Genomic DNA, 131,574 nt, shown 5'->3' with positions numbered 1-131,574 from the left:
ATATATATATATATATATATATATGTTCAACATAACACAGAAGTGTTATTCTGTTTAAAGTTAAAAAGAAGACATTTTCTTGAACTAGGGAAATAATCCCAAGGATGAGACATGACTCAACACCTTGTTCAAACTGGCAAAGCCTACATTTTAGAAAATCTGTTTTGTTTTCAATAGCAGGAGTGCTTTTTAAAAACATACTTCAGACATGGCTTCATAAGTCACAAAATTCACAACCAGCCATGGCATTTGACGTTGCATGTCATTGAACCACCAGAGCTGGGTAACTGTCAAAGCTGAGCCAGAAAACCTGTTACCCTTCCCTCCTCTCTGCATCAAGGCAGAAAGTGTTAATGTTATTTAAATGCAGTTCATTGTTCCTATAAAAATATTTTCTGAAAATGAGTAACAATAATGAAGGGAAGAGAATACAAGACTGGCTTTAGGCCACGGCATGTAATCTACTGTCAGATCATACATCTAGATACTCATGCTGTCTATTATGAAAATGCTTTTTAAGATACGTGGTGACACCTAACTATATAGTTTGTGCAAAATATACATAAGTGCATAGTAACTGATCACATTTTAAAGCACTGGTTTTGTCATGTTTATTTTACCAAATGCCAAAGGTGATTATACCTTATTATAGGTTGGCTGCTCATCAGATTTCGGAGTTGCTTTGCCTTTAAGTAATTTCTATGTTTTGTTAATCCTTTAAAGGATTCAACCCACAAATTTATATTGCTTAGCCCACGGATTTTAGAAAACACCTTTTTTCAGGCTCTTTTTTTTTTTTTCAGTTTAAGAAAAAAAGAAGGAAAATAAAAGAAAGCAAAGCAGTCCCAGTTCAACCTAATAACTTGCATGCCACGTTTCAGCTTGGAACAGCTTTATGTGGCAGTGTTACACAACTCAGCTGCAGTAGTTGCCCTGCAATAAGGGAGAGCACCCTGCCTTGGAGAAGCAGAGGTTATATAATGGTGAGAAGCAGCCAGGGACGCGCAGCGAATGGATGTGTTTAAATGGGAGCCAAAACAAAAGAAGTGCTTGAGAACACAGAAACATATTCTTTTTCTTTCCTTGGTGTCTGAAAAAAAATAAAAGGGGGGGTCTAAGAGCCAGATTGGCACCCATCCTGCAAAAGGAAGTGGATTTATTAGCCAGGCTTTCTTCTAAGGAGTTTTTTTAATCTTGCAGTCCTTGCTCTTCTATTTTGTCCAAAGTAGAGATGTTATTCCCTGAACTCTATTGGAATATGCAGATGTTTAAAAAAAAAAGCTTCCCTTTGTCAGATGCCAACTGTGAAAACTGGGAGGAAAGCTACTTTTTGGGAATTTCAGGAAGCCCTGGTGCATTTGTAGTTCAGCCCAGGTCATTCTGCAGGATAGAGGTTGTATTCCTCTTTCTTGGCCCTACATGACATTTCTGTCACTGCCCTCACCTTCTTGGCAGGGCTCTGCCACCTTTGTGCCCCATGTCACTGATGTTCTTGCAGCTCAGAAGTTAACAGTGAATACAGAGACTGCAGACAGCAGCTTGAAGTGAGATGTGAGGGACATGGAGGTGGAGAAGATAACACCAGAAACTTCCAAATGCTGCAGTTGCTCAGCAAGTGGGGCCCCGTGACTCACAACGCAACAGGCAGAGCTGAGCTGCAGAGATTTTGGCTATCACAGGCCAACAGCTGGGACTAGGTCTGCTGAGGGTTGAAGGAAGGATGAAGGCCAATGAGACAATACTGTGCACTTCTCTGGGATGAGTAATCCTGGTAGTTTGCTCTGACTTTGGCAGAACCACCCAGGTGAATGAGTTCTTCTGTTGGGCCCCAGTGTGATCAGCCACTTTTTAGAATATCTTCACACTTGTCAAGAATTTGGGGTTTGAATCAACAGATTTTAGAGTCAAAGAAACACATGCCATGCACAATAAAAGCGTCTAACCCTGTCTGCACTGCTCTCCTAGTGCACTCCAACACTGCTGACCACCCTTAGGCAATGTCATGTGAACAATCCCACCCATTCAGCTGCTGAGGGGAGCTTCCTGCTCCTAAAACAGCTCAGCATAGTGATGCCTCAGTACAAGAAATTTTACTGCATCTACAAATGACAGCATTAGGTTTATCTCATCTCCCACAATTCTGAAAGGCTGATGGATGCACCACAATTCATTTTCTACTCCCACCCTCCTCCTCCTACACTCCACCTTTTCATTTCTCTACTCCTACTCCTGCTCCCATTTTCTACTCCTCTACAATACAATATCTCCTATCAACCTTAACATCAGCTTGTATTTTTTTTCGAATTTAAGACCTGAACATTGCCTTTTATCATCACTGAAATAAAGCAGAGCCTTCTATTCATATTCTGGGTTTGAAGCAGCCAAAATAAAGGATCTGTGCTGTCTTTTTACTACTGTCTGTATAATTCACGTTCTGAGGTTTTGATCAAATTCTGCAGGAGATTACATGAAGTTGAAAGCACTCATACTCTATGTACAGCTCTTTTTTTCTACACGTATGTGCACAGTGAGAGAGTACAAATGTTTTTACAGCATGAAAAGCAACAATGAAATACCCAGTTGTGTCCAGTATCATCAGAGCTGGGAGAAATCCTATTTTCTGAGCAAGGATGAGGAAGTTCAGTACCCCCAGTTTCCTCCCCTGAACCTCAAAGGGGACATGATTTGCAGTGCATGTTTCTGAGCAGCCCAAGTTACCGGAGGGCTGGCACAGCACCTCAGTCACCTCCCCTCCCAGCCCAGGGTAGCTGAGGGCCACCCCACACAGAAGGGTTTGGGCATGCCCTGGCTGAACAAGGTATTTACACTGCCCTGCCAAGGGGGTTCAAAGGGTCTGGTGCTCTCCCAACCCATCTGAGACTTCTTACAGAGCCACTGGAGAAAGGCAGTCCCTCTTGCATGGCATTTCAGAGCAGGAGCTCTACTGCTGTGAGTTACTTCTTGGGGTTGTGCATCTTTCCCCACCAACCACACAAACCACAGATGGAATTTAAAGATCTGCTGATCCCTCACCACAACTTGGTGAGCCCACTCCCTTTACACCTGCCCTTTGCCTCCTGCCTCAGGCAGCAGCACCCAGAGGGAGGTCAGGGTCTGTCTGGCCCAGGGAGAGGTGGGTGTCACGTTTAGGGTCACTCCATGATCAGTGGAGACAAATATGTTCTTCCCATGGGTGATTCACCACCCCAGATGGCGGAGCTGATCGGACATTGAGGTGCCAGGCCCTTACTCCAGGTGGTTCACAGTCACTTTCAGCCAGCTGACTTTAGGCCAACAAATCCCACTCATCCCACTTCATAGTGCATGGAAAATAAACAATCTTTGACCCCTCTGCCATTGCATCAACAGTGAGAAAAGGGCTGTGCACACAAAGGCTTACAGGCTGACAAGGTGCTGCAGAGAGACAGCAAAATAAAGGCAAAATGGCTTGTCTTGCTTTGCAGGGGGGAAGCTGCCCACTGTGAATTAACATGAGGGTCTGTGGACCTCATAGGTGATGCATAGGCAGGGACTGATTTTGGTCCAGGTCCTTATAATAAAGAAATTAATGTCACCACAGAGTTGTCAGAGTTCTTGCTGGTGAGGGGTTTGAAGTTACCTTGGTTTAGGTCCATCTCATATGTCCATGGGGAAAAATCCTGAATGCTCCCATGGAGGCAGCAAGGCCCTTCTGGATTTTCCTTCTGGCTGGAACTGGGACCATGTGCTGACTACACTGCTTGCCCTTCTCGCTGGACATATTTCAGAGTTGAGAACTGACACATCTTTGCATAATGTGGTTCAACTCCAGCCTCCAGAAAGCCTTCAGACAGCCCACCCTCTCTTTTCAGAGGAGATAGGGAGCTGTGGTTGGTGATGGCAGAGCTGCTCAAAGAGACAAATACCTCACCCTTCATCTCCCCATGGACTGCTGCAGGAAGCTGGGCTGCTGTGACCAGGGCTCACAGAGCCATGGCTGCATCCTACTGCTCCTTCTTCTCCTCCTCCTCTTCCTCTTCTTCACCACCAGCAACTGACAGTGACTCTTCAAACCAGACAGAAACAACACACAGACAACTCCTTCCTCCTCCCGCAACTTCTCTGCAGCAGCTTTGGTGGCAGAGAGTGGCCAGAGGGCTTGCCAGGCACTAATGCCAGGAGGAAGGGTGGAAAGGACTTGTCAAGTGGGACAAAGGTGGAGTTGTGCTTCCCATGCTAGGAGATGGAGCTGCTGGGTGTTGGGCTACCAAAATCTTGGTGCAGACCTAAAGGCTGCTGACATTGGACCACCCTGGCTTGAAAGAAGTGCTGCAATAAGTATTTAATATGTGTTTTTGAACAGTTTCCTTTGGTGTTGTTCATACCACATTTGTTCTCAATATCTGCAAAAATGTAAACAATAAAGATTTGAGGGCAAGGTTTCATGGAACCATTTCTAAGTGGCAACTTTATAAGCAATCAGAATTTAATTTTAAATTCTCTCATGCCAGCGCTTATGCCAGAAGTACTTGCATGTTTTTCCAATCAAAGAAAAGAAATAATAAGACAACTTTACTGTTCGGTGCAATTAATGCAGCTCAAATTCCTTCTAGGCATGATTCTTAATATTTGGACAAAAGAATATTCACTGAATGAACTCAAATGAGGCATAAGTTACTGGGAACCAGAGTCTTCTGTCACAGTTTGTAAACAGAAGCTAAACAGAAGAAAATATCTCACACAAGCTCTTCTCTCAACTCACAGTCCAGGTGCAAGACCTCCCATTTAAACATGTATCCTCTGACACACACATACACACACCCATAAGTGAAAAACTGAAGTGCAACATGACCAAGGAATGATCCTTACCAGGATCGATACAAAAAATACCAAGGTAGCGTCTGCATAGCGGTATCTGTTCCTAATGTGTCATGTGCAATCACTGGCTGTGATGTAAAAACAGAAGGCAAGAGTTTATCAGGTTTCAGATTCAGCTGAATCACCCGGCCCACCCCTATGCAAAGGCCAATGTGCCTGGAAGTAAACATAGTTCAAGTGCTCTGTGTGTTTTCCAGGGTGTTGAGTTTCTGTTTTGTCGTAAATATGATCTATTACAATATTCTCCAACCTTCTACTGTCAATGTTTCACCATTTTCAGGTGTGTTTCTCATTCCTTGTTTTCCTCTATGTATTGCTGAAGGAAAGACCGACTGGCTCTGCATGATAGCTTTTGTATATTAAATAATTTTATTGTGTTTGAGCAACAAACTAAAAACAGGACACTTGACAGTTATGATATAATTCAGTGGTTTCTTTTCAGCCTGTAGGAAGGAAAATTCATGGCATGGTACAATGCAATGCTTGACAACTATTTCATCTTTCTTTCCTTTGTTTCCCTGGAAAACTGATAGCTACCTGTTATCAACAAAAAAAAAAATAATTCACAGGCAGAATCAGCATGAAGGCATAATATAGGCTTATTTTTTAAAGCCTAAAAATTTTTCCATTGTTGAATTCACGCTTGAGAAGTGTATTTATGTATGGATAAAACCATATTTGCATAAAAGAGGTGATGATGTACATGCTACACAAACACATATGCATGATAACATTATATCTGGCATTTTATGCTAGATTTATATAGATGCAAACTTGCCTAGACAATAATAGGAAGACAGTATTTTGACACGTATGCATATGTTCCTACACTGCTGGTGATTAATACACCACAGAAGGCAAATCTTGGGCAGGACACTCAGGGGTAAGGTCTGTAGTGGGCAAACCCTATCCATAGGGTAAATGGCCACAGCCCATGGACATCAACCCAGGCAGCTTCACACTTCCAGCTCTCCATAAAACAGGTATAAAAAATGTCTACCCATTGCAACCCTGGTGGTTAACTGTGTGAGTGCTTTGAGATCTGCTGCTGCAAACCCAAACCTTGCTTGTGCCTGGCCTGTGAGGGAGGAGAGCGCACTGAGGAAACTGAAACCAGCATGGTCCCAGCAGCAGGTTCTGCCTAGAGGCAGAGGCACACACGCACCAGCCTGCAAACAGATAAGAACTGCAACCAGTAGTTTCAATTTTACAGGTACATCTGCCAGGCCCCAAAGAGTGAACCTCAACCACGACCAGATATGTTCCTGCCACAAGATCACTAATGGGAAGGCACATGCTGGGCAGCAGTTTGGTGGCTTCTCTTTTTACTCCTGAAGCAGGCAGGGATCTCCAATGAGATTTAGGAGGGGGATTGAGACAGAAAGGCATGGAGTGCAAAGGAGAAAATGGAGGGGCTATTCAGATCCATCCACCCACACATTACAGAAATGCTGCTCCAGCTGCACAGAACTCTTCAGTGGCTCCTTGAGAGCCACCCACTTTCACTATTCAGTCCCATTGTGGCTATGAACCTTGCTGGCTGATGAAGCATCTTGCAACAAAAAATCCATCCAAAACCTAAAAAAAAAAAAAAAAAAAAAAAAGACATAAGCAAACAAAAAATGAATCTAAGATAGAAACTGGACTCTCCAGAATCACTTTGCTGGGGTGGGGATCTCTTCATTGAGGCATTCACAGGGGATACACTTTCCTCTCCAATGGGTACCAGAGCCACTGGAGAATGGGAAATATAATGAAGGGAAAGAGTGAGAACAGAGGAAAAAAGGGAAGAAGAAAAGGGTGGGGGAAGATAAGAAAATCACAAAACTAAGTCACAATGAAGGGAAAAACTATCAAAAAAGAAAAGGAAAAAAATAGAAAGGATGAAAATGAGCACAAAACAAGGAGAGATGTCTATTGTATGAAGAAAGAGGATGTGTATCAGAGCACTACAAATTGAAACTTTTGCAAAACAAAAAACCCACAAAAATACTTAAAAGACACTGAAGTGCTGTCATTCCAGAGCTCCAAGGGACAATAGGCAACCTCCCCAGGTGTCCAGGGCAGGTCTGCATGGGTGTCCCACAGCGGGCTCACCCAGGCCATATTCATGTCCCCGCCACAGTGTGCATTGTGATTTAGTAGGCAAATGGAACCAGAAGTTCTGCCCTTGGTGCAGTCAGAAGTAATTTTGCCAGTGTAGTCCAAAGTCTACACTGCAGTGAATTCACATGGTTGAGTGTGTGCTGGGAAGCTGGTCCTGCCTTGCTTTCTGCCATGCAAAAGCCAGTCAGCATTTCCTGTCCTTTTAATCCTGAGGCATGACTGCCATCACCCTGTAGCACTCACAAGCCTGGAGTAAGCACCCCCAGGCTACAATTCCCTGTGGTGTTCCAGCAAAGTCAGGCACTGCTGCAAGAGGCAAGATCTGGAGTTGGCAAAGGAGTCCTTGTCCAGAGAGGCTCCATCCTGGGCACAGGTCACAGCTTATCAACCAGGGGGCTCAGGGACTGACTGCTCTTGATGAAGTGTTGTATCAAGCAGCCAGCTTCTGCCTCCTTGACCCACCCGAATAAATGCCAAGGCACCCTCAAAAATTCTTGCAAGCCATCTACTCAGAAGGACCCCACAGAGATTGCCACTGAATGTGGATACACACTTGAAGAAGAACTCAAGAGTCCAAAATAAAAATAGACAAGGGATGAAACTGAATTTTAAAGAATTCTTTAACATATACGGGTTTGTTAAAAACTTGAGCCTTCATAGTTCTGTTGTACAACCGAATTTTTACATTACAGGAAATTGGGTGCAGAAAAGCAATACTCCTTTTTTACCTCCCAGACCTGTCAGATGTGTTTTCCTTTCAGCTGATATATTCTTACTTTATTTTTAAGTGAAACTTTTCCATTTTTAATACATGCACACCTCATCTTACTCTCTGTAAAATGTCTGTGATGCAGTCACTTCGCAAACAAGCGAGGACAATTTTCTCACAAGCTTCAAAAAGCATTGTCCTCTCTACACATCAAATTTCCTGCAAAATCAGACTTCTATAATGAAAAACAAGAAGCACAATTCTAGATGCTGAAGGTGTTTAGGCTATTACAGAGCCAGGCAGAACTGCCTTCTCTGTTGTTCCTGAGCATGCCTTTCCAGCCACTCGTGATGTCAGGAGGCACCATTCAGACAAATAACTGCAACCCACATCTCTGTGGATTTTCCTCAGCCTCCATAAATAGACACTTTCTTTGCTGCTCCATCATGTGAATCTAATGAGTGGGGTTTTTTTGCCATTGGAACTAAATCAGGAGTGCAAACACAGGCACCAGTCTGGCTGTGTCTAGACCCTTCCTCCCCAAACCCCTGTTAGCAGAGGGACACCCGGAATGCAAAGCAGATGTCCAGCCTCCTTCAGAGAAACACCCAAAATCCTGCCCAGCAGCGTGTAATCCGTTCAAAGTCAGTTCCCCAAACCAGCAGGATTCCAAGCCTCAGCCTGCTGAAAAGCACAGAGGAAAGGAAAGGACCTACCCTCCCCAGAGCCCCAAAGCTGTGGAGAAGGAAGACGCAGAGGCAGAAGCCCAAGAGTAGTTTCTTGAATTGTCACCAACAGTCTCCAGGTTTTTCATCCTGGAGACTGACTGATGGACAATAACTATGTTTTACACCTCCTCCATTATGGTACATCATCCAGACCCCTCCAGGGCACCAACTTCAACCAGTGAGCTGGCAGTTTGAAGAGGGGAGAAAGAGTGAAGAAAGTGGTTTTCTGTCATCTTGTAGAAATCTCTGTGAAGGATGGCAAAGAAAAGAAAAGGAGAAGACAAGAAAGAGAGAGGACAATGGCAAAGAAGCCCAAAACAATGTCATCATGTACCAAAATGTGGTGGCTGAATGGAGAGATTGTAAAACTCACAACTGAGTACACCAAATTTCTTTACAGTTGACTGGTTATCAAGGGTTGTAGTTTGAAGACAGTGGTGACCAAATATTTCTGACTCACCAGAACAGCTCTTTTTTAGTTTTATTGCTTTTCTGACAGGTCTTCAGGAATGTGTCTTTGTCCTCCTGCAGTTTTGCAGCATTACAGATTTGCATGATAACCTTTCATTTCAATTCTTTTTTCTCCAGGGACAAGACAGTATTCTGTGGCCCAACAAAGTCCAGAAGAAAGCCTCTGCAGAAGGAGTCACCCAGATCATTTTCATCCTCTCTTTGTCCTCATCTTGATCCAGCTTCAGGTGAGAAAGGAGACTCAGTAGTTGCTGGTGGTGTGAAATCAGCAGCTAGAGTAGCTCAGTGGCCAGATGGGTGGTTTGCAAAACATGAGCTAGGGATCACCGGCACATTGGTTACACAACTCCTCATCCCACACACCGCTGTTACACCATGGGTAGTACTCCTCCTCCATTATCAAGGTTTTCTTACAGTGGTCAGAAAAAAAACATCAATTTGAGCAACATCTGTGAAGTCATGCAAACGGGTCTACAAAAACACCTACACCACTAGATCCTTTCTTTGATATTTTAATCCAATTCGTGTGCCAGTGTCAGATGAAATCAGCGCATCTCTTCCTCAGCGGGGTTACGGCCTAGCTGACAGATTGCTGCGTGTGCAGCAGTGTCTGAGCCAGCCTGCGAGATCTGCAGCTGAGCAAGGAAGTGGGTAAGGGCCATGGAGGTAAACACAAGGTCAAGAGAATGGCTAGAGACAGAGTGCAAAGTGCTAAGCAGAGCAGTGACAGGCATCCAGAAGGGATTTTTCACAACCGTGCTGGCACGCTGTGATGCACAGCTTGCTCTGCTCCGTAGGTTTCAAGCAAAAGCAGACTGTGACAAATATTTTGAGAGTGCTTCGTGGGAATCGAAGCTGCGAGATGTTGAATCTGCACTGGCAGAGCCAAGCAAAAAGTGGCAAGTGAACTTTTTCCTACACAGATTGCACCACACAGAACAAGTTCCCTGATTTGCAGGGACTTTTTTACACTTCTTGTCATAGGCAGCCCTGCTGTGAGAAAGTTTCTGGAAACCTCTTCTGCAACACCATGGTGGCATATCTTGTGTTAATCAACTGGGGTGGAAAAGAGGTCAAAAATTTTGAATATGATTTCATATTATCGACCCACAAGAGCTGTTGAATGCTCACGTTGGGCATCGCCTTGCAGCAGACGAGGAGAGCAGCCTGGCAGCTGCTACGCTCAGCACGGTAGCGGTGCCGTGTGGTTCCCCTGTGGATGATTCACAAGGGCCTGGTGGGGGAAGCAGGCAATTCGTGACAGGAATTTCTTCTAATGCAGTGTGTTTAGCTAGAAACCAAAAGAGCAACCCAGGCCATTGGAAACAATTCAGATGTAAGATTTTCCTTTTGAGAAGACAGCAGCTTTTGCTAGCCGTATCACTGCAGGCACAGCAAGAACGTGGGAGAAAAGCCCTGTTTCTCAGCGTAGTGCATGTGGCTTACACAAAACCTTTGCTCAGCTAAGTTGGGGGGGAAATGGAGTAAATTAACTTTTTATGGCATTAAAATGGGCCTCTGCTGCCTTCTAACAATATCTCCAGGCAAAAGGGAAAGTACCTGCAATCTTCCCAGTCATAAGGTGGAAGAGCAGCTTTCAAGATCTTTTTCTGCTGTCCAAAGCTTCTGGGGAGATGGGCATTTAAGAAGCTGTGTGTGGCTTTTTTAGCAGTGGGTAAGGCTCACCTGCCATGACTCAGGCACCAAAAACTTACAGTTTTAGTCCTTGCCAATCACCTTTAACTCCATTTGTAGTTGAGGAAGAAAAACAGTCAGAGAGAATTCACTTACCCTAGGCCTGGCCTGTGAGATATGAGAGCTGAGTAGTCCTCTGTTTTTTCTTCAAGAATTATGGAATGTTATGGGTAGGTCAGGAGTTTAGATGTCATCTAGTTCCAACTCCCCTGCTGTGGGTAAGTACACCTTCCACTAGACCAGGTTGCTCTAAACTCCATCCAAGCTGTTCTTGAACACTTCCAGGAATGAGGCATTCAATGCTTCTCTGGACAACCTGTCAGCGCCTCACCATCTTCACAGCAAAAAAATTTCTTCGTAATATCCAATCCAAATCTACCTCCTTTCATTTTAAAGCCATTACCTCTTCTCCTACCATTCCATGCCCCTTTCCAGCTCTCCTGTAACCTCCTTCAGGTACTGGAAGGTGTTCCAGAGTCTCCCTGAAGACTTCTCTTCTCCTGAACAGCCCCCACTCTCAGCCTGTCTTCATGGTTCTCTTCTGGACTCACTCCAACAGATCCATATCCTACTTGTGCTGAGGACCCCAGGGCTGGATGCAGCACTCCAGGTAGGGTCTCCTGAGAGTGAATTAGAGGGGCAGAATCACCTCCCTTGACCTACAATAAAAGACTAAAAATAGTATTTTATTAATACCACCAATACTATTATTACACAGTACTATCAAACACACAAATTTAAATTTAGCTGTGAGTTTACAGGATCTTTAAGGTCCCTTCCAATCCAAACCGTTCTATGATTTAAAACCATCTTTGTGCTTCACTTTGATAAAATATACATAAATTAGTAATCTGTTAGTGTTGTTCAACCTCTGTTACTGAATTTACTTTAAAATGCCATGCCAGTGTTGAACTCCTAATAGCAACTTAAAAATAAGCATGTTGACCTGAAAATGGGCTGGGAAAGGGAGAGAAGACTGACAATGACATTGAAGTCTTCATGGATTATAGTCAGAATTACCAATGGCCTTTAGAACACCAGAATATTCTTGTTTGGGGGAGCTGGAGATGGAGTCAGCTGGTCCTGGCACTCCAAGGTGTAAGTTTCTCCCCTCTCAGGCTGCTCCCTTCACCTGCTACCCTATTACTTTAACACAGAATTGTTTTCATCAGCCACTCTTCTGCAGGGTTCACCTTACCTACCAGCAGAGAATGCTGATTTCATATCAGAAGTGGAGGCAGGGCAAAGAGAAATGGTGAGGCAAGGCAAGGGATAGAGAGAGAACTCTGTAGCAGGAGTCAGGGGTTCCAGGATGTTGAATTACCTTGGGAATGTGAGAAGATCTTTTATCTTTTCATGAAGGTAGGAAGAACTAATTTAAGGCAATTTGTGCAGAAATGGGATACAGAGGGTCCAGAGAGACAACAGCAAAAGGCACCAAGGATGAACTTACAGAAAATAGCATGGAAGTCTGTCAAAGGCATGGAAAAACACACACACACTATCAGTGTCTGACTCTCCAAATATCTGTTCCACTTAAAAGAAAGAAAACCTTTTCACAATAGTCTTCAGACCACGGCTTCTTCTTACTGAGAAGAAGAGCATGTACAACCTGCACAGTAAGAAAGAGAAATATTACACAGGAGCAGGAGTGACTTTTCGGGAGACAGCTATGTCCAGTGCCACAAACATCACCTTGACTAGGAACGGGACTCTTCACCATTAGAAGCAAGACACTTACTTGGAAAGCGATGCTTCACTGGGTGGCAGCATGAAAGGACTTGAAGAACAGACCTACCTTTGCTGAACACAGCATTCACAGTCAGCTGAGAGTTAGAGGATCATTCCAGCAGTGAGCTGTTTGATAGAAAAGCAGAACACAGCCTTGAACATTCAAACCATGGAACTGGTCAGAGGAATAGAGGAGCAGGGCTGGGGTCACACGCCAGGTTTCTCCCAGGGAAGGGATATGCTGGGACAAGGGCTCGTGAAGATAAGAACCAGAAGGCTCTCAGGTCTGGTAATGGGTAACCTGGGATGGAAGCCAGGGATGAGTATCCTCTGCAACTTAATAAGTGCCAGCTGAGGGTAAAAATGGGGGAATACTTAGAAAAACTATGAAAAAAAGAAATGCAACAGAAGAGGTACTGTGATACCCCATGAGCTGTAATTCTGGCACATGCCTTGTACACATTTGTAGGGATGGACTGTAGGCTTGAGGAACATTAAACACATTAAGTGCTTGTGGAGGCAGTCCTGAGTGCTTCCAGGGAGTATTAAATCCAAGCAAACCTACTAGGGAGACATCCCAAGGATTTAGAATAAGAGGAAGATGAACAGCCTCCATGGCCAGTTGACCCTTTTGCCTTGTTAAAATCTTCTAAATTGAATCAGCTGCAGCTCATATTGGCCTGGCAGCCCAAGTATTCTGATAGCATGAGAAATCCCCACAAAAAATAGGACAGAAATACAGGGGTTTTTTTCTCCCCTCACTACTTTCTTCCTTCACAAATGTTTGCTTAGCCACTGTTCTACAGAAGGCACAATGATCAGTCCAGGTCATCATTGCCTCCTTCACCAGCACCACCAGCAAGGAGTGATTTCAGGGGACTTTTGGCCAGACCCAGAGGGGTGGTCTCATAATGCACAGAGCCACTGGCTCTGTGGAGGAGCAGGGTGAACCCACCCAGAGCGCTGGCCCACAGCAGAGCAATCCTCCCACGCAGGGACTCAGGATGAAGCCAAAGCCACTCTTCATTAAAGCACACCTCCCTAATTCCTGTCACGAAGGAGCAATTGCATCAAGAAGTGCCGCTTTGCTTTGCAGCAACACCCTTCAGGGAGATACGGTGCACTGGATCTGGGTCACCACCCCTAGCCTGTGAGGTACATCCCTGCTGTGCTGGGATGCAGGAACATCCTGAACTGTTGGCACCTCTTCGGGGTCTCTTTCAGCAGCTGCAAACCCCACCCGAGATGGTGGTGCTGCACACACAGCATGGATGCCCTTTATTGCAGCACAGGAGCTGGAGAAGATGACTTCAAAAGAGCAAAAGAGCACTTATGGGGCAGCTCCTGTGGTGCACAGCTTTCCTTACAATGGGCATCATCCTCACCATCACCTCTGCTACATGGGGAGAGCTGCTTTTTGCGGCCGTCGTGCTGCCCAGTGTTCACAGGCTGGGATAATCTCCCCTCCAAACAGGAAAGAGGCACACAAAGTGGGTGTAGGTGGGGGAGGATTCAGGAACACGACAAACAGGTATTCACCACTCAGCAATTACACCACTGCTCTCCCAGGTGCCGCTGTCTGTGGGCACATCTTCTGCCTCCCACCCAGAGCGAGTGGGAGACATTCACATCTGTCTCCCAGAGCTCATGGCAGGTGGGTGATGGGTTGTCTGGGACTTCCTTTTCTCTCTTTTGGTGGGTCATGATGAGGGCAAAACATAGGGACATTATAAAAGTCTTCTCTTGTGCACATCAAGGTCACACCAGTGCAGTGGGCATGGAAAATATCCTGTTCTGGCTTTGAGGTGCTCAATTTCTCTTATATCCCACCAACTACATCAGCCTTTCTGGGCTACTGAGGAGACAGATTAAGGATTATATTTTAGGGGCCTTCCTCAGATGCTGTCAGCAACATTTCTCAGCAACATACTCGGGGATATCCATCACCCTCTGCTCCCAGACAGTGATGGTGACAGTGGGCACAGCACATCTTGTCACCCCAACTCTGCAGTCCCTGCAGAACCACCTCCACCCTGTAGCAAGGAAAAATCCTCAGGGGTGTAATTCCTTGTTTTTGTCCCAACAAAAAGAGCAAATGACCTCGGGAAATTATGCATTTGAGTGCCACGGAGTTATGGACCTTATGATCAGCATGAAGCAAACACTGAGTTGAGGAATAAGTAAAATATTGTGGACTAGAAAAAAGAATTATCCTTTGTATTTTCAGAGGAGGTTATCGAAACATGGAACACAGAGACTTCTGCAACACAGTCTAAGAGACTTCTTAAATTTCAAAATATTTCTGCAATGTATGTAAAAAACATCAAGCTGCTGTTCATATTCAGGGTGTGAAAGTATAGTTCTTCATGTGTGTAGCAACCATAGACCCAGCAGTTAAGCACAGGAAGTGAAGAAGAATACCACAGATGTTTTTTTCTTGTGAAAAGTTAACTAGTCTGTATTTTACCTGAGTAAGGGTGTGACTAATCTGTAGGGGCTAAAATCTTTGTAGGCTGCAACAATGTACAGTGTTCCTTCTTTCTCTGGGATAAAGGTCTTCAGTCCTCCTGTGAAAATATCATCCAGGATGGAAAAGCTATTTATCAGGACATTGTTTCAAGGGAAAACCTTGCAACATGCTGGGTGAGAGGGGGGATGAGAGGCACAGCATTGGGCTGGCACAGGGAACCTCAGTGCCACTTGCATGCAATTTCACATCCATCAATGCAATGTTGATGGAGAGATTCCAGAGCTTTAATCACTCGATTGATTGTGATTAGTAGTGATTTGTTGCTGTGATTTGCAGTTTATTTCCTTATAATCCAGTTTCAGTATAAATATGCCTTGCAACTTTCTGGATAATTCAGATAGCCTGTAAGAATTGTTCCTGTGGGAGTAAAAGCCTGGATATTGTAGCACCAATTTCCATCATAAGATGCTTTTTAAATAAATCAAAACAATTTTTTTCCACTCATGTCTTTGCACTGAACTGGCAAATATATCTTTCCCAGCTGCTGCAGACTCTGATCCCATTTTTTAGAAAGCCTACTGTGGCAATAAAATTTATACATAAGCTTTAAAGGAATGAGTGCTGACCAGCTTGTCATACCACACATTCATAACATCTTCAGGGGGGCAGAAGAAACAGTTAAAAAGAAAGTTAGCTGACTCATTTGATGAGTAGCTGGTGTTACTCGTAGCAGCTTGGAAGTTAACAGATAAAAATGTTATCACAGCCAGCAGCAATATAGTCCTAACGACAACAGACAGACTGATGTATGAAATAAGTCCAATTAACTGTCTTAAACACGGGTGCAGCTTGGCTTTGGCATTAATATCCCAGTAGTATGCTGGAGACGGATTGACTGCTGTAGTATGCTTTGGAAGAAAAGTCTTTCATTTCCGTGTCTTCTGCTGGAGAATAATTTTATTTAAAGACATACAGAGACTTTAAAGTGCTGCTCCTTTCGGGTAACTGGGCCAAATTTTTTATGCAGTATAACTTCAGTTTACAGTAACTCCATTGTCTTCATCAGCACAATTAAGCACTGCAACAACTTAGTCATGCTGTGCACTCTCCATCACTGGAAACCATTAAGTCACAAATTTTTTGTTTGTTTACTTGTTTTTTTCTGAAAGAAGGAAAAAGAAAAAAAAAACATTCTCTAGTTGAAATTAATAAGCCACCCAGCTTGTACTTCACATATATCAGATTAGAGAGCTATGTTGCCTCCCTTTGATTTCATGATGCATGAATCATGAGTCTTGTTCACCTGGGAGATTCAGGAGCTCTAGGGTGGCACAGGATGGCACAGACAGCCTTACTCCCTTGCAAGCATCCTGGTGCAACACAGCTACCTCTGTGCTGGACCCTTTTGATGGGAAGGGACATACATTCATCCTAGAGACAAACCCTTGTCAGGAACCTTTGAACTGACCTAGCCCTGGATGTCCTGGATTCAAATCTTTATCTCCATTCCTGTGAAAGGCCAGAGCATGCACCCTGACAGTCACAGCTCACTTGTCACGACCAAAAACCCAGCACGCAAGTGTCTTCCGTAAATTATTACCTACGTCACCTGGATTATCAGAGACCATGGGTTGTTTGTTGATTTGTTGGTTTTGGCTTCTGTGCAGTAACATTGTGTGTCACTGTCTGTGGAGGTGAGCAGGTCTAGCAAATGGCTCAGAAAAGGGTAATGTCTTTCCATAGCCCAATTAAAAATCAGGGACTGCTGCTAAAAAGGAACCACAGAAACTACTCAAATTAGTAGCTGCTCTATCTGACCTAATTATAAGAGTCAAAGCAAAGAGAGGTGTGTTAACAGCTACATTTAATTTTTTAATTGCATTTACTTGACAGCTGCCACAGTCATTTACTCCTGGGCAGGGTCATGCTGCCAGGGCAGAGAAGTGTGTTCATCCCACATCACAGTTATACCAGACCACAGCAAAGTAAGGAGATTGCACTCTAAATAGGGCAGGTTTTGAGCCCACAGCCTGAGGTGAACACTTGTGGAAGACCCCAAGCCCCTCAACTTCTTCTTTTTAACCATAGAGAGTGCAAAAGAAGTAAACTTGCCACAGAATTGTAATTTCTTCCCATTTTATGGCTGATTTTGCATCCTTTCACAGCAGTAACCATTCCTCCCAGCTTAGGTACATGATGGTAACAACCTCAGGCCACAGACAGGACATAGGCTTGGTGCTCTTTCAGTGCCCCTGACCATTCTCACACACTGCAGAAGCAACTCATGGCCATAAACCTGGAGCTGCTGCCACAAGTGACCATCTCCAGAACCAGCACGTCCTGTTTGGTGCCCAGACTCATCCCATCTGTAAGCAAGGGCTGATTTTCCTTCTCCAAAAGGCTCTCATCCCATGCCAGGCATCACACAAACAGGCAGGGGCTGTGGGCAGAGGGTATTCCCTCTGCCAGGTTCTCCCTTGCCCAGCTGCCTGCCCCCTCTGCCCACCACCCCGGCACATGTTCCTGGTGCTTTTTGCCAAGAAATTGGTTTAATGTTTGGGTTTTTATTTGCCAATCATTAACACAGGCTCACCTCCATTTTTCTGTGCTGCTCCACCCTTTGTTTTTTTAAATGCCAAGTTCAACTCTTGTTTGTGTGAGGTATGTAGGAGTGCTTACAAAAGTGAGAATGGCAAAACCAAGAAAAAAAATAAAGAAAACAAAAAAATAAACCCACAGGAATTTAGCTTTTTTTTTTTTTTTTTTTACCAGTTTAACACCATCTTCTTTCCTGGGCAATGGCTGGAATGACCTTCTCTGCCTGGGAAGAACTGGGACAAGTTAAAAAATAATAATTAAATGTTATAAATAACAACCAGCAACACCCCTGACACAACCACAGGTGGGACAGATTTTTCTCTGGGTTGCCTTCCCAGATTGCCCTGTACTGTTACTGTATGAGTCAGGAAAATCTTTCTCTACAACCAGGGGTGCCACAATGCAGACTGCCCACCCAACTCATTTCAGGTTTCAGCAGACTCCAGAGTGGTCATTGAGGGGAATCTCCATGCCCAAAGCCTCTCCTTTCTCCTTTTCCACATTCACTTTTCTCCTCCTCCTTTCAGCTGCAAGGTAGTGGAAAGCAAAGACAGCTTCTCTTTCCCATTGTGTCCAGGAGAGGGAGGGATTAAGGTTTTTACTTCCCCATTTCCACCTGGGGAGAGGAGGGAGAAGATCTGATGTACAGGTCTCAGTGCTTTTCCCAGGGCTGGGTGAGAGGGAAAACTGCAGCATTCACCCCTCAGTTCTGGTTGATGGCCAGAGATGATGCTGCTGCGTCTCAAGGCACTGGGTATCCTGGATATCCTGGCACTGGATATCCAGGGATGTGCCACTTAGCCTCCTGACCAGGTAATAGCTCCAGCTTTGGCCTCCTCAGTCATGCCCAAGTCTGCTCCTGTAACCAACACCGTGCCTTGGCAACTGAAGGAGATGTGGAGATGGCTCCAGGAGGGATAAAGAATCTCCCCCATGCACTGCAGTATGGTGGAAATACTTCAGTGGTGGTGATTAAAGAGGTGAAACCTGTCTGCTCTCTACCTTGGATTCTGATTAAACACCCATTTGGAGGATGTGCTGCAGAAAAAGAGACAAAGAACAAGTTATTGCTAATCTCCGTGGAGAATTGGGAATGAGCCTTGCATGGCCTCATTCAAACTCCAAATAATACTACTGCTAAGACAAAAATCCAAGTTTCTTTTAAAATTTTGTGAAAGCTGGGGCACAAGGAGCTGCAGGAACTTCAGTCCTGAGCCTGTGGGAGTGCAGCTGGGCACGCCGTGGCTCAGGGATGAGGGGACTGTGGGCCAAGCATCAGCCAACCAAGCCCACCTCTCTGGCTATCTGATGCCAGACTGAAACAAGCCACATCAAAATCACAGGGCCTGCTCCCTCTCTTCTTATCCATCACTTTTCCATGATGAAAATGATCCACCGTGTAACACAGCACAGGCCAAGGCTTTGGAAAGCCAGCCATTCCCAGCCCCTTGGTTCACAGAGGCAAAACGTCTGAGTTGGGTGTTTGAGCTACGGTTTTGGTCAGTCCTATTATCACCACGTTGCAGAAAACTGCCTGGGGTGTCAGTTAGGTTCACACCAAAGCCACAGATTTCACGGTACACACGTACCCAGGGACTCAGCGCAGCCTGGGAGAAGGCATATCCAACACCTCTCCTTGTCAGATGCACAGCCACAGAGTCTCCTCCAGTAGGGATCTGCCTGCAGGGGGGCCCCAGCCTGGCTTTCATGGGAGTTGGTGCTGGAGTCAGTAACATTAACAGCAGCCAGCACACAGGGTCAGGCCTCCGTGACTTCCATGAGGGAGGGATAACCAGCAGCACTGCGCTCTGGGCAAGCAGAAGAGGCACAGCAGGAACCTAGAGGAACAGCCAAGCTTGTTTCACCAAACTTCAAAAAATTATTAGGCAGGGGAAGCAGCCTTAGCTTCATTTTTCACATTTGCAAACACCCATGAGATTAGGATCCTTTCTCTGTGGAGGTGAAGAGAAGCTGGGAAACTTAACAGCAGCTTTTAAAGCACCTGCAGAGGGCACTTACTAAAGAGCAGGAGATGTTCCAGGTCTGGAAGAGGGGAAGAGGACAGCTGGCCACTGCAGAGCACCGGGAAGTGCTCTTCTCCCCGCTGTGTCCCAGCAGGACCCACGGCAGCCCCACCAGCCACAGGGTGCCTTGAGTGGCTTTAGGCAGCCTCCATCCCTCTCTGCCACTCCACGAGTCCCATGGCTGGCAGTGGCAGAGGAACCAGTTCGGCTGCAGCCCTGAATTCAGGCAAGCAACCTTTCCTGCGCCTGGCAGCTGCTCCTGATTTTGAAGCAATCGGAAACTCGGATTTACACCCCCATGACACCGGCACAATCCGTGTCTGGATATTGCTGCTCAGTATCGCTGCCAATCTGTTAGAGCACTGCCACACTGAGGCCTGGATATCTTGTGACTGCCCTAAAACAACCTTTCTTGAAAAAAAAAACATTAAATTGCTTTCAGGAGAGAAAGGGAGGGAAAGTAACTTCTAATAATTTCATTCGAACAATGTCTCCCAGTGTATTAAGCTCTACGATAACAGGGCCTTTTGAGCAGATTACACTTATAGCAACACTGGAGAAATGTTCATTTACAACTTAAAATTAGGATAAATTTGAAAAATGCTTTATATTTTATTTTCCACCTTTTCCTTTTATTTTCTCACTTTAATTCTTATAACTTGTGGGTTTTAAATCCAGCTTTATAAAATAATTTAGCACCTGCTGCTACCATATGCAATATAAACATAATGGAATAAGCCCCAGTCTAAGAGACTGGAAGGTTTTCAGGAGCAACTGATGTGTGTCTCCTGGTCCCTTCTTCCCACTGGAAAGCACTAAGCAAATATCTCCTCACCAGATGGGCTTAGGGTTAGTTCAGAGTAAAGCCTTGTCAGGTTTAAAATGGTAACTTGCTTGAGCAATCCCATTGATTTCAGGGGGTAATTACCAACCTGAGCAACAAGATCACAGCTTTGCCCTTAAATCTTAGTGGCTGTTTTATTCACACCTTTTCCCTTATCCAATATGGCTGCTGTGATTCTGAGCAACAGGCTCTATTCTATTTCAAAAATTATCTCAAAAAATATTATCCCATCTTTGAAAACTGCCCAGCTTTTGCAGAGCACCCTGGGTAGGCCAGGAGCCCATCCCAGCCAGGAAGAAGCAGCAGGCAGAGTCCAGCCCCTGAACAGGCAAAATTGCTTAGCCATGAACAAAGTAAGAATAATTCTGCAGTGAGGCCAAGGGTCAAGTGGAGCCCTGCAATTGCTGTAGCACAGAGGACAAGAAATCACAAGTGCTTCCTCGGGAATCCCCTGGCCCCAGAAAGTCATCTCAGCCATCCCCAAGGTGAGCTGAGAGGACACATCAAGGAAAGAAGGACTCTGCATCCCCATCCCTACCTGATCTGCACAATGCAAATACTAAGAACAGCTGGCATCCTCTCAAATTTAGGTGGGCTAGTGCTTGCCCGCATGGAAGGTGAGGCACGACTTTCGCCACCACCTGGCTACGAGGCACTCTGGGGCCAGGGCTGAGCGCCGCAGTGGTCTCCCCCGCCACCTCCCCACTTCCCCAGTGAAATGTGAAACGTGGCTGTCCCTGCCACCGCTGACAAGCCCGTCACCTTTCGCTCCCTCCCAGGCGGGTGTCAGGGTGCAGCGCCCGGCGGTGAATCACCGCCCGGCGGCTCCCACGGCTCCCGAGCGCTCCGGGGCAGCGGGGTCACCCACGCCAGCGCCGCGCTGGGGCGGGGACCGCAGCCCCGGCTGCGAGGAGAGGCGGGGGGCTGCATTGCAATTGGCTTTTATTGGGAAAATGGGAATAAAATACCAGGCGCTGCAAGGGAGAAGAGAGGGCAGCTGGCTGGCTCTCAAGCACCCCGATGCTATGCCTGGGACCGCTGTGCAGAAGAGGTAAAAGGTCAAGGGGAACTCCCTTCGGCTGGATGTTTTATCTCAGTCCCTTGCAGCTCACTGGACATTGCAAGTTCGCTTTTCATACGGAAAGAAATCAAGCAAGCTTTGGATACCACCCAGCCAGCAGTTATGCTTCTCCAGTATGTGACTTGATTCAACCATCATCACATCCTTCCTCCCACTCTGTATGGCCCTTCTGGTTTTGATTCAGGTTTCCAGCTCTTTGAGTAAAATATACAGCACGAGTGCATCTGCAGCTTGTCTCCAAGGGAATAAGGGCACGCTGATGAGAGCAAAGCACTGCCAGTTTCAGCCAAGAGCTCTGCTCCCATTTCAGGGTGACACTCACCCTCCCTCGACGCCAGCGCTGGCCACTTCGATCTTCCAGCAGGCAACACGTTCCAGAGCACAATCAAACCTATTGTGCAGCTTTAGAACAGTTTTTGCTTTAATCTATTAGAGGGAACAGCACAAGGATTTTTATATCTAATCCAATAAATCTACACTGACATCTTGTGGAGATCCTGAGACCAAAATGCCACAGCCACTGGGCAGGGTGGGATTTACACTCTTGCCTTGTCCTGCTGGACACTAGCACAGAGGCAGCTGGACTTTCCAAAGCAGCTGCAGCTGTGCCTGCAGTGAAAACCAGATCCTGCAGCCTCAGAAGTCATTGTTCTCAGTCCACAAACATAATTTTAAGTGATCCTCACAAGACCAACTAAACCAAGACTATTTACTCTTAAATCCTAACTGAAAGCAATACTTTGAGTGAGGCCATTCTTACATAACTGCCGCTTCAGGGTTCTCAAAGCACAAGCTTCTGATGAGGTCTTCTTTTCATGCTGAAATTTTATTATCTCTGTAAGTGCTGAAAAAAAATGGACCTAAGTAGCATTCAAGGACTCCTTTCATGCTCCTGTTCATCTAAAAATACATGGGTTAAGCAACAACTGCCTGCTGTTTGGAAACCTGTGCAAGATTTTCCTCCATATTCACCCCATTCATTTTAACCCCTCTTGCCAAGTCCAAAAGGTTTTCTTAAGCCACTGCCTGCTTTCTTCCAGTGCTCAAGTGTTCAAGGAGTACAAGCCTCCTGTTAGGCACAGCCCACAATAACGCTGCAGTGAAATTGCTTAGCAGGGATAACACCATAGAGCTGGAATCCCAGCACAGACAACCTCACAATCCAACCATACAACTGTTCTTCCAGCTTTTTCTTACTACCATCTAGGGAGCAAATGCTCCGTCTCCTCCAAGATGGCCAGAGACCCTCTGGAACTGCTGGAGTAGCACCAGACAGGTGGAAAATGGAGACTATCTGGACGTAACAGAAAGCGTGGGAGAAGACTACTCAATGCAGCACGCAGGCTGGGGAAGCCATGACCACCATTCACAGCACTAACAACAGCCACCCTGCCTCCAGCAATGAACCTCTTAAGCCTTTGCCTGCAACTTCCCAGTAACACAGCCATCTCCACTCAACAAAAAATCCTCCTGCTGTGCACCCATTTAGTCACCTCAGAGGAAGAACTGTCACCCCAAAATTGCACATGGGAAACATTCCCCACAGTTATGGCTCTGGGCCAGTCTGCTCCATCTTCTTTCTCTTCTCAGGGCAGTGTCAACCCCAGCTCCCCACCAAAGCCAGACAACTTTCCTTTTCAGGGAAGCACAGCATTAGCAGCACATTACAAGACCTCAGCTTCATGCACAAAGATAGAAATGGAAGAGTGCAGAATGTAACAAATGCTATTTTACCTGGCACAGATGCTAATGCTGAGCACATTAAGTTACCACATGGCACCACCTAACCAGTTACAAGTGGGGGAAAACCAATCATCCCAATAAAAGCCCAAATGACTCCAGAGTGGGAATCAATAGCTGCAACACTGGCTCCACTATGAACAGCAGACAGCTTTTATCCTTTGGGATTCAAAAGAAATGGGGAATTTTCATACTTGAAAGTGACTAATCAGTAAGCAATGTTTTAAAAAGTAGCAAAGCCTATTACCAAGCAGTGTACAACCCAAAAATCCCCACACATAAAGTCCTGTCACTTAGACTCATAATTTGCCTTGAGCAGTCCCAGAAGCCTCCATACATATGTGCAGCTAGGTCTCATTATTCAAATCCTGTTGCCTAGTGTTAACTCTCAAATCTATATTTAAGCACCTAAGTAGGAATTACTACAGCTTTCTAAAGATCCTAAGCACCAGAGCTCTTGTTAAGAGCTTACCCAAGTACTGACCTCCTAATGAATCTGTTTAAACGATAACATTCACCTTGTTCCCAGGGCGGTGAAATTCAGTACTTTCATGCACTCTTGAACCTCTTCCAGCAAGAGCTTATGAGCATCCTGTCTTTCACATCAAAACACAGACTACAGGCAAATACACAAGAGGAACTATTTCTAAAATCCTGCACTGACTTCAAAGTCACTGTACCTTGTTTCAGAAAAGTCTTGAAAACAGCACGATGCAGGCTGTGCACTACAGTTTGGTAGAAATTTGGGAACAGTATTTTTTTAACAAAACATATCTGGGCATTGAACCAAAAATTAAAACTATCATAGTACCAAATGGAGATATTTTGATAACATTCTCACTTTCTCCATTCCAAAGCCAGGAAGCCTCTAAAAATTTCTGCAAAACTTGAATCTTGCTGTTCTTACAGTCAGAAAGTCAAAAAGTTGCTTTTCCTTTCCACAGCTTGAGCCTGTCCTTTTGTCAGAAGGGCAACTCAAATCCTGGAGATGAGCAGAACACAGCAAGAATATTCCAACTCATAGAAAAAGGCCAACTCTTCATTTTTCATTCTCTTTCATGTAACTATCATTTTAAAAATCAATTTGCACACAAAGCTGGTGTTCTACCTTCAGTCTATAATGAATTCTGTATTAATCCTCCTTCTTGCTTGAGTTACAAGGAAATGTGAGAAACAGACAGGAGTGTATTTATAGGGCCAATAGTTGCTAATGTTATTGGGGAGAACAGGGAAGAACACAAAATACAGGGCTGGAAATGCTCTGTAAATTTAAGCAGCAAGATGATCACTCAGAATCCTGAATTATGACTGAGTAGTTCTGGATGAAAATTTAGCAAGCAATAACTGAAGTAAAATACTTTGCAACAGTTCAATAGATACAAAGGACCATACACATTTAATTGGAATAGAGGATTATCTAGAACATATGAAGCTCCTTCAGCAGCATCACAGGACTAGACAGAAAATAGGAGTGGAATAATGTAATCTGTAGGCAACAACTCTCCTTTCTAGCCCTCTTTCTAGTCCTTCAGACGCAGGAGATAAGGTCTCTGCTCCAAGGCAAGTCATCAAAAAACTGTCTGCTCTAGTGGAACAGCACTTTATGGATTACTTGACATTCAGATCATTTTTAAAACAATACTGTTGGGAAGTTAGCCAAAAGCTTCAGAATGGATGTATGGATGGCAGCAGAATAACTTTATGATCATGGAATGGCTTGAGTTGGAGGGGACCTTAGAGATTATCTAGTTCCAACCCCTCTTGCATGGGCAGGGACATTTTTCACCACACCATGCTGCTCCAAACCCCATCCAATCTAGGCCTTGAACACTTCCACGGATGGGGCATCCGCAGCTTCTTTGGGAAACCTGTGCCAGTGCCTCAGCATTCTCAAGGCAAAGAATGACTCCCTAACATCTAATGTCAACCATCCCTCTTACAGCTTGAAGTTATTGTTGGTGGCACCAGTCCCAACAGCAAACTCTAAGGAATACCACTCTGTTATTTTCTGTAACTCACCAGTGTTATGCTGTGCACCCATCTCAGGAATACAACAGCCTTTCACTGAGCACATGAATCATAAAGGATACCATTCAAATCACTTTGTCATTATCAAAAACTTTTAAATGAACCAATAAATATAGATAGTGAAAGGGGGGAGAAATGATTAATACCATTCAAACACCAGCATGGTTCATAAATTAGCAAAATGAAAGCACTTCAAGTTTTCTAAAACAGGAAAGATGATCCAACCTGCCAAGATACAGTCCAACTGTGAAGGGTGTAGGAAGTAGAACTAGACCTAGGATTTTTTATCATTGAAAGACTCGTTTCAAATTTAGAATACAACAGTTCTGATAAACTACATTTTAAATGCACATTCTACAATAGCCATACTTTTCAGTTCCTTCTTTTGTTGTCAAAAGGATCTACACACACAGGGATACGCACATAAGAAAAGATGACCTTTGAGTTTATTGCTTAAAATACAACTTTCAGGCCACATGATCACTATGCATTGACACAAAGATTCTTCATTTCAAGGGTAAGCACTTTCCCAAATCTCAAATCTCTTGAAGAAGTTCCTTTTTTTCCTCAAAATACTTCTGAAACCACTCAATATGTTCAACCTTCTGCTTAACACTGAGGTATGGGTTTTTTGAAAGCCCACAGATGACTAGTTCCATGAAGTGGCGGATAGGTCCCTCTTTGGGAAAGCCTTCGAGGTGTTTCTCCAGAAAGATATGTTCATAAAATTCAGCATCATCCTCCATCCCTAACAGAAAGACAAAGCAAAAATGACAAAGTTGTTATCATAATATAATAGCAAATTTAACAAAGTAATATAGTTTGAAAATAATCTTAAATTAGTAAAATTAATGGTTCTGCTTGCATTTCTAAGAATATGTAATATTTAAATCAAATTTCTGGCTTGAAATCTTGATAAAAGACTGATGCTGGGGTGGAAGTAGGAGGAATAATTAGAACTATAAATCAATCTTCTTGCCAAAATCCAGTTCGTTCAATACTTGAAAATTTTGATTCATCATTGGTACCACCTTTTAGATTGCAGGCAGTTTCTTCATAAATTTTTAAAGAGAACATTGATTACCTAAATTGTGCAGAGGATTAAAGAATACAAACTAGTCTTGAACAAATAAGGCAACCTCATAAAGTATCAAATACTGAACAGTTAAACTGTTAACAAACATGTCCATTGCAAGTCATGCTTTTAACATCCTATTGCTATCAAATGGGCACATAAATTTGTTTTTCTGACATTTTCTGAATGTGTGAGTGTATGATGATGTAAAAGTGCTGTGTATGCTTTTAAGTCATAGCCATCACCAAAGATGATGCATTCAAAAGCCTCCATAGGACATGGGACAAAGGATTATTGGAGATAAGGTAAACTTTTGTTCTTCATCCTGTGGATTTTTTTGCTGTTGTTCATACTGTGATGGTAGAGACTCAGAACACAAATTCCTACATACAGAAAAAAGGCTGCTTTTGCCATTCCTAATTTTAAGGGAAAAAGTCAAAAGGCAATCTGGGATTTGTAGTGAAATATTTTTCTTCACTTAGATATACATGAAAATTTTTATTTGATACCAGTTGGCTTGCACTCTTAAATAAAAAACTGTTATTAGACAAAAATATTACACCACTTCAAGATGACAAAAATGAGAAGCATATACAATACACATGAGTATGGTGTACATGTTTTTCTAAGCTAGCTAGTTATGTTTTTCTATCTTATTTGATAAAATTAAATCAGGAGTATTAGAATTCAGGTAATTAAGCCACGTAAGTTCTGGGCTTCCTTCTTTGGTAGAGCTTCTACAGTTTCAGAAAAAATGATGCACATCTCTGCGATGGAGAAGTCACTCAAATTGTATTTGTTAAATTTGCATTACTTTTTCATGCTTTAAACTTAGAGCATTGCAATATCTGAAGGAAGTACCTATATTTTTCCTAGAAATGTGCGAGTGCACCAATACCACAGTTGCACACCACCTTTATCTCCGTACTTGAAAAAAGAAAGCACGCTTCCTTCTTCAGAAGCTCTCTCCTTGTTCCTCTATGTTGAAAGTTAAAATAAAAAAAAAAGTAATGTCAGTTTCAGAAAGTGTGTTTCTGCTGTGCTTGGAAAGCTAAGTTCACAGACAGAAGCAGTGATGATTCTTCCACTATGCCACCCATGCTGGCTTTCTCTCACCAAGGGGAGGTAGAATCTTACTGTACCTGGATGCTACCAGTTGCTTTTTCAAACTAACAACCTTTCCAGACTTCCATACTTATACTGGTCTCAAAAATCCAAGAGAACTAAACCAAACAAACTCACTACTGAAAGAATCCGTATAATGCTGACAGTAAAATTTGGCCTTCTGGATGCTCTTCTGGGGACAGATACAGGGTATCAGGAAAGATTGTGCCTAATAAATAATTTTACCAATTTTCATATTTAACCCAAAATAAGCAATTTAGAATCTCACAAAAATGCAGGTAAGAAGTAAATATTACGCAATGTATTCTGCTTTCCTGTTTGTCAAAGACTACATGGTTTGGGGACGAAGTGTTAAGTCCAAATATTTCAGTTAGACCATGTATTTCAGTCCTCAAAAAAGTAAAGTGTACATCACAGAAAAGGAGAACACAACTGTCCAAAGCATCAGAGGCTGAAGCCTCTGGTGGGAACAGATTAGATGAGATAATGACTTCCCTCACCCCTACCAAGCCCTGACTCCTGTTGCAAGCCTGTCCCTCAGCCCATCTTGCATTGTCCTCAGAAACTTAATTTGAAACAATATGCATGGCAGAAGTCTAAAGTAGAGATTTTCTTTTTCAACATCCAGACAAGAAGACACCTACTCTCAATATTCTATTTCCAACCCCCTCCATGCTACAAAACAGAAAGTCTGGAGAATTTCTCTAGCTAAAACACTAATCCTTCCAAGACATGACCTTAAAGATGTCAATCCAAACACAGATGTTCATCCCTTATAGACAGCATTGTGACATGCTATAAAGATGACTGAGTATTCAGATGTAGTGAAAAAATGTGTCTGTCCATGGCAGAGGGTTTGGACTAAATGATCTATAAAGGTCCTTTTCAATACCAAGTATTTTATCCTTTTAGGATTTCTAGAATTACATTGATCATGCTCTTCAGTAGGTCCCTAGAACAGACCGAGAGATAGTAAAGAAACCCCGAGGCAATGGCTGTGTAACTCTGTCATCTCTCTTGGCAAGATGATCCAATCCTTCTCTGCTGGTAACAGCAGCTCAGATAACCAGCAAATAGATCAGGATTTGGTGAACTCATGCCCACAGAAGCCTTCGCAGGCAACTGAGGAATTAATTTTCTGAGACCTTCCTATCACTTGTGCAGTAACAATCTCTGGCCCACCAAAAGCATTTGCTCCTCATAATGAGGTGCTAAGGCAGATTCACACCTATAATCTGCTCTTTTTCAGCTTTTTGAGTCATTATGGCATAAATGCACAGAAATAATAAATGAGGCACAAATAAATGTCCTTCCCAACTTTTTGCCATGGCAATCATGGAGCAGCATTAAAGCTACTAAGAAGCAGGAGAGACAAGCAAAAAGGAGTGAGAACAATGGTTTGCTAAACTGATAAAAATTAATCAGAGACTGTAATTTTCTGCCTAACAATGACTTCAACTGCACTGGACAAGGGCAACGGCATGCAGGTAAGAGCAAACAACAGGGCAGTAAGGTATGTGTGGGGAAGACTGCTGCTGCCCACTGTAGCAAGCCAGTATGTCTAGCCACATCTTCAGATGTTCATACCAAAATAATTTCAAAAACCATGTTCTCGCCCTGGTGCCACAAAGCACAGCACAGTGCCTTGGTGAAGCACTCTAATGAGAACACCAGAGATGCTCTAGAGCCAAGGAAAAGAGTTGTAAGAGGTTGTCCTTCTTTTTTATATTTGGCTTAAAATTTTAAAAGCTTTCATAATGCTAAAAGTTGAGTATACGTGCTTCCTCAACAGAATATTTAATTGCACTTACATTTTTAAAGACACATGGTTTTGGCATAGAAGAATAATCACACATTTCTAGATGCAGAACAAGCTGAAATAATCTGTTGAGGGAAATGGCTGTTACAAAACTGCAAAATTAACAGCAGAAAGCGGCATCTTTCTTTTGCAGAGAAAGCATGTTGATGATATACTCAGAGCAAGGTTCTCAAGCTTTTAACTGTGCTCTGACACACCTGAGGTGATTAACAGCCTGTGGCTGGCAGTCTGATAGGACGGAACTTACTGACTTGGTATTTCAACCTGAGAGGCGACAGGTTTTGGAAGGCTCCACTGGAATTTTCCACATGACTAGTCTTTGTGGACAAATCAATCAAGATTCTTGTTTTAGCTATATGTAAAGACTCTTTGTCCGTTGGCTGCCCCATCCCAGACAGCGCGGTTCCAGCCGCACGGCTGCAACAGGGAAACCATTGCCCGCCAAAGACACTTTGTCAACTGACGGCCCCAGACAGCAGGGTTCCAGCCACATTACAACAACACAAAAACCATTGGCCACAGTGGTTTTAAGCTTGCAAAAACATGACTAGAGTATACTTGGATTTCTACATGATGGAACAGATCAATCCTGGGAACAGTGATTAAATTCTATGAAGAAACTGCCAAATAGGATGAGAATAAACATTAAGAAACAATGAAGCACATTATTCAATTTGCAACTCAGTATAGGACAGCTTTTCAAAGACTCTCAGCTTCAGATATTAACCTGTTTTGCTCTCAGTGACTGAATCATTACAAAGCAGTTCTGTTTGATGTCTTTAAAGTCTTTAAAAAAAAAAAACCAAAACCCACAGCCAAGCTCTCCCTGAAGTTATGAAGTCCCCTTTCCTATCTGCACACTTGGTGTAGTTGTTCTTCACTTCCTTAACATTCACTCTCTCTGCTGGCATAAGTTCACACAGAGCTTTTTCTTTTTTTATGGTAATAGAAGAAAATACTGTGCACAAAGATGCCTAATTAACATAGATGCCCAGGGTGAATGAAAATTGTGACTGTTTATTCTTATGAAACAGACAGAACAAAGGGAGCAAACAACTGTTTAACACTTGGCCTACCCAGATATAGAACTCGCAGATAGCTGTTTGGGATCTGGCAAGACACTTGGTCCAAGAGCCACACCAAAGAACAGAATCAGCATTATAAAACACGTACAGCGGTTTTAAGATTCCCCAACTTCTGCTAGGAGCTTAATTTAAAGAAGATGCAGAGTAAAAGGTATTATGTAAGAGACTTGAACAGCCTTTTGGTGCTAAACACATCAGGGTGGGAAGAGGGGGGGAGGGAGGGAGTCATCCCCTTTTAGCAGCAGCCAGTCCTCAGATCAGCCAAACCACCTGCAAGACTTCACCTGAAGAGTGCCAGAATGAGTTCATCTGAAGCACCTCTGATCTGAGACAGTCGGGGAGTTATGTTTGCTTACTATCAAAAGCATGACTCACAGCTGAAACATTATGTTAAAATAGTCAAAGGTCAAACATGCTCTAATTTTCAGAGAAGATAAACTGAGAAAGATAATAAAAGCTCACATACCAACTTCATTGTCAATTGGGAACTCCCACAGTATTCCTTCTTTTGTCCACTGGATCATCTCCTCAAAACCGTTTCGGGGAGGCTGTGCAGTTACTGCTGCAACCTCCTTTGCAAACTCCAGGTCCCAAATTGTTGGTGAAGATACTAAAAAATAAGTTTTGTAAAGATCTCTCAGCAACCAAAGACTTCTCACTAGCTAAGACAAAGTTCTTTAACATCAATCTTTACAGAGACTAATAATTTCAGCTATGCAAATTTTTCTACCTTAGATAACCAGCATCACCTTTCTCAAATGAGAATTCTCTGTTGACATGAAAGTTCATTAAGATCTCAAATGTCTGATGAAAATCTATTCTGAATGCCCAGGGGAATATTTTTTATGTCTTTCACAGGAAGAAATAATTTAAATTTTCTAAAATTGTTCTCCAGTTTTGTCTTTCAAAACACATGGATACAGCAAATTCTGAACTTGACTAGTGCACTGTGCTAAAGGACTCTTACTTCTACAGGAGTTTTCAGGTTCTTCATAACTACATCCTCCTTCAGAGAAACAAATCTACAAGGGATGGCAATTCCTTCCCCAATGCTCCTAAGTGTCCCAGATTTTGTCTCTCAAGCTGAAAAAACATGATTTCTTACCCTTATCACAAAGCTAAACAGTTCCTTTAGGGATTTATCTTTCCTGATGCCTTTTTTTTTCCATTTTAAATCAAAGTGCACTCATATTGCAGCAGTTACTCTTCTTAAGGAGTTCCTGTCCCTCCACCCAGGAGAGCTGGTCACGAGCCCAGACTGAAGCGCTTCGCTGAACTGGAGGGAACAAGCTGTTACCACAGGACAGGGAGGGACCTCTGGGAGTGCCCTGGGCTGCTGTCGAGTCAGCTGGCCTAAGCTGCATTCCCCTTTGTTTTCCTGTCTCCCTCTGTTATCAATTCATCCTAAAATCCTTGGAACACAGATCTTCATGTGAATTCAAATATTACAGTCTACTTGGAGTGGATCATAGCCAATAACCTATTATTTTACTACTTCTGAGTGTAAATATTTGAGGCCAAGATATAATTTCATCTTTGGCTCAGTGGCTTACAACTCAACTGAATTAAAAAAAAAAAAATCCCCCCCCTCCTTTAAGAGAAAACACAATGAAAGAGCAAACAATATTTTTACATACAGAAAAGTGTTTTCAGAGGTATTTTTTTGTGTTAAATCAGAATATAATTATTCAAATTATTCCTTAAGAGGAAAATTTACAGAACTATATTACCAGGCTGAGTACTTTGATTTGAAGGCTGGAGGCAGGAATAAAATACAGCTAAAAGACAACATGAGAAACCATACCAGAATGAAATTATTGTCCACATCATAAAGAAGACAATAAATCCTCTAATAGAGGAAAGCAGAACCTCATTTTTCAATCTTGCAGTAGAAGTGATAAAGATTATAATTTCACCTCATGAAACAGAAAATAATACTGGCATTTTACATTGAGTTATGAATAGTATTTTCAGGATGACAATTTCCTTTCCAGTTAACATTCAAGTTTTCAAAGTCACTACTCAATACTTAAAACAAAACTTGCTTTTCTGTTATGTATAAAAAAAAAATAACCTATTATCTCCTCTAATATGAACCAAGACAGTGAAAACAAATGAATCAAGGTATCAAGTATAACACTGGTATTTCCTGAGATTAATGCCCAAAAATTGTTTGTCATCAGGCTTAGTCAGTAAGCCAAGTAATCAGCTTCCTGGTCTAGAATATACTGTAAATTTCCTCAAGGCTACCTGGAATCAAACAAGGAAACACCACACGAAAAGCTGAAAGAAGCTTACTTCTTAACATCTAATTACAAATACAATGAAGTCCACTTGCCCTCCGAAACAATTTGTACACATTCCAATTTTATGTTTAAAAAAAAAGTGCATCTTATCTTTTACCTGGGGTGACTGGTATGAGCCACTGTGTCTGCATTCTGTTCTTGTGAAAAAGAAATCTTACATTCTCACCATTTTACCTGAGTATATTTGATTCAACTCAAAATCCATTTTTTAAAACACTGCTTTTGTTAAGATAGCTAAAAACAAACACTACATCATTTATTATGGTTTTTAAATGTAAAATAGACCAATTTTAATAGTACTGGCAATCTTAAAAAACAGTAAACTGAATCCCATTCTAATAAACAGCTTTCATAGAGATGGCTGTATTTAGAAAGTTCACACCTGTTTGAAAATATGCAAATGGCACTATTTGACATTCTACCAAAAAAGATGAAGTAATAAAATTAATACCTTCCTGCAGTTTCAAGTGTTAAAAAAAAAAAAAGATAAAAAACTACTCAGCTGGAATCTGGCAAAAACTTAGTTCTACTCTTGAAACAGAAACAAATACTCATCATTTTGTAAGATTTTAGACAGAAGTACTATTTCTTTTGCTGCTGCTAACTTTATATAAAGGTCTAAGTCACTACACTGGAATAAAGTCTGATTTTTAAAAGGGCCTCAGAATAGCTGAGGAAAAACAGCCAATACTAACAATGCAGTCTCACTGTTCGCATAGAAAAGTGAGGGACACTGTTCTTTACATGACTTGCCCATATCACACACTCCTGGCCAAACCCAGCCTGTATTAAAGCCAAGCCTTCATGAGTAAAAGCTATCCCTGTTAGACAGCTGTGCCATTCAGTGAATATGAAGGTGGGTCACACCTGTTTTGAATTTAGTTTTGGTATCTTTTATCTCACATGAATTTTGGCATGTATATTTAGTGGATAAGGAACTGGTTGGGTGGTCACATCCAGATGGTCCAGGGCTCATGGACCATTCCAGGGGTCTATCCAGACCATGCATTTAAATGGTCCAAAGCTTAACATCTGGATGGAGATCAGTGACAAAGTGGTGTTGCTCAGGAATCCATTCTGAGACCTACAGTATGGTTCAGTGTCTTCATCAACACCACAGACAGTGGGGTTGAGTGCACCCTCAGGACATTTGCAGGTGACACCAAGCTGAGTGGTGGAGTTGACACACATGAAGGACAGGATGCCTGCCAGAGGAACCTGGGCAAACTCAAGGAAGTGGCCTCACGGGAACCTCATGAGGTTCAACAAGGCCAAGGGCAAGTTGCTGCACCTGGCTTGGGGCAACCTCCAGCACCTACACAGTCTCATGAATGGACAGAGAGCAGTCCTGCCAAAAAGGATTTAGGGATACTGGTGGATAAAAAACCGGACATGAGCCAACAATGTACATTCACAGCCCAGAAAGCAAACTAGAATCATAAAACAAAGCATGGCCAACAGGTTGAGAGAAGAGATTCTTCCCCTCTGCTCTCATAAGAGCCCACTTGGCATGCTGCAACCAGCTCTGGGGTCCGCAATCACAGGAATGATAGGGACCTCTTGGAGCTGGTCCAGAGGAGGGCCAAGAAGATGATTAGAGGAATGGAACATCCCTCCTAAGAGGAAAGGTTGAGAGAGCTGTGATTGTTCTTCATGGAGAACGGAAAGCTCTGGGCTGACTTTATCCAATCTTTTCAATACTTAAGGGGAGCTTGTAAGAAAGATGAAGACAGAAATTTTTGTAGCACCCATTGCAAAAGGACAAGAAGCAGTGGTTTTAAACCAGAACAGGGCAGATCCAGACTAGACAAAAGGAATAAATTCTTTCAGATGAGGGTGGTGGAAACAGGTTGTCCGGGGGGGTGGTGGATGCCCCGTCTCTGGAAACATTTAAGGTCAGGTTAGGTGGGGCTCTGAGTAACCTGATCTAGTGGAAGAGGTATCTACTCATTGTAGGAGGGTTGGACACAGATAACCTCTAAGGATCCCTTCCAACCCACACTTCCTACAATTCTAAATATATATTAAGAACTTTACAATAGGTGAAGCAGGGTGTCATTTGTCAGCTGTCAAGGGCTCTTTCCAGCTCCATCTGGAAAGCTAAACAAAATAAGGCCACAGAGCAACCCAGTGTGTAGTCTTGGGTTACTACTACTATGCTTATACTTAGTCACCTGCAGGGCATGCTTGTTTCCTTGGGATCACAGCCTCACATTTCCTTGCAACTTGACCAAATAAGCTGGAGCCAACACACCCATCCTCCAGGCTGGCTTTACACTCAGAATTAAGACTGACCTTTGTGACCAAAAGCCAGTTATACCTTTCAAGTTCACTAACAGAGTGCCCTGATCAGCACAGAAAACATTTCATTACACTGCATGGAAGTTTCACTTGGTAAAAATAAGAGCTACATCAAACTAGTCATTTATCTAAAAGCAGAAAGAGAACAGGTCATGTCTCCTCACAAAAACGAATCTCTTGATATTCTAAAAATGCAGAACTTAGCCTCACTGCATTTTTCATTACTGAATTTCTACTAACCTGTTTTCAGTGCATGCTCTGGTTCTGTAGAAGCTTTAGTGAATATATTAAGCCTCCTTCCTACTTTGAGACTTCTATAAACAAAAAAAGAAAACTGATATTTAGTATTTCACAACACCTTACAACATTGCCAGATAACACATTAAAAAGCACAAAATATTTTCATGAACTAACACATCTCTGGAGACAAAAAAAGATAGTGACTCTCACTAAATCTTCAGGCTTTTAATCAGAGAGTGTTTATGCCTTTACTATTTGTCTTTAACAAAGTCTCTCAAAACATTTCCATGTTAAAGAAGGAGCATAAATCAAGCACTGTATTTACAGTTAATTTTAACTGGAATATTTAGGAATCTGAACAAAGGTAAACAGTATCAAACCACAGTTCTTAAGTGATTTTACAAAGCTGCAACTATCTGAAGACTTGGGTTTTTTTCCCCTGTAAAAAAAATATTGCACAATTCAGGAACAGAAAAGGCAACAGCTAAATCAAATAATTCCTGCTTTATGACATAAATAGCCCTTTTGGAAGATCACACAGCCACCTTCTCTGCAATACAACAAACAGAGTATATCCATATGATATATTTTCAATAGCAGCATCACTCTGGTGCTTACTCTTCTGAATATATAAATATTTCACTCTGACCATCTATTGTCAATCACATTTATCATTACAATAAGCATATAGTAAAAAAAAAATTAAAAATACAAGAGTTCAACAAGTAATCAAATTCTTATAAATGAAAACAAAAAAAACCCAATGTCTTTAAAATCAATTATGTTTTTAATCGTATTATCTTCCAGGTTTCCCCTGAAATTCTAACAGTTCTTTAATTCTGTTATTTCATATCCACTGTTATCCTGGCAAGATTTAACCTTTCTGACCTTAAAATTCGACCCTTCTGGATTTACTGGACATTTCTAATGGCCTCAACTACTTCTGCAAACCTGCTCTTGTCATATTACCTTTTAGTGATGAAACTAACCTGGATCTATTTCAGCACAGAATAACCTAGTTACAGAGCCTTAAAAGAATGTTGATTCAGGATTATATTTTCCTATCTGTGTGTAACTCCCAATGACATTGGCCAAAGATACATGCATGTGTTGGAAGGAAGTTTATTTTAAAATTACGAGTTTAAATTACTATAAAGCAACACCACTCATTCCAATGCAATGTACTAACTCGATTTAAATTTAGGTGTTCTTCCTAACCCATTCTTTTCCTACTATCAGCTGATGAGAAAATCCATTATATATACAGGTATGCAGGAGGGAACTTCAGCCAGAAACTGGAGACAGTATACTCACTACAGGGATTTTAAAAACTACTTTAAGGTGCTGTTTCTGAAGTTATATACCAAGCACAGTCTCACCACACACAGAATACTGTACATCTAGTCACCCAGGTACTCACCCTTTTCTTTTCCTTTGTTACCCAAATTCTGTCTTCACCATGATCTATCTAAACACAAATGATTCCCTCAATTTTCAGGCCCTAACCCCCAAAAACAGAGATTAATTTGTAAAGTAAATTAAATACAAGAGAAAAACTTACTAAAAACTGCTAGGGAAAGTATACATGGAGAAGGAATGCAATGATGAGCTGACATGGGAAAATCCAAAGACTACAGGCAAAAGAAGCACATCTTACAGGAGTAAACCAAAAATATATGAGCACTCCTTATTTCACTAAAAATAGAGTGGCCACATAATACAGCAGCAAAATAAACTTAAGGAGTATCCTGATAATAAAGAAATCAATTATGAATGAGATGGTAATAAATAAATAAATAGAACAACTTTAATATATCTTTAAAATCCCAACAGAATGGATGAAACTTTTCTAAACATAGAACATTATCAAGTTTTGTAGAGGAGGAAAGCAAGCTTTCAAAACCTCCATTTCCCAAGAAGTTAAGAAAGTGACATAATATTGTATTATGCATAGGTGAAATTATTTTAAACTAGTTAAAACAAGAAGAATTACATTTCAGCACCAAGTATGCTTAATTTTCTAAAATGTAACATTAAAAAAATGCACATTATTTGATTAGCTGGTTGCCATTAACTATCTTGTTCTCACAATTTGTTTCAATGTTAACAGTACTTTTCTTGAAGAAATTTTAAGTAATTTCTTTAAGCTCTGAAGTATTACAACATTAATATGTACAAGAAATATTATCCATTAGTAACTGCATGCTCCTTCCATTGGAAGTGAACACCACAAAAGTACCTTCTGGAGTCCATAGACCGAGCTGATGATCTTTCAGGCCTTATTCTTCGACCATCCTCATCCTGCAAGGAAATGCGACCGGATATCCTCACACCCCACTGGGCCGGGGACTGCCTTTTAACTGTCATTTCTGAAATAACGTTGCTGAAATGACAAACATAAAATGTAAAAACTCAACAGATTGACAAAGCAAGGAAGTTTGGAATATGTATTAAGTAGAAACCCTATTTTCAACTGGTTTCATAAGCTTCTATGAGACCAAATTATACACTCCTCACAAAAATACACCCATCTTTAATCCATCAAACATTGAAGGCTGTTGTTCTAAACCATTTGTTACATCCTATGTATAAAAGTGCTACTTTATCCTATGGTGAATGCTTTCTTTTAAATTATTTCATTTTCAACTAAAAACAAAAAAAATCATGTATCTGTATACCAATAGTCACAGAGTGTACTAGGCATGTTTTGCTTAAGCAAATGGGGAAATTCTCTGGATACAAAAAATAGGCTGAAATAGGGAGGCAAAAATCACCACTGTTTTGGACAGGAACCAACACTGCCCAGGGACAGAGCTGTGCTGCTGCAGACCAAAAGGAAGCTTGCGTTCACACATCAGCTGACATGGGCCAATCATGCCACCCTAATAAGTAGGTCACCTTTCCTGATCCACTGCAATCTGTTGCATTGCATAATCATATTACAGCATTAACAGACCACATCTTCCTTCATCATTCTGGAGTGAAAAATCATACGTGAAGAGCAAATGCTCTGATCTCCTCCAGCACCATATGCAGCTCCTTCTGATCACAAAGGGTAAATCACATCCCCTTCTGCCCCTGCCTGTGAGCTCCCCCTTCACTGGCAACTCCACTGGCTGGGAAAGGCCAAGCTGGTAACTCTTCCTGACAGCCTCCTCTCCACCCAACCACTTCCAGTCACACACAGTCATCCCAAATTGCAGCACTTAAGACATAAATATGGTCTCAAAAAATAAAAATAGGCCAAGTCAAAAATACTGCACTATCCATTTTATGAAAATCCCAATGAAATTCAAACTACGCCTTTGGCAGCTTAAGTCAAAAGAGATTTTACTGACAAGAAAAAAAATACTTCTGGAAAATTGTAAAAGCTAATTGCCACAGAAACACAGCACGATTTCTCTTCAGTCTTAGATGTGGTTTCAAATGGCAGAACAAGAATAGCATAGCTCTTCCAGTACCTACTCTGAAATAAAGGCATCTGAAAACAAATACGAAATAATTTCATTTTAATTTAAAATAAAAAGCGATCTCAGATTAGCTGCATATCTCATATTAGAAATTACTCTGTGAAGTGGCTACTGGAATTAGTGAGCTGGTGTTGGGCCAGAGGCTTGACACACTTACGAGGGTCAAAGGGACCTAATTTCTAAGGTCAGCCACACACAGCCCAGCCCAACAGCTTGACTCAGCTGTGACCTAAAAGGCTGGTGCTTTCCCTTGCTTCAGGGAAGACAGGATTGCTCAGAGAAGCTCTCTTTCTTGACTTACTTGCAGTTTTGCCCTGTAGCTGCAACTACACTGCTGAGCTATCAGAACACACAGTCAATGCTACCATGTTCCTCACTAGGAAATCCTAACGTCACCCCACCATTGGCATATGAACATTTCTGGCAGCAACATTCGTCACTCCATCATGAAAAGTGCACCTGTACTAACAAAAGTAGAAACCACAAAGATTTTTTTTAGTGCCTTTTGAAACAAAAAAATATTGGTTTAAAAAGTCATACTCCAACATCAGTGTACCCATAGTGGTTAGATTTATATATTCCCTCATTCCAACACAACATCAAAAACTGAAGTTCCTACATATACCTTCCTTCCAGAGATGGGAAATGGTAGGACTTCTGTAACAACCACAGACTTGTTCTCTTTCCTGATTATCAGCCAATAATTATAATAGTTAAAACAGAGACCCAAGGAGCTTTGGACATATTCTAGCCAAAGCTCTGAATTACTTTTCTTGTTCACCCAAAACAGGAGCTGAAATCATAGGGCTTCAGATTTTATTTTGGTGCAGTGCTGTTGTGATATCCATTGAGTGAAAGTTCAGCCCGCATTGAGGAAAATAAATTCCTGCATCGTTAACATTTTCCCCTCCTAGTGAATGCCCTGTTCCCGTGCTTTCTACAAGGTGATGAGATTACTGCATAGAACAGTGACCTCTGGAGGTCTTGCCACAATCCTGGTAAAAAAAAAATTGTACAAAAGATCAGGACAACATACAACAAATTTCATATTATAAATCACAATAGCAGTATTCAGTTTTTTGCAGTTCAGCACTATGTAGCTTTACTGCTTGTGAAAGTATCTTGCTTTTAAATATTGTAAATAACTGAGGAATATATATTGGCTTTTAAAATACGTAAGTATATTGAATGCAAAACCTTTACAGAAAAAAAAGGAAAGTTAAATTGCATATATTCTCTTACTGTCAAATAAAGCTTAAAAATAATCATGCATGAACAAAAGTGAATGCTTTCTAATATATTAAAAACATCTTCATGCATTGTGTGGATTGACAAATCAAGTCTGATGCTGCTGGGCTTTGTAAAATCAACATTTTTGTAAACACTAGTCAGAAACCTGAGAGTACTGTATTTATTTCGAAGAACTAAGAGGTCCATACTAACTCTAAAAGGCTACTATAACCATGTTTTTTGTCATTAAAATCAGCACATATTGCTGGTCTTTCTTGAAAACTCACCCACTGATAAAGAGTTTCTGCTACCTAACTCTTAAGGAAGAAAACTAAAACTTTTCAACAACTGGCGGCAGCAGGAGGAGTGTATTTGCTGGGAGAAACAAGCTAGGTCACAAAGCTGCCTCGGGGAATAGAACTTGCCAACTCAGAGCACAGCAAGCCAGCCATGACATTCCAAAAAGGCTGGTTCTGGTTGAGGAAAGTGCATTTTTCTAATGACAGTGCTTCATCCACAAGCATGTCATAAAACACTGTAATATCGCATCTTAACCCACCAATCAAAAATACAGAGGCACTATATAGCTGCAGCTTTTAAATTTCTGAAGAATTTAAACTCTCAAGAGAAAAAAACATTTTTGCTTTGACTACGACTTCCTTAGTCATTGTCTTTCTTCTACTGCAGCCCGAGCCGAGCTGGGTCAGTGCTTCAGGAAAAGTGCCATAGGTGATGAGAGTAAGAGAGTCTGTGATGCCAGCAGGCAGAGAAACCACACCTAGACAAGAAAGAGCATGTGCATCCTAAGGAAGGCAGACTGGCACATTCCAGGTTGGGTCCTGCACATGTTAGCTCACTCAGTATTTCTGTGGTCCTCCAGCACCTTGGGTACTCCAGAAAGTTTGAATTACATTTGAACTGGTTACCCACAGCCCATGCCACTGTTAAGACATTCGTGTACTGTACACTTCTAAAAAACCTTGTGACAGAGAGGGAACGAGCTCCCTGTCAATTAACAATTTAATGACCATATGCTCTATATAAACAGTCCTTACATCTGAAGAACAGATATTTTGGTTAACAAGTTATTCACTGAGCATTGTACACCCTAGTCTTTGCAATCATCTACCTCAACCTGTTTGCAACCATCTGTCTCGTTCTTCCTTAATTTCCACTCAGGCAGACATCAGCCTCAGACACCGTTAACTCCTTCTGCAGAACACTGACAATCATTTCAGCACATCTTTTAATAATACCTACAAGTAGAAATACATGTAACCTACAGATCATAATATATAGGTCAGGCTTAGATCCTGGGTTGGGCAAATTCATTTTCACAAAATAAAACTAAGATAAGCAGCTTGCAGTTTGCACTGCAAACAGACATAAATAAAAGTTTCACACTCGTATTTTGGTAAAGATCCAATTTTCTGTTGTTCAGCACTTCACCTGGATTTAATGCCTAATTTTCTGTATAGTTATTTGAATACTAGCTGGAAAAAAAATTGCCTTTAACTATCATCCAAAAGAGCCCTATGCATAACTGTTTGAGCTTCCAAACAAATGTTTCTCATCTGTTTGAAAGCCACACTGGAAACAGAGTTAAGCCAAGAGATGAGTTTCATGCGTTGACTGGAAAGTTTTAAAAGGAAGGGTGGGGCTATAAACAGAGCTGCTCTAGTTCAGCTCTGCAGAGCTGTCATGAAAATTCACCAGTCCAGACAGAACGTCTGAAACATCGACAAATCCATCCATTGTGTGAGAATTTTGGAAGCTTGTGGCAAAAAAAAAAAAAAAATAAACAAAACCCACCAAACTTACAAAAAAGAGCTGTTATTTTGCTAGCCTGTCCAAGAAAGCAATGATCCTGGGCATGAAAGCAATTCAGTTTCTGCAAAACCACTTCAGAAAGATGATGGCAAAATGAAGAGAGTTTGGTATAACCAGATCAATAATGTTACCAATATTCATTAATCCTAAGGATAAACTGTCCAAAGGTATCTTTTAGGGGCACCTTTCCAACACAGAAGGCAGTCACCTTCAGGATGACATTGCAAAATAGGAATTTCTAACGTAATTGAGAAAAACAATCAATACACAGACCGTATGTTAATAGTTCCCCCCTTCTTCTGTTTATCTGTGGTTTCTTCATGTCTTCTTAGTTGTGCAAGGAGTTCTGATTCTATCTGTTTCTTGTTGTGTGGAAGGGAAGATGCAACTGCAGAAGCAGCCTTCACCAGTTCTGGATTTAAAGGCTTGTCTCTGTAAACAGAAACACAACAGATACAGAAACAAACAAAACAAAACAAAACAAAACAAAAAACCAAACAAAACAAAAAACCAAAAACAAAAACAAAAGCACCTTTACTATATTTAAATTGTCATTTTGTCATTTCTGTACTGCCATTTTATATCTTAATAACTCAGGTATTTCCCAAATGGGGGTGGCCAGTGGGACAGGCAGGTTTGCCCTATATTGCCCTAATTATCAAATGCTGAAGGACTCTGACAAGCTCTTGTTCCCCAGCCCGGGGAAATGGCAGCCCTGTGCCACTGCACAGCCCCTCGGACACACAGCTTGGAGACCACTGACAGCACAGATCTGTGGGACACATAGTGGACAGGAGCAGCTCCAAAGACTCAAAAATCATTACACCATTCTTAAATTTTTTTTTCTTTTTCCTCAGTTTTGTTGTATTTTATCTGAACAGTATTTGCCTTCTCCCATTAAAATAACTTTCCTCAGGCAGGTGCTAGTGCCACCTTTCCACAATCTCACTGTAGAAAAAGGCAGCATAAAGTTGACAACATACAGCACCTTTTGCTCAGATTCTCCCCTGTGATTTACTCCAGTCTACAACTCTGCACCACACTCCCGTACAAGATTATTTTCTATTGTGGAAATGGTTTCTTTTGTTCTAAATAATGAAAAAAGAGAGTTGAAAGAAGAAGGATAAAACAGGCTAAGAAAAGTTTCTTATACTTTACCGTTGGGTGTCTTCTGTAATTCCCTGAGGCACAGAACCTTCACTGTCTAGGCCTTCCACCTTGTTCATGGCTTGCTTCTTGTTCTCACTGGCTTTTAATTGTTGGAGTTTCTTCCTGTAGCTCACTTCCACTTTCATATTACCAATAATGTCTAACAGCTGCTGCTTTGGTGTTTCAGCTCCATCCTCCTGCTTCTTTGCTGCCCCTTCAGGTGGGCTGTCTTTGAAAGCAGTAGATTTATCTTTGTCTTTAGAAAGCACACTGCTTGTGCTGAAGAGTTTCTGTTTGCTAGATGGTATACAAAGTTAGGAAGCAGAAGTTAAAAATAAGATCCAAGGCTGAATTTTGCAAACCTACCAAAAACCCCAAAACAACAGTTACAACTGTCTAGGCCCAACTGAGTGCAACCTGGGTATGTTATGTGTCAAATACGTACCTTTCAACTTCTGAGAAGGGCTGGGACACCATTTCAAACTGTTGATTACTTATTATTTCCTTATCACAAATACGAAGTAAATAACTTTACACACCATTTATTTGTGGAAGAAATAATATAAGAACTTAGAACTTTTAAAGTATTTCAGCATCAGGTAGCAGAGAGAAGTTTGAATTTACTAGTACTTGATACTTAAATTCATTGGTACTATAGAAAATCACCAAAACTCTTAATATGAGTCAATGAAGAGACCACTCCCTGAAAAAAGACTGTACACATGCACATAACTTCACATGTTTTTACACACTTGTGGCACTACTATAGATCATATTCCCCTACTCTGCAACATGGATTCTGCTGCAAGTTAACCCAGAAACAAACAGGAAAGTTCTCTGGGTTTACTCCTCTGCTTAGTTTAGCACATCACTGCAAAGAAGCTGAAACTGACACAGTGCAGCTGAGGATGTGAAGACAGGGACAGCAAGGAGCTGCTCACAAGATTCTGCAACACAAACCCAGCTGCATTCTCTAGAAAAACTATCATAAAATTCAAAAAGCTGTTCTCTATAGCATTCTAAAACGCAGTGTTTAAACCTTTACATTCACACCTACTTACTTTGTTTAAAAATCACCCTCAATTTACAGAAATAAAAAAATACATATTTATTTTGATTCAAAATTTAAAAACTTCAACAGATCTTAAAACACTTCCACAAATCTGAAGGAATTGTGGCATAGCTCTCCTCCTCACACACATCTCTCTTTGGCTAAAAAAGGAAAATCTGCCAGTTTCAGCAGGCGCCATGTCACACTTTGGTCACTCGGCACTTGATAAACTGTCAGCATTAAACCCTAAATTTCAATGTCGAGAAGCAACAGGAAAATTTATGGAAAGCTTCAGAACCTCATTACTGGGAAGATGGTATGAGGCCACTGCTTTACACTGCACTGTTCCCCACGGGTCCTTAACAAACTCCTTGTTTGTTAATTCAGGCGGCATGTTCCTTAAAACTATGTAACCATTCAGAAACCACAGAATCAGAATGCTAAAGAGTTGGAAGAGACCTTAAAGATCCCCTAGCCCCAACATTCCCTGCCACAGACAAGGTCACCTCCCACCAGACTGGGTCACTCAAGGCCTTGAACACTGCCATGCTGGGGCATCCACAACCTCCCTGGACAACCTGTTCCAGCACCTCACAAACCTCCTCAAGCACAAGCATTTCTTTGTAATACCGAACCTAAATTTCCCTTCTTTCCATTTGTACCCATTACTTCTGATGCAATTTGTACCTATATTCCTGAAAAAAAAATCTCTTTCCAGCTTTCCTGCAGTTCTCCTTCAGACACTGGAAGGTTGCTATGAGGTTTCCATGCAACCTTCTCTTCTCCAGGCTGAACAGCTCCGACCTTCTCAGTCTTACCTTAGCCTACAGCAGCAGAAAAGCACAGCAAGGCTGAAAGCCTCAGGCACTTAAAGCCAGCAGCACACTGTAGTTTGCATTCCTGTATTTCACCTACCATTCAGTTTGCCTTCTGCTGGAGAGCTTGACCTCGGAAAGCAAACACAGATACCAAAGAACCCGAGCTGCTTTGTACATGAGCCTATCACAGCATCAGTGCTTGTTCCAAAATATCGAGGAGTTTTGAAATTAAAAAAAAAAAAAAAAAAAAAAATGAAAGCACAACACAGCTGTCATTAAAAGCAGCTTAAAATATTTTAGTAAAAACGAAGAACTCCCAAATGCAGCTCATAGCCCGTACTTTGCGCAGAAACAACAACGCCCAAGAGGCAGCGCCGCTCTGCTGATACAGGGTGCAAAATTACGGTCAGGTCACACACGAGGATCACCCACACCGCTCCAAGATGGGAAGGACGGCAAGGACAGCAAAGAGAAACGCGGCCCACGCCACTCCCCTCCACCCCACTCCACTCCCCGCTGCCTTCTGCCCACCGGTGTCCCCGCCACCCAGCCCCGGTGGGACGGGCGAGCCCCGTCCCTCTGAAGGCCCAGCCCTGGGGCACGGCCCGGCTTCACGGCAATGCCGGGTGGGCGCCGGCCCCGTCCGGAGGGGAGGGTGCAGGGGAGGCCGGTACCTGCGGGCCGTGCCGTGCGGCCGCGCCGTGCCGTGCGGCCGCGCCGCCGCGAGCAGCCGCGCCGCCAGGCCCCACATGGCGGCCCCGCACCGCCGCCCGCCCGCCGGCACCGCCGGCCGCGCACGGGCGTTCCGCGCACCGGCGTTCCGCCCGGCCCCGCCCCCCGCCGCTCCCGGCGCAGCCGCCCCGCGCCGGCCGTGCCCCCCGCCGGGAGCTCGGCTCGGAGAGAAGCGCTGCCGGCAGGTCGCGGGAGGTGATCCTGCTCTGCCCAGCCCTGCTGAGGCCGTATCTGGAGTCTTGTGCACAGCTCTGCGCTCCTCTGTGCAAGAGAGACATTAAGGCTCACATCTTTCTGAAACATGCTTCAAAAATGGCGCCAAGCCTTCACTTCATCTACGCTGGAAAGGCCAGCACTGTCCCATCTCTTGCAGCTGACTGTAGTCCATCGGGACACACACCATTGTCATCTGCGGAAGGCCTTACCTGCAGAGGCCATCTCACCTTGACTCCATGTGGAACTGCCCTGCCTGACCCAGCTCTCCAACAGTGAACAACATCCACTGCACGGTGCTGGGGCAGTTCTGCTGTCTCTGCAGCTCTCTTCTGGGACGATACTTGCCACGAACTGCCATTCATCCTCCCGGACAATGAGGATTTCCATATGAATTAGGAAATGCAAACTGGCTTACAGGGGGCAAATGGTTTGCCTGTGGTTAGCTGGAGATGGCACAAGGCCCAAGAGATAGCCTTGGACTTTGGAATGGACAAAAACACAGCCTGCAAGAGAACCCTTTCCTGTCCACATCAGACAAGTTTCCATGGCCATCCCCATGCCTCCATGCCAAAATACTCCGTTGAAGAGGAGTTGTGACACTCTCACACAATGGACCATCACATCCCAAAGCCAATCACACAGACCCCTTGAGTTCCAGAAAGCGCTTCTACATTCCTGTAAAACTCTTACGAGTTAAGGTCTCTGCACACATGTCCCATTTCTGTCACGCCTAAATGCTTTGAGAAGGGGAAGCGTGAGGTCAAACTCCAGATAAAATGATACCTCATGTTAGGAGAGTCTCTCGGGAGTCATGGCAGTTCTTCCATGACACACCAAGTGTTGTTGCTTCAGGGTATGCAATTCCTACATAAATTCCTCCTTAAAACAAAACAAGCGCTCCACAACAGCACGGTGCATGGACAAAAAGTAGGGTTTGGCTAAGCAGACACGGGTGCAGGCAGCACAAAAAGCCATGTGGTGGCGATATGCTCGTGGAAGTGCCGCATTCCAAGGCTATAAAAGTTCCCAGGCAACATTTCAAGCGCTTGTCGCCGTCTCCGTATTTTCTGCAGAGATCAGATAAGAGCAGATCAGGCCTGGTGGTGTGCCCGAGGAACGTGGCTATGAAGGAGCACCCTGAGATGCTCAAGGTTTGATGGCATTTTAACCACAAGCTTCACTGCATTAGGGGTTTAGATGGATTTCACCAGCTGGATCTTCCAACAGTGCTGCAGTCCTGCTAAACAAGAAGCCAGCATACAGATCAAATTTTTTTTGCAATGAAACAGGAATCTTTAAGTATTGCAGATTATTTGGGATGCACAATTAACTCCAAATCACTAATTACAACAGACTCAGATTTTTTTTTTTTTTTTTTTTTTTTTTTTTTTTTTTTACATTAAAGAAATTACAATTCAATTTCTACAGCCATTTATAACCTAGGCTCTTCTTTCTTGTTAACAATTGCCACAACTGGAGTACTGCATCCAGATCTGGGGTCATGAGCACAGGAAGGACATTGACCTGTTGGAGCAAATCCAGAGGAGGAACACCACGTTGATTAAAGGACTGGAACACTCCCCTACAAGGGAAAGGCTGAGATAATTTGGTTTGTTCAGCCTGGAAAAGAGAAGGCTTCAGGGTCACCAAAATGCAGCCTTCCAGTACCTGAAGGGAGCCAACAAGAGAGCTGCAGAGTGGCTTCAAAGTGAGAGTAGGTTTAGATTAGTTGTTAGAAAGAAATTTGTCACTGTGAGGGTGGTGAGGCACTGAAACAAGTTGCCTAGAGAAGCTGTGGATGCCCCATGCCTGGAAATGTTCGGGGGGGGGGGGGGGGGGGGTTGGATGAAACTGAGCAACTCAGTCTAGTGAAAGGTGAAAGGTCTCCTGGCCCATGGCAGGGGGTTTGGAACTAGATGGTCTTTAAGCACCCTTCCAACCAATAAACATAAACATACAAGAAAATAAAATATTAACCCTTTAATTAATTTAAAGTGATGGAAAAATATTAATTTAAGTTTATAATTTTGTTTATACTGTTTTTTCCTTGTTTTGAGTTGTGAAAGTAGGAGTCATCAGTTTTATTTGGTGGAAAACACCATGGATCTAAGATTAAATATGTAGGTCTGTGTGTCTCAACCCACACAAATACATGTGCAGCTCAACAGGGATTACAGAGCATACAGTGCTTCCCAGAAACACTACCTGGTCTGGCACAGTATCTCAAGTATGACTGATCACTGATTCACCTTATGGCTGCTGTTCATTTACCTTGCCACAGACTGTACAGTGTCCTACTGCTTTCAACCAGACATTGTTCCTGATAAGCCTTATTGCAAGCACTTCAGGTAACTTCGAATCAAAAGGGAAAAAAAATCAAAAATCAAAAGAAAAAAAAAAAGTGTTGTGTAGTTTCAGCTGAGAAAAGCAGTATTAGCCCTTGCCATAGTGGTTTAGGTCATTGTATGCCACCTCAAAGTCCTGAAAAGTCAGGATCACGAAAGTGACAGTTTAGGAGAGTGTCTTACGACTCACGGGAGTTTCTCTGTATACACAAACTGTTGCGGTTAGAGGGTACACAATTCCTAAACAAATCCTTAAAAAAAAAAAATCACCCAACTAGAAGAAAAATAAACAAACAAACATATACCTAAAAAAAAAAACAAACCGAGAAATTAAAAAAAAAAAAAGTGGTTTTAATTAATAAATGCGGTTGCATCCTGCTCAGTAAGCTGAAACAGAGCCCGGCCCCGCCGCCCCCCCGCCGCCCGCCCGGCCCGCGCCTTCCCTGGGGCCGCGCCGCCTCCATCGCCGCCTATTTCGGGGCAGAGGCGGCGGGGCCGCTCGGGTGAGCGGCGGCTCCGGTGAGCGGGGGCAGCGGGCTCGCCCTCTCCGGCGGGGCGGGGGAGGCGGCGGCCGGCCCGGGCGGTTGCCGCGGCTCGGCTCCGCGCACGGGCCCGGCATGCGCGCCGGGCGCGGGCTTGGCGATGCGCGGCCCCGGGAAGCCGCGGCTGCGGCCGCCAGGAGAGGCGCTGGACCGGGGTCGGACGGGCCCTCCGCCGCGGGCCTCCGCCGAACGCTGACCGGGGCTTCCTGCTCCGAACGGGCGGGTGTTGGCCGAACGGGAGTGCTCAGCCTTCCTCCCCAGGGAAGGCTGGAGCTGGCGGTGTGGCCCGGGAGCGCTCTGTGCGCTCCCACCGCCAGCACGTGTGACAGCCGCGGAGAGCCCCGCTGCCGCCCTGCCGCTGCTGCTGCCGGGCTGCCGGCCTGCTGTGACCTTGGGAAGCTGCTGCCGGGGTGCCGGCCTGCCACGTGGGCTGTTGCAAGGAGCAGCGCTGCCTTGTGGATGCATCTCAGCCTTTGGAGACTGCATAGGCAGAGAGAAACATCTGGAGCTGAAGTAACATCTGCTTGCAGAAGATTCTGCAGGACCTGTTACACTAACTAAATGCTTCTGTATTTCCAGGTTTGAGGTTTGGATTTGCTTTGGAAGTCACAAAGCAGTTGCTGCCTCGTTCTACCCCCATTCGACTTTTAATACAGTAGTGTTACTACAAATAGGAAAAAAAGGTATGTACTGATATACTACTAATTTAGTTTTGACTAAGACTTAAATCTTCTGAAGGTGGCACTATGCTGATATAGATCAGATGACTAAACTTGTCTCTTAAAAGATCCATATTTTTATAGGCATATTTTTTTTGCTTCTGCTGCCAAGTTTTCTGTGGGTGATCTGGCATATGCTCCCTTTGGGGACTGGCACGAGTTGATAAGCACTCAGCATGATGAAAGCAGTGTACATTTTACAGAACGCAGGCAATTGCTGCTCTCTAGTAATTCTTTCATTCAAAGTCTGTCTCAATGATTTGGTTTTTTCTCCCCTAAATGAGGAGCAAAACTCAGAGTGGAGTATGAACACTAATGAGATATATAGGATAACCAAGCATAATTTGGCCTTGGAGCCTCCACTTTGAAGTAACACCTAGTGTGCTGTGCTGTCCATAGCAAAACAGTTCAGATCTGAAGCCACAGTTGTGAAATTGCATGTGTTGGTGCCATTTATTGGAAGAGCAATGTTTGTTTATTTTTCAAACTAATTTAGATTTATTTAACAGATTGGATAGGTAAAGTCACTGAGTGACAGTGTTTGGCCTACTGGTGTATTTTTTAATGTTCAAGAATAATAAATCTGTTTAGAGAAAGACTTTCTTAAAGCCTTGGTTGTAGTCAGGTATCTATGTTTCTTGTACAAAGGATGTGGTTTATACAATGTGTCTTTCTATGATTTTTTCAAGGAAGCCTACTGGGAATTGTGTTTCCCATTCAAATTATGCCAAAATACATTTTGGGAGGTAACAGGCTTCAAAAGAAGCATTACAGTAGGTAGAGGAGTGAAAATCGTTCTGTTTATTTACTGATGTACTGTGCTTGAAGACATGCTTTAAAGCCAATGAGGCACTAATTCACATGTGTATTTATGTGGGTTTTAAGACTCATGCAGCTTTTTGACAGCACTGCCACAGAAGTGTCTCACTCAGCAGCATGGTTCTGAAACAGTGGGAGATCTTCATCTGAATTATTTTACCCCAGATAAGTAAGCTTGTTTTAACTGCTTACCCAGTGAAAGTGTCTTGATGCAAACTTTAGAATGGAATTCATTTGAATGTTTTATTTCAGTGTGACATTTGTATTTCTGCTATCCAGTTGCCTTCCTGAGAGACAAGGTGTAATTCTTATTTATAACATTGTGTTGTGGGAGGACTTGCACTAGGAACATGACAGCCAGACACAATTCAAGATGTTCATGTTCATTCCCTTTCTACTCCTTTTCTGAAAGCCACACAATGTATTATCATGGCTAGAGTTTTCTTAGCTGTTTTTCACCATGAGGAGAGCAGATTCAGTTTTGCTTTATAGGTGAGGAGGTGAGACAAGCATGAAATATTCCAGCCTTAGACACCTGAGGGAAGACTATGCTGCTACAATCAATATAAAACTAACCTTCAGCACTGCTCCCTGCATGTACTGTTTTACTTTCATTTGAGAGACCCAGGGAGATAAGCTGGAAAGCCCAAGTAAGCTGAAGCTAGGCAGTGATATTCCAGGAGACCTGCCCAGTGCAGCAAAATCAGTCAAAATGCTAAGTCTCATTGCTGAGCACAACCACTTTCTGTCTCTAAATGGAGGAGTGGATCTGAGGGCATTCTTGTAATGCTTTTGCCTGTCAAGTTATTGTAAATTGTGTATTTTTCATCTTTCTCTTCCCTCAGGAGACAAGTATCTCCATACCTAAGAGGAAACAGGAGACTTTGCTCTGAAATAACTGATATACAAGTGTGAAGCATGAGGATCAACTCTGCTGTTCAGGCTGCTATTGACCTCACAGCAGGTGCTGCAGGTAATGCTTAATTACACAAAACTTCTGAGAGACAGTTTTGATGCCTTTGACAAATATAAAAGCAGTTTCAACTTGCTATAAAAAGCTTCACCTCTGTTTTTTAAGGGTATGAGGAGAAGCCGTGACCTCAGCCAGTGTTGTAACTGTATCACTATAGCTCCTCCCTGGTGAAACCCCTTATTACACAGTGAAGAAGACATAACACCTTTCTTGGACTAATAATTTTCTATAAGGAGGTTTAAGTTCTGCTTACATGAGTTTATGAATCAGTCAGAGTATCAGAAGAGTTTTGCAAGGAAGTCAGTGTGTGAGTGATTGAGGTGCTGCTTTTGTCACAGGAACCGCCCCTAAATGAAAGGGACAAATGCTACCTGAAAGATTTCTGGCTCAGACAACATCCTGGTGTGAATCTCTAAAACCTGTAGTAGAACTGATGATAAATTTGCATAGCTGACTTCCACTGCAGTCTGCTCTGTGCTGTAAAATTTTGCTGGACCAGTTGTGTGGAAATGGTTGCACTTTCTCACTGATATTGCCATGTTGGTAATGCCTGTGGCTCAGGGATGCAATTTTGAACTCTGCCAGGGAAAAGGGGTCTTTTTGACACTTCTAACCTAACAGTGGTTATATGGAAAAGGTGGGAGATTTGTCTTATTTACTTTTATAACTAGTTTAGACAATGTTAGTGATCTTTTTTTCTTTTCCACACAACAAATATTACAGTCAGTCCTTTTAATGTTAATGCTGTGAATATGACAGTATTAATGGTGTTAAGTGCATTCAGTGGTAGTTATTTGTGATCATTTGTCAGAGTAGAGGTTAACAGTGCAATGAGAAAGAAGTAACAGCACAAGTCCAGTGTGGAAATCTCTTTAGCAAATGTAATTAAGTAAGCAAACAGCTCGTTCCTCCAGAAAATGTGTAACCTGGTTTTACCTTCTTCTCCAGACATAGTCTTGACTACCTGATAAGTAATGACATATTGAGGCAAGTAAATTCTGGACAAGAATAAATAAGTCACTTGGCTGTCTGTGGTCATAGTCCTTAGCCTAGGATCTAGGCAACCTCTAATACCTTCTTTGATTCAGTAGGACTCTTTTCCCCACCATTGCTGTATTATGATGACCACACTTGTCTGAATGTTCAAACAGATTTGACTTTTTGGGCTTCTGGTTTAATTTTGTAGTTGGGTTCAGTTTTTTGTGACTCTTGTTATTATTAACATTAATATTAAGAATTATTTTTCTCTTAATATTTCAGATAACAACTAGGACTCGGTCTTTATCTTAAGGCTTACAAAGTTCATTGCTGCAGTTTACTAGGCTTTCTGAGCCAACTTCAATAACAGCCTTTTTGGAACAGCCATTCTGTCAACTCCCAATTTTTAAGCTTTACATTTCCAAGATCATCCCTAGTTTCCCTGGACATCTTCCAACAGCCATTATTTTATTACAGGAACCTAGCATTTGTCCTGTAGATTAATATCTCTACCTGAATTCCCTGAAAATAACATTGGCTGAGGCTTCCCAGCCCTGCTTTTCATTTGAAGCTTACATGAGTGTTACTGGTCTGAGCCAGCTACTTTTCTCCTAGGTTATCCTTCCAGAGCAAGAAACTCTTCGTGCTTCCTTGCTTGATTTGCTCTGAAGCTCTTAATGATCCATCTGGTTGGGAATTAAGTTTTATGGCAGCTAGATCCTGACTTTCTCTCAAAGGCTTGAAGTACCTCTTTGCAGAAAAGCATGAACAATGTTACACAAATGTGTTTCCAAAGAGCAAAATGGATTGCAAATAACACTTAAATACTTACTCTTCTCCCCACTTTAAAGAAAAATAACTAATCTTAATTGGATGCACATATTTGTTTCCATTTCAGTTGCTTTCCTATCTGCATTTACAGATAATTTAAGGTATGTGCATGTCAATTGTGGTTTGGTTAAAGATCAACTTCTGTTTTAGTAAAGTCCTCTCCTGCTAAAAAATAAAACCATGAACCCTATATAAGGTACACCTATCATGTGTTTCCTGAAAAAATGTAACATCAGCTCTTCCTGCAGACTACAGAATTGAGTTAGATCTTGCAGAACACTGCACTGTAAGCAAAATGGTTATTGATGACATTGATGGAAATATCACACAAGTTGTCGGGTATTGACCTTGCAGTTCAGTTTGGAAAACATATCATGTTGAGAAATTTTGCCCGTTTGCCCTTTTTCAGCTTACACTTGACACTTCCAGTCTCTGGAAAGAAATGTGCTTAAGAGCCAATCTGGAGTTTTGAAGTAAAAGATTTGAGTCTTTGGATATCAATTTATTATGCATGATCAGTTTAGCACTCTCAGCAGTTTTCCTCTTGTCCTGGAGGAATCCCTTGATTACTAATCTTTCAAGGTTGAGATTTTTTTGTTATTATTGGCATGTAAAATCAGAGATGCCTTCTGAACCACTGCATTAATGGGCAAAGGAAAATATTATTTAACTCATTGACACAAGTGACTTGATTGCAGAACAATACTTCTAATTCAGTACAAGGTTATAAAAGTGAGCTGATTCATTTAGATGCTTGCTTTTCATGAGATAAAAAAATGTTTAATGAGAATCGTGATGTTACTGCTCCTTTGCCTGATTTTTTTTTTCTTAAGGTAACTGAATTAACCAGTGACAACTGATGCCATTTTGCTAAAATCAGTGCACTTGTATTTTCCTACAGGGAATTAATTAATCTTTGCTTTCCTTGTGATTTTCCTAATACTGGTGCTCCAGCATAGGTGTTGCAGTTGTGATAACCTTCAGCCACTGTTAACTTCCTCTGTTTGCCTAGGTGGGACAGCCTGTGTAGTGACTGGCCAGCCCTTTGACACTGCAAAGGTGAAGATGCAGACGTTCCCCAGCATGTACAAAGGACTTGTTGACTGTTTTGTTAAAATCTATAAGCAAGTGGGATTTCGAGGCTTCTACAAGGGAACCACACCAGCACTTGTAGCCAATATCGCAGAGAACTCCGTTCTGTTTATGTGCTATGGATTTTGCCAACAAATTGTGAGAAGAATTGTTGGAGTCGACAGGAAAACAAAGCTCAGGTTAGTAATAAATACCTGGTTTGTATTTAAAAATAAATAAGTATATAAAATTTCACGCAATTGCTATTTGCCAATACTGTACTGTCAGGTGCAAGTGAGGTCCCAGGCTCTCTTCTGACTGTGTACAGTGTAGTAAATTTTGGAATGTAGGCCCTAGTGTGACAATATAGTATCTAATACAGAAAAAACATCTACTAACCAGTCACTGCAGCTGGCTGGTTTAGATCATCACAGCTTAACTGGAGTATTCAAGACCTGGAACATTTTTACCAATAGGATGGAGCATTTCCACACCTGAAAGTTAGTATTCCCTTAATATCTAGGTTGTTCTGACTTTGCAGGGGAGCTGGTGGTTCTTCTTACAAGGGCATACTAAGGGGGAAGGGTACTTTTCTAATATTGTATTGCTTTTAAAATGTATTTATTTAAGGTTCAAAAGCTTGCTCACCCTACAAACCCCTTACCTTTTCCTACGCATTAAAATGTAGGAGATAAGCCTACCAGCAATATGTTTCCCTTCTTCACTGTTTTTTGTGATCATCCTGGGAGCTAGACCACAGGTGTGCAGATGTCCTAGGATCATCTCAAGTGACTGAGGCACCATGGTCATGCTGCATGTAGGGAAGGTAGTGAGGAAACTTTTAAACAGTATATTGGTGTACTAGTCTGTCTCTGGAGTTGGATACAGAACAGGAATGTGAGTATGTACCAATAGCAAGCACCTTTGACATCTGTCAATTATTTCCTTGGTCAGGAAATGGTGCTTTTCAGATCCAAGGTAGCTCTTTAATGCCTGGTTGATTCAAGGTCAAAGAGTGTGACTGCAGAGCTGTTCTAGGACAAAACATTAAAGAATTTAAGTTTACTTGAAAGATTGTCCCTTGGTGTTGTTTCCTTATTCTCTTCATGTGGATCACTGTGGGGGCACTTTATGAGGCACATGTAAGAGAGAATTGTATTGACATTGTCTTCAGCAGGGTCCTGATGAGAACATGTTGTTACTGATGCATAAGTCACAAAGAAAAGAAATTAAAAGAAAAATGCTAAATTCTGTTATCTTTTAACATATGCTTAGTTCAACCAACATATTTCATCATAAAGTCTAAAGTGAGACAGCAAAATAGAAAGAGAAGTGCTAAATTCCATTTGCTGCTTTGCAGGCAGTTACTGATATCTTCCCCTTTGAAAGTTCTCATTACTGCCATATCTGAATGTGATGAGCTTTGCTTCATGTCATAACTTAGGTTTTGTGATGCTTCAAGGTGATAAGTTGTAGCTTTAATCTCTCATACTATAGACGTATCAAACTGCTGGGCACAAGGCAAGCATCTCCCTTAGATTGAAAGAATTTCTGTGCTGCAGCGAGATCAGTCTCACCTGTGCTGACTCCCCAGGTTCTGAAAGAGAAGCTCCACTTCTATGCTATTATGCAGCTCCTGTCCAAAACACAAGTGTCTGTAGGAGCCTGTTTAAAATGCATCATAAAGCAGTGTTGCCCTCAAGTACCAGCCTTTTGAATCCTGGCAGTTTAGCAACCTAGAATCTGTGGTATGTGTAAAATCACCACAAATAAGCCCCAGTTTTGGAACACTGAGTCACTGCAGAAGACAGTGCTCTCTTGTTTGGTGGTGTGGCTTATGTTAGTGCTGTCTCTGATTCACATGGTTGAATTCATAGCAGCACATCCATACAAAGATTACAGTGATCCATTGTGCCTGCTTTCAGTTTTCTAGCATCTTCCACTGAAAGCCATTATTAATACTGGTAAGGTGAATTTGAAAATACTGACATCTATCTATGTGAGGTGATTATTGCTCCTATTCTCTTTGAGGAAGTAATAAGTAATTAAAATTGCCCAGTAAAGCAAGTCTATAGAATTCTTCATAAATGCTATCAGATTTTCCCTTCCTGGCTTTTATTCTGCTGCAATCACTGAAGTATAGAAAAAAGGGTAGAGGTTGCAAGGATGCATCGTATATCCTTGGTGTCAAAAGGGTGTCTTCTTGTATAAGAATATGGGATGAGCTAGGCTTTTTTCCCTCTGGTTCAAGTAACTGCCCTTTGCCCTTAAGAATCTTTCCCCCAAGACAGCCAGTTTTCCTTGATGGTATTTAGGATACACGTGGAGGAAGCTGATTGCTGGTGCAGTGGCTCCACTGCACTGAAGGTCAGTGCCCAAATACCTTCTGCAGTTCCTTTCTTGCAGTGATCTACAGAATGCTGCTGCAGGCTCCTTTGCCTCTGCCTTTGCCACCCTTGTCCTCTGTCCCACAGAGCTGGTGAAGTGCCGGCTACAGGCCATGCATGAAATGCAGTTGTCAGGAAAGATAATCCAGGGACACAAGTAAGTATACACTCAGCTCAATATCCCTGAAATCCTTTCTTGTGTATTATTTCTTCAAATCCTCTATTGGCTCAGTGTCACATTTATAGTGCACTGCTAACCAGAGAGGAGTTGTGGCTGGGAGAGTCACAGCCTGCTGATTTTCTGGGTGATAGTAAAGCTGGATGCCACTGAAGGGCTCCCAGCAGGATCTTGCTCTAAGTCTTATATTAATTCAATTGTTTGCAAATAGGTCTCACCATTAATTGTTGCTGCAGTTACCTATTTGTCTGTAACTTCTCATTAGTATTAGTATCACTAACTGGGTCAACCTCTCTCAGTACAGTTTGGTCAGTAGTGAAGGGTGTTATCCAAAAGGATGGTCCCCTTGGATTTTATCGTGGCCTGTCAAGCACTTTGCTGCGGGAAGTCCCAGGCTATTTTTGCTTCTTTGGAGGGTATGAACTGAGCCGGACATTCTTTGCCTCTGGGAGATCAAAAGATGAATTAGGTATGGTGCCTTTTTACAGGTGGGTTTTAGCACACTGTCATGGGGGACATAAAGGGGGCATATCTTCCCTGAAGATATACTAACAATGTTGTAAAATACATGCAAAATGAAGGAAATGAGGTATACTAAATATGCAGGGCTGCCTTTGGTGTATACATAATATTAAATTATTGAAGTGACCATTTTCCAGTGAAGCAGGATGTATCATAAATAAGAGAATTAACACAGCAAGCTAACACTACAAAACTGATGAAATATCTGACCCCACAGTGTAACACAACTCTGAACTATTTCATTTCAGCTGCTATTCAGAGTGATTTTGACGTATTTAGCTGCATTCTCTTGAACAGCGTGTTCAAGTATATGCTGAACTGCATGCTGACCATCAGATGTAGTTACAGCGATAGCAAGATAACACTGAGATTAAAAATTAGAAATGAAAAAACATGGTGATGCCAGAATAAAGATTGCCTGTCTCCTGTTAAAAGACTGAACCAGTCTTGCTTGGAGTCAGGATTTCAGCTGCATGCATTTTGGACATGTAAGAAAACATTTACAAACATCTGATCTGAAATACAAAATCCAGGTGCATCATGAAAGAAATGACTGATTACAAAATAACTCTACCAAATTCTCTATATATGATTAGTAACACTATATGATGTTACTCTAAACCATTTCACAATTAACCTTGGAAAGTGATTACAAGTGTTAAAAAATTATTTTAGCTAATACAATCAAAATTGAATTCTGAGTTATAGTTTTTTAACACTGCCAATAATCTGAGGCACTTTTATATTTTTTGAGTTTCTAGTTAAGAATTGCAATTTACCAGTGGCTTGAAATTAACTTAAAGGTTAGTGAGAGAACAACTGCTTTTTTGTCATAAGCAGCTTCCTCTGTTTCCTTTGAATCCTGCAGATGAAATAATGTTATATTTGTGTTGGTTAATCCTGTGGTATATAAAAGTATATTTCCTAACTTCTAGGTCCCATTCCTTTGTTACTAAGTGGAGGTTTTGGAGGCAGCTGTCTGTGGATTGCTGTGTATCCTGTGGACTGTGTCAAATCTAGAATTCAGGTTCTTTCAATGGCTGGAAAACAGACAGGCTTTATGAGAACATTTGTAACTGTGGTGAGAACTGAAGGTGAGTATCCAAGCAGTTCAACTGAATCTATAGGGCTGCAGACTGAAATCTATACCCTCCCAAAATCACTTAAGAAATCTAGTCCAGTGATAATGTGTTAGAGACAGATAATAACTGTTTCTAGCAAAAAAATATCTACTTCATGTAGCTTGGAATCTAGAAACTGAGACCTACTTCATCTTCCCTGCCTCTTGGTTCAGGAAATGATTCACTTAAACCTAACAGAAACTTACTATGCATTAAAAACAGATAAAGAAATGGGCTCTATTACATGTGACCAAACTTATACATGAGAAGGAAGTGGGTAAGTTCCATGCAGAAGTTTTCTTCACCTATAGAAGTTAATATATGGCTGAGGATTGATTTATCAAACAGCCCTATCCAGCCTGGCAACTTGAGGCATCTACCTCAGCATCTCCTCCCTGGAAAAGGCCTATGTCAGGTGCTTTTGGCAGAGGGTCTAAAAATATACATGGCAGCATCTATGAGTCCTGACCCCGTTGCTAGGTAAGATACTCAATCAGAACTGGAGTCTGACTTGGGACATAGCTCTAACATAGTTGTGCTGCCCCCTTGCCAGCTGTGGTACAGCTACTGTCAAGTTATCTCAGTTGACCAAGACCTTGCCATATCTGAAATAAGCATTTAGCATAAGCCCTTACATGGCTAAACTCCTGTTATAACATTAGATACTTTAGTATCAATACCCAGTACCACTGCAATCAGTAGCTACACCAGTGAGTTCAGCTCTCTGTCTTCATGCTCCTCTAAGCAGAAGCACTGCTTCAGTAGCCTTCACCACTAAGAGCATAGTGGTTGATGCAGACAGCCACTTCAATAAATTGCTAAGTGGTTCTGGTTTCATTTCTAGGTGTGCTTGCCTTGTATTCTGGACTAACACCAACTATGATCCGTGCATTCGTGGCCAATGGGGCACTGTTCCTCGCCTATGAGTACAGCCGGAAACTTATGATGAAACAAATAGAAGATTCCTACTGATACCATCTAGCAAACGGAGAACAAGAGATTGTTTAAGGGTCATTTAAGTAAATGATGAAAAACACATAGATCACATGATGGTCTGAGCAGAACCAAATCAGTGACCTAATTTTAGGAACTCGATTCCAGTTTAAGATTTATCATCTTTTAAAATCAGGTGATTTTATGGAGGTGTGTACATGTTGCTTGAATTACACAAGCAGAACTATCTCCCTCTTACAGATTCTGCACTAGGTACACTGCATGTCATAAACATCTTTGCTGACTTGTATTGGTGCTAAAAATATTTACATTGACCTGTGGGGTTTAATGTAACATGCATGACTAGGTTGTGAGTTGTCTACAGCAAAGCACTGGTTTTAAAACTGCTGCAATTGTGACCTTTTGCAGTTGTTACTGATGTCTGACTCAACATCAGTTCTTGTCTAATCTTCTTGAATATAGATGACTTGGACATACCCCTTACCTAGGGAAACCTTTCCTTCTCCAGCTACACCCCTGTCCTGCTCTGGCTCCCTGCTTCTCTGTGACTTGCTAAGGTCATGGCAGAGGGTGTCTGACTTACATACTCTGTCCTAGTGAATGGGTTGATAAAAGTAGGAAACATTCACCTTATATGAGACTTAGAGCCCACAATATGCCTACATTTTTGATAAAAGAAGCATAGTAATGACATTAAGGATGCTATGCTGCATTGCATTGTTTTCTAAATCCTTTCAAGAAGTGCTGGAGTATGCCAAGCACCACTTAACACAAGGGACAGTGCTGGAAATAGGTGCTGCCTCTGAGCACAGAATTGTTGTAACTTTGTGCAGGCTCCTGTTTAGATGACCTTGGCACAAATGAGACCACATGCTGGAATGACAGGAAGCTGAAAGGGAACAGAAAGCCAGAACCGAGTTGTTAACTGACACCACGGTCTCTGACAGAACAGTCTTACTGAGGCTGGAGTCTTGCTACTCGCTGTGCCTCTTCAGCTGAGTGGAAAAAGCTTACATGACTGGATAGCTTGTATCACCTTCAGTCCTGGAGGGCATGGCCTGCTTGGTCATGTTACTTGATTAAATATGCAGTTAGTCAGTATTACCCAAAATAATGCAGTGACACCTCTTTCCAGACGCCCCCTTTGTTCTTCAAGTAGAATGCTCTTGCTACAAGCATGTTCTGCTTTGTAAGAAGCAGCTACTGCCTTATGCTGGAATAAGTTGAGCAGATCTTAGAACAGCACATACTTGTCCTGGAGTTGTACAGATATGCTACCCGAGTCCTCTAACTGCAGCCCACCAGTGTGGGGGCAGTGGGGGGCACATGCAGAGCCCTTTTTAACTCACTGAGGTCATCACAGCTACACGGAGATTAGCAGCTTGTCACAGCAACCACATTTGTCGCTGTTGGACAGAGCTGGAACAACCTAGTTTTGCATGTTACAGCTTCCCTTTCAGATCCCAGAAACAGGAACAGGATTTAGGCATAGATGAAATCACCTCAATACCTGCTGCCTCTTGCAGTAGAGCCAGGGTGCACTTAAACTGGCTCATTTCTTGCATTGTTGCACCCACTTTAATGAAGGGTGGCTGCTGCAGTTCCATAAAGTCTTCTTGCTCCGCCAGCCTCCAAGTGCAGAAATTCATGCCCCTTTCATACACCATGAGAAAAGGCAGTTAAAGCAGGGCACAGATGAAGAATCTTCAGTGTCTACTGCACCAATACACCTTGACTGGTACACATGGGGCAGTACCACTCTGCATTGCCAGTACTTTAAAAGGAATTTATACCAAATGTTTAAATTATTCAGGTAGGAGGAAAAGGTGTTAAGAGTTGTTATACTTCCCCTTCTTTTCAAAGCTGTCTAGCTAAAAGAAATAGTATATTTGTACATGTTTCTAATAGTTACAAAAAGGTGAAGACAGACTCCACCTCAGTGGAATACTTCAATCTATTTCTTAGATTTGTCTTTGCTTTCATTTTTTAAAGCTCATGGTTCCAGTTTTTAATACAAAAATTGAAGCTTCAAGAGAAGCAGGTATTTAAAACAACCTAAAGCAAGAAGATGGTGGCATGTTTGAGAGTTTACCTTCTGAAATTGATGTAAGCAGTAATTTTTCCATTCAGAGCTGCTTAAGCTGTACACGTGTATCAGTTGTTCAGCTAAAAACTTCATGATGTTGGTACAGGAATTCACAGAAATAAAGTTTCATTTGATTAACCGCGTACCTGATGATTGTTTATGTCATTTAACAAGCTCATCTAGGTGAGAAAAAGGTTGAATTCAGCATCACCACCTTTCTGGAATGAAAAAGACTTTATACAATCATTGAGCATATAAAGCCCTCATAACTGAGGGGAAGGGGCAGCTACAGTAAGGTGCTGTGAAACAGCTGTTGATTTTACATCTATGGAAAATGAAACCCATAGTTCAGCACTTGGCCTGTTGCTTTGTTAGTACCAAAGTCAGTTCTAGTATTAGGGTTCACCCCAAATTTCAAGTTCCTAGATTACCACAATACAGGCTATAAGGTTTTCTGTCAGAAGAATGCCGAGAGTCCAGCACAGGTGACCTAAGTTCCACATATATACAGGACAAATATCCACTACCCTGTGAAGGTCAGTGCAACAGGGAGGCAGGGCCTATTGTTACCCTCTTCTGAGCGGTGGTGCCTGGATCTCACAAGAGAAACAGTATATCCCTTGTACAGCTATTTTGTTACTCATTCCTGCTAACACATCAGTTTTTACTTAACTGCATGTGCTTCAGCTAGGAAAATCTGACTTGCTAGTACACCTCTGCTGCTGCTATCTGAGGAAACTGGCTTACTCCCTAAGCAGGAAGATGGGTCACCTTAGGTGCCCTGCCAACTGTATGAAAAGGCATCCTCAGACAGTAGATAGATATCCAATTGCCTGAGCTAAGCTAAAATAAACTTGGGCATCAGCCACTTGTAGCTGCAATGAAAGGGCATCCTTTTTTAGCCCCTAGCTACATTCACGTGGACACTGAGGTAAATACATAGCAATAGCAGAAGTTAAGCCCACACATGGTGTACTTCATAGTACAAAACTACCTTCAAGTAAGCACAGGGAGGTACATGACCTCTGCTAATTTCATTAACTGGAAAGCTATGTCATTTCCCTTCCACTTTTTGGTTCCCAGGAACAAAAACACTAATGAAGCAGCAGAACCAAGAAGCTAACACCTCGACACATTTCACACAAATGAAGGCACAGTCTTCACAGAAGAGCTGCACTGCTGAGAGTAGGTGGATGTAGAATAAGCATCCTGGAAGTTTGTGCATTACAGGTCTTAGTACCACTCAAGAGGAGCCAGTGAGCATTTACACTATTTGCTCAAATGAGCAGGTGCACAGATCAAACCCCTCATATGCAGGTATTAAGGCAGCCACACTAACTGATCCCAGGCAGCTGGAATGCTCAGGAGCTGATGAGAGCCAGTCTTAAGCCTTAGGACAAGTGGCCATTGCAGCCCTTTGTGGGGAGGGTACAGCAGTAGAAAAGCAGCTGCAAAGTCTCCAACCAACACAGGCAGCTCCCAGGCCAGGTGCTGCTCAAAGCAACTATATCACTGATTACTGATGAAGAGCAGTTCAATACCAAGGCTTCTGCTCAAGAAGCAACAATCCAACAGAGGGAGATTAGTATTTCTCCCCCTGAATTCCCATATCCTACTGATTTGTGGAAAACCCCAATGCTGAGGGAATCATGTCAGGTTTTTCCAGTCTCATGCAGACTGCTGGTCTTCATCCACCATCATGTAAATGCTCATGCTTAAATACGGGTAATTGATTACTCAAACAAGAACTACCTGTATGCAGAGATATCTAAGCTCCAAGAATCCAACAGCCCATAATGTAACAGTCAACTAACATTAAGTAACTCTTCAGAGTATTTTCGCCCTGCACAATGGAACTTCATGTAGCTTTATTTGAGAAGTTGTACTTTATGTATTTCTGTGTAGATACATCCAAGTGACACTGCTTCACTTTATACTGAAAACAGCAAGACATTCTCCAGGAAAGAGATGAATTTTACATGTTTTCCTTCTTTCAGATTTCCCTTATGCATTAATAAAGTTCACCTCCACAGCAAATGTCTCATGATAGACCTTCCATGTTTTAGACTTGTGAGGGTTATCCAGCTCATTCCTGGGAAGGTAGAGTCTGAAAGACAAAATTCAGTAGCATATCTTACAGTCTAAGACATGCTTTTCCTTTCCGCCAGCTAGAAAAATCTTCTAGCTGAGCCCTAGAATATTAAATACAGCCCCAGACCTTGAATTTAAACAGATATCAGACATGCCTGCACAGTGTTTTGTATCTTAAGTCATTTCAGAAACAAAGACAACTTGAAGGGTTTGTGGATTGGCTCCCCACCACCCTCCCAGAGCCCCACAGTGCAAGACAGAGAGAAATTAATACTGCATTCAGCTCAAGGCCTCCCGATATGATGCAAGTGCCAGGAATTTAATAACCAACCTTCTAAAAGGCAAGGATTTGATCTGGTACTCAAAAGGCAGCCTAGTGGGGCATCCTCCATAGTTCTGGAGGAAACTAAGCTCTTCAGCAAAACCATCAAGATGGCAATGTTGCAGGGCCATGAGACAGCTGGCATACAGTTTTCCTGGCACTGGCTTGGTTTAATTGGTCTGCATTGAGACTGCAAGGTGCATTGCTAGCCGAGGATATTAAGTTAACTGTTACAAAGAGATTCATGGCTACCTCTCATCAGGCTCTACAGGATCAGTTAAGTAAAAACTGTCTTCTTTCTATTTCAGTCATGGAGAACACAGTAATTTTATCTTATATGCCAAGGTCACTGTTCCTCTACCTAAATCTGTCAAGCAAGGCAGACCAATCCCCCACAGCAAGGCAGACAAGCCTTTCATCAGCTGGAGCTTCTCCAGGAGTTTCAGTCTCCACAAGCAAAATCACAGTAACTTCTAACTTTATCATGAGCATGAGAAGCCATAAGAAGGCCTTTCTTTGTGATACCAAGCATCAATACCTCTAACTGTGGTCTTAATGTCTGCCTGCTAAGCTACTGATTTCCTGCTTCTCAGGCAGACATACTATAGAGGATAGCAGATTTGAATGGTCAGCATTACATTTTTTAATTCAAATTCATTAACAATGGTTAGAGAGCACCAAGGAAATAATCCAGTGGTTTAAGTTAAGATAAAAAGCTCCCATATGTTTAAAATATTCGTCACAGTGTGAGCAACTGCCAGCTAACAAGTTACAGCTGAGGATCAAAGACCAGTACTCACATGAAAGTTAGCAGGCTGATCAGGCCTGCCCTATCTCAGCTTTCAGTACTATGTTTATGATCTTTCAGCTCTTTGCAGACACCAGAAGTCAGGATCTGAAGGCATTCATTAATATCCTTACCTGTTATTTTCAATAAAGGAAGTGTTGAACCAGAAAAAGAATGGGCAGCCATCATAGCCTTTTGGAAGAGCCTAAACACAAACACCTTGTTTAAGGACTGTGTTACGCAACAGAACTTTTATTTGTAGAGCAAGGGTACCCACTTTTCCTTACTAATTTGGTTTAGAAAGGTACAGTGCCAGAATAAGTACACTTGAAGAGCCCCAAATCATACACAAATCATTATTTTCTCTGCAATTGTTTCAATACCAAGTCATTCAATACAATGACATGAGACTCCCATGGTTAGGAGCAGCAGGTACCCAACTAAAATGCCTTAGCTGTACTGCTGTTTAAACAGCCAGGTGCTTCCCCTGCTTGCCTAGGATTATATTACACCACTTGCTGCATCCCTCACTGCACAGTGAGACACAGCAGGAGCCACTGGGAAGGAACAGATTCTGCATCGTGCTGCCCAGGCAGGCAGGACCCACTGCAGTTTGCACTGTGGCCTCTCCCCATACCCAACTGAAGGTCTTCACACTGGTGTACTTACAGAACTGCATTCAAATCTGACTTTCACATCACCACGTAGAACAGGGCAGTCTTCCAAGCCGATGACTACAGTGTCACTTTCAGAATCAAAGAAGAGCTGGTTAACAGAATAAAGAATTTGTTTTATAAAAGTTTCTTCAGCAAGACAAGGAACCAATTCATGACAAGACCCAACTACTCATTCGCAGTACACAAATTCAACAGCAGTGACAACAGTTTAAGCTGCTCAGGACAGAGTGAACTATTTGCATTTAAGAGAATTCCAGGGAAATCTTTCACTATCTCACCACTACATTTCCTAAGAGTTGGCAAAGTTTAGCTTTTTTGTCCTCCTGGAATTTACATTATCCATTTAGTTAGACTACGTAGAAATTGAATATTGGACATAAAACTAAGACACTTTTAACCTATAAATCAGCTTTTAGCTTCTGTGACTCAACTTGTGTGTCTTCATAGTACCCACCCTGCAGTTTTTTTGATTGGCACATACACATTGTAGTACAATCCTCTTCTTTACTATTATCTGCACCTTCATATCCGTTCCATTGCCTTTCCCAACTCCTAGGAACAAAGCATTGCATTATACCAGAGGCACAGACATTAGCTGGAAAGACAGGTAGTCATGAAAACCAAGTGCAATCCTACTCAAAAGTGCTTTATTTCCAGAATGCCTTGCTCAAGACTCTAGAGAACTCAAATGCTAAAGGTAAACCAGGATTCAGTGGCTGCAAATTGCATTTTGAAGTTCCCCCCACTAGGGGAACAGGCTAATGTAAAATCTAGTTCCATTTACTGAACAATTACAGCAGTTTGAACTCCCCTGGAACAACAAGTGCTGAACTTCCAGCCTTTGATCAAGATTATTAGCATACACATACTGTAACAGACATGTATCTAAAGCTCAGAAACATTAATGGATCCAGTTCCACACGGGGAGTAAGCCTCACTTAAAAAGTGATTCCCCTTCCAAAAAAGGGCAGGTTGGTTGTGAGCCATCATTTGGTTAGACATCTAGAAAGTGACACAACACAGAGCAACTGACTACAAAATATTCTTCGTTGTGTTCTGTGTCATTTAAATTCTCAAATCCCAGTAAGTCTACATTCCAATCATGGCCTTAGCAAGAGAGAGAGAGTTATCAGTTGCATGTAATAAGAAACCATTACCAAACAGAGGAATGCCCAAATACAAGAGTTCTTACCATGTATAGTGTGGATTTTGAGGTTTTTTATTTTGAGTTGTCTTTCTGGTGGCAGTTCCAAGTTATACTTGTTCTTCAGGATCTCATAATACCCAACATACCTACTCTGTAATGCAAAAAACCCAGACTCATTATATGGTTTCTGTACCCACCACAGATTAATTCTAGGAACAAGCAAGATTTAAATAGCTCTTTTACTCCAAGTTTTTAGCTCTTCAAAGACCAAAGCTAAAAAGAAGTACAATTGCTCTCCTTCCCCTTCCCTGTAGAAACAATCTTCTAGACAAATTCAGTGTTTACATTTTTAAACAGCATTTAAATTTCATGTTTTAAGAGGAATTCTGTACTTTTTAGTTCAGCAAGAAGTGAGGATATTTTATATTTTATTCAGCCTTTAGAGGCTGAATGTTTAAACATACTAGAAATTTTCATTTTATTGAAGGACAGCTATACTTCTATTTTATATCAGCAATTTTAAGTACCCATCACAAGATTCACTTCTCAACTCTGAAGAACAGTAAATCAAGATGTGCAAAAATGTGGTCTGAGGCAAAAAATTGTGTAGTATTTTCCAGTGAATGCAGTCTGCAGAAGATGCATTTCTCCACCCAAGCCAAATCAGTGCCTTGGTCCCATCCCAGGCTCAGCCACAGGCTTCTGTGCATCCTCGTTAAACAGACCAATTGCCATACAGTGTCATGCTCCTGTGAGGGTGCCCAGACATGCTGTGGAATCTGCATCTGTGCAGATATTCTAGACCTGACCAGACACATCTGTCCAGGTCACCCTGCTTGAACAGTGGGGTTGGACTGAAAGCTTTCCCAATCTCAAGAATTTTGTTGTTATCCTAGATACTATACTTCAGATCTGATATTATTATGCAGAGAAAGGTATAAGGGGAAGGGGAAAGATGCAGAGCAACCCTGTCAGCTGTTCATATTCCAACTCTCACAGAAAGAGTACAGAAAGCTCAGGAGTTAAGCAAGTAATAGAAACCTATATCTCTGAAACAAGGCAGGGGAGGTAGGGTAGCATAAGCACTCACAAGGTTAGCATTGGTTGGACTACTGCTCTTGAACCTCCTCAAGCTTACCTGTGAGGGTGTTTCAACCCCTTGAAACTTGGTACTTGTGCTTCTATCAGTTCTTCTCTCCCCAAAGTAGTCCAAACTTTCCTACACACAATGATAATTTCAAGGGTTAAGCTATCCATCCTACCACCATTTCCCTTCTTGAGAAGTGGATAGTAAAGTAGAGCTACACTACTCAAGTCCAGTAAAGGAATGCAAGTAGAAATACGCAGTAATTACTTTGGTACCTTCTAAAGAAGACTTTTAACTACAAAAACAAAGTATTAATGAGGAAGTCAGACACACAAATCTGTCATTCATGAAAGAGTGAAGAGTGACTGACTGAAAGTGAATGACTTTCAAACAATTGCTTTAGAACCATCTATATTTCTCAAGTGGTCTGTGGCAGACCAAGTTGAACACTAGCTCATATCTACACAAAGCAAACTCAGAGGCAAACTAGTGATTAAATGGATATACAGTCTGCCCAGACTACCTTGAGTGTTCTGGGCCTTCTGCATCCCCAGCCTCCAGCTGATATATCAGACCTGGGATACTAAAGCAATATCAGCACCTGTCCTGGTTGGGACTTAATCTTTCTCCTTTTTCCTAGAAGGGCTTTCTTTTGTAATGCTGGCTGTCAAGACAATTCTTGATGCCTCACACTACTTGGAGGAAGACTGGGCAAAAAATTGCTTAAAACCACTTAAAACCAGTGATACTGTCTTTAGGAGAGTTTGCTCAGAAGTCACCTACAGCTTAAATTGTTGCTCAAGACCCTAGACACATTATTCCTCCAAAAAGAACCCTTCAAGCTGGTAACCTGTTAAATGCTATTTTCCCACTTCTTTCAGATCACAAATAGTCTCCATCAGAAGCAAAACTCCACTGTAGCAAGACTTGCATGAACTTTTTTAAAACCAGACTTTTCAGAGAATCCTATTTCTAGTACAGAATTTTTTGCAGAGTATTAGGGCATTTTACCATTTCAGTAAATCCTAAAAGGACATTTTGAATACTAAACAAATCAAAAAATAAACAGCAATTTTTACCTTTGCACTCTCAAACTGGTCACTGTCTATGAGCCAAGTACAGACCATTGTTCCAGTCCTGCCTGTATCAGACATACAATACAAGTTAAATTGGCAAAGTTCAAAAGTATTTGAGATTATTTTTGTGAAGGTGAAGTCATCTCCTGTTATCTCATCTATTTCAAGACTTATAAGCGACAGCCAAGAAGTCAAGTATTTCTGAGAAGAATGAGTTAAAGACAAGATACTACGGTTTGTCAACTTGTTCCTGGTCTCCACATTTTCATTACTAGAGACACTTAGGCAGCTGGTCACTATCTGGATACTCCAGCAGGAAATAGAGTCAAGCACTTTACTAAATGAGACTATTGAAACTTCCCAATGCTGTAAGTGTCAAGATTTGTTTCTCTGTCCCAACTGTTTTCCCTGCAACCCTACTAAGAAGCCATCAAGTCTGCTAGCATGAAGATGCATATAAAGTTTCAGTTTTTAATTCAAAAATCTCTAGAGGTCAAGTCACCCTCCTTACACTTGTTCTTCAAGCTGGTTTTGACCTGCAGGTAGTTTCAACATTTAGTTTTGCAAAACCTTTTAAGACAGAGCTCCACCTGGAAGCAACTATTTCATGTTAAGTAACCACCTACTTTAAGCCAAGTATTTGCAGTAGTAATGGCAGGTGGCTAGAGGTGTGGCAGCTATTTGCAGGGAAATTTGTCTTATTTGCAGTTATTTATGCATTTCAACAACTCCCACACCACTGTTGATTCAGGTAGCACTTGCAAGTTAGCTCATATGTTTGATAGCTTTCACTATTCTTGTTTCCATAAAACTTCCAATATCATGTTTATCTTGTTTTAAGATCCAGCAGTCTAGAACATTCTAGAGGGGTAAAGTTATGAAGCATATAATCTTGAGTGGTATCACACAACAAATACAGCACAACCAGGGATTAGGCCCAGCCAACACGGACTTATGAAGGGCAGGTCCAGCTTGATCAACATGGACTCCTTCTATGAGGGAAAGGCTGTGGATGTCTACTTGGGCTTTAGTAAAGCCTCTGACACCATTTCCCACAGCATTCTCCTGGAGAAACTGGCTGCTCAGGGCTTGGACAGGTGCACTCTCCACTGGGTAAAAGCCTGTCTGGAGTCCAGGCTATTGTTACACCCACAATGAAGCTGGCAGCTGGTCACTAGTGGTGATCCCAGGACACAGGATTGAGGCCAGTTCTATTTAATGTCTTTACCAATTCTGGACAAGGAAACTGAGTGTATCCTCAGTCAGTTTGAAGAAGACACCAAGTTGAGTGGGAGTGCTGATCTGCTGGAGGGCAGGGACAGGCTGGATCAATGGACCAAGGCCAACTCTATGAGGTTCAATTAAGTGAAGGGCTGGGACCTGCATTTGGGTCACAACAGCCCCACAGAGTGCTACAGGCTCAGGGAATATTGGCTGAAAAGCAGCCAACTGGAAAAAGACTTGAGGGTGCTGGTTGACAGCAGATGAACATGAATCAGTGTGCCCAGGTGGCCAGGAAGGCCAATGGCATCCTGGCCTGTATCAGCAATATTCTCTGTGCATGTCACTGGAGAGTCTGCACCTTGAATCCCGCATTAAGTTTTGGGCCCCTCACAACAAGAAAGACATTGAGATGCTAGAGTGTGTCCAGAGAAGGGCAACAGAGCTGGGGAATGGTCTGCAGCACAAGTCTTCAAGGAGCAGCTGAGAGTGTTTAGCCTAGAGAAAAGGAGGCTCAGAGGAGACCTTTTCACTGTAAAGGTCATAGTGAAGTGGGGTTGGTCTCTTCCATCATCAAGCAACAAGTGATAGGAGGAGAGGAAATGGCCTCAGGTTGTCCCAGAGAATATTTAGATTGGATATTAAGAAAAATTTCTTCTCCAACAGGGTCATCAAGAACTGGAACAGGTTGCCCTGGAAAGTGGCCAAATAATCACTACTAGAGGTATTCCTGGAGATGTGCAGATGTGGCACTGAGAGACATAGTTTAGTAGTAGATCTGATAGCTCTGGATTAACAGTTGGACTTGATCTTAAAGGTCTTTTTCCAACCTAAACAATGGATGGTTTGAGCCATATTACAGTGCAAAATATTCAGCGTGGGTGACTGGCCACCAGAAGCCAATGCAGCAGCCTAACACTTTTATAGTAGCAATTTCAGTAGCCTCCCTATCCCTCCTGGGGGACTGCTGTTTCAGCTGCCAGAAAAACAGAAAGTTACTGAAGAACATTTTAGGAGACAAATAACAGCTTAGACTAAGAACTAGTTTAGACTACCTAAAAATGGGGTTGTTTAATACTAAACAGAGTACTGTAGTCATGCTAGTTGTCACAATGTCAGCAGTATTTGTCAAATTACACTGTAAACCCATCTCTCATAGTATGGTTTAAGGCCAAGCTTGAATCAAAGAAGCTACAATTAACAAAGAAGCATGATTGGTAGCATACACAGATTGCACATGAGAAATCCTACCTTTGCCCCCTTTACAGTGAATTGCTATGACATTCTTCTCATCTTGATTCATCCATTCACGGACATTGGCAGTGAATTTCAGCATGTCCCTAAATAAGAGGAAAGTTAGTGGATCAAGGTAAATACCTACATAGAACTATTGCAACGTATGTATTTCTTGACAAGACTCACTGTAGTGATGGGACATTGTGGTCATCAATGAAGATCCTTTCCACCCTATAGTGAAAGTACTTGGAGTCATAGCCTTGTTCACCTATAGGGAAAGATCTGAAGTTATGCCAGGAAGGGAGAAGGATTATAACAAAGAAAGTGGTTTGTAACACACAAGGGATGGTCTGAACATGTACTAGTGTCTAAAAGCAGTGTTAATAGACATATTAAAATGAAAAAACCAGGGGTAACTTGGCTAAAGCCATGCATGCTTAGCTTCTGGTTTCATATTTTTCACTTACACATTAAATTTTATCTCAAATATAGTCAGCAGCTAAACATACTTACTGCAGAGATTGTAGACTTTATAGTGGCCTGGATGTTTGGTGTCCAAAAATCTTGCAACTTCCTAAGCAATAATGAGTTCAGAGTAGTTAGTGCTCTACTTGTTATTTCCACTGCCACCTCAACCTCCCCCACCCCCAGGTGGGATCAACAACTGTAGTCATGAACAGCACTTGGAAAGCAGGCCTTTCCAACTGGACAGCTCAGGTTCTCATCTGGAATAAAAGTACTACGGCAGCTATCTTCCTGACCCTATATATATTTCTACAGTATCAGGAGGCAGAGCTCTGAAAAGGATATTATGTCTACAGACCTTTAAAGCAACCTTTACTTAGGTGAATAGAGCTTATCACAATTACTAGCCTTGGGACAGAACCACCCTGGTTCTTCAAAAGATCCCCAAAGAGCAGGAGCATCAAAGCACTGGTGTCTCCACTGTGAGAGAAAATCACTAGGTTTAGCTGAGACACTACAACATAAGCAGTGAAGAACAGAGATCATCAATAAGTCATTCCAACCAGAAAAGGTAGCAAAACTAGGACTGACATGATCTAGGCCACATGTAAATTAGTGGGAACCTATAGAAGAAACAGCTTTCAGAAACAGTGAATTTGGTAGGTAAGATTTTTACCTTTATGGGATTCCTGTAGAAAGACTGCTTCCCAGAAGATGGAAACGACATTGCAATAACTCGATCTGTTGAGAAGACAGCAATCTCAAGTAACAGCAGGAAGGCCCCCTGCACATAAGAACTACATGACGGAGAAACATCCTTATGAAACATCTTATTCTTACCCTAATTATAAGAACAATCTACCCCTTTCTGGTAAGCTTTCCTCTATATTTGGCATAGTTAGAGCAAGACAAATAATGCTTCCCAAAGTATCAGCCACCATCAAATGTCAGTCTCCACAGAATCAGAAGCAAAAATACACTAAGTAAATAGCTTCCCAACACTGATTCCCTAGACCTCAAATTAATTTTTATCATTACATACAGCATGTACAACTCTCCTAGAAGGCTAATTCTAGGGAATAATGTCTGTCAGGAATCCATATTTCAAAATCCCACAGAAAAGCAGTAGGCCTGGTTTGACTTCATACTTAAATTTCATGAGTCTAAAACATTGTCTGTAGTTCATGACAAGCTGGTATTAACTGCACAACAAGTCTTCACAGGACATAACATGCTGCAAAGTGACATTTGTTTCCACAAACCAGTAATATAAGTGAGATCCAGATCAAAGCCATCTTTCACATAACGTCTTTTGTTTTCAGAGACCTGCCAAATAAAAAAAAAAAAGTTAATCTTCCACAAGAATGCCAACCATCACCAAATGTTTCCTGTTACTAAGAAAATTCAACCATGTAGACTCTCCAGTTAAGCTTGAGTAGCAGAGCCTCACTTCATTACAGCATTATGCAAGAGCAAATTCCTTGTATTAACTTCTAGGTAGAAGCTCTGTATAGAATTTTTACCCTTAAATATCAAAATTTATTCTAGTGAAAAGAACACTGCAGATTCTATGACTATTGCAGCATGAATCTGTCATTGTGAATCGAGTGTTTGGAGACTGAGGGGAAAAAAGAATAAAGTTAAGGACCCTTATTCCTAAACAGTAGGACATACTTGAAGCTTAAAGTACAACTTCAATGACCCTGATGAAAATAAGAGGCATTGACAGGGGCTAGGGCTTCACCAGCTAGATTGTTTTGTTGGTACTCAAAGCTCCTAATTAAAACTCCTACGTTCCCTCATATGAGGGAAAACAGTCTAGGTACCACACAAGTCAGAAATTGTCAGCTGGGACACAAGGGGTGTTGCAATCACTTTGATATGTCAGCCTTCCAGGTCAAGTTGCTGCTTACTTGAACAAAGTCAAGAACGACAAGGTTTTACTGAGGTTGGAGGCAAAGCTCCAGAGCCCTGTCAGGGACATTGAAGAGAGTGCTGCTTGGGCAACACTACCAATAGCAGACCAATAGGCCATGGTCAGTCTTGCTACTAACCACTGATGCTGCCTGAGAAAAGAGTTGGAAACAGCAGTAGTAGTCTAGACATGTTAAGAGGCTAACTTACCATTCTTCTGGTCACTTTTTCAAGTTGCTGCTTTTGTGAAGCCAGACGAAATATTCTTATCAAGATGACAATTCTCAGAATTCGGAGGAAAATAACCATTCTAGATGACAGATTCACCATGGAAGAAAATGGACACAAATAAACTTACAGGCAAAGATTAAAGCTGTTTAAAAGCTGTTTCAGGGAAAGTTTAAAACTTTGTTTCATATGTTGAACTAGGACATCTCAGGCTGATTTTGGAACAAACACAATATAATGGGTTTATTGTTAAAGGTATTTTGTGAGTACATGTTCTCAACAGCTAGCAGAACTAGGAAATCCCCTACTTGTTCAAACAGACTTCCACAGGCACCTCTGGCTAGGAAACAACAAATTCCATTAACATAACCCATGTTATTATCACCAAGTTTTTGTTCCTTGAAGCTTATTCTCAACTATACATTTAAGTGTATGCAGCCACATTAAAATGTATGCAGCCACCTGAAAAATAACTAAAAAGAAGCCAGACAAGCTAAGTACATCATGACTTGATTAAGAAACTTGAGAACAGCTCAGTAGATATCCTGTGTTTAATCATTCAGCAACCTGAACACTTGGTTTGGTTTGAGAAACTTTGAACTATTGTTGAACTTTGAAGCAGGAAAGAAGCTTAGGTGAGCGGTTCTATCAAAACAACTGAAGCTACTACAAAATAGCAGCTGCTTTCCCCCTCCTAGGGACAAGGGCAAACCGATATTCAATTCATTCCTTAAGGAGGCAAGTAAGCATACATTTTAAGCAGCACACACACATTCTAGGTTTTGATACATTTGTGTAAAAATGCTGGTGAATACCAACAGTAAGGGAGACAAAACTCCAGTTTTGCTCACAGTCTGCCCCCCACTGATATGGAATCAGCAAGGTATACTGGATACTTGGAGGAAAGTTTCAGTTCTTCCCCGAGTTTCTTCCAAATTCAGTATCATCCTCCTGCTTTCAAAAAAGAATTTCCTTGGAGCTAGCAGCAAATGAGATGAACCAAAACTGGGTTGAAAACTCCATAACCCCTCTCCCACAATTCTGAGAAGCAACTCTTCAACATTAAGGAAGTCAGCCTGCTAAGCATTAGCTCCCAGACTGATATCCAGCTCTCATTCCTCAAAGTCCTTTTATAGGTCAGACTTCAGGGAAACAGTTAACTCACCCCTACACACACCCAGCTAGACATGATTAGAAAAAGAAACCATATTCCTTCATCAGGGCTTGTTACCTCTATGGTCTGTCACTGAAATTTCACTTGTCATATATAAGCCCTCATGCACATAAAAGCTGCTAAAAGTCTAATTTTTCTGAGATATATCAGATGCTTTAAGATTACCGTTTGCTTCTTGATAAAGGACTCGGGAAAGAAAAATTATAAACCCCAGTAGGGCTACTGGGAATTGTGGATTTTGTGGACACTACTGCTGTGTTAGGTGGGATGACCACCATCTCAAGATTTGGTATTTGGCCAAATTTGAGATATTCTCTACTGTCAGGTAGCAGTATTTTGGTCAGAACACAATTTTAGAGCTTTTAACAAGAGAAGCCTTACAGAAGGCCTCAAAAATTGCATGGGTAAGATGGTAGGCCTCAGCTGAGTGTCTTCTGAGAGCAGCAGTGTGAAGTTCTCTTTATGAGAGGCAAAAACCTATTCTAGAATCCCATCAACTTCAGCAAGTCAGAATACAAAGAACTTGCAAACACAGATCTATAGCTAGATAGATCAGCGTAGGATCAGGCCTACTACTAGCATGGCCTAGTAGAGACAAGAGTGCAGATTATGCTGTCACACTGCTCTTCTCCCCTCCTTTATCTGGGCGCTGCTATAAGATGAAAGCTGTTTTAGGAAAATGTGGCCATAGAAATAGGAGGTAATAATTAAGAACTCCAATGAATGTTTAAGACAACCTAGGAAGAAGCCAGGCTGCAAAAGCTATTCCTTTGACAATTTTACTTCTTGATACCCAAGTTTAGCAAGCACTTCAAGACAAAACTAGTACTTACAGATATTAGAACTCTGGATTATATTAGAACTGGTTCTATATAGAACTCTAGATTCTTAAATAACTAAACTTTTTGTTTTCTTCTGGAATAATGTTCCCCTCTTATGCCCATTAGTCAGCTGAATTTGGAGCAGGAGGTGACATTTTATGTATTTTTTAAGAGCTTGACTTTTCCCTGGCTGATGCCAGAAAGTTTCTCTAAGTCAAACCTAGTGCAGATAAACTCATGTTAAAGTTGTAGTTCAGCCTCCATCAGGAACGAATTCATCTCACAGGTTATCTGATCAAGATACAGAAATCAGAAGGAAATAGGACTTGAAGGAGCCCATGCACATAAACAGCATGTTTTCTCTCCTCAAAACATGGCTGAAAAATACAGCATTGTATTACCATGAGGATTTTGGGAAAGCAAAGGAAACAAGACAGTTTGGCAACTCTTTCTATTGGAAGATCCTTTAGACAGAGATCCTCCCTTTGTTGTCTCTTCCATTTGCAATGTTAATGCAATTCTTATCTCTGCCTTTCTTCAGACCCTCCTGTCTATTAAGTCTACAGCGCACCTTTCCCCAGAAAGTGCTTGAGTCAGAGCATTTTATGGCCCCACTTTTAGTTCCCTCAACTAGTATGTTCAGAACCCCTCTGCCTTTGGGGAAGGGACAGCCTACATATAACCACAGATCAAAGCTGTGTGTCTATCCTGCATTTGTCTGTACCATGACACACTATCACAGTCCCATTTGTGATCTAATATAACATCTGGCTTAGAGATGCCCAAGACAATTCTTAGCAGATTATCAAGAAAAGAGCTCACACTTACCAGCTGCCATGCCACTCTTACCTTGGTATCTCCTTTGCTGCATCAACATCTAAGAAGCAGTATGTCAAATTAATTAACAGGGTGCCCACCACTATACATGCATCCAAAATATTCAGTTTGGACTGGAAATAGTTCCTGAAGCTGAAACCAACAAGAGTTTTAGACAGACGCCAATACAGGTAGCAAAGACTGAAATATATTTTCAAGAAGAGAATAATCTATACAGAGCTACTGCTGGAGACAAGCTCTCCTGCAGCTTTTCTTAACACTAAGCACTGAAGTCTCACTAAGAAAGCAATCTTAGCCCTGATTTACACACAAGTTATGGCAAAGCTGTATAGTTTCCAAGTGCTCACTTATACTGAAAATACTTAAAGGTTATTCCATAAAAGGGTAACCACCAACATACACAGCCAAGAAAAGACTATTATCTATGACCAGACAATTAGCCCACAGGACACTATGTTCATAGTTCAAGCTTTAAGTTTTGCTTCCTTCCTAGCTTGAGGACTTGCCACATGGACTTAATTTTTGCCTATGTCTTACCCTTCAACAAACACCCTTAGGAGAACATCGATGAGAAAGAAGAGTGCTATTGCCAGGGAAACACGTTCAGGAATCTCTGTACCCTTCTTTCTCTCACTGATAGCCAGATCCAGAATCACAACTATAATGTCCACAATGATAAGTACAACTCCAAATACTCTGCAAAGAGAAAAATAAAAGGAAGTTTGAGGGGTAGGAATGAACTTATCAACAGAACAGCACAAACCCTAATTTCTAAGCTGTTCCAGCAAGAGTGTGTTCTCTTACATAGATTGAAGCCTGCTCCATTAGAAGTTGAAAGTTTCCAACTGCATTTTTAAGTGATCTACACAAAAACCCTCATCTATGTGGAACCATACATTTACCCCAGACACAGCTGTAGTTATTAATTTATGATTTCACAACTATCTAGAAGCACTGCAAACCTGAATACTTTAAGGGATACAAATGTCATTTCTGCTTTCACCTTACTCAGCTTCCCTCCCTCTCATGATTTAATACTGTCCCTTAAAAATAACTGCCTTTAATGGCTTGCCTTGCTCCAGCACCTAGACTACACACAACCGACCAACTGTTTGTTCAAAGGCTGCCAGCCAAGAATAAGCCATTAAAGAGGTTTTATCCAAGTCAATGAGATTTACAGTTCTGAATTTCAGCTCTTCTTGAAGAATGTAGCCATATCCGTTTAAGTATTATTTTTCAATTCTAGTATTTTTCTCAAGTTACCTTTCCTGGGGGTGACAAAGGATTCAGCACTTTCAGACAAAGCAAGCTGGTGTTACTGATGTTCAAGGAGTTCTTAAGTTCTTACACCAGAAATGAGGACTATTTTTACCTTTCCCACATCATTACAAACTCAAGCTTTTACCTGAATCCAAATGACATCACAAAGGGGGCAATTTTTCTCCTAGTTGCACTGCAAGAGAAGAGAACCAACATCAAAACAAGTGACATTTCTTTAGTTTTAGTATTCTACACAGTAGTGACTTCTCTAAGATGAGGTTACTCAGTTGCATTCATGAAGTATATAGGTTAAGAGAGTACTTGAAAACAGTGCTTTGACCACTTGTTAGAAAAAGTATTAATCAGCTTCCAGACTGAAATGCAGCAGTATGTACTTATCCAGGACATTATTCCATGTCACAATTCCAGTGATGCTTGAACTCTGGCTTAGTAAGCTATAAGAATTAGGTTTATATTGATCAAGAGGAAGATTGGAAGACAAACATCTCTTAATATATTTTGTTCCATATATTAGCTTATTGTATCAGACCATTTTTCCCCATGTCTGAAAAGAGCTGCACTTGTTAACAGTTCCCATGCCTTTGGAATATAGGCATAGAAATCCCACTTCTACTTTAAAAAGGAAACATCAGTTTGGCTTTCAGATTGAAAATACAAACATCTTTTAAGAAAAACTATTTCTGAAACCAAGTTCTTCCAGTAGTGAGAATTATCTTCAGTCCTGGCAAAGTCACAGCTCTTGATTCCAATTACAGTAGATTTTGTTGCCTCTTTGGTATGCTTTAAGCCCTTTGGTTTAGAACAGAGCTTTTATGTCACTCTCTTTCTGGCTGGAAGCCTCTTTAGATTACACCAAGAACTAAGGTAGAAGTTCTTGCTGTAGAACCTGCAAAACTCAAGTGCTGACAGTGAAAAATAGAATGCCAGTCTGTTAAGTAATCCCAAGATTACTTTACTGTAAGCATCAAGTCTTTTCTTAGACACTTAGAAGAAAGCATCTTTTTTCAAGCATATCACTAACAGCAGGACTTACCATTAGTTGTAACATACTGACAAAAAGTACTGATAGATTATTTTGCACTGTTACAAAAAGTTTTTATCAGCTCAGTAATGCACACTGCACCCCAGTGATCCTGTCCACAATGCTTGTTTCCTCTAGGACAACTTCAGCATTGCATTTCACTTGGTGCACTTCAATAACCCAGTTTAAGACAAGGCTAGATACCACTGAAGTGCTGAGGCAGCATCTTACTGGGGTTACTGAATTAACCCACATTTTTCATTATTAGGTTCTTACTCTAAACTAAGGTACAAGGTCTAACCAGCAAACATTTGCATTCTTAAGCTGGAAGGATATTTGTGGGTTGTAGTCTTCACTATTCCTATACAAGTCAAGGATGTAATACCATGCCTTGTCCTGAAGGCAGCTTAACATATAGAAGGTTTTCCTGGTATTTATGAATGCCAAATAGCTAAGGAAACATTGCAATGGTGACACTAATGGTTTGCTGGTCTATGTCTCTCCAGCCAAACCTACAACTGTAGTGGGGACACCAAGACTCCAACTTATACAGTTTATGGAAAAGTACCTCTAACTAGGTACACTCAAAACAAAAATATATGCATATACCATTCCAATTTGGCCTGCCAATATCTTAAATTAGTTGAAGGAAACATGGCACATTTGATTACACAACTAGCTTAGAGCTTTCGTGAAATACATTTATAAATTCCAAAATCTAGAAAAACATGTCACATAGAATAACTGAAATAACAGGCTTAGGCTTACTGTTCTTGAGTTGCAGGACTTGCTGCTAACTCAACTAAGCTTGCTCTAAGAGTAATGTGAGGTAAACACTGTCAGGAAATAACTGCTTCAATAATAGAGGTAACTACTAGTAAGTTCAGACAATTTAGTCTTGATGTGTGCCACAATGCTTATTCGTATGCCCAGGTACTCATTCACCTCATTGTCTCACCAGCACTTGTTCTTCTGTGCTCTCACAAACTCATTCCTTTGGGAAAATTTAATCAATGTGGTCTGGACTACCCATTCTCCATAATATGATGGACTTGTGTTCTTGGGTTGGACTTTTACCTCTAGAGGGATAAAGAGGCTTCCTCAACTTATTTGTCTTCACTATGTGCTAGAAGAAATGTCAATATCAAGCGTTTTACTGGGCTTATCTCTACTTCAACAAGCCACCTGCCTTCTTATTTTGGCTCATCAGATTCCACTTCTGGGGGTAAGCAAAGAAATTCTGTATATCATTAGCTTACTTGGGACAGGTGTCTGGTCCATTACCCTCATCATGACCATTATCGATCTTTACTGTGGCCTCTTCAGCTGTTGGAGATCTGGCAAAGAAATAATACAAGTCACACACTGATAGAGGTGTCTACTCTGTATATTGCTATGCTTTGTCCTTTCAAAAAAAAAAAAAACAACAAAAAAACTAACTGTCAAGTGAACATCACCTGAGCCAGAGCACACACCCAGTACCAGAGGAAGAAGAGGAAGAAAAACTTCCCTCATGTTGGCACACCTGAACCCCTTGGTTAGTGCTAATCTATTTCCTATTAGCAGCCCCTTTCTCAAAAGGTTTCCCTTTTTTCACCCCTACAAAAAAGAGACAGATGAGTTCAGCAGTAGGATAAAGGGCTTTGAAGCAGGGCATCCACAAGTCTGCTAAGGACACAAGACTCCAGGTTCTAGAAGTAGGAGAAATATGCATATGCAAAATGGCTTCAGAGAGTCCAAGTGACATTAATACTGTTACAGCAACCTTCTTGTACAGAGAATTAATGTTTTCATCAGGAAAAGCCATAGCATAGAGATGTTTTAGTGCAGAGCAGGATACCAGACCGGAAACTGGAAGACCAGAGCAGCAGCTGAGCTAGTGCTAGAACAGCAGTTTTTTGGAGTAGTGGCTGCTTGCCATAACTTCCTTAAAAGGGTCTTTTCAGATCAAGTTTTTTGGGGTTTTTTTTGTGGGTTTTTTTGTTTGTTTGTTTGTTTTTTGTTTTTTTTTGAAGGCCACATGACAATTTCAGAGAAAAAGTGTAGTATCAAAATCTAGGAGTCTTTATTTCAGTCTTCTCCACAAAACCACAAAAATACTGTGATGCATAATAGCACAGCCACAATGTTTGCCGAGGCCCTGCCTCTGGTTTCACTGTTTCATGGGCAGGAATAGCTACACACACATATTCAATATTGATGCTTCCGTCAATAGCCTGTTCTGAGGAAGCCTAGCATGTTTGAAGCATTAGTGTAATAATTTTGAGAATTCAAGTATTCTTCATCCTCTGCAACAGACACATGCACCAGCACTGCTTCTGCAGTCCATGCTAACCACCTTTTAAGCAAGAAGTTTAATGATGCTTCTCCTAGCATCATTCCTAGTTTCAAGATCCAGTACTGATGCTTCACCACCTGCACTCAGTATCAGGCTCAGTAGAAGAATTATTCTGATGCAGCAATTTTAGCATTCAAGCCTCATTTCCTAGTTCCAGTACTTCCAGTGGAACCACTGCCTCATTTTGTTCCTAGAGCTGAAGCAAAGCTTTAGTGATGGATAGGCATTCAGGTTTGCTTCCCAGCTATTCTTACAGAATATTCTCTGGGGTGTTTACACTTACTGAACAGCAGAAATGCTTCACTTATTGAAGTCTGCTACTGCTGCAGCAATTTTGCAGGTCACTTGCTTATACTTGCAGAAACATGAAGTGCACCAAATGTTACCTTCTTATCCTCTACTGTGATTAAAATATGCCACAAGAAGAATGAGAAACAAAAGTGTTTTCAGTTAGGAATACAATCCTTAATACAAAGATAAAACAGAAGTCCAAGTACACTGTTTCCATAGTGCTCCCACACAAAAATTCAGTTCTAGATAATGCTTTCCTCAGAGGGAGTTTGTTTTGCTGATCATTCTACATCTACTTGTTGCCCAAGACAGAATAAGTGTTCAGCCACAAGCTATTAAAATTAGGCTTCGACTATGGGAGTGGAAGAGAATAAAAGGAGGACATATTAGAAGAAATTGTTTCCTTCATACAGAGCACAAGCTTTTCTGACTGCTCATAGCTAAAGGCAACCTCAGACTTGAGACTTTTAAAGCAAGCACAGAAAGAGTCTTGCTTGACAAGATACCTTGACACTCTCTTGCAAGTCTCTTGACAGGCTGGATGCTAAAAGAGAACATACTTTAATGCCATGGGCTTATTATATCCGGGATGGAGACCTTGTACTCATTTATCACTTACTAACTACTTACAAGTGAATCACAACAGCGTATTTCTCTCAAAGATAACCCTCCTCTCAGACAACAGCACTGGTGGCAGAGGGGAGATGCTATATAAACTTCAGACACTCCATCATTATTCCCCTTGTTCTATTTTAAGCACTAAGAACCTAAAGACAGGGGACCACACACCACATATCCAATCCCAAACCTCCTCACTGACACAATTCATTTCACTCACCCAGATGACTCTCTTGGCGGGGTCCCTTGCTCAAATCTCACAGCTGTCATTTTGCCTGTTGTTGTGGTCCTGCTGACCTGAAGAGAAATACACCGAGTTAAAGTGTGACAGTACAAGAAACAGTGAATAGCAGCATCCTAAAACAGCCTCACCCTCACGGTCCCAGCAGCCAGGCTTCTACTGCATTTTCAACTACTTCTCCCCTATGATTGACAACGCTCGATCTTTTCGCTGTAACGCTGGTGAGAGTCAAGGCACTCGGCACTCTGATGAAGGGGGTTTGACTACACCAAACACACCACAGCGATAACAGCACCTTTACCTCGCGATGGAGCATTTCGCCCTGCTCCAAGCTCTGAAACCCAGAGGAGCCCAGCTGGTCCCTCCGGGAGAGCTGCGGGCCGAGGCGCAGGGAGCAGCTCCGGGACCTGTCCCCGGCACCCATCATCCTCCCGGCACGGGCTCTGCCTGCATCCCGTAGCAAAGCCCCCCAGAGCCCTCCCCCCTACCTCAGCTCGGCGCGGCCGCCGGGCTCAAAGCCGAGCCTGGACACCGCCCCCGGCGCCCCGCAGACCCGGCGGAAAGTTGGGTTAAACTTCCTGAGGGCTGTGTCCCGGCCCGCCCCCCGCCTCCGGGCCGCGCCGCGCCGCCGGCGCCTCTCACCCACCGAGCTGAGGCGCGAAGGTCGGACACGCCTCTGCGCCCCCGGGCTGCGGACGAGGGGCCCGGCGGTGCCGCCCGGCTGTTCCTGGGCCGGGCCGGGCCGCTCCGGGCAGGGCTGGGCGGACCCGCCCGCTGCCATGATAACGGCCCCGCCGCCCGCGCCGCCCGCGGGGCTCCCACCCGCCCGAGGGGCGTTGGCGGGCCGCGCCGGAGTGCGGGGCAGGAAGGTCCTGCAGAGGCATCTGGACAGGCTGGAACGATGGGCTGAGGCCCAACAGCATGAGGATCGACACGGCCAAATTCCAGGTCCTGCACTTGGGAAACAGCCACCCCAGGCAGCGCTACAGGCTGGGGCAGAGCGGCTGGGAAGGACCTGGGGGTGCTGGTCCATAGCGGCTGAACTTGAGGCAGGAGGCTGTGGCCCAGGTGGCCAAGAAGGCAAATACATCCTGGCCTGTACCAGCAACAGTGTGGCCAGCAGGACCAGGGCAGTGAGTTGAGCACTAGTGAGGCCAAACCTCCCGTAGTGTGTCCAATTCTGGGCCCCTTAATTCAGGAAGGACACTGTGGTGCTGGAGTGTGTCCAGAGAAGGCAACAGAGGCGGTGATGGGTCTGGGGCACAAGCCCTACAAGGTGCAGTTGAGTGCACCTGTGGTTGTTTAGGCAGAAGAGGAGGAGCTTAGGGGAGAGAGACATCACCTGTAATTGCTGAACGGAGGGTAGAGTCAGGTGGAGTCCAGGTGGAGTCTTCTCCCAAGTAACTAGGGACAGGACAAGAAGATATAATCTGATGCTGGGAGGTTTAGGTTGGACATAAGGAAGAAACTCTTCACAGAAGGAGTCATTAGACATTGGAACAGACTGCCCAGGGAGTTGGTGGGTTCATCATCCCTGGCAGTGTTCAAGGAAAGACTGACATGGCACCTGATGCTACGTGGCCATTGTCTAATTGATGTGGGGGTGTTTAAACATAGGTTGGGCTCAATGATTGCTGAAGTCTTTTCCAAGTCTTTATGATTCTGTAGTTCTGTGTGGGGCCACACTGCCCCCAGCCCACCAGTCCCCAGACAGCCCCACTGTCTGCTTCTGAGTCCCAGTCTCACAGTTTTTGTAAACTTTTCTGCCGCTGTGGTTTGATGCCTTTCAATGCCTTTCCCATGCCTTGACAGCTTTGAGAGGCTGCACTCGAGGCAGGACCAGTGCAGGATAGGCAGGGGCTGCAGGCCAACCAGTCCCCCCACAGCCTGTGGCAGCTCTTGCCATCATCCAGCATCGCAATGAGCACTTGGATTTTCGCAGAATCGGAGCCTCCAGAATGTGATGTGTAACCCTGTGCTCTGCAGAGGCTTTGCGCCTACCTCATTACCAACAACTAGGTGAGGAGCAGTCCCTGGGCACCCCCGGTACAGCAGTGCTGCTGTAGCTGCTGAGGCCAGGATTGCGCTGGGGAGGCTTTCTGCGGGACGGCCGACACCAGAGGGAGCCCAAAGCGAGCTTTTAGCGGCTGCTGCCTGGGCTGCTGGGGCTTGGCAGCAGAGATGCGGTAACTAACTGATGGCAGGAACATGTCTGGATGCTCCCTGCCCAAAAGAAATAAAATCCTTAAGGTGAATGATGAGAATAAGGAACATTTCTGAGCACTAGACTAAAGAGAAAGTTTTCTCTTCAAATATTCATATGTATAAATATATAAATATCTAGTATAGACACTGGTAGCAAGTAACAGAAACATAGAATTATAGAATATCTGGAGTTGGAAGGATCCACAAGGATTATCAAAGTCCAACTGCTGTCCCACTCCTAACACTTCAAGAATCCTGAGAGTGTTGTCCACACATTTCTTGAGCTCTGTCAGGCTTAGTACTGTGACCACTTCCCTGGGGAGCCTGCTCCAATGCCCAACCACCCTCTGGGTGAAAAAACATTTTCCAATATCCAGCCTAGACGTTCTCGGACACCTTCAGATCATTCCCTCGGATCGTCTCACTGAGCATCACAGAGCAGAGATCAGTGCCTGCCCTTCCCCTTCCCCTTCCCCTCATGAGGAGCCAGTAGACAGCATTGTGATCTCCCCTCAGTCTCCTCCAGGCTGAACAGATCAAGTGATCTCAGCCACTCCTCATATGGCTTCCCCTCAAGAACCTTCACTACATTCACAGCTCTCTTTTGGACACTTGTAATAGCTTAATGTCTGTCTTATACTGTAGCACCCAGAACTGCCCCCAGCACTCAAGGTGAGGCTGCCCCAGTGAAGAACAGAGTGGGACAATCCCTGCCCTTTCCTGGCTGGCCATGCTGTGTCTGATGCACCCAAGGATGGGGTTGGCCCTGCTGGCTGCCAGGGCACTGCTGACTTATGTTCAACTTGCCATCGACCAGGACCCAGCCCCTGCACAGACTCTGAAAACATGTCTTTGTTAAACTTCATGAGGTTGGTGCTAAGGATGTTTGGTATATTCAGATAATTATGTATTTAAGAAGCAGCTAAACAAGGATGGAAACTAAGTTTGATGATGATAAGAAACATTTAATTAATTTTCTATTAGTTATAAAAATTACATGTGCAGTATAGGGAAAGAAAAAAGGGAACTTGTAATTGATAGAACAAAGAGCATTTAGAAATAAAAGACTATTCAGTTAAGGCAGGAAAGATGTAACAAAGTTTTAAAAAATGTAACAAGTAGCAGGTGTATGTAGTTTGTAGAAAGAACTATTATATAAGCATTTATCTTTGAGAGAAAAATCTGATGTTGCTATTAGGGAATTGATCATGAATGTTATTGGTTAACAAGCTTATTAATAATTATACCATTGGCTATCCAGGCTCATGCTATTCTAACTCAATGGTGAAAATATACAAGTTATGTACACTTTTAATAAACATCTCTGATTATACCACAACTGGGGACCATTGTTTATCTCATGCACTTGCAGTGCAGGTTATTTAGGACAGGCTTGATCCCATGGACTGGGTGAAGATCCTGTGAGTTACTCTCAGCAGGATTTACACCCATGGAGCACCTTCATGGTGGAAGTGGCAGGGGAGAGGCACACATCAGAGAACAGTGTAGAAATACAGAAGTCTGATTTCCCCTGTCCTGGGTTCTGGAAGAACCAAGGTGTGAAGGCAGTTTAGGTATTGAAGTGGACTTCTCACCAGACCACCTGTAAAAATCAGCCAAAGGAGGGGCTGGAGGTGGGAGGCTTCCAGTTTGGCACCTGAGCTGAATTCCAGGGCCGGCCAGGTAAACGTGCATTTTAAAAGTTCTTCCCAGTTTTCATCACATAGATAGATGCTGCATTCCCAGTGATACTAAGTTTCACGAGTTTCATGAGTTTCCTGGTGGTTGATCTATTTTCTTAAGACCCTAACTTCTGAACTCAGATGACCAAAATAAAAACACCTCCTTTTGACTAATAAAATTAAATTTCTATCTCTCAGCTGGTAGAGAAAAGCATAGGAATGAAATCCAAAGTTCATAAAGCCAAAAGTAAAAAGGAAGCATTGCAAGTGTTATGTTTTTTAAATTCAAGACTTGTAAATGCTTTTCATTATATTTTGCTGGTTAAGTCATGATACTGATATTTAATAACCCTTGACAATCCAGTTCTGATCCTCTGACAATTTTTCATCAGTGTAAAATAGCTGAATTATCAAAAAAGATTTAAATGTTGAGTAAATAATCCAGTTACATACTGGCTAAAGAGCAGGATTAAGTATGCATTTCTCAGAAGGGTGATGACATATTTTGCATTCCGAAAATAACAGAGAAGGTGGTAAACAGAATCTCTTAACTTGACAGATATTAAAACTGGTAGGTATTGCTCTTCTCTATCTGATTCTTTTCAGACAGACAGGAAAAATAATTACATTTTTATTAAGTCTTGAGATAGCAGAAATATTAAGATGAGTGGGTAAAAAATGAATTCTCTGCCAATATTAAAAACAGGTAGATCAGATGACCTGATGGTCATAGTTTGTCACCTTGGCTCTGCTCCCTGAGAAGTGAGAGCAGAGGATTTCAACTAATAAAATATTAAAGAAGCTTAATAGTAGAAGCAATAGAAATAATATTAGTAATAATTGTAAATCAACATGCAATTAGGGAAAATAATTGTGTCAAATATATTTCTAAAACAAGACTGCAAGTTTTACTGATAAAATAAAAGTATTTTGTTGCTTCTTCAAGCAACTGACTAGATAGACAATAACTTTGATTAAAAAGGTTCAATCAATCTGTTTCACATTGATGTAAGTGCAGCACACTAGTCTTAAAATAACTGAAAGAGAAACCATCCTTAAGCAATTCTTTTCCTGAGAGATGCTGTGGGGATTGGGTGTTGTCTTGCACTGTTTAATGTTTTGTTTTAAACCATGGCCTGGATAAAATCCTGAGTGATGAAGTTTGGAGCTGACACAGATTGATCAGCATGGTCGGACAGAATAAGAGCGACTGCCTGGCACTGAGTAAATTGTGACTTATATCCACTGTCAGTCTCAGAACACGAGACCTCAGGATGGTGTTTGGTACTCTTGGTACCTGAAGGACCATCAACATGTGTTATAAACATTTTAGGTCTGCTTACAGGCCCTCTACCTCCCAGCAAGGCACCTGCCACCTGCATGGCCTGTGTGTGCACATGTTGAAAAGCTGGCAGGCATTTCTGGACTAACTTCTCAGTTGTTGTGAATCAGTCATCCTGACTGCACCGGCTAACACCATGCCAGTCAGACTTGGAGCATCAGTGACAGAGGAAGTCAGGTAACACTGAAAAGTCCTGGAACAACAGCAGGGATTAGCTAGTGACAGATGACTGTGGCATGTAGCTCTGCGACAAAAGTGAGATCCTTGGATCCACATAGAGGAAAGATTTTGGAAATATTGCCTGAGCTGTTTATATGGCTCTTAATGTGAGTGACTTAATCACAGTCAGACATGGCTGGATCTGGAAAAATGACAAGGTGCCCCAGAAGGGGTGTAAGCATTCTCACACCATCAACATTTAACAGCTACAAAGGTATTTGTTCAGCAATTGCCTAACCTTTGAGGCAGTTAAATTGGAGTGGCACTTCTCTGTTGGGCTGCAGAGATCCCTCCAGAACCTGCAGTTCTGCTCCTGTCCTGAGCACATATCTCTGTTGCTTGTCCCTGCCTAGGGCAGATCAGGCTCCCAAATCTAGGCAGAATATTGCAGTTCCTAGAGCCCCCTCAATATGCCCAGTGAGACCACCTCCATCACACCCTGTCATACACCACCCACAGCTCTTCTCACCTCTATGTACTTGTTCTACATTAAACTGCTCTGAATGAAATCTCTCCAGGAGCAGAACTTGTTTGTGCCTTTCCTCGCCATGCCAGCTGAGTGCCCTACTCATGAGTGTGATATGCTTGTGCCATGTTCCTCAGCCCTGCCTAGGAAAAGCTCCAAGCAGCCCCTCACTCCATGATCCTGCAGGGTTTCTTGCACACACACCCACAGCCAAAGCAGATAATGGAGGTTTGGATTCCCAGCCAGGAGCAAGCACACAGCTTCTGTGTTTGGAGCTAGCCTTTAGCAGAGAAAAAGGCTTTTGGCAGCAGAGGGCTCTTCCCCTTCTCAGAATAAGGCATCATGAAATTAAAAGGCTACAGGATGAGATTTGGAAGATTCAGATTCAGGGCAGAAAAAAAAAAAGAAAACCAACCAACAATGCAAGTAATTAAAAAGTGGAAGAACACGCTAAGGTTTGTGGCTGGTTCTTTTGCATTAAATATTTTACAACAAAATGTCTTTTTCTCAAAGGGACATTCCAGTTCAAATGAGAGTGAATTAGGTCAGGGAAGTTCTCTGACCTGAAGTAGGTAGAAGATTGTGGAATCTACATACTCCCTCTGGTCTTATGATTAATTCCCTTTACTTGGAGCTATTCCTGACATGGGATTGCTGAGACCTGTGCTTGCCCTCAGGAACTTACAAAATAATTACATTTGTTGTGTCAACCTATTAGATACTCACAGGCTGCATGCAGACTCCTTAGTTAAACTGAATTATGTATTTGCTCTTTGAACGTTATCAAAATATTCAGATCTAGTATGTTTCATGGTCTGCCACCATTGCTGCTTCTTTGTACACAGATTTCTGTGGTTACTTCTGGCTTACCAACCACAGACTTTTCATGCGCAAATGCCGGTTTCGGTTGTTTCATAGGTTGAAACTATGGTGGCTGATGTCATCCTGGTCTTTTAATTTTATCTTACTTTTTTTTTTTTAATTAAACCTTTTATTGTTAGATTAAAAAACAATATATGTTTGTTTCAGAACTCATGTATTAACTTTTTTAAAAAAAAATGGCAGCTCAGATTCCTGCAGAGATGTACACTAGCTCAAAGCCCAAGGGCATGCTGGCCCCTGGTAGATACCTCCACACCTGCAGCTCTTGCAAAGGAGCCTGGTCTGCAGTCTCTCCCTGTGAGCAGGGTGCTCATGGAAGCTAGGATGTGATAGGAAAGTATAAAAATAATGCAAATGCATAGAGCACCTGGATTCACTGCAAGTAACCTGTTTGAGCTGGATCCAGACTACCCTGTATTTTCCTAGAGCACAGGTAGGCAGTCAGACTCTTGCTGTGAAATCCTCAGGTCTCTCTACCTCCTTTGGAGCCTGGAGCACTCTGCCTAATTTATTGACTTTCCCCTTTAATAACAAACAACCAACAAGAAACTGGTCTTGGGAGAGTTTTGAGATGCCACTACTGTCTTCCAGCTGCAGTGATGTTCCTTTAGGCTCTGAAGGTGTCCATCAGGTGTCATGTTCCTGTCTTCTTTCCAGGCAATTTTTTCCCCATATCTGTAGGAATATCAAGAGCTGCCCCAGAGCCATGCTCTTCAGTCACATTTATCCATGAGTTTGCGTGTGCTGGTATTGCATTTAATGTGTGAATAAGAGTTTTTTCAGCACCTACATACTTTTGCTGGAAGGAAGGTGGAGGACAGCAAGGTAGGAATGTTTTTAGTTAAAGAGACTGTTATTTTTTGCTGACAAGATCACTGAGTATCTTAAGAAAAGGGAATCTAATCTCCTTCCAAGTAACTAAACAGGAATTTGCATTCCAGAATATTTGTGAAGCATATGTATTCCAGGAAAAAAAAAAAAAACAAACCAGCATTTATTGTCACAATGCCTAGAGATTTCAACATTTGTGAGGAAACACTGGCGATCACACAGTGTCCTCATGCTTTACCATGACTTGATTATTTTAGCTCAGAGCCTGTGGAGCAGTACCTGAAGATACTCTCCTGCTAGACTCCCTTCATGAGAACTCAACCTCTCTTGGCAACTCCTCTCTTGTTCTTCAAATATTCCTAAAGCTTTCTCTAGCCTGCGAATATAAATTAATCATGAAACAAGTGTGCAAGAACCATGTTCCAGCTGAGTGGGATTTTCGCATGCAGATGTTGCTGAGGCGAACATTGGTGGAGGCCTAGAGGCAGTGCAAGAGTGCTCCAGATGTCTTGGCTCTGAGAGACGTTTTGGCAGCCACTGAACAAGGGTTGGAGATTGAGTCCTGTTCCTGCAAAGCTGCAGTGACAGAGCACACATGTGGGTTCACTGGCTCTGCTCCCTTCTGCCCTGGGACCAGGAGAACTTAATGCTATGAGGCCTGATGCTCCCTAGCCATATGGCCCTGCAGACAGCTGCAGGCACTGACTGTGCTACCCAACACTGACACCACAGCCTCGGCCCTGTCTCTGATCCCACTGGGATCAGGAGGTGCTCATAGGCCAATGAGATTTTTGGCCATCTTTTAGACAAGAGCATAAATTGCTGCACAGCATGTTGAGTGCTGTCTGGATGGGTCTGGCTGAGAAAGAGCTTTTGCTGCTGGTGAAAGCCCCAGGGGATGATGTGCAGCCTCCCTGTGCTCCAATGCATGGTACTGGAGCACCCTGCTGCCAGCTGCAGTTCCTGGCCAAACAGGCAGAAAAATGGGCCAAGTACCCACTAGGGAGGAGAGGAAACATTTCACTCACTTAATTTCATAGCTGTCAAAACCAGTCTTAAACTGGAGCTAGAAAACAAGTGAGAAGAAAAGCACTGCTTACATAATCCTTTGGCAGTGGAATGAATCAGGGCTCTTGCGGGAGAAGAGGAATGTAGTTTTAAAGGAATAAACAGTATTTTTGTAGCTGGTAGTAGCTGGATAGTCCTGCTTTCCTGAAGAGCAGCACAGACATTAACCATGGATTTATGTGCCTTGTCTTTTGTGTCCATCGTCTCTCCTCTGAACAAAGCTCTGTAAAATGTAACATTCCTGCTATTTTTTAAAATAATCTGTAATTCCTTGGCCATAATGAAAAGGGAGGCACCCATCTGTTTGGTTTTGTATTTTTTTCTCTTTTCCACAAATGTCCTTGTTTGTGTAAACTAGGAAATCTAATCATCCAGCTCACAGGAGAGTTACACAACCCTCTTGAGATTTCAGTCTAACAGTAAGTCTTGCTTAATACTCCCACATTTGCTTCTTGCTTCAGATTTGCAAAGCTTCTTTGGCATTACAGCTGTGCTCTTATAAAACAGATTAAACAGCAAAAGGAATGCTGAATGGAAAAGCTATGTTATTTCCACCTTGCAGGACTTACTGAAATAGTCCTGGCTGGGTTAAAACATGAGCTGAAACTCCCACAGGGAGCATTAGTCTGAGAGATTCACATAAACACTCAAAGAAGTCTGTCTTGATTGAGCTTCCTAGTCAAGGTAGGTAGCAGTACACAAGCAGCAGAGCCCCTCTTCCCTCTCCTTTAGAGAACACTGTTGCTAGAAGCCTCCTGTTGTTTGCTCTCACTGGGAAGCAGTAAGATGAGTACTGGGTAACAACAGAAAACTTGGAGTTTGGGTAACTCTTTCACACAAGGAATTGGGAATACCTTTTCTGTGAAACTGCCTAGTGCTGTGAAACATTCTTCATCTGTGCCCTTGATGTAGGTCATCTGGAGAGGAAAATCTCATCAACCTGTTGAAATGCAGCCATGTTTATGATCACTTTCTTTTGCAGTTGGCTTTAAGGGAGATAATCTTTCCAGGAAGAGGTCTGAAGAAAAGCAAGTTAAAGGTAGGTGCATTTCATGTATCTTGGTAAAGGTTTAGATGGAGTTGCTTTCTTTCTCTCTGCTCTGCACTGTCTGGTTTCCAGGAGTTGTCACTCATCCCACCCTTCCTGGGAGCTTTTTGTCATCACCCATGGGCACTGCGTGGGGTCCAAATCTGACCTCAGCACCAGTGCTGCAGCCACTGGCACCACTGTGGGATGGTGTGAACAGCACCAGTGGTCCTTGGCTTGCAGGGTCCCCCTGCTGCAATGTTGAACTCTTCTCTCTATGAGCTGGAATATTGCCACAGACTGGGGCATCTACCTGCCTGTCATCTTTTATGTGCAACTTCTGTGGAGCTCTTCTTCCCTTGGCTTTCTTTGAGCCCTGCCTGCCCATCTTGGCAGAGGGCTCCTCTGTTGCAGCAGCTTTGTTAGTTTGGAAGCAGCTCTAGCATCAGCTGCTGCAGGGATGCTGATAGAGCCATAGCTGAAACAAAGCACCTCACTCAGAGCACAGAGCTGGGGAGCCAAGTTTGTGCAGCACTTCCAGATGTGAAGTGAGGGAGTTGGGTTTAGCCTATTTTACAGATTTTTTTTTTCTTTCTGATTTTTTTTTTTAAAGCACCATGCAAGCACTGAGAACTATTTGTACTGATAACTCACATTCAACAGTATGTTCCCAGTGGCAGTCAGCATATTTTCTAGCTAAGACTCTCCAGTCAAAACCTCATCTGTGTGTTGGAGCAGATTGGCAGTAGACATCTTTTCCCTTGAAATCCAAGGAAAATCTATCTCATGTCCAGTCTGTCACACATGCGATTTGGCCTCCAAAGTAATCCCATCCTTACAGACCACTCCAAGGATGAGGAGGGAAATGTCTACAATCACTTAACCAGGAGGAAAATTCCTCTTGATTCCACGTTGAGAAGTTTGAACTGAATAAACTCTGGGGGATTTTGATGAAAAGTCATCAAGGAGACATGATTGCTGAGCAACTTCCTGTGTGGATACCTGGGAGGAGATACAGAGGTTGATGGAAAGTCACACAGAGTATTTATTTCTGTGAGGAATAAGGAGGAGACCTGAGCTTTTATCCCTGTCAGCATACTGCACTGGTGCTTTAGCTTCTCCTTAATATACATGTTATCCTGATTTTGTCCTGCCTGTAGTTTCAAGCAACCTCCTTAACAAATTCTGCATGATCTCCTGGGGAATTAAACATAAGTTTGAGTGGGATTAAGTTGTGAGAGGAACTAAAAAAGCTTCCATTACAGCCTGTCAATGCCTCTTTTCAGGTGATAAGAAATGAGTGCGATGATGCACTGGTTGCTGCTGCTCCTTCTTCTGGTCAGCTGTGGCTCACCTGCACCCAGGTTTTCGGTGTGTATCTTTTAGTTACTCTCTCAATGGTTCACCATTCCAAATCATGCAGACATGAATACTCCCCCACAAGAGGGATGGAGACCTGTAAGAGCAGAGCAAAAAGGCATCTGCCTGCAGCTAAAGGAATGTCGTCCTGATAATATAGGATTTTCATAGCATTAAGGGCTGTGCAGCTGTCTGGGAGATTGAACTGACATTACTAAGAATTCAAAACAACAACAAAAATGTATTTTTTAAAAATGTATTTTTATAACCAAAATATCAGCTCCTTTTCAATTTTACACAAAGCTAATTCTGGAACCTTGCTGGTTTTGCCCATCTGCAGTGCAAGAGCCAAGTTTTCCCTCTCTTATCAACCTGAGAACTTCCATAGTTTGCAAACCCATAGTTTGCAAACCTTCCTCTTGAGCTCACCAAGTGGGGGTCAAGACAAACTATTTTTGTCCAAAGTAAATTTTTGTGCATCTGATCATATTCTGGCATGCTCTGATCAATGCCAAGGTCATTGCAGAACCCCCTTTTCCACTGGATTCAATTAAACAGTTTATGTTGTGCAAGATTTGGACATCTTAGGAAGAGATCACCATGAAATCATGTTGACCCACATAGGCAGTGTGGCATGCTAGGGTCAAGAGAACACAGATACCCCTTTCTCTGTGTCTCTCTTTACCACTGACTGAAGTGTGGGGGGGTTTTGTTTTATTTTCTCCATAGGACAAAGATATCTGCCTCCTAGACAACAATAAATTAAGACAAAAGTTAAAACATCTTCAAGATTTGCTTTACTTATATGAGTTGCAGCTGAAGGACATACTGGAGAACACTTACCACAGAACGAAAAGTGAACTGTTCTCAGGCAACAGAAGCGTGCAGCATGAGATGCATTTACCCACAACCAGTGGAAATTTGATAGTGTATGAACAAGGTACAGTTTGCAGTAGTGTGCCACAATGTTTATTTCTCCCTGCAGTGTCCCATGTGTCATGTTTTACTTCTGTTAAACTTTTTAAAATTTTTAAAAATTTAAAGTGGATCTCAATTTAAAATACAGATATATGGGAAGGAAAGGAGCTGACTGGTTGCCCCTATAAGATATCCCTTGGGGCTAGAGTCACTTATCTGAGCTGTAGGCAGCTATTACCCAGGTACAAAATGGACATCTTCAGCAGGGCTTCTTATCTGCAAAGAGGAACAATCACCTTTCGTGTTTTCCATCAGATTTACTTTAGGCATCTGCTTTAGGAAGAGATGGGTCCTGGTCTTGAAGAGCCCATATTCCCTGAGTGACTTAGGGGAGCCCAGAGTGCCTGGCTCAGCTGCAGCTCCTTGGATAAGCCAAGCCTCCCTATTCCTCAGCTTTCTCCTTACTTCTGTGGCACAAAGAAGGAACAGGCATGCATATTTTGTCCCTTGGTGTTACTTTAAGAACATGGTCATGAATGACATGGCCTGTGGCCAAGATTTTAGCCTTTGGGCATTACATTGAAAGTGTGAAGCACTGAGATCCTGAAAGACTATCTCCTGATACAGCCCTGGTAGAGCTAGACACAGGAGCTTAGCCTATTATTTTAGAAATATTGTTCCCTGATCTTATCAGATCTTATCAGTTGAGGGTACTTTATCTTCCACATGAAAATTAGTTTCCATGTAAATGATCTTGCTGACAAATAAAGTTTCAGTTCCAGGCTTTCATCATATAGCCCCAGGCTAAGCTGTAGCTGTCCTGCATTTCACCGAGGATTTGGGCATTATTCCCTCAGAGGGCATGGCTGTAAAGACTCTAAAGCCTTAAAGATCTTTGTCAGGCTAGCAGTTTGCTGTAGCTACTACATTGCTGCATCATTTCCTTTGATTTTACAGGGCTTGCAAAGCTATGCCCAGGCTGGGCAGCTGTCCTTGTCGCACACAGCCTCTCAGTGACATCCTCTCTTGGCAGCACATAGCCCCTGGCTTTGTCCCCAGCCCATTTAACAAACTGATACCGTTCTGCCCAGATTGCTCTGCAGTGTATGGCCGGAAGAGTACCACAAGTGGCTACTACCGGATCAGGCCCAGGGCAGACCGGGAGCCTTTCCTGGCATTCTGTGACATGTCTGATGGCGGGGGCTGGACTGTCATTCAGCGGCGGAGTAACGGCAAGGAGAATTTCAACAGGTGGGCGCGCTGTTCTTGCATCAACAGGGCTTGCAGTCGGTCCACTAACTCCTATGCCTGTCCTGCTGCTGGGATAAACCCCACCCTTGAGAAGCAGGATATGCAAGACTATATATTAGTGATGATAACTTAGGATTTGGACAACCTGGTGGTAGCTATTGGGAGGAAGGGACCATTTTCAAAATGGATCTAATACCATCTTTTCCATGGGTTCTCTGCATTTGAATGCGTATTTTATCATTATTGAAGACTGTCAAAGGCTCCAAATTGGCAGGTATCTGCTACCAGTGCACAGACTGAGACCTGTTGAACAGATCTGTTCTGATACCAGGAATTGTGTTCAGCATGTTGTAACATTTATTATCGTATTCAGATAATTCTAAAAAACGCCAAACCAGATTGTCCTTTTCCTATGCAAAATCCCAGAGAGGTGACTTTCATACTGAAATTTACAGGAGGAGAGATGCTCTGGTAGCACTGTTCAGAAGAAATGTCCCCTTGAAGGTTAATTCACTATCACAGCACACACAATTTCAGAGCATATCTAATGCCTTCTAAAGTCTATGCAGTGCATTGCAAAGCTACCTCAAGTGACTCTCAGCCAGCTTGCCCAGAGAGTGGTAGCTATCTGGCCATGGTAGTTCAGGTGAAATAAAAACATCCTAAAGAGAAGCATTGACTAGTAAGTAGGTCAGGCAGAATGAATATCCATAACAACAACATGAGAGAGAGAATAAACACAGGGTTTGGGGTTTTTTTTGGTAGTTCGAAGGTTTGATCCCCATATATGTGTGTGCACAGGTTTAGCAGGGGAATACATAAGCTGTGAGTTGTACTTACTTCTAGATGAGCCAGATACTTTTAGAAAAAAGTATCTAGAGATACAGGTGAAGTATTATTTGTTACCATACTCAAGTGTCAAAACGGTCTAGTCCCCTCCTGTGATGAAATTTATATTTATATCTCTCTGCAGGAAATGGGATGATTACAAACAGGGATTTGGGAAATTCCAGGGCAAGAATGATGAATACTGGCTGGGCAATGAGCACATCCAGGACCTGCTTGCTAGAGGTCCAAGTATTTTTTTCTCCATAGATTTCTTTCTAATTTGCATTAGGCATTCATCTAACATGACACAACTTTATGTTTAGGAGAGAAATCATTAAAGATTGACCTGATGGACTGGCATGGGGAAAGACGTTATGCAATCTATGAAAATTTCCAGCTTGCAAATGAGCAGGTAAGAAATGGAGAGAGCAGTGATTTGCTTGCTTTGGTCTGTGAGGGTGGGGCACCTGCATATGTGGCATCAGACCAGTATCAGGATTGTATCTAACAGCTCTGCAAAATTTACATGCTCTGGTTTGCTGGGCTTCCTAGTTTGTCTGACTGACAAACAGCCCTGGGATCAGGGACATAGACCTGGGACTTTTTCCTTACAACTGGGTGCCCAGGTCAGTGGGTGACAGGATCACATGTTTGTGCCCTCTTGCTGCCTCTGCTGCTGAACAGATGGCAGTTCCCTGCCACAGGGCACAGGGATTCCCACATGTATTTTCCTCTGGCCTCGTGATTAAAAGAGTCTTCTGAGAGTGAGATGATCCTTAGGGTTTGAACCTCTGCAACTAAATGGAACTCTGTTCTCCTGCTTTCTAAGGGAGTGTTTCAGACTGTCACATAAAAGGCAAGTGCCAGAGCAAATCCTCTCATCTTTGTTTTAGAATAAACCAGGGAATTCTGATCAAAGCTTTGAAAGAGCAGTGTAAGTTCCTATCTTGAAGAGAAGTTCCTGTAGCACTATACCTACTGCTACAAACACAAAAAGCCCAGAGCCAGACATATCCTGTATTCTCATGTTGTGCTATAGACAGTGTCCAGCTCCATACAGATGCTGTTCTTTGCAGACTTTCCTACCTGAACACCATGTGTAAGTAGCCCAAATAACCAAGGATACTGCATGGACCAGTCCTAGTTCCAACTCCATCACTACTCCATAAATGTGCACATTATGCTCAGTTTGTAATTAGAGGTTTCTTTTGAAAAGTTTGAAGAGCTGCATTTTAATACCTTACTGCCATTTTTCATAAAGAAATGAGGACAATTTTGACAGTAGAAATCCCACACACAAATGTAACTATCAACCTAATATCAAATATCTCTTAGACCTGTTAGCTGTGCACAATGGAACTATTAGTCTAAATATTCCTACCAGTACCAGACCATAGAAATCAGATGGCTTCTAGTTCTTGGAAGAGCAAAATGCCTAATCATTTATTCTACCTGAAAAACTGATCTCTTTATGAAGACAATTACTTGGCACTTGGCAGTTTTCTGCTAAGTTGTTCTTAATCATCTAGAAAGAGCTTTCCATCTTGCCATAAAGTGTATTAAATGGTTGTTGAATGACAACAAACCTGGAGACCTTTGTAGCAGCAGCAGCAGCAATGCCTTCTGGAAGTTTAAATCCTGCATTGATCTACACTAGGATCATTAAAGCATGGAGATAAAAGTCACCCTTGACTTCAACAGTCATGCATTTGACAGTGGATGATATGTCCAGAGCTAATTTTACCTCAAAACTATGAAGAAAGGCAGAAAGAATGGATATCAAATAAATGTTTCACATATTATTGCAGGAAAATTACAGGTTATGGTTTGGCACCTATTCTGGTAATGCTGGCGACGCTCTGTCTGGTGGGAGCAATTTTGAAGATCAGTGGTCAGCTTCTCACAGAGGGATGCAGTTCACCACATTTGATAAGGATCACGATCAATTCCTGGCAGGCAACTGTGCATCAGAAAACAAGGGTGGCTGGTGGTTTAACAGGTATGGAAAATAGCTGACTCCTCTTGGATGTGTAGGTTGTGGGCGTCTGCACAGCTGAGAGGACTTGCCTGCCTTACAGCAGCTGGAGGTTGCTGTGTGCACTTACCACCTCACACAGCCAAACTTAAGATGTTCAGACCTACAGATCCTCAAAGGAAAACAATTTACTACTTTTATTATAGAGAAGCAGGTAAGTTGAATTCACTTTAACAAAATGGGTTATAAAAAATGCACAGGGGACAATGACCTGGAAGGAAAAGAGTTCAGTTAAAATTCCTGAATGTGCTTTGTGTTATACTCCAGTGAAGAAAACAACTCTAACCATGGTAAGGTGAAGTGTGTACGAAGGACATTTCCCTAGAGTGGAGCATGTCTAAGGGCAGAGCTACCCCATAAGTTATGATGGTATATTTGCTGTTTGGGCGTATGCCACACATCAATGGATAGGGACTCATGTTTAACCCTGGAAACTGGGATGTATCACTCACAGATTTTCTCTGCTTTAGTGCAGGGTGAGCTTCTTAGACAGATTCTTATCACGTAACAACTGAAACTGGTGGAACTACAAAAATGTACATCAATAGCAGAATTTACCTCAAGGAAAAAACATCTGCATTTTTTGGTGTCAGTATGGAGCTGCCTACACTTGAGCTAGAGCGTACAAAATGGCACTACATCCCTTTGTTCAGGCCATTCAGGTGTATTAACTAGGGACATTAGAAGGAGTCAACAGGCTGAATTATCTGACCAGGCTAGCTGTGTGCTTTAGGATGACCCCCATATTCCTGTGTTCTACTAAAAACATTAACCATTTAGTCCATCCTGCCCTGGTATATCTAGATGTATGTTGTGTGAGAATGGTACTTCACTGCAATGATGTAATATCTTCTCATGCTAAACAGAATTCCCTTTCTGTCTTTACTACATTGTTCCAAGGTGCCATGCTGTAAACCTCAATGGTCAATACTACAAAAGAGGGAGGTACAGTGGACCCCATGATGACGGCTTGGTTTGGTCTACATGGCATGGGATGTGGTACTCACTGAAATACTCAGCCATGAAAATCAGGGCTCCATTCTTTATCGACAGAGAGAGCGGAGATGGTGAGAACAGTCAGGCCATCTGAAACCTGCTGCTTTGGAAAGAGAAAAAGCACAGGCCAAAAAGAATGGTGTAAGCTGATAGCCAGTGCTCTGCTGCTGCCAGTCGCCAAACCTGCATTGATAGCTGGAGTTGCACCTGCTTCTGCTACCTGAAGCTAACAGCATGAGTTGTTTGAGCACAGCCAGACAACAATTTAATAAAAAACATATGGATTCCAGTCATGGGATAAACAGAGGTTTATTTTTCAGCAGTTTTCAAGACTTTGTTGGAGAATGCTTATTGAAAGTTCTCTGGACTTCGAAGGATCAAGTATGTCCTTTAATCAATCTATACTTTTCCAAGTCTAAACCCTCCTCATCTTGATTTTAACCATCAGTGTTTCAGTTATGAGAACATCAGGATAGAAAGAACAATGGGATAGGGAATTTGACTTCATCTGGTGTGCCTTTGTTAGTGCTTTGTTCTGCATCAGGAGAATGTTTTTTAAGCAACTTTCCCTATGGTTCTAATTGCCACACTTCAGTTGCAGAGTGCACCTGGAGTGTGTGAAACCAAACCTGTGGACAGACATGCTCCAACAGCTAATGTGCATCTAGACTAATGCTGCTTCAAAGTAAACACCCACAATATGGACAGTGTGAGTTCCATTCCAATAGCTTCCCATTGCTGATCCACTGCTAGAGTACAATAAATTAAAAAACAATCCTGCCAACCAGACTTAAGCCACAAAATAAAATTATGCAGATTTTACTAAAATTTAGGTGAGCGCAGATATTTCTAGGAGTTCCTAAAATGCAGTCACGATTCTCCTGTATGTTCTCCTGTAACTTACCAGATCACTTTGCATTAGTGAAGGGGAATCTAAAAGTGGTTGAATCACAAGGCACACTCTTTTCATAGTCTCACTGGGTGAAATGAAAGAGCAACACAAATGACTGAAAAAATGGAATACTGAAGATTTATTTTCTACAGCTCTTAATAACAACAGTTTAAAATGAACAGCAGTATTAGCTTGATGCAAATAATTTAACTACTATACTGTAGAATAAATGTTTCCTTTTTTTCTGATTTATAATAATTTTTAAACTGATATTCCTTTCCCATTTACTTGCTTTTATATCCATACATACCGTAATTTGTATACATACTGATAAAGAGTGAAATAAAACCATCTGAGTAGGACTTAATGCTTTTTATCTGGTTTTCAATAATAGGGACGTGAATGAAATCTGGATCAAAATCATGGAAAGCTCATAATATGAGAAATGTATTCTTTCAGTGTTGGCTCTGGTGCTTTTTCATCTGTTGTCCTGGGTAGCTGAAAGGGTCTGCAAGGTAAATTTAATTTTCATGGCTCAGGGTGTCCCAGAGACAATGCAGAGGCATGAGGTGAAGGTTCAGTTTAAAACTTGGTTTGGTTCCTGTGCTTCCTAGACATCCCAGTGACTACAAACATGAACCTCCCAGTGTAATAGGCAGCACTCCAGGGGCTGTGCTCCTAGAGCCTATGCCCTTGGCTAGACTGCCCCCCTGCCCTCTTCTCAAGCATGCTCATGTGGAGTTAAATTTTCACCAACATGTCTGAAATGAAATTGCTCTTGTGAAGAAAGGGCTGCAAAAAGGCAGCACTTAATCTTTCCCTTCCGATCACTGCTTCTGTATTTTGATATGGTAAAATCTTAGTGTAAGGGGTTGTAACTGCATATTGAGACATAAGGACACATTATAACTGTGTGGCCCCTGATGCAGTACTGAGGGCAGAAAGGATAATTTTTAGGTGGAAGACATGTGAGGTAAGTTTATGCCTTCTGGCGGTTCATGCTCAATCCCATTCTTCAGTAGAGAGCGCTAAGGAAGTAGAGCAAAGACTGTGGAAACTACAGCACTTAGGGGACAGCATTTGTGGTCTGGCAGTTCATTAAGCATCTGGTAACCCACCTGATAATGGAATATCAAGCTGGAGATGAAGTCAGCAGGGCTTAATCAGCACCCAGTCCCATTCCCCAGTGAATGAGCAATGAGTGATGTGAAGCCCAGACTATGGAGCCTGCTTCCCTGTGTGTCAGTATGGAGCAGCAGGCATCAATGTTATGGTGTTTTTCCTGTCTCTGAGAGAGAAAGGGAGGACAAGGTATGACAAGCTGGGAGGGAAGGGGTTTGCCCTGCTGCCTTTGATGTAAAGTGTACCTAAGTACATGCATAAGACAGCCCAACACTGGGACAACTTTGCAGAAAGCACCATCTGATTTAGAGCAATGTTGCCCCTTCTCTGCCCTTCTGTGGCAAAGGAAACTCCCTCTGAGATGCAAGGATCACAGAGCTTTGTGCAGGAGCCTGCAAATTCCACAGCAAACCCCAGGAAGCATTTCAGAACCACCTTTAATCTTAATAAACAGGGTGGAATGCCACTAGCTGAGTATTTACTGGATGGATCTGAGGGCTACTGCCAAGCTGCAATCCTCCCGCTGAAGCTTAGGGAAATGCTTGCTGAATGTTGCTGCACTGCAATTTGATCTCCCATTTCTCCAGGGTCTCTCTCCCATGCTGAGAGGCTCAACAAAGCTTAAACAGATACAGCAGCCCTGCAGCTCCAATGATGATGGATCACTGCTTCAGGGAGAAGGTACTTTACATCACAGACCTTACCTTAGTACAGGCAGGGTAAGTAACCTGAGCAGCAATTTTTTCAGAGGTCTGATTTCCAGCTCATTTAAGTCAATTTAAAGACTCATTACATTTGATTGCCTTTGGATAACTCTTCAAGCGTGAACATGTTCTTGAACGCTTTAAACAGCTTTTCAAGCTGACAGTTCATGGGAATGCATTGCTGGTACCAACACCACGCTGGGCCAAGGGCTGAACACTGGCATCTTGGCATGGCTCCTGGGAAAGAAGGAGCTCACATCACCCAGTGAGTCAGATCCCTCACTCCAGCAGCAGCTGCAAAACATCACCCATCAGAAAGGCCATTCAAACAGCCAGATTTGACTCTGGTGGCCAAATGCTGAGGCTTGCTCCTCCTATGTTGTCACAGCAAGCAACACTGTGTGCCTGTCAAGCTACCTGTGCCAGCTTTGGACACTGCAGCAGGGTGCCATCGGAAACTGGCAGCCTACACACAACAATGCTGCTCTTCCTTTAAAATTGCTGTTGGCTTGTAGGAGAGGAAACAGTGTGGGATTGGGAAATCTCTCTCTCTGCTCAGAAAGCCAGTTTTGAGAAAGATAGCAGCCTACTTCATGGCAATGGAGCACATGCTAATTTTGCTTTCTCACCCACAAGGCAGGTTAAAGAGCATGTAGGGTTGGGCTCCTTAAGGAGAGAGGTGGTCTTAAGACTAACAATCTACTGCCTAAACCTTTCTTCTCTTACATCAACCTCCACGTGCAGCATCTCCTCTTTTCTTGTTTCTGCCCACTAGCATTCCCCTGGTCTTTGCAACGTCCCCGGAGAGACGTTTATCCTAACAAATGGCAAGAAAAGTCTTAGTCATTCACTAAGGCCTGAGCTCTGCTTCTGCTGTTAATTGGAGTTCCAACCCAACTCTGAATACTTACAGCAGAATCTAATGGCAAATTTGTGATGTCCGGTTTTAAAACACAACAAAAAGCCCATCATGGCTTTTGTAGCTCACTGTTACTGCTCTCTACAATTCCCTGAAATGAGGTTGTAGCAAGGAAGGGGTTGGTTGGCTCCTTCTCCCAGGTTAAAAAGTGACAGGATCAGAGGAAATGGCCTCAAGTTATGCCAGGGGAGATTTACATTTGATATGAGGGAAAATTTATTCACTGAAAGAGTGGTCAGGCATTGGAACAGGCATCCCAGGGAATCAGTGGAATCACTGTCCTTGGAAGTGTTCAAAAGGTGTGTGGATGTGGCAGTTAAGGGATATGGTTTAGTGGCAAACACCATGGTGTTACATTAATGGTTGGACTTAATTATTTTAGAAGTCTTTCCAATGTAAATGATTCTGAAAAATTCTCTGTAAATCACTAGATATTTCAAGCCATTTTAATTTTTTGTTCCCAGAACAGGTATTAATCAAATAATCTTGCTGTCTGCTGGTTTTGTTCATAATTTATTTTGAGCTTGCCATATTAGTATTATTGTCAATGTATTTACATTTAGAAGTTTTAATAAAGGAAAGGATGACTATGGAAAGGATGCATAATTCAACAGTTCTCTCACTGCTTTTTACAGGTAACATGCTGCGGTAACATTTCTGTGAGGACTAAAATTTGATCACCTGTTTGCTTTGCCCTCCCTGTAGCATACGTTTTGTACTAATTTCCTGTAAATATTTGTGCATTGTTTTCTCGATATAAATATTGACAGTTAGAAAATAACAAAGTCTTGAATGATGAAAATGTCTCCACAATTTTAAATTCACTCAAGTACTCAGCATCAATTGTTTGCACTTTCATGCAACCAGTTAAAAACCCTCCCACCATATGAGTTATTTGAGTAATAATTACAAGTCAATGCAGTTCACTGATAACTATCAAAGAAAAAAGATGAAAACTGCCCACAGATTGAGCTTTGTGCTTTCTAGATGGGAAATGATTCACTAATCAGGGCAGATGGCTGAGGATGCTGGACAGTGATGCTTCATTATCTCACAGTCTACCAGTACACAGTCAATAAGGTGGGAAATGTCAGTGGCACTCATCATGTATGATGCACAAAACATGACTGCTTTACACAACAAAATCATTGAATATTCCTGTGCCACATCTTAGCTAACTTATTCTTTCCCAGGGTACTTTGTGTGTCTTGTACACACATACATACAAAAAATATTTATATGAAAATTTCAGTAAATAGAATGGAATATGTTCCCACAAGCCAGACCTGGGGCATTACTCCCTGCTGCCGTGTGTGGAGGTAACGTGACTCCTGCTCGCTCTTTCACCTGAAGCCAGCCGATCCCGCAGATCCTCTCCCACGCACGCCACTCCTGCAGGGCTGCAATGAGTCACTCAGATCACCAGCTTCTCAATGCTCAGAGTACTTGTTTCATCTTCTTCATTTGAGCCAAAATACCCAGGGAGGTCAATCATCTGCTGTTCCGCCTCCGTTAAGCCAAAAGTAGAATTGTCATAAAAGGCAAACTCAGGGTCCAGAGGGAAGCTCTGGCACTTGTCCCTTCGATACTGGGCAGGGCTGATGCTTAGGCCTCTCTGGGAATTATCTCTGCTGTTTGGGCCGGTTTCTTTCCGCCATACACCTTTGGGGTTAGGTGAAGGGCCCCTCTTACTTCGGCTGGGCTCAGGCTTCTCAGCTGCCTTCTCCTGACCGGCAGGCTGGCGGTCTGTGATCAAGTCCAGCTTCCTCACCAGGGGACCTGCCCTGTGGTGGGGCTTTGCGCCATGGCCCTGTGGTTCACACCCCAGCACAGCACTGTGGGGCTGATCCAGCTTTTCACAAGCTGGATTAGTGTTTCTCGATTTTGGCCGTGTCCTGTCCTCCAGACCCTGGTCCCACGTCCTGGTCCTGGAGCTGTAGAGAGGAGTCTGTCGGGGTGTGAGTGTGGACATGCTTCTCTCTCTGAAAGGCCTGGCTTTTTTAGTTTCATGGAAACTGGCTGTTCTTCTGAACTGCGAGTTTTTGTGACAGCCCCTCTCAGGCAAGTCCACTCTGTTATCCTGGTGCTTGAAATGACCTCTTCTTACCAAGGTTTGGGTAGGGCTCATTGCAGGATTGGCCTGTGAGAATGGAAAATCCAGCCTAGGGTGAGAGCCTTCTCCCAGGAACTTGGACTGACTGGCTGGCTGGTCCAGAAATGGTGATTTGATCCGAAATTTGTTAGCCGCTGCCTCCTCTTGGTTTTCCCTGCTCAGGGGAAGCATCGTGGTGGCACCAAGAACTGTGTCTGTGAGAGGATTCTGAGAGACATGGTACACCTTAGTGGTCTCCGTCAGGCCTTTCTTCTTCATCTCTTTCAGCTGCTGCTGTGCCAGGCGGTAGCTGAAAATTGGAGGGATTATTTTTTGGGCATTTGGCTGAAAGTTTTCATTTCCAGAGGCATCATCTTCTTGCGCAAATTGGAGGCTTCGCCTGTAGGTTAGGGGAATGTTAACAGGGGCATCCCCTCCTTCAACAAAGCTGTCCCGTTGCTTGTTGCCTTGGCAAATGTTCTCCTCATCTGAGTTCTTCCGGAAGCCGGGGGAATGGACGGAGTTTCGTCGGACAGCAGTGCTGCACTTCTGAGCTCTGCAGAGCTTCCTCCAGAGGGTGATAAGAACAGTGGCAAAGATGATGAACAAGCACAGTGAGATACCTGTGATGGTAACTATATTATTTGCTTTCTGGTCCTCTCCTGGCTGAACAGAAGGTGGGGTGGGAGGCTGGACAGCTGTAAGAAAGAACACACACATCTGTCAGAGTTGCACTGGCAGCAGCATTTTGGTATTTGAGGATGGATACTTCACTACTAAGGAAAAGAAGACATTAATACAGTATAGGAAGTTGTCTGCCATTAAAATTTGCTCATTGGAGATGACTTACAATTTGATGACTTCAAACTGGCATGGATATATACTTACTTTAAACCAAGGCTCCCACAGACCTTTTAAATGTCATAAGTATTTTTTCCTGTTCTGCCATTTCCATAAGGTATTAATGAATACCTGTAAAATGAAGGAACTCTGCCTTTCTTTATGAAGTACATTTAGATTCCCTGTTGAAAAGTGACGTAAAGGGGGCAAAAATAATTCAAACCAGGCTAGTACTTCAGGTATCAATTTAAAATTATTTTCAGGAGAGCTTAAGTGGGTGTGAGAATTGAAATTAATTTGAAGACAGAGGCAGCATCAGGAGAGGCAGCTTTTCTAAGCAGTCCTCTGAGGATGTTTCTACCACTGTCTGGTGCCACAGTCCCAGAGGACAAAACCGTCCCATGCCACAGCAAGCTTTCAACTGAAAATGCCATTGCTTTCTCCAGCATTCTACTATTGATACCCTTCTGTTGTAGATTGGAGATGGGACTTCGAACAGGGAAGAATACTCTGCAAACCTTTCTTCACTGAGAAGATAATTAGTCACTGGGACAGGCACCTTAGGGAAGTCATCATGGCCAGAATTCACAGGCTGTCTGGATGATGCTCTCACTCATATGGTTTAGCTTAGTAGTCCTGGGGGAGCAGGGAGTTGGACTCTATGATCCTTATGGGCCACTTCCAATTTGAGATATTCTATGATTCTAACCTGTTATGTGACAATCTCAGAGATGTCCACAGCCCTGTTTAAACCTCTCACTAGTCCATTCCACCACATTACAGATGGCTGAACCAATGACAAATTGGTGATTCTTTTTTTTTTTTTTTGACTGAGGTCTCAAGCATTTCAGGGGCAATCTTGAGCAGAATACAGCATGGTTGAAAGTGGATTAATTGGTTCAGTAGCTAATTTTAGTATCTGTTACCACTGCCCAAATTCTTTTGTTCTAGTCAGACATCAGCTCCCTACAGCCATGAAGATTTTGTTGGAGGATAAGGCTGGTTAGTTGCAGTTGACAAGAGCGGGCCATAAAGGTGTGAGCTCCAACAAAACCACTGCATAACCCTGCTCTAGTCTCTAGTTTTATCCAGAACCCAAAGCCTTCCATAAGACTGACAGACAGACAGCTGTAAGACTTGGCAGGTGCTCCTGCCTGCACCACAGTGACTGTCTGGGAATAGGAAATGTGACTGCAGAATAACAAGAACTGGACACCATGTACTTCCCATAATTCAGGAGAACACACACTCAACAGCAAGCTGGTAGTGCAGCTGTTAGGTGGGCAGGATGCACAAATGCACCGATGAACACAGGCAGAAGGTCTCAGGCTGCTACAGAACAGACATGCAGGGTGCTGGGCTGGGAAGGAGCTCCACTTCCCTATTTCAGGGCTACCTAACAATCCCAAGTCCTCTAAAAAATCCTGCCATTGGATTAACTTTGATCTTTGTGTCACTCTGAGATCTTGAAACCAACTTCAAGAACAAGACCACTGCCTGCTGAATTTTACAGGAAGGTCTCTAAAATTTGCATTCAGTCCAAGCCCCTGTGCCAGAGCCCAGCGCACTGCTGCTCTGGACACCTGAGTGGGGAGTGAACAAGCTGACCTCAGAGAAGCAGGCAGGGCCAGCATTTGCTCTATTCAGCACCACTGCAGCAGAGCAATGAATTAATTTCTCATCCTTCTCTCAGTCACGTCTGCTCATGTTTGTAATGCACACTGTGCTGCACTGTTTGGGGTACACAGCTAACAGCAAGGAACTGAGAGGTTTGAAACAGGACTGGGTCCCTATGGTTCACTTCTCCCTGCACCTCACTGGCCCCTACACTGCGTGCTGGCCTTGCTCATTCAGCCATTTGCTCCATCTGCTGGACTAATGTCTTAAGAGCTATGCTGGAAACAGAACCTGTCTGCTTCCAAAAGCTGTAGACAGCCAGAGTGGAAAGGGTGAGGGTGACACTCCCAGCTTGAGATCAGGCAGTGGATGAACACTACAAAGTCAGAGTGTAAAACCACTTCTTGAGCAAGCTGAGATTCAATGGGATGAAATCATGTATGTGATTCTGTAAAGGAACCTGCCCCATGTGGGAGCAGGAGGATTAGAAAACATGTGCAAGACAGAAGCAAGCTATTTCCTCCAGATGATCACACGGCAATGGGTGCAGATGCAGGCCTCCTTTGCATCTGTGCTATGTATTAACCCTTCTTATTAACCTAGAGACCTCACTGGAATCTGGGGATTGTCCAGACCCGCTGAGTCCAACCAGACTGCCACAGGTGTGTGCACAGTGTATGCACAGGATTTTTGGAAACCAGCATACACCTTTTACAGCTGCACATTGGCACAGGAGGAGTGACCCCTCTGAGAAGCACTAGAGGCCCGTCACCTCCATGCATGCAGAGAAAGGCCCACAGAAAAATCATGTTTCCAGCACATGCTCTGCATGCAGGGAACCCCCTCCAGTGAGCTCCCTGCACCAGGACTGCTCTCTGACCTCCAGAGGTGGTAAGGAGCCAAACCAAATTATATACTTAGAGACATACCCCTCCAGAAGATAGACAGGAGGCGTGGGATAACACAGCTCAACAGCAGCTTTGGAAAAACACTAGCAACCCCACTGCATTTTGGTGGTGACATTGCTGCCCACAGCAGCCTCAGAGAATCTGGCATAGAGAGGACAACTAGAGCAGGGCTGGTTTAAGCTGGGGGCCCAAAGCATCTAAATTGTTCCTCGCTGCTTTTACTTAGAGCTTTACTAAATAAGCAAACCCACATGGCCAGCATTTTCAAGTCATTAAAAACATTAGACCTGTTAAAACACTCCCAGTGCTTCATGACCATTGACAACATGTAATACTTTGATGGAATATAATTTTTAGTGTTTTCCATTCACCCAAACTTTTGTTAAACACAACCTATTTCCTGCAGCGTTCCACAATACATTTCAGTCCTGCCTGTATACTTCTGAGGCCTTCATCCTTGGACACCTCAAAGCTGGTTCAAGCTAACACTTCCATTAAAAACATAGTCCTCCCCTCTTCCTGCTCCAGTTGCATATTCTCTCCCCCTGCTGTCCTTTCCTTTTCAGCAGCATAAGCACCACAGTGGCCATGAGCTAAACAACTCCTCACATCCCCAAACTGTCCATTTTTAGCTGCCTCTAATCCAGTTCTACACACTCCATTTTGCAAGCAGAAAGAAGTGCCTGCAAGCAGCCAAAGCAAGGAGTAAGGCACTGGTCACTTTGCAATAGCTTAAAACATCTGTTAAATTACAGTCTGAGATCCTAGGAGCCTGCACAGTTCCTGGACATCTTTCCTTCCCCATCCCTACCCCCTGTGGGACGCAAAAGCACTGGAGTTTGTAGATCAGCTTTCTGTTCTCTGTGGTCCCTTGGCATCAGCACACTTCTTTTCAGCATGGAATTTGCAAGAAGCAAAAGTTTTGCACAGACTAAGCAGCAGCACCCTGCTGAAGAGGACACTTCTCATGCCCCTCAATGGTGGCTGTCAGCACCCAGCTGTGGTGCTGGCACAGCCTCATGCAGCCTCACTGAAGGCCATGTGGTTGCTGTAATCCACCTATCATCTTATAGAAGGCTCAGTTCTCTTGTATCTGCACTTACTTGCCACCACCAGCAGTGGCCAGTTGTTACCGATAGTAAAGGGTTTATAAAGGTTTTATAAAGCCTTACCTATCAGTTACAGCCAGCCTGCCCTGTCACAGGGCAGCAGCAGTGGCAGGCTGGAGCAGGGGGAGACCTGGCACTGCCACCTCAAAAAACTCACAGAATGGTAATCTCACACCACAGGTCCCAGCTGGAACAAGCACCCTTTTCTAACCGGCTTTAACTTTTTAATCGGTTCCCACTGGAGTCTTTGGCTTTCACTACTGAACATGTTCTGATAGCCTCAAGATCTCTCTTTCAGGACTTCTCCACTCTGATAATCCTGGAGATTTTAAACTGTTTCCATTGCACTCATGGCATTCAGAAATATTATGCCTTGGAACCCTATCTCCAGTGTCCCACAATCAAATGCACAGAGGCTCCTGCCCTGCTCCATCAACCACAGGAATGTGACAGCCCCCCAAATCAGTATGACTGAAAGAGAGGGGTTGTTTCCATTTTATACTTTGCTTTTGCCACGGTGGTCACGGGACCAGGGGAAGAGGACAGCAGAGCTACATACACACACACTCCTCCAGCGAGCACAGGGAAGTCTCCCTCGGCGATCCAGCGCAGCCTGGTTTTGCCGGCGAGGAGGTGAGGCACTCTCGGAAGCGCTCCCGGATTCCGTCCCCACAGGTGACACTGCATGGGCTCCAGGGCTGCCACCGGCTCCACGTTTCTACAAATACACAAGCTCACAGCAATGAGGAATGTGTCTGCCTCCTTACCTTTAAAGACACAGCCATTTGTCTTCTTTTTCAGAAAACAGCAGTAAATAACCAAACAATGCAAACAGCAAGACCAAAATAGCAAGTGGCATCCAGGAATGAGCCAAAGTTTCCACTTGTTGTTTTCCTTTTTTCACCCCAGTGTCAGCCTGCAACACAGTGTTTAGTCAACTGGCAGGCAGGTTCTGCCTGGAACAACAGCAAAAGGAAATGAATCCACAGATCTTTGAAGTGGGCTGGTAATTTATATATTTATCAAATTCCTGCCTGACAAACAGTGCATTTACAGCAGGATAACTTGATTGACTGTTATTGCTGATTTATATGACTGCATCAGGATGATAAGCCTACAAGGCCTAATGAAATTACAACATTGGTTTACTCTTTATTTTCTTCCCAGCACATAAGCATGTTATTGAATCATTCATCTCACAACTTATAGGTCTCTATTGTTTTACTGCTTATGATTAGGCAATTAACTCATGGATGGAATTTTGCATGTTCATTTATTTATTTTACCTGGAGGCAGGCTCAGGTTCTAATGCTACATTATAATTTTTTAACGTGTAATAAAATCCCTCTTTTTCTTACATCCTCATCCAGTGATCTCCACATTCGAACTTTATGGCAGTGAGAACCCAGAGAGAGAAAAATGAGACCACTCCTGTCCCTGTGTGACAGCTGTGACACTGAGGCAGAGCCACAACTTTAAATTCCAAACCAATGCATGAGCTCAGGTGCAATCTTAAAAGATAAAGCCCCTGGGGACACTCCTATGGATCAGCTGACTGACAGATGGAAGAACAAGAGACTACTTAACTCAATTTCACTGCTCACAGATGAAGATGAAAAACAGCTAAATGAAATTTTTTGAAAGTAGACCAGGTTAAACTTTGCTCTTTTAGATAATTCATGGTGTTGCTACTGCCAACACAAGCTATGATTTTTAATTTTATTACTGCTGCTAGCATGCCCCGAGTCCTTAACCAAGTTATGGTGTCCAAGCACTAGAGAGTGTTGCATGACTGAAAATGGTTTTATGATTTCATGTTTTATTGGTTGCTGTATTGTTCCTAGTGTGTTATTATTTTTAAATGTCTCTAACAAGAATAAATACAGCTGTGTTTCAATAAACATTAAATTGTAACTGCTTTGGGCCCTGTCCTAAGAGTTTTGTGACCATGTCAGCATTAATGTGAGCAGCCTAAGAGGACCAGTGGAGCTGCCCTCCTGGTGCAGGTCCTTGTCTGCACTGCAGGATGGGGCCCCAGAGTTTGAGCTTACACTTGTGCTGCCAGCCAAGGCTGCAGAGCATGTGTGGGCACACACTCACCACATTTGTGTGCCTGAGTGCCCCAGGACATCTGCCTAGCCTAATGCCAAGGAGAGACTGGCCTGACAAGACTCCCTGGTGCTGCTGTGGTTCTAAGCCCACCCACTATCAAGTGACCACTCCAGCTGTTTGTCACCGACTCCACCACAATACTGCAACATCCAAGACCCCAGGCTGCATCTCACTTTGTGCTCTTTGTGCCCCTCTCTGCTTACACCCCTCTGTCTCTGGAGCTGGTGATGAGCCTAAAGGCAGGCTGAGCTTTCAGACTCCTCCTTCAGTTTGCAGCCATGTCAGCTCCCAGTGAAGTGCAAAATGGAGCAAGTGTATGGTGTCAAGGGAAAAGAGAATCAGAGGATGCCAAGAAGTAGGTAACTGAGGATGTTTGTTGGATTAAGGAGTCCCAAAAAGGTACAGACTGTGGACCGTTTGCAAAACCACTTCAGTTAGCAAACCAAGTTATTACTGAGGGCAGGAAGAAAAAATGTTCATAATCAATACACAGTCAAGGGCTCACTGATGCCTTCTCAAAAATAATTTTATAGTAATATATATATATATACTATAATATCATATATATCACATAGGATCTCCCAACAGTTTTCTTCATATCAGGATCATGAAGGACTCCAGCAGTGTCCCTCACCACTGGAAGAGGGGCTACTTGAAGGACCTACCTCCTTGTAGACCTACAGACTCTTTGTGTGAGCAGCTTGCTGAGTTTCTGTCATAATTTCCAGTGCGTGAGCTAACTTGTTTCCCTCTCTCCACATTTCCTGCTAGTTTAAACTTCCGTTAATTAAAGTCAGATGCAGCGCCAGGCTCAGAAAGGTTCTGGTTGCCTCCAGTGCTAACACTGGTGATAGTGGAGGGTGCTCAACAGTCTCCACATTGATGCCTGTGGGTTTCAACATATAAGAACATTTAGGATGAGTAATTTTCCAACACTGACGTCAAACTTAACATGTGCCCATTGCTCCAGGACACTTTTCAATGACTTGGGCTTTGGCTAAAGGTATAGAGTTCCTTAGCAAAAACACTTGGCATCCATAGTTTTGAGGCTAAGAAATGTGACTCAAACAGCAGGAGAGCAAGAAATGTTCCAGCTCCCATGAAAGATGGGAGATTTAAACCCCTGCATCTTGCTCTACAATCCCCTGCGATTACCAGAATGTAAAAGAAAATGAAGCACAGTTTATTCTCCCCCAAGGAAATGAAATTATTAACCTCCATTTAAGACAAATAGACTGAAAATGCCAGGGGAAAAACCAGAAGGCATGTACTGCTAACTAGCTCTAATAAGCGTGAGGTTTCTTCACACACAATTGAGGAATCAATTATCAACGTGAAGACATCTAACTGATGAGTTGTTTTGAAATAGCTGACAGTTGGCAGATCTGCCAACATGAAAGATAAATGCAATTAACTGTGTTAATTATTGCTCTGCATAAATTTCTCCCCTCAGATTTCCATGTTCACAAGATTTTGTGCATGCAGTGCTGTCCATCAGCACAGTCAGCAAGGGACACTCAGCATCAATCTTCCAGCCTGACACACATGACAGTCCTAAACACTTCAACCAGGCCAGTGGTGTGGGACAAAATCACCAATTACTGACAGGTTCATGTAAGTATCTGTGCTAGCCTAGGGGATTGCAGGATATTTTTGGAAGCTGAGATTGGTTTTTAGGTCCTGAAAACAGCCTCTCAACCTTCCATGGAAATGAAGCTTGGGTGCACTGAAATGGTGACATGTTCCAATAGGTTACTAATTTGGACAATGAAAGGACAAGGATCCCCTTAAAGAAAGAAATCCTAGACTATGGGAAAATTAAGAGTCTTTTCCCCACAAATAGGCATTGTTAAGAAATGGGGAGGCACAGCCTAAAAATAATTTTTTTTCCCAGAAGTTGAGTCTCTAATTGAGTCTGTAAAACTTGATTTATTTCTAATGTGTGGAGATGAAGCATTTACTGACACAGGAAAAGTAGATGTGATACAAACCAGCCCTAGCACACCCAGATCTCCTGCATATGCCTGTTTCTAAATAAATACCCAACCCAGGTACAGATTCAGGCAACAGAGCTAATTGGTTCTCAGACTTTCCTACCAATGAGCAGATCTGATTCATACAGTTTTATTCAGGAAGCAAAAATTTGACAGAAATTGTACATCCCTGCCTGACCTCTAGATGCTCCATTTACTCCTCTCCCCCCTTACTGACCATTTTTCAGAAGGTCCTCCCACACCTTCCTCTTTCCTTTTTCAGGCAACAGATGCATTTCTTATGCCCTGCCAACATCCCAATAGCAAAAGTTAGATGAACAAAATTCATTTGTGCTGTAGGCAACTGCAAGAGACTTCAATGTAAGTCACACCAAAGTTGAAACTGGTCTCTAGAGTGTAACTAAGAACTGGAAAAGAAGTTTTAATTAACACCAGAAATAGGAATTAAGTGTTAATTAACACCAGAAATATGAAAAAAGCATGCCTTTTTCTATGCTTTAGCATTACTGATTAATATCAATCTTGACCTGAATGTTACAAGCAGGATACAGGCTAGAACATGGGAAAACCTTCTAAGGAGAGCAGAAGTCTCACTGCTGGGGACACTTAAATCCCAGGTGAGCAAAACACAGGATTAAGCATGGGAAAGAATGATCCTGCAGTGCATCTGCTGCTGGATAAGATGATCTAACAGAATTTCCTACGTCAGACATCCCAATAATCCAGTCAAACATTGGAGAAAAAAATGAGCTGCATGTTCCTCTGTGAAACAGTGAAGAGCCCACCAAGATGAATGAAATGATTCACATCTCACTGTTAATTTTTTCACTAACTTTCACAGATTCTCCAGTTAGGGTCTACAGAAAACTGCACAAATGCTGTCTCACAATTAATGTATGTATTCCCCACCTTTAACAGATATATTCAGTCTTGGATAGCATAGGTTCTTTGTGACACTTATTCTGAAGGTGATCTCCTGGGCTCGAAGAGCTGCTGGCCCACTCAGGGCCTCTGGGAGCTTTCTCCTTCCTGCTCCAAGCACAAGTTAGATTCCTGTTCCAAAAGGCTGTACTAAACTTGGCCTGAATGAGGTGTAAAGAGCAGGATTGACAAAGTACCAGAAACATAACTCATGTCTGATTTATGGAAAAGAGATGTGGCAAAATCGTATTTTATCTCATAATCTGTGGTTTGGATGAAGATCATTTGAATGATTTAGGAACTTTGATCTTGTACAAAACTATATCTTTGCTTCATAACAATAGAGCATATGCTAAATGAAGTAAGAACTGGCTGAGTGACAGATTGGATATGCAACTGTCAACAGAAAACCATCACTGAGTGAGAATGCATTTGGAGAGATTCCAAAGGGATTAGTATAAGGCTCAGTGCTTCCCTAGTTGACATGAAAATAAATATAAATTATTACTGAGAAAATATGTCCCTCCTGTAATGACATAAGCAGACAGTGCAGTTGTATGGAGCAACATAGGGTACTTGCTAAGTTAGGATAATTAAAGGAAAATAGATCCTAAATCAGCAAAGTGAAAAGGAAGTGTAGGAAGAAGGAATGAAAATTGCACCTGCAGGATGGCAGGCTCCATACTGAAACAGCTCAAGAGGAGTTTACAGGGTAAAAGTACTTTTTATGGAAAATCGCATAATGCAATCAGTGGAATCAAAGCAGAGGAAGGGGTAGGGAGAGTGCTACTGATCAAGCAGCATCAGTGAGAAGGATGTCTGAACACAGCATACAAAGCTGGTACCCTGGCTGTCAAATAAACCTGAATGTTTAAAATAACAGAAAGGGAGTGAAACAGAATCAGTAAATAAATCAAATCCTGAAGAAAATGCCTTCCAATTAAAGACTTAATCTTTTCCGTTTGTTAGAAAGAACACTGAGAAAATCTGGTAGACGTGACATGACTTGGATGTGCAGATGTCTTTGTGAGGCAAAGACAGTAGATAGGAAACAGCTATCAGAAAGCAGCAGAATAAAATTCAGTCACCAGAGGATGAAGCTAGATTCACTTTAGTTATGAAACACACAAAGTTTCCCTTTCAAAAGAATACATAGAGAATAGCATTGAGAGAAATTACCAGAAAAGTCTGTTTTGCAGTGTCTTCAGCAGAAGACTCGATAACTCTCTGGAGGGTAAGTGGCAGTCAGATACAAAGATTAGCCGTGGGGCTCAGCACTAGGGTATCTGAATGAAAAATGATGGCCCACACGGCACAAGAGCCCAGACTAGAGATTTATCACCTCTCCTTGCCTTAAACTTCAGGAGGTCCAAACCAGAAATTAGGAGACTTGCAGCAGTCAATGTTTTACACAAACAGCTATCAGAGGTCTGCTGTAAGTAGAGCACCTCACAGTGCCCTGCAGCAGGGGGAGGGGGCTCAGGGGAGCCCTCTCCAGAGGAGCCAGGAGGTTGATGGCTATCACAAGCAGCACAGGTTCGCTTTATCTGTCGTGGCTTCAGGCTGATGTGCCCCTCCCAGAACACCCTGCTCCTTTCAAACACTGCCTGCAGGCTTTGAAGTCTCAAAGATACAGGCACAGAGTCAGATGCGCTGCAGTCTAATTAATTTCAGGTTGACATTTTATTTACAACTACACCGGTGTGGCTTTGCTTTCATCAGCTTTGTAGATGTGATACTCTTGACTTGGCAGCTATTGACCTAACTCCGCTCTTCAAGAGGCATAGCCTGATTCTTTCCAATGTGGTTTTAAGGATGGGGCTACTGAGGAACCTAAGGAAACAGAAGAGACTGCAGGGAACCATTGCTTAATGGAGATCTCATAAATTAAAACAGTTAAATATTGGGCACAGTATCATATCTATACCATATGCTAGTGATTTATCTGTAAGGGTAATTATCTAGATCATATCAGTGTAACATACACTCAGGTACAGATGAAAAACTAGAATTCTGTCTCCCTTTTTCCTGGAGAATTACCTCCATTAAGAAAATAATATGCCTTCATTTTCAGGTAGACTTTCTTATGCCAAAAGAAGAGAGGGAGTGCCAGCAGAGAATGCAGATGGGAAGTTAAGATGAAGAGAACTATGCACTGGGTTTGGCATGTGCTGAAAATAGAGGTCATTTTTAGTACAGAGAATTAATTAAATAGCTAACAGTTTTAGAATTTGTGAAATAGCACAAAATAAGACAAGAAACCTCATTAACATAGGTTGTGTGTCTGAGACTGTGTGCTCTGGAGCATGTCCTACACTCCTGGTCTCCTCATGATCTTTCTCAGATACCTGTCCATGAAGTGCAACAGCCATTGTTTGGCTAGAGTTCCTGCACTTTCTTTTCAGGGCAACTAAGGTGGGGAGGTGAGGAAAACAATGCACATCTTAAACCTTTCAACCCAAGCTCTTTGAAGTGTGCAGTTGGAAAAGACTACTTCATTACTTATAGACACAAGCCTGCTTCAAATGAGAACATTTACTTTCCAGGGCGTAGGCAACGCAACCTAATCCAACCCAATCCCAAATCCTTCGTGCACATACAGCCCATCCCTCTCTGCAGCTGCCTTCCACAAATGAGTGATGAGAAGTGTATTTGGCTCATCTGCTTCCTCTACCATGCAACCGTGGTTTGGAGACTGTCACTTCTAACACTATAGCTGTAAAACATATACATGGTTTTGGCTTTTGCCAACCAATACTCTCTCAGACCATGCCGGATCATGGCAGGCATAATCCAAAGGATTATATGGACCACCAGCTGTTCCAACTGGCAGATTGTACTATTCTAATCTTTCCTATAAGAAAAAATTTGGCTATATGAACACGGCCCATGATCTGCCAGAAAGCTACATGGGTCAGAAAATGCACCCTGGTCTGTTGTAAGCAGCAGACACTTAGAAAACCTGCCAGCTGTCCAAGTGACACAGCTGTGCCTTTCACTGTAGCCAAATCCTGACTCATCTCACCAGAGTTTGTGCATCTAACAGGTAGAGCTCTAAACTTCTACACCAAATGGGTAGAGAAACGAGCACCCGTGTGAGGATTCAGGCCCTCTATGTTCAACACCAATGAATCACCCTTGCAAGATGCCTCTCAAATAAAAAGCTACACAACTACTTAATGCTGGGCCCCTGGCTTTTACACACTCAGTTGCAGGTAAAACTAATCCTACCTTTAGAGTCTCCAGTGGACCAGATCTACTGAAGTAGCTTCTTACCTCACTGAGAAGGACAAGCTTCATTTTCAGCCTGACGAGATAGGTACAAGATTCAGAATGCCCTAAGTGGTTTTAGTTGGTACCTAGCATTAAATTAGTGCAGCCTTAAGCCACCAGAGTGGCAGTTGTTATCAAATGTCCTTCTGTCTTCTACGTAACAGTCTATCTTGTTTCCACCTGTGTACGACATTACAACTGTTTTGTCTGGTGTAGGAGACCCAAAATCATTACCAGTTTTGGCTGGGAAGAGTGCTGATTTTGGCTAAAAGAGAAAAGAAATCAGTACAAACCCATATTCCTTTGGATCTGTATACACTCCTTAACTCTTGCTGGAAAATAGCTTCGATTTGAGAAGTTGAGGAGGTCAAAGCAGTATTTGTTCTTCCCAACATCAAACAAAGTGCAGTTAAATTCTGTCCTGTTGTCTCCTGGGTGAAGGATGTTTTCATACAGCCAAGTTGTTCTTTGACTTGGATGCTTGAGAGCCTCTTTATAAACAACAATTTTTCCACTCATAGAAGTGCATGGTGGAGAGATTACGAAGACCTGAACCAAAGTTTTGCATATGTCTTCTGCTGCCACAACCAGTCTGTATCCAAATTTGTGGAGAAGATCTACAGGTCCCATGGAAGCAATGATGGAACGCGTTTCTAACGATTTCAGTAACACGGTGATGTATACTTCTTGACCAAGAGGTGGGCAGTCAAACTCTACCCACTGGGACCTAGACAGGGGGATTTCTTTGCTAGTTCTAATGCCCAGAGTCTCATCAGAGCATACTCTTCTGAATTCATAAAGGGTGCTGGTGAATATCACATCCAGTGAAATTACAGTATTGTTCGTGCCACATAACTGCTCATTTGTAAAAAGCCCAACCTGAAGGGAGCTCCCAAGCAACTCTGAACTCCTGTTCAAATCAATGTGAAATACAGGCCATTCCACATGGAGGGCGGACATGCTGCTTCTGCTCCACTGGGCAGTACTGCTGTTGTCACTGGGAGAGACCATTCTGAACAAGAAATCACCAGCACTCTTGAAATGGAAACACTCAAACACCACTGTCCCCTGGGACTGATTTGCTGGAAGTTGTTTTCTTGCAATTATCTCACTGGTGCTGGCATCCAATAAAAGGAGGGACACATGCTCTGCTGTCACATTACCACCACTGTAGTACTGATATTCCACAGACACTGTGTCGTTGCTGAAAGCTACATGATCTGGATGCTCCAACAGGAGATACTCCACTTCCCCAAGAACTGAAAGGAAAAGTTCCACAACAGTATTAAGAAACAGACAAGTGACTGTTCCTATGGAAGAAAATAAATATTTTCAAAATGGATATTAAAAGTGGTTCTCAATCTTTTTCAATGAACCAGATCACAAAAAAAGAAAAGGTCCCAGCAATAGCAGTTAGAGCTCAACAGCTCTGTTCTGTGCAGGGATGTGATTTGGAGCAACTCAAAGTCCACTGCAGTAACACATTCAGGAAGGTAACAACCAGTTTTTTAAGCAAACCACAAACCACCCAAAAGATTAACAGAAACCTTAATTTATCAGAATAGTTTCTCAAACTTTTCAACTTCTTTCACTTACAGATTTTTAAACTCCACAGAGGCCAGCTGTTCTTCAGCTTCAGCCGTAATTTAGCAAAAAAAGGACAGTGGTTCCTTACACAGACAGATGAAAAATGTCCCCCAAGTTAAATAGAATAGGGAGTCTGCATGATGCTTTTTGAAGCCTTTTCTCTTGCTCTGTCTTATGAATCTTTCATTTTGCTCATTTGCATCGCAGACACTTGAGTGAAAGAGCTGAAAATAACAGTGGTGGTGACTGCAGCACTTTTCTTGTCTCAGATGTGGTGCAACATGTCTAAATGACATCATTTCATTATAAATGGTGCAGTCCTTTCAAATTCACTTCTTGCATGACCATGTTTGTGCAAGTTGCCAAATTATCCCAAGACATGCTGTAACTAGTGATGTATCTAAAGCAATAAATTGGAAGATCACATTTCTGTTCTTAGCTCAGCTACCTTCTCTGCATTGCTTGAACCTTAAGGATTTCAGACACAGAAAGGTTATCTGAAAAATGGGAACTGCGTACATCCATTCCAGATATAGAATGTGCTGTGAGACATCTTTATTTAATTAATTGTCTGGGGAAAGGCTTCTGAGTCTTAGATGGAAGGTGCCATGGAAGTGTAAAACTTCAGTTAAAGCAATCCTTTCATAAGTAGTATCAACTAACAATACTTTGACTTGTTAAATTTGTTACACATGTCTTAAGATTACCTCAAAGAAAGCTTTGCTGGAAAAACATTGCAACTGCCAAGGCAAGCACTTAGCAGTCAGGAGTAGAAGGACTCATCTCACATAATATTAGACGCCTACTACTCTAAGCTTCAATTTGAGTTAGTCACCTTGGATTCACTTTCTTCTCAGCAGGAAAGATTTTCAGGAAGAAATTAATCTGACTGGGTAGAGACATTTACATCTGGGTAGGGTGCACTGTACACTAGAAAAAAAGAGCCTATTACTTGCCACCAGTTATAACATGTCCTTAAAGTAAACAGCTCCAACCACATACATAAAGTCCGAGTAAAGGTGGCACGCACAGCCTTACACATATAAATCAGACATATACTCTTACAAGTATGTACTATATTTGCATTTCCACAAGACACCGCTTCATTTGGCAGATGGATGGTGCTCATTATCAGAGGGTTCTTTTGTTCTCAGTCTTCTGTTGGTGGTCCTATGTATTATTGACTGCACACTGTCCAAAATCCGTCCTGATAACACAGAATTATTCATTGTCCCCCATGGACTCTCCTATTGTGCTCTTATTGTAGTGTATTAGTGCATTAGAAATATTAATGACTTTATCCTTCTAAAATCCCTGACAAATGAGAGGAGGTCACTGCTCTTGTTTTGTGTGTTAGGAACCAAGGCACAGGCACAAAGGCAAAAAGTGTCACGTATCAACTAATTGTGGTGCCCTGTGAAAGCCAGGACCCAATTTTAACTACAATGGTCCTTCAGACATCCAAAGCAGGATCCTGTTCATTGCAGCTGTGGTGAGCACATGGCACCACAGCAAACCTGATCTCAACTTGGACACCCAGAGAGTAAGAGACAGACCCTAAACACTCGTGAAGAGTGTCTCTCTGAACTGCCCAGCAACACATTCTCCTTACTCTCCCTGTTTTGGCTTTGTCACGTGTGCCTGCACATATTTTACAGTCCTATGTCTACCACCATCTACTTTCAGTATCTCTTGGGTAACTAGCCTAACTCCATTATTGTTCCCATAGTTTTTCCAACTCCTGCCCTCATCTCTTTACCTTATAGCTCTTTTATCTTCTGTGGCTCCTTGGGCCTGTGGTTAATTCCAGCACATTCCCACCTTCCTTCCTCAGTGCTAGCATTCCATAAGGAAGCACAGGACCACTCTTGCGTCTAATAATGTTGGGAATTCTTGCCCTGGGCTGGAGCATGCATGGTGTTGTATGAGGCTGGCTAGAGGAGCCAGCGAGAGTTGGGGCACACTTCAGAGAATCTCATCTCAGTCATCTGCAAGGATTTAGATCTGGACCAGATCTAGGTCTTCATAAGGACAGCAGAAAGCATGTCCCAGGCCATTGTGAAAACTCTAACAAAGATAAAGTTCTCACAGCTGTGTTAAGAGTTTCCCAGTGAAATGGCATTGACTTGCTAGGATTTTTTTTCCTTTGATAGTGGGCAAAATGATGCACTCTACATGGGAATCAACTAGATTCAATGTAGCTGAAACATTAAAGGAAAAGGAAATCAGACCATGGCAAAAACCCAGCATGAAAAATTTCAATTTTAAGCTTTAAACTTACAACAAAAACATTCAAGCGATAGTCATGAAAAGCACTGATATTTCTGCCTACTGCTTTATTGTCCTTACACTCTTTTACAACTGTCTTGACCTTCTTGCACTCTTTTTTATTTAGAATGGCAAAGATGAGGAACTCTGTATGTTGAGAGGAAGGACAGGAGGGCAGGGGACTGCTGTGGAGCAGTCCATCAACCCTAAGTGCAGATCCCTCAGGAAGTGAGGAAAGTGAGCACTACTGGAGGATGCTGTTACAGCACTGCAGAGCTCTGGCTGGTGCACCCCAGCTCACAGCATCCTTTCCCCAAGTATGGTAAATAAGAAATTTGCACTTTTGGACAGCCCACACAGCAGTTTTTCACAATACTCCAAAAGATACCAGTCAGGAGACAGCTTCCATGGCAAGCTCCTTCAGCTGCCCTCCAGCCTACTACATGTCCATGACTCTGCCACCTGCCAAAACTTTGTGCCAGTCGTTTGGACAGCCAGTCAGGGGCATCTTTCAATGTCCTTGTATCATTTTCATTGTCATTGCAATGGTCTCCTATTGAAAGAAGTCTAGCTGTGGTACCAACAACCTGCCAGAGGAGTCTTTGTAAGAATTCACACTTTAAAAGATTAAAAGTCCTTGATATTCACTGAAGAGCAGGAAGAGTTACTTGAGGGTGCTATTCAGATAGTTATTTATTTAAAGTGTTTTTAAGCCAACTTGGGTTGTGCTGCTGGCTTGTCAGCCACTGGTACACAGAGCTAAGTAGAACAAAAACATCAGTAAAACTGATAAGAAATGAGAATACAATTTAGTTGGATGTTAGGGCTTTTTATAGCACTTCGGTAATTTTCCAGAACATACTGGATCACTTAAAAATAGTCTTGCCTGAAACAGAGAAGTTTATAAGTGAAGTAGTTATCTAAAATCGATGTACACAGTAATATTCAAAGATACATACATGCAGAACTGTTTGGAAGCAATTTTCTGTATTATGGGCTGCCCTTTAACTTGACATAAGGTAAAAGTTGATGCACCTAAAGTTTGCAGCAGAGATTTACCTCATTAACTACACCTCATAATGACTTGCTGTGCCACACTCTATGAAGTTCAAGAATAATAGCTTTTACATCTGAGTTAATCAGTTGTGAATATCTAAAGGACTGGCTCACCAAGAACCAGTGGATATTGTAATCACTCATCTCACATCTTGGCTACAGTGAATTTAATACTTACCTTCACTGTGTCACCCATTCAGTGCAGTATTTCTAACTGGGCTGGTTAGCTGTCTTAGTAAAAGAAAAATGGTACTAAAAACCATAGACAAGATCTTTACTTCTACTAGAACCAAGTTCACCTAAAATATAGCAATTCTAGGTTCTCTACATCTTCTAGGGTTCCCTTGCTCTGCAGCACAGATTGAGGACACACAGAGGAATGAGTAGTATACCAGACATTATTTACAATCATTTTTCTCACTTATACAAGGACAGCAAACTGCATACATTTTTGTCCATTTCCCTCCTTTGTAAGACATCTTCATCTGTCTGATGCAAGAACTACCTGCTACAGCTCATTCCATAAGTGAGAATTAACCACTTCTTTTCCCATGTTTTCCACACTGTACTTATTTCTGCAGTGCACAGCTTAATCCTTCAGCATGGTTTGACAATGTACCACAGCTGTCAAAACAACACTGGCTTTTAAACTAGGAATAAAATTTTCTAAAACATATGAATTGCTCAGGAATTAAGAGTCCCATTCTCAGAATTTCTAATTCACTCTGCAATAAGAAAGTAATTTGCAAACCTACTTCCTACTCAGTACATTCTTGGAAAGGATAAGACACTATACATATGATGCCTGTCAGCTTGTACAAGTTGCTGACTTGAACTTGGGATGTCTAACTTCCCTCCTTGGCAGCTGATGGTGAGAAGGAGGTGCTTTTTCATTCTACAGATCTCAGCTGCAGACGGATAAGAGCTGCCTTCAATATGTATGGATTTGTGCATGGACTACTCAAACAAGACTGGTTGCCTCTGACTACCGGCCTAATTTTTTGTGACTAAGATTGAGTGTGTATGAACATAATCCTTTGGCTTCTTATACAATCAGAGGAAAGAACACCTCTGCTGTACTCAAAAGTTTTCTGGGTGGCAATTTAGATCCATCAGATGGGGGCTCACTCAGCCATAGGAGATTGGCTATACTGTAGATAGGACCCAACTACCCAGGTTCCTTTCCTAGAAATGGAGAGAAACAGGTAGTTCTGTGCATATTTCCATCCATCCTACTACAGATACCTAAACCAGGCCTGTCTTCAATGATGTTCATTAAATATTATGAAATATAAGTCTTACAAGACAGCAGAGTTCCAGTCACTGCTTCTAGCACAGCCAGTCCCTTGATGCTCATGGAAATTTGTTCATTTATCTTGTTTACTCCTCTGAGCAAATTTACATCAAGAAAAGGTCTTGACACTGATCTAAAGGGACAGTTTACCCAAGTTGCATTTTCCACCTAACTACTGCATAAGATCTAGACTAAATTCTGTGCCTATCAATGGTGGCTTCCATAGCATTTCATTTCCACAGATCACCTGGAAACACCACCATTCAAACCACCTTGTGAATGCACGTCACAGTTTTTGCTCTTAATACTCACCATAGTCACAGAGCACTACTAACAGTAGATTTGAAAAATCTTTCAACATATGTTTCATTCTGACCACTGAGATCCTGAGTCCTTTTACTCCTCATGTCCTTTTTCAGCTCCAAAGTGCCAGCACGTTTTCCGAGAACACCTAAAAGTTAAAAAATTACAGCTGTGTCAACTTTCCTTCATAAAATACAAGAAGAAAGACTTATCATTAATAAGCAAAAAAAATTAACTTTTCTCTCATTTACTTAAGAACTACTAACACTGTATCAACGCATCTGAATAAGGACAGGTACAACTCACTGTACAATAATTTTCCATCCTGAAATGCAGCTCCTGATCCAGAACAGCAAAGACAGATAACAACAATTCTATCTTGGCACTGCAGGAACTGCTGCTATGGATATCTTATTATGACCAAGGCTCACAATAGCAAAATAATGAGTATTTTATACAAAATATAACTCTGAGCTCAGCACATACCAATATTGGAGATTTATTGCTGGTAAACAATTCATATAGTTTATCAGCTCAGCAGCAAACTACTTTTTTGGTCATCAAACTCCTCAGTTATTCAGGTCTAGTAATACACAGTGATCTTACTAGATTTACAAGAGATCTATAGCTGCCTTTTATGTCATTCCGACTAATCAGATGGAGAAGGTGCTAACTTCCACTTTTTCCTCCATAATTTTTTAAGTTTACATTCATGACAGCCTTTGCTAAGCCAATAGAAATAGACTTATTTTGGCAAATTTCCCAGTTTTATGTCCATGTAGTTTAAACTAGTCTTTATCAGTCTCATAACAATTAGATAAAATAGGTTGGAAGCACAATAATAGCAGCAAAACCAAATAGTTTCCTTCAGAAATGTAAGTAGGAGGGATTCTAAAAAGAGAAATTATACTCAGAGGCCATTTCAAAATATGAGAACTGTTCTTCTGTGTTTCACAGGAGCACCTGTAGGTCAGTGTCACTGTGCTCACCATCACATAAACATGCAAGAAAGGTCTTGATCCATTAAGTTTACAACCGAATTTTATGAGAGAAATCTGGCACTGGAGCAGGCAGAAGTTAGGAATGAGCAAAACTGTGGAGGATAATGGTAAAACATAGGAACCAAGTATGGCAAAGATCATGTATGTCTTTAGGAATCACAAGTAAGATATTTCAGCAATTACACTGCTCGGCTTTTTGAACTAAGACATAGCAGATGTGTTACTTGAAAGCTTTTTGAACTGCTCTCTGTGCCAAGTGGCTGGAGAGAATAATTTCTAAGAAGAGACTAGCGGCACAGCCTTGCTCAGTAAAAGCCCATTACAATAATAGCTGCACATATCTGAAAGGAATAATCATCAGCTGGCCCAGGAACTTGACAGGGCTCCAGAAAGCATTAGATAGGGACAGTGATACCGCCACCGCCCTCAATCTCTCTTGATACGCTGTAAAGTACAGGAAGACAAACCTTGTGCCTCAGGAGAGGGGAGCCAGCCTGCCTCCAGGGACAGCCGCTCCCGACTCCTCCCTGCCGGCAGCAGGCGCAGCATCACACCAGAACATCATGCCTTGCCCGTATTGTTATTGATCACTAATCAGCTTACCGAAATACGGAATCAAAGTAGTCCAAAGAAGAAAAAGCAGGTTTTGTTTTAAAAATAGAATTGTGATAGATGTCTTGGCCTCTAGAGTTAACTGCTCAAAGAAAACTCGAAGATATGTGGCATTGCTGTAAAATGCCCTGAAATAAAGTGGGGGAAAATTGCTTTGTGGGCCACTACCATGATTGTGCTGGATGACTTTAATGGGTCCTTTCCATTCCTAGCTTTCCTAGCTGCAGATTCTTGAAATGGCTTTTACAAATACTTCTTTCAGAAAGTCACGCATTGACAGATGAAATTCAAATAATCCTAATCTCAGTTTAATGAGCAACACACTCATTAGAGGAAATGCACAGAGGACGTGAAGCTATGGGAAGGAAAATAAATGCTCAGGAAAAACCAAAAACGCCTGTGTAGGAGAGTACTCTTGAGGTAGTTGCCTTACATCTTAATTTGCACATCAGCCCAAACAAGGAAAAAGCAGCATGGCTTATGAGACAGGGTGCCAGCAGGAGGCACAGGGACCAGACCCGACTTCTGTTCCTATTCCTGCCACTGCCAGACATAATGGCAGCAAACTGCAGCATAAATCTGCTCCCTTCCTTCCCACCCCATCTTTCACACTCTGTATTTACAGCAAAGACTTTTCAGGACAGAGACTCTTTCTAACCAAGCCTGGGGATGGAGCCCAGCGCCAGAGCCCTTGGGTGTTTCGGTAACACCAATAATTTGTCACACCAAAACGTCCTTCTCTCTCACCCTTCCTTCTGCGTTATCTTGGCTCACTTGGGAAAAGATTACAGTGTGCAGTGCGGGTAACACCCAGGCTCAAACCGGAGTATTTGAAACTGTACCAACACTAACTTCCAATTAGTGAGATCAGGTACCTCTGGAAGCCTAGCCCAGGGCTACTTCACCCTCTGCACGCCTCTGCAGCAACTGGATTGCAGCAGGAGCCCTCCCACCTCACACACATATAGCTACTTCAGGCTACCAGCTGCAGTACAGCCCTACCTTTGAACAAATCTCCAATTAAAGTGCTCCATGAAGCCTCCCTGAGCTTTTGCACCTTTGCTAGCTGAATTCCAATAGCAGCTCTAAATGCAATGTTGGCCCGTTTCTGGTGTAGTTGTGCCCCCATACTCCTCTCCTTTCACACAGGTTTGTTCCTCTCCCCTTCTTCACTTTTCTTCAGTTTGCCTCATCTCAGTTTTGGACAGGCTGTACACTGACCTCCAAGTTCAGTTCAGAATTTTCCCCTCTCCTGTCTATCTTCTCTAAGTCAATTTCTTTCTAGATTTCTTCTCATTTTTAGGTCTTCTTCCAAATTCTCCATTCTCTTGCCTCCTGCTCAAATAATTTTTTCCTCTTTTCTCACTCACAGAAAATTTTGCTTTTTGAAGCAGACAGTACATTTAAATGGTTTGTACTCTATTCAGATCTTCTACCTGAAGTTCATTAACTTAATGAGATGAAAAATGATGGAATGGCGAAGGCTATCAGACTTCAAATAATTGGCTTTTTTAATTTATTGCTCTCGTGGACAAGCATGAACTGAGGCTCTATTGTGCAAAATGCAGCAGAAGCACAGCAACATAAAAAGATGCTTTCTTCTTCCAAGAGACAGTGTAATGGGCTGATTGGAAGTGGAAGACTTCCTCTCCAAAGGGAATTTGAAATGACAGATGAGGAGGGCATAAGCCATAAAGCCCTTTGGAAGCAAAGACCAAGAGGCTTGTGTGCAACACAAATGACACAGGAAAACTTTGAGTCCCTGCTCTGCAGCAGATTTCCTGTGCTATCTTGGTCACATCTCTTACTTTTCCTGTGGCACAGCTCTCCACTGGAGACTGTATCTGGTATGGGGGCTACAAGAATAAATCCTCATCAGCTGTGTGGTTTGCAGGAACACAGTGTCACTAATCATGTAAGAGCCAGATGTGAAATTTGAAATTGTACTTAAAATATTTTTTGCTAATAAGTAACAGAATAGGCTATAATACTGCCTATTAGAATCATATGTATTAATCTATTCAAAAAATGTACCTCTTTCCCTACATCATTAAAACCATAAAATATTTGGATCATTTTGGTTTCACAAAAAAACCCTAAAATTAACCAAACAAATAAAAAACTCCAAGCCAACTGGATTTATGACTCCTGATATTTTTGCAGCAGTATCCAAGGCTGCAGCACAGACATGACATTTCAGATACCAGCCACCTCTTCTGAGAGCTGTCACCTGCTGATTTAGCAGTAACCACCTTCACCAACTGCAACAGCACTCCCCCTTCATTAGGGAGATGAGAGGTAAATAAGCCTCTCAAAAAAGGGGCCATCAGGAATTAATCAGACACTCCATGACCAAGCATGGAGTTTAATGAGAACACAAATCCATGGCACTCAAAACCTCTGTGTTCTGGAGCCTCATTCATGCAAAGAAGTGCCACTGATGGATCCCATATTTCACCTACCCACAAGTAACCTCAGTCCTCCTCTCTGCAAATCCCCACCGAGAGCTGAGCCCTCCCCTGCCCTAGCTCCCACCCTCCTTCAGTGACAGGTCTGTTCTTGCTCATCTCTCCTCTGAGCACAGCCCTGCTCTCTCCTTGTCCCACCAACCCCACAGCTGCAGGTGAAGGTGGACACAGCCATGGCACAGAAACCTCCCGACTTAGGGCACACGAGAGAGCAACGTGGGAGAAGGGCTTGGGAAGGGAGTGGGTGTGGGGGCAAAATGGTGTCAGGCTGAGGAGTGACCCTCTAGGAACCAACCTGCCCCTGCCCCAGGTACTGCCCCAGGCAGCAGCACCTACCCCAGGCACTCCAACGGACTCAGCAACCAGCCACGGTCTGGATATTTACTGAAATTAGGGAGAAAAAAAATCCTTTAGAGCTGTTCACTAGTAAACATTTTTCAGTTGTATTTGCAGCCCAAAATATGCACAGTTCTGCCTATGTACAAGAGGCTGACAGCAAAATAGGCTACAGACAGAAAAGCCTGAAAGTCCCTAAATCCTCCTACATTTTACAAGCAGCACTAACAACAAAAAGAAATGTGTATCTGCAACATTTCCTCAAATGGATTTCCTCTTATTTTATCTGTATGTTGGAAAAGAGATTAATTATTTTCAACCATCATATGTTTATTGCAATGGGATTAGGCAGCTATTGAAGTGTTACCACCTGCTGGGAATTTCATAACCTCCCATATAATCTCTCCACTTTGACAGTAAAGAGAGAACACCGTAACTATTTGTCACATTTTATCAAAATCTAATCACTGCTGACCAGCCAGAGCGGTCAGGGCCAAAAATATGCCACTTTTGGAAGATATTTAGTTTAGCCAGGAAAGTGTCTATGTGATGTCTTGCACAGCAGGGGGCTGGAGCTGACATCCTCAAAGGCATCTTTCATTCTTATTTACACATCCGACAATTTTACACTGTTATCAGATAATGACTTTATTAAAATTATGCATATAAATTCACTAGGCTGAAACTGACAGCACCAAATCCTCTGTGTGCAAGAAAAAAAACAATAATTAGCTGATAAAGCCTATTTTCATTAATATTTGGGGTCAGATCTCACAAAATCCTGGGATTTCTCAGCTCCTTGTGATATTAACATAGCAATTCAAGAGCAGGCTGGCCAGCAACATCTGTCCTTTGAAACCAAAGGGCTTACAATAAGCAGAGTAGAGGGATGATATTTACTTTGGAAAATGTACAGTGAAAATAAGTTTATTAAGCATAAAAATATTTAGGAAGGTGTTTGAGCAATTATAAATAAAGAATGCAAAGAATTAAATGCATTAGATGAGAGCTTATGGCATAAGGGAAGGAATGCAGTCATCCATTCTTTCCTACCCCCTTCAGAGTTTATTTAAAATATATATATATAATATATATGTATATATACATAGTCCACTGTTCCTGGAATTCCCTCTTTCGACGAATTTATAATGAAGATCATCATATGGAGAACATACATGCCACAGCTGATACAATCAGAAGTTTGTTAGAGAAGCAGGGCTGAAATACCGTGAATTATCAGTATTAAAAAGATAAATCGGAAGCTTTCTCCTACGCTTTACCCTGAGTTTGCCGTGCACTCACACGGTTTTGACCGGTCTAGAGAACGATGCAAAGTAGAAATCACCAAACACACTAAACAACACTAAAATTATTCCTACCTAATACGGACTGGAGCGAGGACCCCGGGCAGTCGCTCCCCGCGCCGATGCTCCCGGCACTTCCAGCGCTGGAGCACCGGAGCTCCGGGCGGGACAGCCGCAGCCTCCGGGGCAGAGGCGACACAGAGGATCCCGGGGCGGGGGCAAACGCGGGACCTGCCGGCACACGGGTGTTTTAAAACCCCTCCAGGACCGCGCGTCACGGCGATCGCGGCGCGATCCCGCGGCACCGCTCGCTCCGACCGACGGCTCTGCCCGCCCGCCGCCTCCGCGCCGACAGCCGCCCCCGGCCGGCTCCGAGCCCGGGGCAGCGCGGCTCCTCACCGCCCCACCCCTCGGCACCCAGGGACCGCCGGGCTCGGCTCCCCCTCCTCCCGCCCCGCGTTCACCTCCACGCCGCAGGCGGAGCGGCCGGCGGGTCGGCAGAGCGCGGCGCTTCCCGCGGAGGCGGCGCCGCCGGCGCTGCCCGAGGCGGCGGGCGGGCGCGCACTGCCCGCGGCGGCGGCGGGAGGGTTAAATGGCGGCTGCGGGCGGCCCTCAGCCGCGGGCGGCGGGCGCCCGCCGAGGGCAGCCCGCGCCCCTGGCAGCCAGGCGCTCCCGGCCCGGCCCGGCCCGGCTCGGCCCCGCCGCCCTCCCACGCCCTCCCGCCGGGCTGCGGCGCCCTGCGGGAGGGGAGAGCCGTGAGGGCGCGCCCCACCCGTGGGAGGTGCGCGCCCCCGGGCTGGGCCGGGCACGGTGAGTGCCCCGGGGCAGCCCCGCAGCTCCCGCACGGTGGTATGGCAGCAGTACGAGAGCGGCTGAGGTCGCTTGGGGGAGACTGAGGGGAGAGCTCATCGCAGTCTGCAGCTAACTCACGATGGGATGCAGAGGAGCAGACACTGATCTCTGTCGTGACCAGTGATAGGACCCGTGGGAATGGCCTGAAGCTGTGTCAGAGAGGTTTAGATAGGATGTCAGGAGAAAGTTCTTCGTCCAGAGTGGTTGGGCACTGGAACACCTCCCCAGGGAAATGGTCACAGCACCAGCCTGACAGTTCAAGAAGCTTTTGGACAATGCGCTCACGCACATGGTATGACCACTGAGGATGGCCCTGTGCAGGGCCAGGGGTTGGACTCAATGATCCTTGTGGACCATTGTGGATTTTCCAGCTCAGCATACTCCTTGAAAATCACTCCCCTCCCGCTGGGCGTTGGTAAGGGCAACCTGCCCAGGCACGGGCTGGCACGTCGGAGCCAGGCTGGTTGATGACTTATGAAGAGAGCAGCGGGCAGGCAGGAGGCCGCTGGCCAGAGTCAGCGAGTCAGCTTGCAGCAGTGAAGACAGAGCAGCAAACAGCCAAGAGCAGCACCAGCTCTTTGTGTGCCCGTCTCTGGTAGCTGAGGGCCACTGATATGTGGATATTTGTCATGTCCAGTGTTCATGGATAATGTTCAGGCACTGTTGTTACATGATGAAACTATCCTCGTGCAGAGACTGCTTTAAGAAAAGTACTTTCCATCCGTTTTTATGCAATAGACTAATTTATCTCAAACCGTTGTTAAATTTATTTGCATGACATGAAGTCTGTGATTTAAATACAGACCAGTGGATACCTACATGCCCACAAAGATAGGAGAGGATTTTATGGAGCATTTATATCAAACAGGCTTACATGTAATGAATTTTCCTGCTTTCCCTTATTCATTTATGGAAAGTGTGGGCATAACATAAAGGCCCAAAGAGAAAGGAAT

At 42.7% G+C, this 131,574-nt stretch overlaps 5 protein-coding genes across 16 annotated transcripts; 2 read left to right on the top strand and 3 right to left on the bottom strand.

The window, feature by feature from the left end:
- Positions 1-24,422: 24,422 nt before the first annotated feature.
- Positions 24,423-46,174, bottom strand: MRPS31 (mitochondrial ribosomal protein S31). 3 transcript variants are annotated; one of them, XM_085578488.1, is made up of 7 exons: positions 45,757-46,174; positions 42,722-43,009; positions 41,837-41,995; positions 37,273-37,416; positions 35,034-35,107; positions 30,653-30,796; positions 24,423-25,830 (listed from the first exon to the last, which is right to left on the bottom strand). In XM_085578488.1, exons 1-7 carry the CDS (start codon positions 45,885-45,887, stop codon positions 25,619-25,621), a joined length of 1,152 nt encoding a protein of 383 aa, XP_085434614.1. In that variant the 5' UTR covers positions 45,888-46,174; the 3' UTR covers positions 24,423-25,618. The 3 variants fall into 3 exon arrangements, with proteins under 3 accessions (XP_085434614.1, XP_085434622.1, XP_021382286.3); XM_085578496.1 differs by lacking the exon at positions 45,757-46,174 and adding an exon at positions 44,679-45,353; XM_021526611.3 differs by lacking the exon at positions 45,757-46,174 and adding an exon at positions 45,256-45,353.
- Positions 46,175-48,341: 2,167 nt separating this feature from the next.
- Positions 48,342-61,200, top strand: SLC25A15 (solute carrier family 25 member 15). Of its 5 annotated transcripts, none has more exons than XM_085578520.1 (9): positions 48,348-48,377; positions 48,996-49,099; positions 50,021-50,123; positions 50,800-50,927; positions 53,749-54,007; positions 56,214-56,351; positions 56,672-56,841; positions 57,830-57,988; positions 58,860-61,200. In XM_085578520.1, exons 4-9 carry the CDS (start codon positions 50,873-50,875, stop codon positions 58,985-58,987), a joined length of 909 nt encoding a protein of 302 aa, XP_085434646.1. In that variant the 5' UTR covers positions 48,348-48,377; positions 48,996-49,099; positions 50,021-50,123; positions 50,800-50,872; the 3' UTR covers positions 58,988-61,200. The 5 variants fall into 5 exon arrangements, with proteins under 5 accessions (XP_085434636.1, XP_085434646.1, XP_021382284.1 ...); XM_021526609.3 differs by having other exon boundaries at positions 48,357-48,393; XM_085578510.1 differs by lacking the exon at positions 50,021-50,123 and having other exon boundaries at positions 48,342-48,377.
- Positions 61,201-62,890: 1,690 nt separating this feature from the next.
- LOC110468593 (phosphatidylinositol 3,4,5-trisphosphate 3-phosphatase TPTE2) lies at positions 62,891-82,730 on the bottom strand. Of its 4 annotated transcripts, XM_085578477.1 has the most exons (20): positions 82,417-82,483; positions 81,908-81,984; positions 81,062-81,178; positions 79,700-79,777; positions 77,544-77,591; positions 76,676-76,834; positions 76,151-76,270; positions 73,289-73,388; positions 72,427-72,490; positions 71,841-71,905; positions 71,213-71,273; positions 70,886-70,967; positions 70,715-70,803; positions 68,246-68,307; positions 67,218-67,298; positions 66,125-66,230; positions 65,387-65,484; positions 64,925-65,020; positions 64,390-64,460; positions 62,891-63,162 (listed from the first exon to the last, which is right to left on the bottom strand). In XM_085578477.1, the coding sequence occupies exons 5-20, from the start codon at positions 77,558-77,560 to the stop codon at positions 63,060-63,062; spliced, it is 1,374 nt and encodes a 457-aa protein (XP_085434603.1). In that variant the 5' UTR covers positions 77,561-77,591; positions 79,700-79,777; positions 81,062-81,178; positions 81,908-81,984; positions 82,417-82,483; the 3' UTR covers positions 62,891-63,059. The 4 variants fall into 4 exon arrangements, with proteins under 4 accessions (XP_085434603.1, XP_031362341.3, XP_085434597.1 ...); XM_031506481.3 differs by lacking the exons at positions 81,062-81,178; positions 82,417-82,483 and adding an exon at positions 82,575-82,730; XM_085578471.1 differs by lacking the exon at positions 81,062-81,178 and having other exon boundaries at positions 82,230-82,483.
- Positions 82,731-88,736: 6,006 nt separating this feature from the next.
- Positions 88,737-99,277, top strand: LOC110468592 (fibrinogen-like protein 1). The gene is made up of 8 exons (XM_085588410.1): positions 88,737-88,742; positions 91,606-91,662; positions 92,937-93,021; positions 95,019-95,178; positions 96,152-96,249; positions 96,330-96,418; positions 97,815-98,005; positions 98,942-99,277. Exons 1-8 carry the CDS (start codon positions 88,737-88,739, stop codon positions 99,129-99,131), a joined length of 876 nt encoding a protein of 291 aa, XP_085444536.1. The 3' UTR covers positions 99,132-99,277.
- A 776-nt stretch (positions 99,278-100,053) lies between these two features.
- THSD1 (thrombospondin type 1 domain containing 1) lies at positions 100,054-130,368 on the bottom strand. 3 transcript variants are annotated; one of them, XM_085578456.1, is made up of 7 exons: positions 130,234-130,368; positions 129,845-130,000; positions 128,466-128,513; positions 124,058-124,196; positions 117,834-118,799; positions 109,800-109,958; positions 100,054-105,464 (listed from the first exon to the last, which is right to left on the bottom strand). In XM_085578456.1, the coding sequence occupies exons 4-7, from the start codon at positions 124,113-124,115 to the stop codon at positions 104,089-104,091; spliced, it is 2,559 nt and encodes an 852-aa protein (XP_085434582.1). In that variant the 5' UTR covers positions 124,116-124,196; positions 128,466-128,513; positions 129,845-130,000; positions 130,234-130,368; the 3' UTR covers positions 100,054-104,088. The 3 variants fall into 3 exon arrangements, with proteins under 3 accessions (XP_085434582.1, XP_021382282.3, XP_085434576.1); XM_021526607.4 differs by lacking the exons at positions 128,466-128,513; positions 129,845-130,000 and having other exon boundaries at positions 130,234-130,294; XM_085578450.1 differs by lacking the exons at positions 128,466-128,513; positions 130,234-130,368 and having other exon boundaries at positions 129,845-130,097.
- Positions 130,369-131,574: the final 1,206 nt, after the last annotated feature.

Source organism: Lonchura striata, chromosome 1 (genome assembly GCF_050655825.1).
Source record: "Lonchura striata isolate lonStrDom1 chromosome 1, ASM5065582v1, whole genome shotgun sequence".
In the NCBI taxonomy this organism is placed as follows: domain Eukaryota; kingdom Metazoa; phylum Chordata; class Aves; order Passeriformes; family Estrildidae; genus Lonchura; species Lonchura striata.
The sequence above is the reverse complement of the archived record's forward strand: the minus strand, read 5'-3'. Positions and strand labels throughout refer to the sequence as shown.

What these genes read in the sequence shown, in the direction of transcription:
- MRPS31 (XM_085578488.1), bottom strand. Translation starts at nt 45,887, where the DNA reads ATGGCAGTTCGTGGCAAGTATCGTCCCAGAAGAGAGCTGCAGAGACAG. An exon ending in AGAGCATGCACTGAAAACAG is followed by an intron (nt 30,797 to 35,033) that starts GTTAGTAGAAAT and finishes CTTATTTTTTAG; the next exon opens with TATCTTCACCAACAATTTGG. An exon ending in CCCAATTGACAATGAAGTTG is followed by an intron (nt 25,831 to 30,652) that starts GTATGTGAGCTT and finishes TCTTTCTGTTAG; the next exon opens with GGATGGAGGATGATGCTGAA.
- SLC25A15 (XM_085578510.1), top strand. Translation starts at nt 50,873, where the DNA reads ATGAGGATCAACTCTGCTGTTCAGGCTGCTATTGACCTCACAGCAGGT. An exon ending in GACAGGAAAACAAAGCTCAG is followed by an intron (nt 54,008 to 56,213) that starts GTTAGTAATAAA and finishes CCTTTCTTGCAG; the next exon opens with TGATCTACAGAATGCTGCTG. An exon ending in GAGATCAAAAGATGAATTAG is followed by an intron (nt 56,842 to 57,829) that starts GTATGGTGCCTT and finishes CCTAACTTCTAG; the next exon opens with GTCCCATTCCTTTGTTACTA.
- THSD1 (XM_085578456.1), bottom strand. Translation starts at nt 124,115, where the DNA reads ATGAAACATATGTTGAAAGATTTTTCAAATCTACTGTTAGTAGTGCTC. An exon ending in AGTAGTGCTCTGTGACTATG is followed by an intron (nt 118,800 to 124,057) that starts GTGAGTATTAAG and finishes TTTTCCTTTCAG; the next exon opens with TTCTTGGGGAAGTGGAGTAT. An exon ending in ACAGATCCAAAGGAATATGG is followed by an intron (nt 109,959 to 117,833) that starts GTTTGTACTGAT and finishes GTGTATTTGTAG; the next exon opens with AAACGTGGAGCCGGTGGCAG.
- LOC110468592 (XM_085588410.1), top strand. An exon ending in CACCTGCACCCAGGTTTTCG is followed by an intron (nt 93,022 to 95,018) that starts GTGTGTATCTTT and finishes CGTTCTGCCCAG; the next exon opens with ATTGCTCTGCAGTGTATGGC. An exon ending in GGCAAGGAGAATTTCAACAG is followed by an intron (nt 95,179 to 96,151) that starts GTGGGCGCGCTG and finishes ATCTCTCTGCAG; the next exon opens with GAAATGGGATGATTACAAAC.
- LOC110468593 (XM_031506481.3), bottom strand. Translation starts at nt 82,709, where the DNA reads ATGGCAGCGGGCGGGTCCGCCCAGCCCTGCCCGGAGCGGCCCGGCCCG. An exon ending in GCAGCAAAGGAGATACCAAG is followed by an intron (nt 73,389 to 76,150) that starts GTAAGAGTGGCA and finishes TCTGTCATCTAG; the next exon opens with AATGGTTATTTTCCTCCGAA. An exon ending in CCAATCAAAAAAACTGCAGG is followed by an intron (nt 65,021 to 65,386) that starts GTGGGTACTATG and finishes TCTGTTAACCAG; the next exon opens with CTCTTCTTTGATTCTGAAAG.